The 121896-nt window shown below is 48.4% G+C and overlaps 2 protein-coding genes across 3 annotated transcripts; both read right to left on the bottom strand.

The window, feature by feature from the left end:
- Positions 1–7592: 7592 nt before the first annotated feature.
- On the bottom strand, positions 7593–41149 carry BDKRB1 (bradykinin receptor B1). Of its 2 annotated transcripts, none has more exons than XM_070775649.1 (3): positions 41048–41149; positions 19614–19767; positions 7593–9293 (listed from the first exon to the last, which is right to left on the bottom strand). In XM_070775649.1, exons 1-3 carry the CDS (start codon positions 41079–41081, stop codon positions 8225–8227), a joined length of 1257 nt encoding a protein of 418 aa, XP_070631750.1. In that variant the 5' UTR covers positions 41082–41149; the 3' UTR covers positions 7593–8224. The 2 variants fall into 2 exon arrangements, with proteins under 2 accessions (XP_070631750.1, XP_070631751.1); XM_070775650.1 differs by having other exon boundaries at positions 19614–19764.
- Positions 34094–41155, bottom strand: BDKRB2 (bradykinin receptor B2). Its single transcript, XM_019983934.2, has 2 exons — positions 41048–41155; positions 34094–37604 (listed from the first exon to the last, which is right to left on the bottom strand). The coding sequence occupies exons 1-2, from the start codon at positions 41119–41121 to the stop codon at positions 36512–36514; spliced, it is 1167 nt and encodes a 388-aa protein (XP_019839493.1). The 5' UTR covers positions 41122–41155; the 3' UTR covers positions 34094–36511.
- Between the last annotated feature and the right edge of the window lie 80741 nt (positions 41156–121896).

Raw genomic sequence — 121896 nt, 5'->3', positions numbered from 1 at the left:
GAGGGCACGGCAACCCACTGCAGTATTCTTGCCTGGAGATCCCATGGACAGAGGAGCCTGGTGGGATACCATCCTGCTGCTAATGCTGCTGCTAGGTCGCTTCAGTCGTGTCCGACTCTGTGCGACCCCATAGACAGCAGCCCACCAGGCTCCTCTGTCCCTGGGATTCTCCAGGCAAGAACAATGGAGTGGGTTGCCATTTCCTTCTCCAGGGATACCATCCATGGGGTCGCAAACAGTCAGACAAGACAGAAGTGACATACACAGCAGGCTTTCATTTTGGGGGGATTGCACTGAGTCTTTGTTTCTTGGAGTCTGCTTTCTTTAGTTTTGGCGAGTGGGGGCTACTCTCTAGCTGAAGTGCCCAGGCTTCTCACTGCAGTGGCTTCTCTCATTGCCGAGCACGGGCTCTAGGCGCTTGGGGTTCAGTAGTTATGGCTCTCATACTCTAGAGCGTGGGCTCAGTCGTTGTGGAACACGGGCTTAGTTGCTCCACGGCATGTGGGATCTTCCCGGACCAGGGATTGAACCTGTGTCCCCTGCACTGGCAGACAGATTCTTATCCATGGTACCAGGGAAGTCTGAATTGTCCATGTTTTTATCCAAGATTTTTGGAATTTGAGTCCCTTGGAGTATGGGATGGGCAGGAAACTAGGAGCTGGGGTTTGAGGACAGTCCTGTTTTCATGTCTCAGTTCTGAACAAAAGGAGGCAACAAGAGTCAGCAGATGGGGCTGCCACGTTATCTTTGTTTCTGAGAAGACCTCGATCAGACAGTGTCACTCAGGCGTGTGGCCACAGTGGGCTTCTTAGTTCTGAATCCCAGAGTCAGGTGGACTTACCCACACAGGCCCAGGCGATGCTGAGTTTCCCCTTCTGGGGCAGAACCTCATGGCTAAGAGAAGCCCAGCGTCTGCAGACAGCACTTTCCAAAGAGTGAATATGGACGGGGGCGCTGAGCTATGCAAGTTCAATTCTTTTTTTCTTGAAACTGGTCAATAAGCTAAGTCAGTTTTCTTCCTCAGAGAGGAGTTAAGGGCTGGGCAAGAGGCCCAGAAGTTGGGAACAACCCCTCCTCATTGAAACCTGGCGAATCAGTGAGGATGGGCTGGATTCTGCTCCAGTAACAAACATCCTCCAGCTCTCTGGCTTGAAACAGCAAGCATAGATTTCTTACTCACGTTTAACACAGGGCTGTCGGTAGGTAGTCCCTCAGGGATCCGGGCTGATGGGCTCCACCTCTTAATGACACCACTGTCTGGGTTTGCTATAGCAGAGGAGAGGAGAGCTGTGCTCTGAAATGCTCTTGCCTAGAAGGGACACACAGGTTGCCTTCACACTGGGCAAAGGAGTGCGAAGACAACACTTAACTCCAACAGGGTGAGGAAGTTCAACCCTCCCACTTCCCAGAAGGATGGGAGAACTGGCACTGTTGGAGATCAGCAGTCATGTCTCTCCCAGGAGAGTGAAGAAGGACTTCCTGTCCTTCCCACCACCTCCATCAGCACTGCTGCTGCTGCTGCTGCTAAGTCGCTTCAGTCGTGTCCGACTCTGTGCGACCCCATAGACGGCAGCCCACCAGGCTCCCCTGTCCCTGGGATTCTCCAGGCAAGAACACTGGAGTGGGTTGCCATTTCCTTCTCCAATGCATGAAAATGAAAAGTGAAAGGCAAGTCGCTCAGTCATGTCCGACGCTCAGCGACCCCATGGACTGCAGCCTTCCAGGCTCCTCCATCCATGGGATTTTCCAGGCAAGAGTACTAGAGCGGGGTGCCATTGCCTTCTCTGTCCATCAGCACTGGGCAAGGGCAATTCCACTGGAAAGACAAGGAGTTCTCAGGAAGTGTTTTCCAGGGAGCCACTTGCCTGGGCTGGAGGAATAGACATGGCGGGAGAAGAGCTGACTCTGACGCCAGATGCCGTGTGGATGGCGTCACCAGGAGAAGAGCTGGCTCTGACCCCAGACGCCGCATGGATGGCGTCACCATGCGACAGGCAAAGCATTCCGGGCCTCAGTTTTTCCATCAGTACATTGAACAGGTTGCACTGGATGGTCTTTTCCACATCCTGTGAACCCTCTGAAGAGAGGAAAGCTCTTATTTACTCTGCACCCCATGCCTCACACAATTATTGTTGTTGTTGTTTAGTCGCTCAGGGGTGTCTGACCCTTTGCGACCCCGTGGACTGCAGCATGCCAGGCCTCCCTGTCCCTCACCATCTCCCGGAGTTTGCCCAGGTTCATGTCCATTGCATCGGTGATGCCATCCAGCCACCTCATCCTCTGACACCCTCTTCTCCTTCTGCCCTCAGTCTTTCCCAGCATCAGGGTCTTTTTCAGTGAGTCGTTTCTTCACATCAGGTGGCCAAAATACCGGAGCTTCAGTTTCAATATCAGTCCTTCCAGTGAGTATTCAGGGTTGATTTCCTTTAAGTGTCCATACTGGACACTAATACGTGTAGTCAAAGCACTGAATGAATTACCTGCTCTGATTCCATCTGAGTTTGGGAAGGTCAGAGTTGGGGTATTCCCCAGTCCCCCATCATTCATTACACCTAATCCATTGTGGGGTTTGACTCCATCTGAGGTCAGCTCTGTGTCTACTGCACCTCCCTGCTCAACCCCTAGAAACAGAGCTACCAGGTGACTGGCTGCTGACCGCAGGTGGGCCTGGTGAAGCTAGCCAAGACCAGCGGAAGAGCCACCCAGCTGAACCCAGCCCAAGTGGTCAGCTGCAGAACTGTGAGCCGAGGTGCTTGCTTTAAATCATTGTTTGGGCTTTTTTTTTTTTTAAATGCAGCAGCAGATGACTGATACATTCTTCTGGCCATTGTCCTACGTTCTTGTGAAATGATCTCTCTGAAATGCAGCCTGAACGTGACATCCCTGTTCAGCATCTCTGTTGACTGGCATGGCCTTCTGATATCTTCTCTGTCCCAAATCTCCTGGAAAGTAAGCCTGGCCTCCTGCCCACTGCCTTAAATACTACCCCAGATACAGGGAGCTCTGCCACCATCAAGGCAACTCAGATGGTAGGATCCCTGGTGCTCAGGCCTCTTCTCTGACCTCCCAGTCTCATGGGCATCCCTGGTCTGGACCGAGCCCTGCTTCAGGAGTCCTGTTCACTGAGTAAGTTTCCACCCATCTTGGGGCTGGGTTTCCCGATCACTGAATGAATTTCCACCCATCCTTATCTGTGAAAAGAGGTTGAGCTTGATGATATTTTCTTTTTTAAAATTTTTATTAGATTCATACATCCCTTGTACTCTTTACTCACCACCCACTATGGGTAACGCCTGAGTATGGTATGATATCACAGCCAGGAAGCTGACCATATAATTTTTCAGATTGCACCAGTTTGACATGCACTCATTTTGATGATATTTAAAGCCTCTTCTAGTTCACAGGAGGAAACTTCCCACCTGCTCCTCATGAAACCTGTGACTCATCTCCGGAGAACAAGAAAACGTCTGTGTCCATTGCAACACTTGGGAGACTCCTCAGGCTGGGATTTAGGGGGGCTTAGTGCTGCTCATTTTCCATGACAGTTGGGGTGATGGATGCCACAGGGGAGGGCAGCTGGCAGCCGTGGATTCACAGGACAGGCTCGAAGCTGGAAGTGGGCTGGAGAAGAAGCTGTACTCAGCCCTTCAGGAGAGAGAGAGAGAAAACAGGGGCGTGGAGCTGGGCGGGTGGGTCTTTTCTTAATTAATAGGTTCCATTAGCTTTTATTTACTTAATTTTTGACTGTGCTGGGTCTCTTGCTGTGCGGGCTTTTTCTCTAGTTGCAGTGAATGGGGCTCCTCTCTAGCTGCGGTGTGCGGGCTTCTCATTGCAGTGGCTTCTGTTGTCGAAGAGCATGGGTTCTGGGGCACGTGGACTCCTAGTTGCCTGATCTTCCTTGATCAGGGATCGAACCAGTGTCCCCTGCATTGACAGGTGGATTCTTTATCACTGAGCCACCAGTGATAAAGCCCATCAGATGAATGGCTGATTCATCCGGCCATGCCAGGTGTGAGCCCTACAAGGTGAGCCTGGGCCTGGACCCAGGTGTGAAATACCCCAGGTGAGCACGTCAATGAGAGCCATGGGAACTCAGAAATATTCATTTCTCCCTCAACCTTGATCCTTTTAACGCAGGTAGGAATTTTTCTACCTGCAAATGAGTAATTGACCTTCCCAGCAGAAGGACAACAGAATTCTTACAGTGGGTTGGCCTACAGCTCCCCAGCTGTAGGAGCGAGCACTGTGCTTTGGTTAATGTGACAGGCGTCCCATAAATCATCTGTGCTTATCAGAGCCCCTGTTGACTATCTGCTGTTGAACTTCAGGTCAGTGAGCAATGCTGTGACTTCTCAGGCCAGCACGCTCTTCCATAGCATGTGGGATTGTTTTTTGTGAGCCTGTCAGGATTTTTGAAGCCTCAACTTTAAATCAGGGCCCGAGAAAGAAGAGGACATGTTGGGGTCAGTGCACGAGAGACTGGGTCTTATTTTCTCTTTCCAGCTCTCCCTGCCTGCCTGGATGCTTCTGTCCATTCTGGCCACTATGCTGTTGGGGCTTTGCTCACTGGGTCCTATGCAGGGGCTCAGAAACTGCACTGCATTGGAGTCAAGCAAGCTGGCTGAGTCCAGCCTCCACCCTTGGGGAGGGAGCCTGCCTGTTGGCAGCAGCGCTGCTACCCAGCTCCAAAGAACTGACGTCCTGGGGAAGCCCCAGGAGGTCAGCCCTAAGAGGACCAGGCTTGTGCCTTGGCCTTGTCTCCTGCTTCAGATCCCGCCTTAAGCGCCTGGAAACAGCAGATGCTTAATAAACTTCAGCAAATGAACAAAGGAGTGCAGACTCTGCACTGCAAGAGCTTCCAAGTGCTCAAGCGAAGCCCGAGGGTGGGGACTTTTTATGGAATTGAAATATTTGTTAAACACCCCCTGGTCCAGAGTAGATATGTGGGGAGGCAGGATCCTGCCTGTTGACCTAAATCCAGGCCCCCTGAACCTCTCTCTCTGCTCTCTAGGAAGCCAACAGGAGCTGGGCTGCCAATCAAAGGGCTGTCCCTGATGGCATAGTGGTCTGGCGGCCCACCCCCTGCCTACCTCTCCATCACCAAGCTCCAGGAACACTGCCTCCTTGCCATTTCCTGAATGAACCTGGGTCTTCTTTGATGTCCCTTGAGGACAGGTCCTTCTCGTGAAGCAGGAGAGATCCCCTCTCCCCAACCCTTCCTTGGAGACTGTCCTTGGCACCGGGCCCACTGACCTCTCCTCCCCAGGTCCTTCTAGCACCTTGCCTGCCTGACTGCCCACCCCTCACCTCACTGGTCTTTGACTGTCTTATCTTAATGAAAGTGAAAAGTGAAAAGTGAAAATGAAGTCACTCAGTCATGTCCGACTCTTTGCGACCCCATGGACTGTAGCCTACCAGGCTCCTCCGTCCATGGGGTTCTCCAGGCGAGAATCCTGGAGTGGGTTGCCATTTCCTTCTCCAGGAGATCTTCCCGACCCAGGGATTGAACCCAGGTCTCCCACATCGTAGGCAGACGCTTTACCGTCTGAGCCGCCAGGGAAGTCTTAATTAATAGATTCCATTAAAGTTTACTTATTCATGTACTTTTTGACTGTGCTGGGCCTTTGTCGCTGTGCGGGCTTTTTCTCTAGTTGCAGCGAGTAGGGGCTCCTCTCTAGCTGTGGTGTGCAGGCTCCTTACTGCGGTGGCTTCTGTTGTCACAGAGTATGGGTTCTGGGGCACGTGGGCTCCTAGGTGTGGCTCCCCGGCTTTGTTGTCCTGTGGCAGGTGAGATCTTCCTAGACCAGGGATCGAACCAGTGTCCCCTGCATTGGGAGGTGGATTCTTTACCACTGAGCCACCAGGGGAGCCCGCATGGCCACCCTTGATCCTTGTGCTATCCTGGGGTGGTCCCCCCTGTGGAACGTTCAGTGCAAACCTTCCTACTTTGTGGCCACAACCTCCTATTTTTCCTGCCTCTATCTTGCTCTGGATGCTCCCTTTAACCCCTGTCCTTTAACCATATCAGTGTCACTCTGCTTCCCTCATCTCCTAGGTTCATTTACTTCCCTAATTTAGCCATTTTCCATAGTACCACCAAAATCCCCAACACCCTTACTCGATGGCTGCCCATCTGACAAATCCCACCCCTGGAGCAGTCCACTGTCCACCATACCTGGGCCCACTGAGCTTGGCCAGAGTGATTCATTCACATGAGAAATGCATGCGGGCTCCCTGGTGGTCCAGTGGTTAAGAATTCACCTGCCAACGCAGAGGTCACAGACTCCAACCCTGATCCGGGAAGATCCCACATGCAGAGACGTAGCTATGGCCGTGTACCACAGCTACTAGAGCCCGCTCGCTCCAGAGCCCGTGCTCTGCAGCAAGAGGAGCCACTGCCACAAGAAGCCTTACACTGCAACTAGCGAGGAGCTCCTGCTTGCCGCAACTAGAGAGAGCCCTAGAGCAGCAATGAAGACCAGCACGGCCAAAAACAAACACACAAAATGATCATCTAGAAAAAATGCACACCTCCATCCAGGCGCTCACAGCCCCTGAAACACCTCCATGCTTCCCTCCTGCCCTTGACCATTAGAGATCCTCCCAACATCTGCTTCTCCTCAAACCTCAAACCCCTCCCTCGCAGCCTCATCCTTCCTTCCTTCCACCTCCTGCTTAACCTGTGAATCCTCCTGCCTCTGGGTCTGATTTGTTTCTTTTCTCGAGAGCACTCCTTTCCCCCATTTTGCTTGTCTTTGGGGGATTTTAGGTCTCTTCCTCCAGGAAGCCCCTCTGGATGGCTCCCTCCCCGCCCCCGAGGCTGGACGCCCCTTCCGTGTGTTCTCACCTGACAACGGATGCTCCTGCTCTGTGACGCTTTCCTAACTCTCATCCCTGTTGCCTTGAGCTCCTGGAAGGCAGACCCTCTCAGGGTCACCAGTGGGACCCTCGCAGCAAGAAAGGCATGGAAGCATTCAATTCTCTTTCACCCGCAGCCCACACTTCCAACCTGTGTGTCCCAGTTCTGCCTCCCTCTCTCCGTGTACCAGGTTCCTGTTGTTGTTTAGTCAATTAGTCGTGCCCGACTCTTTTGTGACCCCACAGACTGGTAGCCCTCCAGGCTCCTCTATCCATGGAATTCCCCAGGCAGGAATACTGGAGTGGGTTGCCATTGTCTCCTCCAGGGGATCTTCCTGACGCAGGGATCAAACCTGCATCTCCTGCGTCTCCCGCATCCGCTGAGCCCCCAGGGACACCCGTATCAGATTCTACCCCTTGTCAAACTCAGCTCACGGTTACTGCCTTTGCAACCTCTATTTTGGTAACCCTGGAAGGAGCCCATCCTCTTTCCCTCTGAACGCCCCAGGCACGGGTCTGTATCACCTGCATGTGGTTTCTCATTTACTTTTTTTATACTGTAATTATTTTGATCTCTGTAAGTTCCTTGCAGATAGGATCTCTAGCTATATCATCTCTCTGTTCCTGGTAGTTAACCTAGAACATTTTGGAAGGACAGTTGGAATTGCAGTAAGAGATGCTTATTGAAAATTTGTTTCCTACCACTGTGACAAATTAATCATAAACTCGGTGACTTATTAAAAACAGCACAGATTTATTATCTTCCGGTTCTGGAGGTCAGGCCTCCAAAGCAGTGTCTCTGGGCTGCAGTCAGGAGGTCAACACAGGTGGTTCCTGCTGGAGGCTCCAGGGAGAGTCCATTTCCCTGCCATTTCATCTCTACAGGGCGCCTGCAGTCCTTGGCTTGTGGACCCTTCATTGCATCCTTCCAACCTTCTCTGACTTGGACACTTCCGCCTGCCCTTTGTAAGGACCTTTGTGATGATACTAGACTCATCCAAATAGCCCAGGGTAACCTCCTCATTTCAAGATCCTTATCTTAATCACGCCTGCAAAGTCCCCATTACCACATAAACATTCCCAGGCTCCAGGGATGAGGTCCTGGTTATGTGGGTGGGTGGGTGGGGACATCATTCAGTCTACTGTTGCTGTCCAGTCACTAAGTCGTATCTGACTCTTTGTGACAGAATGGACTGCAGCGTACCAGGCCTCCCTGTCCCTCACCAACTCCCAGAGTTTGCTCAAACTCCTGTCCATTGAATTGGTGATGTCATCTAACCATCTCACCCTCTGTTGCCCCCTTCTCCATATTTATGATGTCAGTAATAATGGATAAGGAAGCCACACTTCCTGGCTCCCCACTGTGTTAATTCCGCCAGAAAAGTTGGAGGATCTCTGTCCTATGAGACGAGGCTACTGGAGTAAGACTCCCAGGAATGCATTGTTTATAAAGTTCCCAGACTTTGGTCCTGAAAAGCTGGCCCCAAAAGACATAAATTACTGGATTCAGGCAGCTGTTGACGAAAGCAAAGAAGTTGGCACATTGCAGGCCCAGATCGATGAAATTCTCCCAGAAGCAGCCTCTGACAGCCCTCACCTGGAACAGAAATTCCAGGAAGGCAAAGAAGTGGTAGGGCGCCCAGCAGAGCAGGAAGGCGGACACGAGGGTGAGGATCAGGGCGGTGGTCCTGCCCTCCCTGGGCCCTCCACACCTCGTCCTGCTGATCTGCCGCCGCCCCCGCAGGGCTGCCAGAATGTGACAGTTGAAGAAAACGATCGCAGCCAAGGGGAGGAGAAAACTCAGCAGGGTTAACTCCACCATCCTTACAAAGGGCCAGGCGTCGTGGGGGTACCGCAGCACGCAGGCGGAGACATTCAACTCTGGCACAGCCTTGACAGAGCGCAGCAGGAATGTGGGGAGACTCAGGAGGGCCCCCACGGCCCAGATGAGCAGACAGGTGCCCTGGGCCCGCCGCCGCCGCCGCTGCCTCCGGCTGGCCATGGGGTGCACCAGCACACAGTATCGGTCCTGGCTGATGGCCACGACCAGGAAGACGCTGATGAAGAGGTTGGCCTTGATGATGCCGTTGACCAGGCGGCAGAGGAGCGCTCCGAAAGGCCAGTTGAATTCGTTCCGGATGTTCTCCGCCCAGAAGGGCAAGCCCAAGACGAACACCAGGTCAGAAGCCGCCAGGTTGGCCAGGTAGATTTCTGCCGTGTTCAGACGCCGTCGAGCCACGAGGAAGACGGACAACACAAAGAGGTTCCCCAGCAGCCCGCAGAGGCAGATGGAGAGAACGCAGGTGGGCAGCACTCTGTGCAGCAGGGCCCAGGCTTCCCAAGCTTCGTCACAGGATGTGGTGTTCGGGGGCAGGGGCTGGCTCTGGTTGAGAGTCTGGAGCTCCAGGAGGGCCCAGGACGCCATCCACGGTGACCTGCAAGGAACAGCACATGGAGCATCACGCAGGAGGCAGCCTACTCTAATCTGTGACCTATCCAGTCTGCCTCCTGTTTTGGAAAATAGTTTTATAGGCACACGGCCACACCCATTCATTTACCTTTTGTGTTACAGAGTGTTTTTTTTTTTTTGTAAATTAATTAATTTATTTTAGTTGGAGGCTAATTACTTTACAATATTGTAGTGGTTTTTGCCGTACATTGACATGAATCAGCCATGGGTGTACAGAGTTCAGTGGTTGCCACAGTGGCCATTTGGCTTGCAAATATTAATCATCCATTCCCTTAGAGCTTCGCTAGTGACTCACATGGTAAAGAATCCACCTGCAATTCAGGAGATCAGGGTTCGATCCCTGGGTCAGGAAGATCCCCTGGAGGAGGGAAGGGCTATCCACTCCAGTATTCTTACCTGGAGAATTCCATGGACAGAGGAGCCTGGTGGCTATAGCTCATGGAGTCTCAAAGAGTCGGGCAAGACTGAGCAACTAATGACTAACACTTCACTTTTCCCTTAGAGAAAAAGCTTGCCAACTCTGAGTATAAAGGAAAAGATGACCAAGGCTTTGAACCCCAAGTTCAAATCCTGACACAACCACGTGGTGTGGGCTACTTAGACCCCCTGAGTTTTATTTTCCTTTTTGAAAATTGGAGCTAATCATATCCTTCTTGTGGGATTATGTCTAGAACTGTATCTATGGAACACTTGACTTGGTTGCCTGGTTTAGAGGCAGCACTCAGTGGAAGGGAAGGATGAGTCATATTTACAACTATACTATTATGATTAGCAGTGCAACAAATATTTAATGAGCACCTACTTTGTGCCAGCACTTTGCCAGGCACTGGAGATACAGGGCCCAGCCCCCTGAAAGTGGCAGACAGGAGACAGTGGTTGATGGCTGAAGACAGAATGAAGCAAGGAAGAGACCTGGCCAGTGGAGATGTTGGTCCATTGGAACTGGGACCAGTAGGATGGAGAGGGTGGAGTCAATAGTAGAAGATGTGGAGTTTCTGGGGCTTCACACCTAAAAATCCTCCCTCCGTTTGGATGAGCTAATATTTGCACAGTGCTTCAAATGGTCTCTGGCTCTCCATAGGCACTTGCTACCTGTTAACTATTGTTATCATCTTGCTTATCCTTAGTGATGTTTGAGAGATCTTGAGCTGGGCACAACTCACAGTATCCAACATAAGATACCGTATAAGAGAGCTGATCTCCAGAGAATCTCTTTGGCTCTGCAGACTTAGGTAATCGCTTTGTGACTCTGAGCCTGACTTTCCTCATCCAACCTTCTCGCTGTGACACTGAAAACCACATGCTGCACCATTCACATCAGGTCAAAACCACGGGTCCCTCCACTCATTCATCCACTGGACAAGTATGTACTGAGCACCCACTACATGCCAGGCACAGTTCTAGGCACTGGGACAAGCAGTAACAAACAGCCAACCTACCTGCCCTCAAGGTGCTTCTAGCCTCGTGGGAGGAGACAGGAAGCTCAGTGAATAAACTCGTTAGCCCGGGACGGGCAGCCGTGGAGGCAGTGAGCTGAGGCCAGGCTTGAGAAATATTCCAAGGGTAGGACCACCATGATTTTCCAATTGTGTATGTGTCATGAGAAAGGAGGGATTGCATGATGCCTAGATTTTGGGCCTGAGAACCTGGAAATGGCAAATAGATGGGGAAACAGTGGAAACAGTGGCTGACTTTATTTTTAGGGTCTCCAAAATCACTGCAGATGGTGACTGCAGCCATGAAATTAAAAGACGCTAACCCCTTGGAAGGAAAGTTATGACCAACCTAGACAGCATATTAAAAAGCGGAGACATTACTTTGACAACAAAGGTCTATCTAGTCAAGGCTATGGTTTTTCCAGTAGTCATGTATGGATGTGAGAGTTGGACTGTGAAGAAAGCTGAGCATAGAAGAATTGATGCTTTTGAACTGTGGTGTTGGAGAAGACTCTTAAGAGTCCCTTGGACCGCAAGGAGATCCAACCAGTCCATCCTGAAGGAGATCAGTCCTGAGTGTTCATTGGAGGAAATGATGTTGAAGCTGAAACTCCAGTACTTTGGCCACCTGATGCGAAGAGCTGACTCATTTGATAAGCCCCTGATGCTGGGAAAGATTGAGGGCAGGAGAAGGGGACGACAGAGGATGAGATAGTTGGATGGCATCACTGACTCAATGGACATGGATTTGGGTAAACTCCAGGAGTTGGTGATGGACAGGGAGGCCTGGTGTGCTGCAGTCCATGGGGTCGCAAAGAGTCAGAAATGACTGAGTGACTGAACTAAACTGAACCTGGAAATATGAAATCGCCATCAACTGAGATGGCGATGATGGAGTGGAGACAGAGCAAGTTTTTGGGGGGACAGTCAGGACTTGACCTTTGGACATGTGAGGCGAGCTGTCTGTTGGACGTCAGGTGGGGATGTCAAGGTAGTAAGCTACACAAGATTGGTGTTAAGAGACCAAGTCTGAGAGAGTGATACATCCTCATCCTTGGGAGGTGGTTTTTTTGTTTTTGTTTTTGAAATTTATTACATTTATTTGGATTCACTGAGTCTTAGCTGTGGCATGAGCGATCTTCGATCTTAATTATGGCATGCAAACTCTTAACTGTGGCTTGGGAGATCTAGTTTCCTGACCAGGGATCAAGCTCAAACCCCCTCAAACTCAAATACTAGGAGCTCAGAGTCTTAGCCACTGGACCAGCAGGGAAGTCCCCATCACTGGGAGTTGTAATCACATGGATGGTATTTAAAGCCACAGGACCGGGTGAAATCACCAAGGGAGAGTGTAGGCAGAGAAGAGAACCAGCTGCTAGGCTGCCAGTTGACCTGTCAGCAGAGGACATGGGAAGTGAGGGGTTAGGAGGTGGCTTAAAGATGTCTGCGGCTTAAAGAGTTCTGACCTAGAGCATAAAGAATAATAGGAATGCTCTTATTTCATCACTGATTTCAGGGCATAAATCCACAGCGAAATATTTATTTTGTTATTTGGTGATACTTTTCAATTTAGCAATAAGCCCTTCTGGCAGCAACAAGCAAGAAAAGTTTAATGACAATTTAAGCCCTGAACTTCTGTCTCTCGGAAATTGATGATGAATGTGTAACTTGCACAAAATATTGACGCTTACATCACAAAGGGGGCCTTTAGCGATTTCTCTGACCAGAAGGAAACCCGACACAAAGCTGCTACTTCAGAAACTGTTATTTTTCAAAGATCAGCCTGAAAACATCAATTCCACTTTATCACTGCAGAAGATACTGTCATAGGTCACACTGGAAGGATGACTTTTCACTTAGAGCAGACGAGTATTCTTTACGTCAGCTCATTTTTAGCGTCATGTTATCTTGTACCCACACTACAATAGAAGTGATAGCTGGTTCATGAGAAAGCCCCGTAAGAAATTCACAGGCAGTGAAACGGAGCCAGTTTGATAACTGTCTTCAAACAGAAAAATCAGTCAATTTCAATCACGATTCAATTTTTTAATCCAGTTCATGGAATCAAAGCCAAAACTTATGAAAGTTCACCCTGGCAAAGTGAAACAATGGACATTTTTGTGAATGCTATTCTAAATTCAGTTTAAATTGTTCACATTGAAAAGAAAGTTGTGTTTTTCTGATGATCACACACATTTTGGTGGGGCCCAGTGTCCCAGAGAGAACAATACTCCTGCTAAAATAAGAGACCAGTGAAGCAGAAATGTACTTCCAACAAGCTGCAGTGCAGACCCAGTGTGTAATCGCATATAAATAATCTCATTAAGTGTGTGTGCACGCTCAGTTGCTCAGTCGTGTCAGACTTTTTGTGACCCCATGGATTATAACCTGCCAGGCTCCTCTGTCCATGGAATTTTCCAGGCGAGAATACTGGAGTAGGTTGGCATTTCCTCCTTCAGGAGGCGATCTTCCCAACCCAGAGATCGAACTCGCATCTCTCGAATCTCCTGCATTAGCAGGTGGATTCTTCTGCGCCACCTGGGGGGCCCCGAATTTCATTATAGTTGACAAGAGTTACAAAGTTTTACAGCATAAGTTTTGTGGTTCAGACTTACTGAACTACAAACTTTTGTGATGAAGTTGATGAGGAATTAAAAACAACTTTAGCATGTATTTTCTTTCTCTGCTGTCCTTCATCAATCAATTTTAGAAGACGTGGACTCTAAGTGCCCTAAAATGTTATTCAATTATTTGTTATAGCAGAGTTGAGAATTTTTGCTGAATTTGTTCTAAATCAATGAGGAACGCAGCACCAAACAACAGCTTCTAGAGCTTTAGCAGAGCGTAGTTAGTGAAAATGAAGCTTTATGCAGGAAATAATTGAAATGTATAGCCAAAGGAGGAAAGGAGAAAATGATCAAACTGAGAAGAGGTCAAATGACACGGAAAATTTAATTTTTGAGTTCTATAATGAGCTTTGGAATATCTCAATTTGTGGGAAGAATCTTTTCAATTGCAGAAGTTCATATTCTGTACAAAAATGAGATGAAATTGAGAAAGCCCATAATTTGCTGTATCTGAATTTGACAAAGCATTCAAAACTTTTAAGTAGCTACAACTTATTTGAAGATATGTGCTAAAAATATCTGTTGAAGGAGCTCAAATTAAGGCACCTGTGAAAATATCTGGGTTGAAATATTTACATAATTCCATATGCAAAGTATCAGACTTGAGAATAGCTTCTGCTTGGCAGGATTTGCTCAGAGTTTGTCAGATACCTCAACACCTGAAGAGAGACCATCTTCATTAAATGTATTCTGGTCCAAGAGAAGAGACAATTGAAGGTGCTTCATTTCAATTTATTAACCATAAAATTTGAAGAAAAAATTCAGGCAATTATATGAGACCATTCAAAATAATAAGACCATACTGAAAGAAAAATACATTCTTTTGAAAATGCCAGTGACATGTGAGAGTCAGGTACAAGCCTAAGAAACTGATTGCAGCACATAGATATGTACCCAAACTAATTATCTTGCTTAAAATATTTTGTAATGTTTAACATAAAGAAAATGTTTCATTTTGCTATTATATTTATGTATGTATTTAGATATTTTTGGGGAAAAACATTTAGTAGAACTACTTTATAACTCCATCAATATAATATTTATAACCTCAGATATGCAGATGACACCACCCTTATGGCAGAAAGTGAAGAGGAACTAAAGAGCCTCTTGATGAAAGTGAAAGAGGAGAGTGAAAAGTTGGCTTAAAACTCAACATTCAGAAAACGAAGATCATGGCATCTGGTCCCATCACTTCATGGGAAATAGATGGGGAAGCAGTGGAAACAGTGTCAGACTTTATATTTTTGGGCTCCAAAATCACTGCAGATGGTGACTGAAGCCATGAAATTAAGGGATGCTTACTCCTTGGAAGGAAAGTTATGTCCAACCTAGATAGCATATTGAAAAGCAGAGATATTCCTTTGCCAACAAAGGTCCCTCTAGTCAAGGCTATGGTTTTTCCTGTGGTCATGTATGGATGTGAGAGTTGGACTGTGAAGAAAGCTGAGCACCGAAGAATTGATGCTTTTGAACTGTGGTGTTGGAGAAGACTCTTGAGAGTCCCTTGGACTGCAAGGAGATCCAACCAGTCCATTCTGAAGGAGATCAGCCCTGGGATTTCTTTGGAGGGAATGATGCTGAAGCTGAAACTCCAGTACTTTGGCCACCTCATGTGAAGAGTTGACTCATTGGAAAAGACTCTGATGCTGGGAGGGATTGGGGGCAGGAGGAGAAGGGGTCGACAGAGGATGAGATGGCTGGATGGCATTACTGACTCAATGGACGTGAGTCTGGGTGAACTCCAGGAGTTGGTGATGGACAGGGAGGCCTGGCGTGCTGCGATTCATGGGGTCGAAAAGAGTCGGACACGACTGAGCGACTGAAGTGACTGACTGACTGACTGAAGCAATTTGTTAGTGTGTGTGTATATATGCATATACATTCATACATACATAGTTAAATACATAATTTTTTTGAAAATAGATTTTTTTTTCTTTTTAAATTTGGCAGTGCCAAGTCTCAGTTGTGGCATCTGGGATCTAGTTCCCTGGCAAGAGATTGAGCCTGGGATGCCTGCATAGAGAGCGTGAATTCTTAGCCACTGGATCACCAGGAAAGTCCCTGAAGATAGTTTTTAATTAGAACTACTTTATAACTGGCTTCCCTGGTGCCTCAGGTGGCAAAGAATCCACTTGCAATGCAGCAGGTGTGGGCTCAGTCCCGGCTCGGGAAGATCCCTGGAGGAGGGCATGGCTACCTACTCCAGTATTCTTGCCTGGAGAATCCCATGGACAGAGGAGCCTGGCGGGCTACACTCCATAGGGTCACACGGAGTCAGACATGACTGAAGCTACTGAGCACACACGCAAGCACTTTATAACTGTATTAATATAACTAATTCACTGGTGAATGTATATATACATATTCATACACGACTGAAGTGACTTAGACCGCATGCATGCACATATATATTGCATTGGCCAAAAAGTTTGAGTTTTTCTGTAACCTGAAAGAACTTTCTGACCAACCCAACCAATGTAATTTAATATGCATATTTTTTGAAAATAGCTTTTGATTGAACTGCTTTATAACTCCATCAATATAATACGATCATTGGAAGTGTTTTATAGTGATTTGCTATTGTAGCCACAGGAAAGCCACACACCCAGGAAACCTGACTTCTCAGGAACTTGGTGAGCACAGGCTCGCACCTCCAGCCCCCTTGTACCACACACACGGGTGGGAGCTGCCTCCTAAAACCTCCAGTGGGTGTCATGCCATTCCTTCCTGTGTGCTTCTCTGTTCACGCTGAGGAAGCTCTGTGTGCCACGGAAAGCCCGCATATCGCCTCACCACCATCTCCCCAGATGCTGGGGTGCAGAGTGAGGCCCTGGCACCAGACCTGACCCTTCACTGGCAGCCACATGGGTGATCTGTGGGCTGTGCTGGGCTTTAGGTAGCCCAATCCTGACAACTTGCCTGGGAGGAGGATGGCTGTCTGTGCCCATTGTACAAAATGAGCAAACAGAGCTGAAGAGAAGTGACTTGCCCAGGTTCACCCAGTGATGGGAGCCAGTCTGTTTTATGCATGGCTCTTCTTCCAGGCTCAGCTCAGAGTCCAGGCCTCTTTCATCCAGTGTGCTGTGACCATAAAGAGAACACACCTGGGGTCAGGGAGCCTGGGCTTAGGTCCTGGGGCCCCCAAACTGTGATTTGGGGCAAGCCAGGTAACTTCTCTGAGCCTCAGTTTGTTCATCTGTAGAATGGGAGTAACAACAATTATTATGAAGCATCATGGTGAGGATGGAATGAGATCCAGCCTGTAGAATCCCCTTGCAGGTTGCAAACCATCCAATATGAGGCTCGAATAGTGATAAACCGCACAACAACAATAATCACAGTGATGAGTACAGTAGCAATATTAGTACTACTAACGATGATGATAAGTATCCTGGTCCATCCAGTGTAAGCAGCCTCTCCTTCACGTGGGCTACTCTGCTCTTGGAACACTAGGTTAGAAAGTATCAAGAGAGCCCTTTACTGCTTTTTCAGAGCTGTGGATCAGTTCAGGGGTTACCTGGCACCCCGCATACTAAGAAACTAAGCAACTAAATTCGGAAAGCTGAGCTCTGGGAGGCCTGGTTTCTTGGCAGTGGGATTCTGATTCATCTCCAGCCTCGGAGTCTTCACCCCCAAGAGGTTTAAGAAGGAGCTGGAAGGAGGGAAGGGGTTTGTTGTGGGCACCGAGAGAGTCCCCTGATCACTCTGCTTAGCTTCTCTCCCCTTCCTCCTCCAGGTCACCTTGAACATGTGAGACAGGAGGCTGAGTCCCCTCTGAAGTGTGGGACAGTGCAGGAAAGGGTGGCCTTGGGGAGCGGTGGATGGGGCCCGGCTCCTGTGTGCTCCTCAGGGACCACAGGGTAGCAAGAAGCAGGAGCTGCCCAGGCACCACCAGACCAAAGCTGGGGCCAAACCCCAGGGATGTGGGGTTGGCAGAACAACAGTCCACAAAGATGTTCACGTCCTGGTCCCTGGGACCTGCAGATATGTCCCCTTACATGGAAGAAGGGACTTTGCAGATGGGATTAAGAACCTTGAGATGGGGAGAAGATGCTGGATTACGGAGGTGGGCTTGATGTCATCACAGGTGAAAGTGGTTCCATTTATAAGTGAAACAGGGAGGTGGGGGACGGGGTCAGAGTCAGAAAGAGATTAGAAGATGCTATGAAGATGGAGAAGGGGCCATGGGCTAAGGAACACAGGCGGCCTCTAGAAGCTGGAAAAAGCCTCCAGAGGGAGCCCAGCCCTGCCAACACCTTGACTTGAGTCCATTGCAGCTGATGTTAAAGTTCTGACCTGCAGAACGGTAAGATAACTTTGTGCTGTTTCAAGCCACCGTGCGTATGTGCTCAGTTGCTTTAGTCATGTCCGACTCTTTGCGATCCCCTGGACTGTAGTCCACCAGGCTCCTCTGTCCGTAGGATTCTCCAGGCAAGAATGCCGGAGTGGGTTGCCATGCCCTTCTCCAGGGAGTCTTTGACCCAGGGATCGCAGCTGCGCCTCTTACGTCTCCTGCCATTGGCAGGCGCGTTCTTCACCACTGGCACCCCCTGGGTTTGTGCTAATTTGTTCCAACCCCAGTTGGATACTAATACAGGGGGCAAGGCTTCACCCCGCCCAGAAAACCAGGGGCTATCACCTGTACCATCTGCAGAGACCTCTTACTTCAGCCCGAATCTGACTGGCTCAGCAGACAGCCCCCTCCATCCCAGGGGACCCGGCTGTGTCTGTGGCTGCTGCAGCCACAGCGTGAGTCTGCTCAAGCCGAGCTTATTTTCAGAAGGGCTTTACCAGCTGCTGCCCATGTTTATGTAAAGTTGGCCAGAGAGCAGAAATCTTCTTTTGTTTGCTCTGAGTTTTAGCTCTGATATTTGTCTGGCACATAGTATGTGGTCAGAATCCAGCAGCTATTGATATTATTAGTCATATTTGATCCTAATTGAAAAACTCACAAGTGATACTGGGCAAATATGTTAGAGATGACTTATTCTGTAATTTCCACCTGGTATTTTCTGAGTTCCCCACACGAAAACATTGTCATGTGCTGCTTCTTCAACAAAATAGCCTCCTTCAAATTAATTCCAGTTTCAACAGTGAGGTGACGATAAAGGCATTTGAAATACAGACATAGATATTAAAGGATGTCAACCCAGTGACAACATAAGATACTGTTTTTTTATTTTGAATTTCTCTTTAATTTTCATCTATTAATTCAGCAAGAAGCAGTTCTGAAAAATAACATCATAGCATATCATTTAGCAAAACTATTCCTCAGTTTCATGCATTTTTCTCTTCCATTTCCTTTTGATTTTCTCAAACGTTTAAAGTTGAGGGAAAATGTACTAGAATCAAAACTTCAAAAAATTGTTCAATTTTTTTTACATGATGTAATCCTTATCTTTGAATATCTATATAACAATAGACTCATATTTTCAAAGGACAATTTTTGTAAAAAATAAAAGTTTAAATATTTTATGAATAGTAAACAGATATTTAATATTCATTATATTTTCCTTTTTAAATTTTTCAAGAAGGCTTCATCTAATTTAAAAAATCATAAAACCTTGATCATGTTCCACCACAAATGGCCAGATAACACAATTTCTCTTAGTAGAGAAGTAGGCTTATTTTGTCTAATATGTTGTACCATTGTAAAATCCTTATATGTTTGTTTCTGGCTATCTCCATTTTAACAAAGTAACCAACACAACATTTCTTATAAAGTTGAACCTGTGAAGTTATCTCCCTTCCCTCCCATATTTACGTGACATAAAATACCTTGTTCAATATAAGATGCTGTTTTCAATCCACAAATAACCCAACCAGCTATTAGTGTTATGAAATTTTGTAAGTGATCCTTGGAGACCAATTTGATTTTTATAAATCAGAATTCGTAGACTGTAACTGGTCAGAGTCCACATGGGGCTCTGATGGCTGTATTCAGCCTCTACATGTTTCATGTGAGTTTGCGGTAAACAGCTGCTGGAAATAATCTCTTATTTCAAATGTCCTCTCTCCTCTCTTCTGGAAAAGCAGCTAAAACCCAAAGGAGGTATGGGATACAGGTCTCTTAAATTGATTTAAAATTATGTTTAAAAAAATACATCCAAAGAATGTTGAAAACTCTGCCAATTTAATTTGTAAAAGGAAACGTTTTTCTGAGATATGGATCTTCTATTTTACTTTTGTAAGAGAGAGAAAAAAAGATGCTCATTTACTTACTCAGGCAAAATGAAAGGGATCACAACTTCAGCTGGGCTTTCTGATGGTGAGAGCCGTCTTTGGAGATGTTTTCTGTTCTGGGAAGCACCGTGGAAGTGTGGTGGCCTTAAATTACATAACCCCCGCTCTGATGATGATGTCATTGGCTGGACTGCTGAAAAAATAAGTCTTTCAGATGGAGGAAGCAAACTGGGATTTTGAAATTAAAACTGCTTTGCACTTAGGGGCTGGCAAGCGATTACTCAGCTACCATCTCCATCTCTACTTTGTCAACATCTGGAAAGACCTGCGATCCTGCCCAAAAATGGTATAACGGTCAACCAGCCCTGGAAACACATTTTGGTATCACTGAGTCCCACAAGCCTCGCCGGGCACTGTTGGACACTGAGTGATGACTTGTTCTGTCCACACGGGGGACCTGAATGCCTGGGGTTCTGCAGCAAATTTCTTGGGAGCTGACTTGAATGCCTCCTTTTGAATTTTGATCATGAAGGGTGTGTTGCCAAGAATCCATCACTGTGGACCCCATTAAGCACACAGCGAGCCACAGAAAGCTTGACTCATGTGGTATGCAGAGCTGAGTAAGATCAGATGCACTTTCCCCTAATCCTCCCGGCAGTTCTGAAGTCCGTTTTTGATGTATATTTGCAGATGCCAAGTTGAACCATTCAGGACCTCATGTTCAGACAGAAATTTCAGGCTTTCTTTCAGAGTCAAACCTCAAGAATCTTGGGCCAAATGTCAAATACTTTTTATTTTAGCTCCTAAAAATGAAAATGCTCTTAAGCTCCCTCTCTGATGGCAGGAGAATGCCTCCACACCAGGGCTTGATTCCCACTTCTGGGGAGTGACCCCCAAATCTCAGGCCCTAGTGCTCCCCAAACCCCAGTCCTGCCTTTCGGATGCTCTGCTTGTGTTTCTTGATGTGACTGTGAACCTGGAGTGTCTGGAGCAGAAAACGTCCCCTTTGTTTTCAGAATCTGGCCTTTTTGCCGCATCTCCTTTTTCTGATAATGACGTCTCAGTGGGGACAAACTGCACTTGCGAACTTGCCAGCAGTTTTCCCACATCGCCAGACATCTTAAACTTGTGGAGGCAGGTTTTGTAGTTTTTTTTTTTTTTTAAGGGACACTCCATGAAGCAGATGTGTATTTTCAGGAGGAAGCTGGAATCTATCTCTGGGGAAAGACCTTCGTGTCAGGAAAGGTTTGAGACTATAAAGTCCCGAGGATGCCTGTCATCATTTTGGGGTAGATTTTGACCAGAGGAAGTTCCCCAAATCCCAGTGCTTCCTGATTAGTAACGTAAATCGGGGTCTCACCTGCCAGCCCTCCTAGCCACAGAGGGTGGTTAGTTTTTTCTCCCTTTGCTATGTGTTTAGACAGGACTGTTTCTGAGAAGCATCTGGTCTCAGGAGATGTCCACCTGCTCCAGCACAGGGGTACCCACAAGAGATGATGACACCAGTCTTGCCCGGAGGTGGGGCTTGCAGGCCCGGATGTGGCTTCATCTCATGCCAAGGACGGACCGTGGGAAATGGCCTGTGTATGGCAGGGCCACATGGCCGGGACTCTCAGTGTGTCACAGGCATTAGAGAAGGCCGAGTAAGTGGCCCTGTGGCCCCAAGGTCTTGGGGACTCCACCCATGTGTGTGATGAAAAGTTTTCTAAAAAAAAAAAAAAGGATGCTCCCACAGTCACTCGCTTGCAATGCAAAAAGGGAAGTGGATTTCCCAGGAAGACAGGATTTCCTTCTGCCTCTAGGGCTGTGGGGTGCGGGAGCCTGAATTCTGAGTACAGGATGCAAGAACCCCACGTGTTGGAAGGGACCACGGATTGCTGGAATGTGGAGAAGATGGGAGGAGGCTGACAGTGGTGTGGCAGGGCCCTAGTGTGAGCTGCTCGGGGTGAAAGCCCCCTGGGTACTGGGACCTTGTGGGTATAGGTGTAGGTATTCATAAAAGCAACAGATAGAAATCATAAATACTAGTTTACATGGCTGACATGGAGACATCCTCACAGATATCCAAGATAAGTATAGGTAACCCATCCCTTAAAGGTCATAAAATTAATGTACATCCATGTTTACTAAAAAATAATTAGCCCCCATTTCATAAACCATAGAAATCACAATCCTCTGATCATTATATCAGAAGAATAAAGAATGCTTCAGAATTCCTGTAGTCTGTATTCTGATCAAGAATCATGCAGTGGATTGTGAAAGGCTTTGTTTAGACTGTTTGTGAACTTAATATACATTAATTAATAAAACTGACTTTTAATGTGCTCAGTCATGTCCGGCTCTGTGACCCCATAGACCGTAGCCCGCCAGGCTCCTCTGTCCGTGGGATTCTCCAGGCAAGAATGGGTTGCCATGCCATTCTCCAGGGGATCTTCCTGACCCAGGGATGGAATTCATATCTCTAGTGTCTCCTGCATTGGCAGGTGGGTCACTGATGCCACTGATGCCACCTGGGAAGCCCCTAAAATTATTTTAACAGGTTTAAAACGATTATTGTAACCAATTTAAAATGATTGATTACAATAAGGGATTTCCCTGGTGGTCCAGTGACCACCAGTGGTTAAGAATCTGCCTTCCAAGGCAGGGTACGCAGGTCTGATCCTTGGTAGGGAAACCAAGATCCTACATGCTGCAGAGCAACTAAACCCGCGTGCTGCAGCTGAGACCCGATGCAACCAATAAATAATTTTTTTTTTAAGTCATTACAACAGATACCATCTTAAGGCACAAAGAGGCGGCCGGTGGAAGACCCAGGGCTGCAGTCCACAAACAGAGGATAGCCCGGCCAGCTGGGTGGTCAGATGACCTTCCCTGGGATTGTCCTTAATGCTAACATGGAGGGACCCCAGGCAGGTACGGTGGGCTCAGAAGACATTCGAAGCAGATTCAAGGAAAGGATGAGCTGGAGTTCGAGGTTGGGGACACACAGGTCATGTTCCCACCGTGACATCAAGTGTCACTTTCCAGCTCTTCAGCAGCTAAACCTTGGAGTCACTGGTCTCTTCTCCTTTCTAGTCAAATCCAGCAGCTTCTTCAAGGTCAAAGACTGGTATATTTCACCCAGCACATCTCTACGAATGACAACTATATGCTAAGCATCTGGGGTGGGGGTCCCCATTCAGTTCTTACAACGTCCAGCATCTCTCTGACTGTCTCCACTGCAGATAAAGAAAGGAAAAGCACCACGGCGCAGCTTCCCGCCGGGATGAAAGGCAGTGCTCTCGTTTCCGTCCAGCTAGCGCGCTTCACCCCACCCGAGCATTCCTTCCCATCTGAGTTTTAAACACTCCTGCAATCAACAAGTCTGCAGCAAAGAACCCCAAACCAATCCCCTTGCTTTATGATTTTTCTCCTTTCAGTCTATTCTTGGGCGAGATGAATATTCCAGAAGCACTTAGATTTTGTCACTTCACCGGCCCAACTGTTTGGAATGCACAGGCTCCTTATTGGTCCTGCTGTATCGCCTGGAGCCAACCTTGACCTGGGTCTTGTTCCAGCTGACAGGGGTGTCCCATGGACCTAGTACATCTGGACTCGCCTACCTGTGAGCATTCGCTAGAAATCACATCCCAGTCCTCTGTCTCTGCTTCAAGTCCATCCATCACTCAAATCCCACTGTAACCTTTGCTCCTCTGTGAGCACAGGTCTGGTCGCGTTTCCTCCTGTCCTGCAAACATGTAGGGAGCAGCTCCCTGGGGCCAAGTGCAAGCTGGGAGCCAAAGGCAGAGGAGACGGCTCAGTGTCCACCCTGGGTTGTTCACGCTCACACGGATAAGGCAGGCGTGCAAGAGACACTTGCAGCCAAGTGTGGCAAGCGTCACGGTAGAAGAGAACCCAACTGTAGCACCGGGGGTGGGAGGGCAGGAGGGGTGGGGTCAGAGTAAGGGGTCATGATGTCAGGCGGATACAAATAAAATCCTCCATGTAGGTTTACCAAAGCACAAAGACCCGGAAATCTACGGGGAGACAGCTACCCACCTGTGTGTCCTGGGCATTCAGGCAGCCACAGGCGCTGCCCTGGCCTGAGTTCATGGCCATTTAGAAGCCAAAGGCTCTGGGCACCGGTCACCCTGCAGAGAAAACTCTGCCAGGACAGGGGTGCCGTGGACCAGGAATGTTTAAGAAAATCCACAGAAAACTCTCCATCCCCACGTTGGCCTTGCTCGAGGAGATCAGGTTCTCTTAGCTGGGCAGTGGGCTTACCAGACCCTCGTCTTAGGGAAGCTGGGAGGATCCCAGGAGCTAACATAGCCCAGACCTGGCATGTGCTGGCATTCAGGAAGCCTCCCAGGGCAGCACTCGGAAGGGCCTGGCCAGAGGGGGCCGGCTATGCTCCTGTGTGTTGGAAAGCTGAAGTCGGACCATGGCGTGTCCTGTCTCAGGCCCAGGAGGACACTAAGATTGGACAGAGGTCCTCAAGGCCACGGTGGCCCGCCCCCTGCTGCATTTCTGAGTGCCCCTCTCACTGTCTCTGCCTGCTCCCTGGCATCCTTGCTCTGTATTTTTTTTAAGATTTTTTTTTTTCATGTGGACCATTTCTTAAAGTCTTTATTGAATTTGATATAATATTCATTCTCTTTTGTTTTGGCTTTTTGGCCAGGAAGCATATGGGATCTTAGCTCTCCAACCAGGTATCAAATCCACAACCCCTGCATTGGAGGGCCAAGTCTTAACCACTGGCCCACCAGGGAAGTTCTTTCCTCACTGTCTTGAATAAGCCACTCGTCTCCTACCTCAGGACCTTTGCACTGGCCAGTCTCTCTGGCTGGAGTGCCCTTCTCATTGGGACCTGCATGCTCACTCCCTCAGGTCCTTGTGGTCCGCACACACCCACCCTTATCAGACAACCCCTCCCTGAAATATCCCTCCTCCACTTGCCTGGCTTCACTGTTTGTTACAGTGGCTATCATCACCTGGTTCAATTCATCTGTTTATCTTTTACTTCCTCTTTCTCTCACCAGAATGTGAGCTGCGTCCAGCAAAGGGTTTATTGCTTTTGATTAAAGTCATGTTCACAACTCCTACAACAGGGCTCACGTGCTTAATAAATTTTGCTGAATGACTTCATAAACCTATTTATTGTGTTGGCCAGAAAATTCATTTGAGTTTTCTGCAACATCTCACAGAAAAACCCAAATACACTTCTTGGATGACACAATATTTATATACAAGAATATCAACAGCTTGCCTGTATATCAACATATATGTCCCAAATTACGGTGGGTGCCAGGCCCTTTGTGGGCACTGGAGAGACCGAGATGAACAAAGCCCTCACTGGTTCCATAAACAGCTCTTGGTCTGGCTGAGGACAAAGACAGACAGACACCTGGGGACTATCCTTTGCAGAATGCAAAGTGGCAATGAAGTGCCAAAGTTCCGTGAGTGTCAAGACTGAAAGGATTTAATTCTGCTCAGGGGAGAGCTGGGAAAATTCATGGGGGAGGGATATTTGAGCTGGGTTTTGAGAGATGAATAGGAGTGTGGATGGCAGGCAAGCTGAGAAAACCACTGTAGAAGAAAGGACCCACAGGCATATCATAAATGCCCAGATACACCAGAGGTATTTGTGGAAGACTCACCTGGAACTTGGAGCCAGAAAACCCAATTCTAACCCCTACCTCTGTTCTACCCCATTTACTTATTCTTTCTGTGAGATCTCATAGGTCCTACGCTGGGGCAGGCCCTGTGCAGGTGGCCCCTAAAGGCTCTTGGTTTGAGCAGAGAAGGAAATTAAACAGTTTTAGAGGGACTTCCCTGGTAGTAGAGTAGATGGGAGTCTGCTTGCCAATGCAGGGTACACGGGTTCGATCCCTGCTCCAGGAGGATCCCACATGCCTCAGAGCAGCTGGGCCCATGCGCCACAACTACTGAGTCTGTGCTCTGGAGCCTGGGGACTGCAACCACTGAGACCATGGGCTGAGCCACTGAAGCCCGTGCACCCAGGGCCCATGCAACGGGAGAGGCCACTGCGATGAGAGGCCTGCGCACCACAGCTAGAGAGTGGTCCCTGCTCACTGCAACTAGAGAGAAGCCACACATGACCGCTACGATCCAGCAGAACCAAAACCAAATAAATAATACAAGAAAACAGTTTTGGATCTGAGAGAGTGGGTACAGAGGGGGAGGCTGTGCACTTGCCAGACTCTCCGAAGAGAACTGGGGGACCCAGACTGTCCTGGGCACGCTCTGACCCTCGGTTTCTTCATCTGAGACGGTGCCCTGACTACTTTGAGAGCTGTCTTAAAGATCACACATGTGCGTGAAAACTGTCAATATCACATTATATAGATGTTCACAGGATAAGATGAGTGCGTGTATGCTGATGTAGCGTTTCCCAGTTTTATGACTTTTCTCTGTGTAATCTTTGGGAAAGGACCAGTCAACCTAGATGCCTAACTGATCCACATGCATTGCAAAAAAATAGGGGCATGAAGTATCAGGTTGGCCAAAATTTAGGAAGGTTTTTCCATAAGAAGTTCCCTAATGAACATTTTCGCCCAACCAATACATTCCTTTTCCTTAAAAACCCTGGAGTAGAAAATGGCAACCCACTCCAGTATTCTTGCCTGGCAAATTCCATGGACAGAGTAGCCTGGTGGGCTACAGTCCTTAGGGTTGCAAAGAGTGAGACATGACTGACCACACGTTCACGTTCATTCCTTAAAAACCAGGAGTACTCATTTGATGTTTTTAATGGAGACAGAGTTGATGTTGTGAGTGTTTATCTTTAACATAGATCATGTTGGTCCCCATAACTGGGGATGCTTCTCTGTGCTGCGAAACTCTGTGTACAGGCGAACTGAATGCTAAAGAGAATTTTCACCTTTTCTGCAAGACTCAGGGTCATCCTTGACAGACCAGCAGACAGAGAAAACCACCTGTGATTTTAACTGTGATGAGTTCTAGAAAGAAACAGCTCAGGATGTAGTGTTCCACAAAACAGAGAGGGTGTGAGGGTTCATCCTGAGGGAGGTCAGGGAGGCAGGGGGAAAACTGGGAGAAAGAAGAGAAACCAATTGTAGAGTTGGAGGAGCTCAGTGTGGGCAGAGGGAATGGCATAAGCAAAGGTCCTGAGGCTGCAACAGCCTGATGTGCATGAGGAACTGAAGAAGCAAGCGTAGAAAGTTGAACCGCTGGAGAGGAGGTGAACAGTGGCAGGGCCAGCCGAGACAGAGCCTTGAGTTCAGAGTTTGACAGAGCCTTGTTGAGTTCAGAGTTTCCCAGGTCTATGGCATTGCAGGTTGCAGGGGGTCCAAGGGATCAGGACCTGCAAAAGTGAAGGGAAGGAAGAAGGATTGGACAAAGGGAGAAGTGAGCTATGGGGAGTCTTAAGAGAAGCCTCTACAGACCCACGAAAATTCCTGGATGGGATGACCCTTCAGAGCTCTCTGAGTTGGGGCAGGAGGGCTGGGCTTCCCTCCTTCTCTCAGCCATTGGATGAAGGATTCTCTGGAAGATGGCCTGATCTTGGGTGAAGAAGGGCTTTAATTGAGCAGCATCTCAGCAGCTGGAGTAGCAGCTCCTTCATTCCTTAAAGAGTGTCAGGATGGCACATCCCCCAGAAACAAGAAGCCACCAAAGGGTTTTAAACATTTGGAAAGGTCACCCTAGCTCCTGTGTGGCTAGAAGGGTTTAAGGCTGGAAGAGGAACCAGAGGTGAGGATGGATTTGCGATGTTCTTTGGAGGTAGAACCAGGAGAACCTGGCGTTGAATGAGGAAGAGGGAAGCATCAGAGATTTTTCTAGAGGTGACTGGGTGGTACCACTTATGGGGATGGGGAAGATGAAGGCAGGAATGTGGTTCTTACAAAGACAGTCAAAAGGCTGGTTTTGGACTTAAGTTGAAAGTGAAAGTGTTAGTGGCTCAGTCGTGTCTGACTCTTTGCGACCCCATGGACTGCAGCTTGCCAGGCTTCCTTGTCCTTCACTCTCTCCTTGAGTTTGCTCAAACTCATGCCATTGAGTCAGTGATGCCATCCAACCATCTGATCCTCCGTCACCCCCTTCTCCTCTTGACTTCAATCTTTCCCAGCATCAGGGTCTTTTCCAATGAGTACGTAAATAATAACATCAAAATAGCTTAAACGTTGGAAGGGGAGCCCTGCAGCTATAGGAGAAAATGGGGGTCAGTACTGAGTGGAAGAGGAAGAATTTGGGCAACTAATGGGGAGCGGGTAAGGCATCAAAGGAGAGTTTCTCTTCTTCCGTGATGGATCTGAAGGGGGAGGGCTCTGACTACCCTGAAGGCCATTCAGTAGTCAAGATGTCAGCGGTCTCATTGCTTTATCCTCCTCTAAGGGGACCAGACTTTGTGAAAGAATCTGATTCCAAAGCAAGACCCCAGTCCTTGAGGTCTGGTGGGGAAATCTGGGTGGGCACGTCTGGCCAACAAGTCACCTTGAAGGGGTTTAAATCCCAGCTCCATCCCTGGTGAACTGGGTGAACTTGGGTCATTTCCTATACCACCTCCTGGGGGCTCAGTCTCTTTATTTTTTCTGGATTTTTAAAACCATTTTTAAAAATTAAAGTATAACTAATTTACAATATTGTGTTAGTTTTAAGTGTACAGTAAAGTGATTCAGTTTTATCACACATATATATATATGATTCAGGTATATATAATTATTTTTTAGATTCTTTTCCATTATAGATTATTATAAGATATTGAATATAGTTCCCTGTGCTATACAGTAGGTCCTTGTTTATCTATTTTATATACAGTAGAGGGATGTGTAATCCAAAGCTCCTAGTTTATCTACCCCCTCACCTGCCTTGGAGCCTCAGTCTCTTAATCTGTGAAGTGGGCCTCTTCTCCAAGTTTGGGGATCACAGGAGATGATGGTGACACAGTGGCCCTTGACCAGGAGCTGCTGGGAGTGGCTCTGATTTTATCACTTGCCTGTCGCACGGGCCAGTGGTAGCTTGAGAATGGGAAGGCTTTGTAAGGTCCACCGTCTCTGCCAGGACTGGGGGAGGAACCAGCAGGGGTGCCCGGCTGCCCACTGAGCGGGCCGTGCAGTGACTCCGCGTGCAGGGAGGTGTTCAGAGGAGCCTCAGAGCTCATCTTGGGCCATCTTTCAGGCTTGTTGATAAACAACCTCCCACCAAGGTGGGCTTGCCACAGAGCTGCCGGGAAGCCGGGAGCCAGGCCCTGTGGCTACTTCTTAACCTGGGCTGAGGCTCCTGGAATCGCCTGCCTTTTGAGGAAGGAGGAGAGAAACGGGGCAGTCCCGATGGTGGGTCAGCAGAGACGGGGTGTGGAGGCCTATGGCACACTCGCTCTGGGGTCTGGGCCAGCCCCCAGCACACTACAGTACCTTGAGGGAGGCCTCAGTATCTTCCCCGTAAAGACATCTCTGAAATTCTGTAAGATGCTGCATCCCATTCGTTCTTAGGAAACTTCTATCACAAGCTAGCACCGCTGGCCCACAGGAAACCTGGAGAGTGTCCGTTTCTCGCCTCCTATTGCTGGGGAAGGGCTTTGCGTCAACGGGGACCAGCATCTCTATGGTGAGCACTCTCTCAGAGCTGTGAAAACACCTGCAACTGGTCTCCTACAGCGGCTGGAGTGAGGTACCATGTGCGGGGAGGCTTAAAGGAGCAGGAATTTGTTCTCTTGCACGGCAGGAGGCCAGAAGTCCACAGTCAAGGCATTGGCAGGCTTGGTTCCTCCTGGAGGGTTGGAGGGGGAGTCTGTCCTCTGCCTTTGCCCGGCTTCTGGTGGCAATCCTGACATTCCATCGCTCCAGTCTCTGCTTCCAACCTCTCCCATCTCTGTGTCTCTGTGGACCCTCTTCTCTCCTCATCAGGACTCTAGTCATTGGATTTAGGGCCCATCCTCATCCAGGATGAGAATGAAAGTGTAAAGTGTTAGTCGCTCAGTCGCGTCCATCTCTTTTCAACCTCATGGACTGCAGCCCGCTAGGCACCTCTGTCCATGGAATTTTCCATGCAAGAACACTGGAGTGGGTTGCCATTTCCTTCTCCAGGGGGTCTTTCTGACCCAGCGACCAAACCTGGGTCTCCCTCATTGCAGGCAGATTCTTTACCATCTGAGCCACCAGGGAAGGGTCTTCCACAAAGACCTTATCCCCCAGTAAGATAATATTCTAATGTTCCAAGTGGATGTGAATTTGGGGAAGGAAGGAGACACTAACCTTCACAACACCTAAATCCTCATTTTATAGGCAAAACCCTCCAGAAGCTCAGATAAGTTAACCGATTTTCTCCAAACCCTCACAGGCAAGAAATCACAGGGTTGGTGCATGGATAAGGGCTCTGACTCCAAGTCCAGAGCAGTCTCTGCCAAGTTGGGGCCTCCCTTTACAGTTTCCAAAGCCTCCTTTCTAGAGTCAGTAGCTCTGCATGACATAGGTATACTTATTGTACTGTCTGCCCACTTCACAGATGAGAAAACCGAGGCCAAAGGCCAGTGTGGGGGAAATGAGTTGCGTGGTTTGTCAGGATCACATGGTGAATAGGTGGCATGGCAGGGACTCGAGGCCTGGCCTGCACGATTCTTCCCCTACAATCCAACATTATATCTCCGTGTAGGCTCAGTAAAAGAAGCCAGGCACAAAAGGCACACAGTGTGTGATTCCAGCTCCATGAAATGTCCAGAACTGACAAATTTAGAGACAGAGAGAAAACCAGTGGCTTCCAGAGGTGGTAGGGAGGAAGTGACTGCTAATGGGTGTGGAGGGAGGAAGGCAATCTGGAATTAGAGGGCAGTGATGGTTACACAACGCTGTGAATTCACTAAAAGCCACTGGAATGAGCAAGGCATGGAAATCTTATCTCAGTAAATATCTCATTGTACGGTGTCAACCACCTGCCTCTGGGGAGGCGATTCTGCAGGAAGCAAGAACTCACAAGCCCCAGAAGACACAAAGTCTGTTTATTGGGGCAGAAATAGCCCAAGCTGAGGCTCGGATACCTTTCATGCATGAAGGCACCTCGGGAGCATCCTCTGTGACAAAATTTGCATCCACCTGCCAAGTCACAAACACACCAAGAGCAGGCTGGCTTCTGAGCACCTTCTTGAAGAACCACGTGGCCTGAGCAGGTTATTTCCTGTTTCCACATCCTGAACCAGCAATGGGACAGGCACCTGCCTACCTGAGTGGTCATGAAAGTCAAGTCTAAAAAGAGCTCAGCGATGGATAAACCACAAGGTCCTATTGTAGCACACAGGGAACTATATTCGATATCCTGTAGTTAACCACAGCAGCAAAGAAAAAGTAAATAAGAGCTCAGTAGAGGGTGAGATATTTGCGTGGGGCCCCTTGAACCTCAGCCAAAAACCCACAAACAAACCATTAAACTTTCAGCCATGGCTATTGCTAAACTGTGACCTGCTTGCTCAACTTGGACCCCTACATCCTCCCGGGGCTTGGCGAGAGGTCAGGGCTGTGTGAGGCTCTGCAGAAGCCTAGGGATGGAGGAACTAGGAAGTGATGGAATATGTTACTGGAGTCTACAGATGGAGTCTGCACTTCCGAATCATAAGCGGCTTCATCACTGCTGGGAGCCGGCATCGCCAGCATTAGTTTCCATCAAGGCACCTGGCAGATGACAGACAGTCTGAAACTCTGGGCACTGGGCCCTCACCCTTTCTGGCCAGGGCAGACTCAGGACCTGGATCTATTGCTTGCTTCTGAGTCCACCAGACACCCACCTGGAGTTCTCCCCAGTGTATCAGCTCTCTGGGGGCCAAGAGGGGTCAGGAGATGAGAGCCGGTCTTGCTACCTGGCTGGGAGCAGAGGGAGGTGGGAGGGCAGCTTTCTGACCTTGTTTCTACCTGCTCAGAGCCCTGCTCAGACCCCCGGATCCCAGACTTTCTTGAGTCACGCCCCATTTGTGAACAAAGTCCCTCGATGAGTGAGCGCCCTTGCACACTTGTGGGCAGCTTTCTCCAAGCTCAAGGTCCCATTGGGGTCCAGGCAGGGAGGGAAGTGTGGGCACCAGAGGGGGAATGGAATACCTGCCAGACACTTGTGTCCAACATGGATTGAGGATAGGGAATGAGCCAGGGACTGAGGAGAGGGAAAGAGGCAAGTCAGGGGCCAGCTAATGAAGGGTCTTGTGAGACTCGTTTTGGAAGTGGAACTTTATCCCAAGAGTGTTGGGACACTACCTCAACACAAATCAGCCATAGGTAGACATACGGCCCCTTCCTCGGGCACCTCCCTCCCATCTCCCTCTCCATCACACCCCTCTAGGTTGATACAGAGCCCCTGTTTGAGTTCCCTGAGACCTACAGCAAATTCCCATTGGCTGTCTATTTTACAAACGGTAAGTTTCCATGTTACTCTCTCCATACATCTCACCCTCTCCTCCCCTCTCCCCATGTCCATAAGACTGTTCACTATGTCTGTTTCTCCATTGCTGCCCTGTGAATAAATTCTTCAGTGCCATTTTTCTAGATTCCATATATATGCATTAGTATATGATATTTATCTTTCTCTTTCTGACTTACTTCACTCTGTATAATAGGCTCTAGGTTCAAGAACTGACTCAAATGTGTTCCTTTTCATGGCTGAGTAATACTCCATTGTGTATATGTACCACCACTTCTTTATCCATTCATCTGTTGATGGATGTCTAAGTCGTTTCCATGTTCTAGCTATTGTAAATAGTGCTGCAGTGAACACTGGGGTACATGTGTCTTTTTCATTTCAGGTTTCCTCAGAGTATATGCCTAGGAGTGAGATTGCTGAGTCATCTGGTGGTTTTATTCCTAGTTTTTTAAGGGATCTCTGTTCTGTCTTCCATAGTGGCTGTATCAATTTACTTTCTCGCCAACAGTGCAAGAAGGTTCCCTTTTCCCCACACTTTCTCCAGCATTTATTGTTTGTAGACTTTTTGATGATGGCCATTATGAACAGTGTGAAGTGATATCTCATCGTAGTTTTGATTTGCTTTTCTCTAATAATGAGCGATATTGAGCATCTTTTCACGTATTTGTTAGCTATCTGTATATCTTCTATGGAAAAATGTCTGTTTAGGTCTTTTTTCCACTTTTTGATTTGGTTGTTTGTTCTTTTGGTATTGAGTTATATGAGCTGCTTGTGTATTTTGAAAATTAACTATTTGCGAGTTGTTTCATTTGCTATTATTTTCTCCCATTCTGAGGGTTGTCTTTTCACCTTGCTTATAGTTTCCTTTGCTGTGCAAAAGCTTTTAAGTTTAATCAAGTCCCACCTGTTTACTTTTGTTTTTACTTCCATTACTCTAGGAGGTGGGTCATAGAGGATCTTGCTTTGATTTATGTCATCACGTTCTAAACATTCTTCTTTACGTGTATGGCCTCCCTATCATTGTCTTTGCCTTCTTAAAAGATGTCAATGGCTGAAGAGTGGAAAACAAGAATTGGGAGATGGTGGGATGGTGGTGGTTAATGTCAGATTGGGGAGACCGATAAGAGATGATGGTTAGACATAGAAAGAAACAGATAGATCCAGGAAACACTTGGGGGGAATCTAAAAAGGTACCAACTCACTAGGTGGAAGGAATAACAGAGAGGGTTGTTCTTCTTTACCATGAACCCCAGGTTTCTAGCAGAGATGGATGGATGCAGAGATGGAGCAGTGCCATTTCTGTAGACACAGAATGTAAATTTTGTTTGATGAATGACTGAATACATGAATAATGAAGGGGTCTCAAAATGGAGTGGGTGACGAGTTCCCCATCACTATGAGAATGCAAGCAGTGGTTAGACAACTGTTTGATCTAGACCTCGTCAAATGGAAATCAAATGGAAGACACCTAATAGATACATATCACACACGCAAAGGAATTGCTGTCATCCTTATGATTTGTGAGAGCCCATGGACTGTAGCCCGCCAGACTCCTCTGTCCATGGAATTCTCCAGACAAGAACACTGGAGTGGATGACCATTCCCTTCTTCAGGGGATCTTCCCGATGCAGGGATCGAACCCGTGTCTCCTGCATTGCAGGCAGATTCTTTACCATCTGAACCACCTGGGGAATTTCATGGACAGAGGACCCTGGCGGGCAACGGTCTATGAGGTTGCAAAGACTCAGACACGACTGAGCGACTAATACTTTCACTTTTTCACTTTTACTTATGATTCTAGGACCTCATGGGGCCTCAGGGGCACCTGATGGGAACTTATTGAGTCACCATTGTGGGATGGGAGAAAATATTCAAGCACTCAAAATTTCTTAAATTTCTACTTGGGTATGTTTAAGAGTGTACATTTTAATACCTGTTAATAAGTGTACATATTGGGTAAAAATCATCAAAATTTTTTTACTTATATGGATATGCAATTACAATGGTTTGGACACCACTAATTTATAGCACAGAGCCTTTAAGTAGGTTGAGTGGAAATAAATGGAACCCGTGCACCCAAGACTTCTAACTGCCTATGGCAGTGTCTGTGACAAGATTCAGAGTTTTGGGAGTTGTAACAAATGAAAGAACTACACAAAAATGCCTCATCCCTTTATTATTTTGGACAGAAAAGGCACATTTACACTATTCACCCATTTCTCCTCATTTGTGAAATAATCCCTCTTTATAATGTGATAGCCCTTTGGGTCTTTCACAGGACAGATGTTCTTTATCACAGTATCAACACAACCCACAGGGCAGCTCCCCTCCCATAGACAAATTACTCCTCTGCCCACGGGTGGACCCTAAATGGCCATTAGGAGCCCAGGACTCTGCTGGCAGGAGACCCTCAGACCATACACACCCGCTGATGAATGAGTTCCTCACACCCCAAAGCCCAGCCTAGCTTCCTTTTGTGAAACTCCACTCTCATTATTCATATGGTTTGTGAGTAAAAGTTGCTCAGTCATGACTGACTCTTTGCGACCCCATGGACTGAACAGTCCATGGAATTCTCCAGGCCAGAATACTGGAGTGGGTAGCCTTTCCCTTCTCCAGGGGATCTTCCCAACCCAGGGATTGAACCCAGGTCTCCCGTATTGTGGGCAGATGCTTTATCACCTGAGCCACAAGGGAAGCCCAAGAATACTGGAGTGGGTAGCCTATCCCTTCTCCGGGAATGGAATCGGAGTCTCCTGCATGGCAGGCAGATTCTTTACCAACATATGCCCACACATGATTTCACTTCATTCTAATATGAAATGGTTTGTATTTCTTATTTCACCTGTTTTCTTTCTCCAGCTATGAGTGCATATGTTTATTTGGGCAGAGGGGCTTGCATGGCAGAAAACAAAGTCTGGGATAGGGAGTAAATCTTTTCTTTTAAAGTCCAGAGCTGGACTGGTCAGGATTTATGGGCTCTTTGCCATCCCAATCCTGCTGGCCCTGGGGAAGATAAGAGCCCGGTAACGAATCACCCATCTACTGATCCGGTGAGTGCTTCCAGGGCGCTGCCTACATTACCAGAAGCTCCTGAGCACCCATCCCTGTCTTGACTCTCAGAGCTTGATGTCAGCATCTGTTCTCCCAGAGGGCCAGCCTCAGGAGGCAGACTATAAAACGTGTAGAAAAAGAAGAAAGGAATTCCCCCTGGAGGACCTGGGGCTTGGGGCCAGGCGCCTGTCCATTAAGGGCCAAGGATGCTGGTCCATTTTCCTCCAGCCAGACACCTGGTACCCGCCCTCCACCTCTCCCATCGCTGCCCACCACTCCCTTCGCCACGTGGTCCCGCCCGCAGGAGGCAGGGCCGCGGCCTCTGCAGTTGCTTCTTCAGGTAAATGATCCGGTGGAGGTGGTATAGGGAGGGTGTTCTCCCGCCTCCATGGAAGGGGTGACCTTTCCTGAAAATGCTTGTGCGTGTGTGTGTGTGTATGTGTGTGTGTGTGCGCGCGTGCACGCGTGCAAATTGATGGGAAGGGCAGGTGGTGGAAGGGAACTTAACATACAGAGCACTTAGTTATGTGTCAGACACTAATGCGTATTTTCCACAACCGTTAGGTTCAATACCAATTCTCTTCTACAGACCTTTTGCTGAGCTTGTCTTTCTCCTTAGAATAAATTTATTCCCGTTCTGCGGGCATAATAATGCCTCATATTTACATAGCACCTTTCATTTGTCAAAGTACTTCTGTGCCTGTTACCGGGAGGAAACCGAGGCGGGGACGCGGCCACGTGCAGCCAGTTATCCTCTGAGCTGGGGCGCCCGACTCCTCCTCCCTGCCCTGTCCACAGTGCCTAGCTTGACCGCGTTTAGAATGGCCTTGAGGTGGTTGCTGAATCATCGCAAGTCTGCAAGTTCCTTCAGGACAGATTATTTTCTTTTTTCTGTCCACACTGCGTGTACAGCAAATGCTGGGTAAGTACTTATTGGGTTCGTCTTTGGCACAGACCACTTGTCTTTCTGCAAGGGGAACGAGAGTCCTGGTCTCTGGGCTCTCACTGTGGATCGCTCAGAGTTTAACTATCATTGACCTGGGGAATCATCCTCCAAAGTCCCAGCTGAGCGGATTCAAGAAACCCAAGACTACACGTCAGCCAGTGCGTGAGGCCCTCTCAGCGGCTGCCCCAAAGCTGGGCGGCATTTCTGGAGATCTGAGCTGTCCTGCTCCGGCAGAGTGACACGCCACGTGGGAGGGGAGTTCGGCCACTCCTGTCCCTGTCCCAAGGCTCCTCTGCTCCTCGGGAAGCAACAGACTGGCTCAGGGGTGGCAGCCAGTAAGAAGGATAATACTGTCGTATTTCTGGGGCCCTTGGCTGTGCACCTTCCAACCTCGCAGCCCTGTTCACCGCAGCTCGGGCAGGGCAGGAATTTACTGGAGACACCGACTCACTGCCCAAGGTCACAACTGGGATGCCTTCCTTCCTCCTGGGGGCGCGTCCCGAGAGCCGCCGTCCATCCGTCATCACACGCATCGGTAGCCCCAGGTGCCATCTGCTCGCTGGCTGCTCCCCACCCGCTACTGCAGTTTGTGAATGTTGCGCTCCACAGAGATGGAGGTCCGCAGCGTGCCCATGGAGTTCTCCGTCTGGCTGGGCTCCGCGGACCCGCAGCCCCCTGGCCGGCACAGCCGCGCGTACACCTCCTGCGACTTCTTGCGGAAGCGCTTGCCCACGATCACGTACACCAGCGGGTTGAGGCAGCTGTTGCTGTAAGCCACAAAGGACGCGATCTGTGTGAAGATGTCGATCACGTACTCGTCCCAGCAGCCCGAGAGGACGTGGAGGCGCAGCAGCGTGTCCAGGAAGGTGCTGATCTGGAAGGGCAGCCAGCAGACCACGAACAGCAGCAGGACGGCCAGGACCAGCAGCGTGGCCTTCCTCTCAGTCTGGATCTCCTTGAACTTCTGCATCTCGTTGTTACGCAGCACCTGCATGATCTGCACGGTGCAGAAGGTGATGACGCTCAGGGGCAGCAGGAAGCCCACAGAGTTCAGGAGGATGTTGGTGAAGACCTCCCAGCTGTGGGATGGGTAATTGATGACGCAGGCGGTGACGTTGTGGCCCTCGGCGTTGTACTCCTGCATGGTGCGGAAGGCCAGCATGGGCGAGCTCAGAAGCAGCGCGCAGCCCCAGATCACCAGGCTGTAGAGCTTGGCCCAGCGCACCCCACGCATCCGGCCCATGGACATGGTCTTCACCAGGGCCAGGTAGCGGTCGATGCTCACCAGCATGAGGAAGTAGATGCTGCTGTAGAGGTTCATGTAGAGTATGGTGTTCACCACGCGGCAGAGGGCTTCCCCGAAGAGCCAGTCGAAGTTGTTGGCAATGGTGATGGCCCAGAAGGGCAGCCCGCAGGCCAGGATCAGGTCTGCCACGGCCAGGTTGCCCAGGTAGATCTCCGCCACCGTGCAGCTGCTCTTGTGCAGGCAGAAGACGCTGAGGACAAAGGTGTTCTCCAGGGCGGCGAGCAGGAAGAGGATCCAGAGGAAGGGGGGCTGGATGGTGTTGAGCCAGTTCCACAAGTCGGACTGGAAGCAGCTGCTGCCCTCGGGCAGGGTCCCGTTGAGAGCAGGTTCAAGGACCTGGGAGGTGAGGTTGAACATTTCAGCGCTGCAAGAAAGTGGAAAAGAGGCAGTTACACCTCGGGGTGACGGGAGGAAGGAGTAGCAACTGCTGCAGAGGGCGAGGGGGTGCGTCCAGTCAGGGGTGGAACTCAGGCCCTTGCTGTGCCGTGTTCATAGACAGTCTGGGTGCACCTGAGTCCCCAGGGGTCTTGGAAAGCTGCCTGTGCTCCTTGCACTTAAACTGAGAGCTTGTGTTCTTGGCCTCCAGGCTCCGCTGGGAGGTTTCCTTGGCCAGCATCCGTCACCCATATGAACAATGAACAAGCGTGAGTCTTAGATGCTGGTCCTCCTGGAAGCTTCCATGGTGGGAGGACCCACAGCACATTCCTTCCTTATCACAGGGACTCCTCCTAAGGGCGCTGGTCTCTTTCAGCTTCTTGTGGCCTGGCTGTGAGTGAGCCATTAATTAGAAAAGAAAAGTGGTATCATGCCAGACAGGGGGATTCCAGCCTGGCTCCGAGACCACAGCCCATCTGCCCACGCCCTGTCTCTTCCTGGCAGAGGGTAGCTGTCGAGCTTCTCTACCTTCCATCAGCATAGCATTGATGATGAACTGAGGTTGCCTGACGGAAAGGGAGCGTGGGGGCTTTGGCGTCAGAGAGTCCTCTGGGTTCAGTCCTGACTCATTCATTAGCTGTATGACCTTGAGTAAGTTAACTAACCTCTCTGGACCATAATGGTCTACTTCGTAAACTAGGAATAACAAAATCTTCTTGGCATTGTGCATTGTGGTGAGGATCCGAGATAAAGTACAGAAAGTCCCAAGCACTGCACTCTGTTCAATAAACAAGAATAATTACCTTTGTGTGTGTGTGTGTGTGTGTGTGTGAACTTATTAAAATAAACAGTGTCAAACTCGAGTACCACTCTTGGTTCTTTGTCTTTTTTTAAGATTTTTTTTGATGTGGACCATTTTTAAAGTCTTTATTGAATTTGTTACAACATTGCTTCGGGTTTAGGTTTTGGTTTTTGGCCCCGAGGCATGTGGGATGTTAGCTCCCCAACCAGGGACTGAACCCATACCCTCTGCTTTGGGAGACAAAATCTTAACAGCTGGACCACCAGGGAAGTCTCAGTTCTTATTCTCACATTGCTGATTTTACCATTAACCCGCTGGCTTCTCTTTCATTCTGGGGTGAGACTCGGACCAGAGGGCAGTTCACTTTCTGCAAGTGTTTCTCTAAGGCTAGTTCCTTTCTGCCTTCAGCAAAGAGGCATGGGGCTTGGACAGACATGGGCTCCAATCCTAGCTGTGTGGTCTTGGGTAAATTACGTCTGAGCTTCCGCTTTGTTTTCTTTGGAGCAGAGTATTACTCTCTCGTTGATTTGCCTTGCGTGACTATTGCAAGGTTCAAATCAAAGAGTAGGTGTAAAGACATACCGAAAAGCTAAACGCATAATGCAGAGGGCAGGACTAACTGAACGTGTTCCAAGTGCTCTTTTGGGTGGATGTGGGAAAAGTGGAGGTGGAGGGACTCTTCCTGGGCAGTTTGATTGTTGGGTAGGCTTGGAGGAGAGGAGCTGAGCAATAGATTATGGAAAAGAATCTGCTGATCGCTTCTGGGATTTCCCAGGAAAAGCCCCTATACATCCTGGAGCAGCTGACTGGCTTGGAGGGGCCAGACTGGGGACCTGTGATGAACTCACTCATCGACGCAATTTATCCTTACATGTTTCTTGAGCATCTTCTCTGTGTTGAGCTCCACTTTGACTGTAGGGACCCAGAAAGGGACACCACACATCCCTGCCCTGCTGGAGCTCCTGACACCTCAGACCCAGTGTGGGAACGAGGCACATGAGGCCTCGGGGTGGCAGGAGGGTCAAGGGACCCAGGTGGGAGGAGGCAGGGGAGGTCGGAGGTGACTCTGGAGCTGGGACTCAGAGGATGAAGAGCGTGCCAACGGGGGCCGAGAGGGAGGGAGGGCAGATCAGGCAGAAGGAGTAGCCTGAGCAGAGCCCAGAGTGGGGAAGCCACTGGCAGGTTCTGGCGGGTGGACGAGATGTTGGCAAGTGGCAAGGGATGAGGCTGAAGTAGAGAAAAAAAGGACAGTCTTCACTGGCTGCTTAGAAAGTAAGGCTTTGTCCCTGAGTGCTTCAAGGAGCAAGTGATGGAACTGGAAATACTCTTCTCAATGAGGGTGGTTTTAATATGTCCACAAATTGTTTGATAAACCTCCTTGCAAAGGGTGGAGTCTAATTCCTCTTCCAGTGAATGTGGCCAGACTGAGTGACTCGTTTTCCACCCAGGGTGGCAGTGCCAGTGTGTGACTTCCAAGACTAAGGCGTGAGCGGGTTTGCAGCTTCCTTCTGGGCCTCTTGGGTTTCTTGCTCAGGAAGAGGCTGGCTGCCACGTTGTGAGGATGCTCAAGCAGCCACATGGAGAGGCTCCATGAAGAGGCCCCGACTTGCCGCCCTGGACGTGGATCCTGTGGCCCCAGTGAAGCCTCTGGCTGATTCTGGTCCCCTAGCCTGTGCATCTTCCAAGTGAGGCCCCAGACATCACGGAACAGAGACAAGCCCTAAAGTCCAGACCCGTGGACACTGGCAGTCTTCTCTGTGGAGCTTCTGAAGGTAAGACCTGCCCTGCATGCTCCCCTTGGTCCAGCCTTTGGCCCCATTTCTGCAGGAACAGAAGCCCTGTTTCCCCAGAGCCTCAGACTTGGAGTGCTGTCTCTTGTGGTCTGGCTCTCTAGAGATCAGAGTGTCCCAACTGATGTTACTTGTTAATTTTCCAGCAAGGTAGTCTTTCCCAACAGGATGGCACCTGGCTTCGAGAAGCCACAGGGTCGTTAGAAGGTGGTCTGGGGAGGGCTTCATTGGGAGTGATTGGGCCCATGTTCCATGGCCTCTACTGAGACGACCATTGGTGATCTCCATAGCAGGCCACACCTGCCATAGGACTGAGAGCTCCAGCTGGGCCCCACTGCCCACTCTCCCTGACACTGCCCCCTCAGGACTGACCCTCCCTTTCCTCTGCTTCCACTCAAGACCCATTCCCCCAACATTCTCTCCTTAGAGTGTCCAGACCTTCCTCAGATGTCGGCCATGTGTTGGAGACATCCTGTCTCCATGGAGACCTGGCTCAGCCTCTGTCTGATTTCTTGCATTGCCTTCAGAGTTTCCATCTCCTTTTTCACATCCCCCCTCAACACCATGTGGTTCACATGAGACCCCCCGTACGGTGTGTCCCTCCTCCTGCAACACCCAGCCCAAAAGCAGAACAGTCCTCTCCCTTCTGCCCCTGACAGGCCCTGGGGGATTTGAACACCAGCCCTTGAGGACTTTTGACTCAGGATTTAACGTTGCCTGTTGTTTCCAGTGGGCTTCCATTATCGTCCCAGAGAGGAGGGGCATGTTTTCCTAGGTGTTCCCCAGAGTGCCCGCACCCCTGTCCCAGAAATAGTAAATCAAGAAGCCCCTCTGACTCACCCGAAGGAGGCAGTGGTAGGCACGGTGTCCTCATGGATGGATAGGAACATTGGTCTCCTCCAGGCCGAGAACATTGGGACTCAGAGGGGGAGGTGAGTGAGGGCCTCCCTGGAGGAGAAATGATGGAGACGGTTAGATGGTGGGACTGCATTCTCCCCTAGGGAGAGAAACGGGGGCCTTCACTTAAATATTTATTAAGTACCCATCACACACCCGGTGCTGGGACACGATGTGGGGACAGGCACAGTGTCCGTCCTCCAGGGGCTCATGGTCTCACGGAGAAGCCAGACATGACCCTCAGCGCTGGAGACTTGGTGGGGCAGGGTAGAGCTGAGCTCCCTTCCCCGTGGGGTTCCCTGTCCAGGCGAGGGCCATCAGCCTGCTTGCCAAGGTCACCATTTCCATCGAGACAGTGACAGCCACCCAGGTAACCAGGGCCTCCCAGCTCTGTCACCCTGGGGGAGTGATGTCCCCCCACCCCCCCCCACATCCGCGCCCCCCCCCATGCCCTCTGGTACGGGTCTGCTTGGTTAGGCGTCCCAGATCTGGCAGAGTCAGCCCATCGGGATCCTAATTATTTGTTACTGTCTGTCAACATTGCTCCCCTGTTCAAAACAAAGTGGGGGGCTTTTCTGTCTCCCGTGTCCAGAGAACAGGCAGTTTGAGGACCAGGGGGAAGTCTGGGACAACTCTAATTTCCCTGCATCTGCTTCGGATGCGCCGTGTGTGGGAGCATCATCGTTCCTGCTTCTCCCTGGCCCTGCCCCAGGATGCGGGGACCACACCAGGAGGGGCTGCAGTCCGGCTTCTGTGGGGATTGGCCCCAGGGCAGCAGCAGGAGGCTGCGGGAGGGAGGGGAAGGAGGAGGGGATCTGGCTCCTAGCTTCCTCCCTTGAGGACCTCCAGGGACTGCCTGGGCCCAGCCCCGGTGCACAGCTCCCACTGGGGCCTTTCCAACTCCAGTGATTCTGACAACTGCCGTCTCTTCTCGTGGTTCAGGCCTCGGGTTGGGAGGAAAGGGTCGTCTGCAGAGGTTACCCCCACATGCTGTCTACACTCTGAAAGTAGACCCTCTTTAAACTCCTCTGCATATTAGGCAGCTTGATTGTTGCCTCTCAATCTCCTACTGGACCCGAACTGATACGTCTGGGGATTACAGACTCAGATGTCACGGATGCATCTGAGGGCCTGGGGGGTGGGGAGCTGGCTGTGGTGGGCACCTGGGTACACAGCGGGTGGCAATGGTCGGTGTGCGACCCTCTGGGTGCTATTTGAGGGAGTCCCTTAGCCCTCCCTGGACCTCAGTTTTCTCATTGACACAGCTGGGGGTGGGAGGGATGGACCCATGCTCCCCCCAGACTTTGATCCTCGTGTCTGCGTGGGGGTGACAGGGTGTGACTCTACAGTAGGGATTTTCCCTTGTTTTTCAAACAGATGTTTTAGAAAAAACATCCAACATCCTGATTCACTTGTTCTCTATCGCCCTCGGAATTTGATCCAAGAAGACTTAACTTTAAAAGTATTTCCTTCTGTCAAATCACATAAACACTGGCTCTTGGTGCTGCTGAGAGTCATTTCCACTTTTTTTTTGGCTGCACCACCCGCAGCCTGTGGGGTCTTAGTTCCCTGATCAGGAATTGAACCTGCAAGCCCCTGAATTGGAAGCATGGAGTCTTAACCACTGGACCACCAGAGAAATTCTTCATTTCTGTTTCAGTGCCAGAGAGAGTCTATTTTGGTTCCCCAAGAATCCACGTCCAAAGGGCTGTGAGGCTGTGGTCGCCCCAGGACACACACCATCACTTTCACCAGGGCCAGGGTTTGCCTTATGGAACCCTGACTGAGTAATCAACTGTGCCTAGTGTTTCATGGGTGTGTATTGAAGCTGGGAGATAGTTCCCAAAGTGAGGGTTGTGGATTGGATGGTAGATAACCCCCAATCATTGACCCACTCCTCTCAGTGTGGTTAGTAACCACACTGACTCCAGGTTAACCCTGGAGAAAAGTGTCAGGTTGGGGCTGTGTGTCTTCAGCATCCCTCTGGTGGTTTGTAACTCCCCTTTCAACAAAACCAGCAGGCCTGGGCTGGACACCCAAATCTAACCAGACTTTAACAGGCTTGCTTATAGTCCATTGTATGTATTTCAACAGGGCATTTTTGGTGACAAATGATACTCATTTTCCATTTAAGTTGGTGATACACAGTTAACAGTTCAGAAGTGAGTCGCTATTAAAGAAATAGTTGTGGGATTTCCCTGATGGTCGGATGGTAAAGACTCCCTGCTCCCAACGCAGGGGGCACGGGTTTGATTCCTGGTTGGGGAACTAAGATCCCACATGCTGGAGAGTGTGGCCAGAAAAGAAAAGAAAAAGTGAAATCCGAAAAAGAAAAGTAGTTGTACAGGTGATGGAGATGATGTCAGAGCTTGTGTGTAGAATGACAGAAAGAGGGAAACACAGCCCCAGGCGTCCAGCCGAAAACCCAGGTCACAAACAAGAGGCCCAGCCCGGTGGTCAGGCTCAGGCTTACCCGCTCCGGAGGCAGACCTGGAATTTGGTCCCCCTCCATCGGGTTGCTCTTTAACCTCATGGTGCCTCGCTTTTCTCAACTGTCAGATGCTGGCTGTGAGGAGCAGACAAGGCTATCCGTGTCAACCGCACAAAGCACGTGGTAAATGTGTTCAGAACGGGAACCACCCAGGGAGGCACCCGGGTGGGGGGGCCGTCTACTGCAAGAGCCCCCTCGTGGCACAGCCCCAGCGATGCTTTACAGACACAGTTCCACAGCTGCACGGAGAGATGAGCAGGTCGCTGGGACATCACCAGCCCACCTAATCCAGGGGAGCCCGTGAGACCACACAGTTCTCTCCTCTGTCCAAGGGGTGGGCTTGTCAACTTTCGCCTTTTGCATCCGGTCTCGCTGCGACAGCCTTGTGTGCGCATGCGCAACTGGCCTATGGTATTAACACCTGCCTGGCTCATCTCCCCACCCTCCGCCGCGCCTGTACCGCCGTGTTTCGCACATCTCAGTCTCTTGGAAAACCTTTGCTCCATAAATAAGTAAAATCTCTCAGACCACTCAGGTTGGAGTCGAGGCCAGAGCTAGAAAGAAGCAAGGTCTCCCAAATCCAGCTCAGAGCCCTTTCCCGGACACCTCCCTGGAATAAATGGTTTCTTCTAAAATCTGTTTCACGTAATCACTCAGGAAGGATGTTGTTTATAGACAGTTACCGAGGTGAACTGCAGACCACTGTCAGTACCGGGGCAGGGAAGGCTGTGGGGCCGCACGCACGGTAACAGCCTCGATACCAGGGAGAAGTGGCCTGAGCCCAGTTTCCAAGGGGCTTTTTCTCCTTTTCCCTGAGAAACGGCCAGAGTTGTCTGTGGGGGGATGGACGGGGTTCTGGGAATTCAACGTCTGTTCCAGGAACAACTAGAGAGCTGAATCAGATCCATTCAGTCCGACGTGCATGTGGGCCCTTCTGGCATTTGGACGCTTTATGGGCCTGGAATGTTTTGGAAACACATGTGGAGGTGGGGTGGGGTGGCGGGAAGTGGGGGAGCTGGGTGAAGCAGAGCTCCCCACCACACTGACCCTGCTTTCTGCAGCGATGACAGGGCATGCCTCCCGGACTCTTGTCTTCACATCTTCACAGAGTCTGGGGCTCCTGCTGGTCTTATCTGTTTCCACTTGCTTAGAATTAGCTTATTCTGTTTCTTTCCCAGACATTGAGCTTTGTTGTTTTAATGGATGAATGAGCAATTCTAGCTGATAGCCTAACACCAATCTTTCCCCTTAAAAAAATAAACCTCTCCCCTTTTAAAAAAAAGGTAATATGACCACAGTAGAGCATTTAAAAATGCTAAAATCTCCCAGAATTCTATACCCAAACAACTCTTTTCATACACCTTCAACCAGCCTTTCGTCTCCTGTGGTTTTACATAGACCATCAGACCAAGAAAAATTTTCCATGCTGTTCTATAGCATCATAAGGATGCCTTTAAGAGAATGCATTGTGTTGGTTTATTGTTATTTATTAAACCATTCCTCGATTTCTATCCCTTTGTATTAATGTATTTCCATGGGACTCCAGTCATGATGATCCACATCCGCTTCCCAAGGCTCTTTCTTACCTTCCCACCCCCTCTGCGTTTTCCAGGGCTGCCCCCGATGCCTGAATCCCCTTCTCCACTTTCTACCTTTTGAAGTTGAGACCTGCTCAGTTACCAACCCTTCCATGGAGCCTCCCAAAGTGCCCTGTGATGATTAGTTTTATGTGTCGACGTGTCTAGACTACAGCCCCCCCCCCCATTATTCAATCTAATATGGATCCAGATGTTGCTGTAAAGGCATTTTGAAGGTGTTATTGAAATCCCTTATCAGATGTTAAGTAAAGGAAATCATCCTGAGTATCTAGGTGGGCCTGGCTTAATCAGTTGACAGGTCCTAAGAGCAGAAGCAGGGTTTCCCAGAAGAAGTTCCACTTGTGGACAGGCCATGCCTGAGAGTTCAGGTCGCCTCTCCTGATCACCTTACTGATGGATTCTGGGCTTGCCTGGTCAGCCTTACAATCATGTAAGCCAATTCCTTGCAATAAATTTGTTAGTACCTGTCTCCCATTGCCAAGCTTCCCTGGTGGCTCAGATAAAGAATTTACCTGCTAATGTAGGAGGCCTAGGTTCAATCCCTGGGTCAGGAAGATCCCCGGGAGAAGAGAATGGCTACCCACTCCTGTATTCTTGCCTGGAGAATCCCCATAGACAGAGGAGCCTGGGGGTTAACTAGTCCATGGGGTCGCAGAGTCAGACGCGACCAAGCACATGCCTCAAGCCCTGCACTCCAGTCTCTTTTTCGCGGCTCTTTTTCTCAGTTGAACACCTTCGAGCAGCGGCGTTCTCTTCCCTCCTATCCCCCTCCTCCTTCTCCACCACGTTGTTTAGTGCAGGTCTATCAGAAATGCTTGTGTTGTGTCTTCCTTCCTCTGACTCCTACTAGGTGCTCAATAAATGACTGTTCACTGACAGATAGAAGGCAGGGTGATCCTTACTTTTCTCTTCCTCCCCAGCAGACACATCTTCAGAGTAGAGGCAAAGGGAAGTGGAAGAACTTATTGTGTGCTCTGCCTGCTACATCCTAAAGACCGCACCGTGTGGTTGATGTATATTCCCATATACCCATATACCATACATGGTATATACCATACATGGTATATGGGTATATACCCATATATGGTATATTCCCATATATGGTATGTATATGGGAATATAAATATATGGTATATTCCCATATACCAGACAGGAAGGCAGAGACTTAGCTAAGTAACCTGAGATGGTTCAGGATCACACAGCTAGCCATAGGCAGAGCCAGGATTCAAACCCAGGTCTACCTGAGTCCAAATGCCAAGGCATTTTTCTTGCCTGGGAAGGCATCATCCCCCTCCTTAAAGTTCCTGATGCAAGGCACCCCCTGTGAATAGTTGAGGGATCATATGGGCTTTCAGGCCTGGCTGCCCCTGGTCTGAAGGGGGCACTGTGACTTCATTCTTCAAGGGAAGAAGGTCTGTGCAGGTGGCTGTAGGTGGACAATTCAAACCAGGGCTCTGCTGGCCGCGTGAGCATGGCTAGGAGATCAGCACAGGCTGGAAACTGGTAGCCCATGGGCCCTGGGTCTTGGGACCTGTTGGTGATGATGCCAAGCAGGCCCCTGTGGGCCTCCCAGGCCCTGCTCAGCATCAGTGATGTGGGTTTTGGGGGGACAGGAAACCTCAATGTCTCAATCTCATCAATCACTTGTGGTTTAGACCTTGAGAGGAGCTGCAGAGGGCAAACCTCAGTGTGTGTGTGTTGGGAGGCGGGGGGCGGGAAGAGCATGGGCTGGGTGCCGGGGGATGTCCCCAGTGGGTTGGAAAGTCAGGGGCCTGGATTTTCACTACTGAGATCCAACCACCTCAGAATCCCAACTCCAACACTTACTAGCTGTGGATAACCAACCCCCTCAGGGCCTCAGCGTCTCCATCTGTCAAATGGAGAGCTAACAGCACCCACTCTGCAGGGTTGCAGTCAGGAGAGACAGGGTCATGAACATAAAGTGCTTAGGACAATGGTTAACACACTTTAAAGGAGCTGTATGTGTCAGGGTTTCCTTCCTCTCTGCTCTATGTTAGGTTTCTGCAAACAATTTTTTTGGAGAAAGGAGTTCTACTTAAAAAGAAAATGTTCAACTTACCCCCAGGTCCTCATGACACAGGGGGAAACTGAGGCTCAGAGAGCTGAGGAGATGCCGAAAGTCACACAGCAAGTAAACGCCGGTGTTCAGGCAGAGCCACGGCCCGGCCCGTCTCCTGCTGGAGTGACCTGTCAGGGGTCTGTCCAGGCCAGAGGTGACCAGGCACTGGGATGTGCTCACAGGTCTGGGGCCAGTGGGAACAGAGCCCGAGGGGCCATCTTATTGGAAAGCTGGGTTCCTGTACCCAGCATGTTCTTCCTTCTTCCCTCTGCTCCAGGATAATTCCAGAATCCTGGGTTAGCCTGACAGGATTCTGGAATACTAGGGTGGGAAGGGCTCCTGGACACTCTTTCATCAGACCCCTTCGTGTTACAGAAGTGGACACAGAGGGCGGAGACAGCTGACATTCTCCCAGGACACACAGCCACTTAGTGCCAGAGCACAACACTGAACCCCGGTCCTGGAATCATGGTACCTAAGCCCCCTGTTTGTTTTGCTTTTTCTAAGTCATCCCACAACTGCCCTTATCCTGTGCAGAAAACAGGGCTGTGTGCTAAGGCCTGACTGTGAACATGTTCAAAAACCCAAGCCTCACACTCCCAGCCCCTGCAAAGGTGTGCTGGGGACACGCACCGAAACTATAAGAGCAGCTGCCTTTGCGTGATTAGACAGATGTTCTTCTAGAAGAAGATATTTGCAAAACGATTCAACCCACAAGGGCTGAATTTCCAAAATGTACAAACAGCTCACACAACTCAACAACCAAAAAACCCCAACAACCCAATCAAAAAATGGACAGAGGACCTTAAATATACATCTCTCCAAAGAGGACATACAGATGGCCGACAAGCATGTGAAAAGATGCTCACTGTCACTAATCATTAGAGGAATACAAATCAAAGCTACATTGAGGTATCACCTCACACCCGTTGGAATGACTATTATAAAAATGTGGGCGTGGAGGAAAGAGAACCTTTCTCCACTGTTGGTGGGAATGTAAGTTGGTGTAGCCACTATGGATGACAGTATGGAGGTTCCTCAAAACATGAAGAATAGAGCTACCATATGATCCTACAACAGAGAAGGCAATGGCACCCCACTCCAGTACTCTTGCCTGGAAAATCCCATGGACGGAGGAGCCTGGTAGGCTGCAGTCCATGGGGTCGCAGAGAGTTGGACATGACTGAGTGACTTCCTTTTCACTTTTCACTTTCATGCGTTGGAGAAGGAAATGGCAACCCACTCCAGTGTTCTTGCCTGGAGAATCCCAGTGACGGGGGAGCCTCGTGGGCTGCCGTATGGGGTCGCACAGAGTCGGACACGACTGAAGTGACTTAGCAGCAGCAGCAGCAGCATGATCCTGCAAGGGCTTCCCAGGTGGTGCTAGTGATAAGGAACCCGTCTGCCAGTGCAGGAGATGTAACAGATGTGGGTTTGACCCCTGGGTCAGGAAGATTTCCTGGAGCAGGGCGTGGCAACCCATTCCAGTATTCTTGCCTGGAGAATCTCATGGACAGAGGAGCCTGGAGGGCTGCAGTTCATAGGGTCGCAAAGAGTTGGACATGACTGAAGTGACTTAGCAAGCATATATGAATATATATGTATATATGTGTGTGTATATATATGTGTGTGTGTATATATATATACACACACATACACACACACACCCCCCATATGTATCATTTTGCTATATACCAGAAACTAACACAATATTGTAAATCAACTATACTTCAATAAAAAGATTTTTTAAAAAGAAAGATGTCTGTTTTTCACTTTCCTGTATGTTCTGGGGTTTTTCATCACGAGCATGTAAATAATTTATGAAGGGAGGAAATAGAAATCTTTGCAAAAGAATAAAAGCCAAAACTATGTAAGGTCCAGAGGGAGTGTGTTTTCCAGAAAAGCCTTTGTTCAGGAACTGCTCAGACTTGGTGACCTGAAGATCCTCATTTTCCAGTAGACGCCCCAGCTCCCTGAAGGTCCTGGTGGCCCCAGGGGTGGCCCTGGCCTTGCTGGGGCAGGAGGAGGGGACAGCTGGCCTGGGGCTTCAGCCACATGCAAGTTTGTGTGTCGTGACCAGTCTTCCCATCCAGCCCGGTTTATAAAACACGTGGGAGGAAAATACTGTGGAGTCTGAGCCAACCGCAGAGAAAAAACAACCTTTCGTGGCACGAAGAGGTTTGGGTCCTGCCCAAGAATGAGTGGTGGACGCCAAACGTGAGCCAGGTGGTGTTTCACCCCTTCCTGCACAGGGTCTCCGCCAGATGCCCTTGGCTGTGAAGGGACCCACACCCATTTACCTCCTGGGAGTGGCCTTTCTGCCCATTTATTCATTCATTCAACAAACTTTTATTCCTCATGTTTGCTGCGCTCAGTGTGCAATACAGCGGGAAAGGCACAGGCTTTCTGGGCAGGCAAAAAGAATGTGGACATCAAGCCACATCCCAGTGCCCTTCTTCAAGGACCACTGAATGTCACCTCCTCTGAGAGGCCTTCCTTGACCTCTCAGCTATCAGGGCTCCCTCCCTTGTCTGAGACTCTATAGCAAAGAGGTAGAAGCGTCCAGGGCTTTGGGCATCGAGCCTGGGTTCTTGTCCTGCCTCCATCACTGGGTACCAGGGGTGACCTTGACAACTCTGGGACTTCATTTTCTCATTGGGAGAATGAGAGCTTGTACTACATGGTTCTGGAGACATCTGTAGAATCACGTCCCTAGAGGGGAAATGAGCTGCTGTGGGGGAGCAGTGAGCTCCCCGTTCTGAGAAGCATGCAAGCAGAGGCAATAGGGTCAGTGCACTGCTTTTTCAGGGTCCATCTCCTTACTCACTGGCATCCAAAAACTCTTATAGAGATGGGCAGAATGAGTCAGTCTTAGCAAGTTGCCCTTCGCTGGGCATGGTGAAGCAGAAGTATCTTCCTGCCAGGCTCCCTGAAGCCTCCAAGCTTCCCAGGTTCAGGGTACCTGCCCCACCCCATCAGGCCTGCCCAAGTCAAAGCCACAGTCAGGTCAACTACAGGGGTATTGCCTTATGCCAGTCAGAATGGCCGTCATTCATTAAGGAGTCTGCAAGTAACAAATGCTGAGGAAGGTGTGGAGAAAAGTGAACCCTCCTACACTGTTGGTGGAAATGTAAGTTGGTGTAGCCACTATGAAGAACAGTATGGAGTTTCCTCAGAAAACTAAAAATAAAATTATCATGTGATCCAGCAATCCCACTCCAGGGCACATATCTGGAAAAAACTATAATTCAAAAAATTGATGCACCCCATGTTCATGAAGTAGCATTATGCACGATAACCAAGACATGGAAGCAACCTAAATGTCCATCAACAGACGAATGGATAAAGAAGATGTGGTGCATATACACAATGGAATATTACTCAGTCATGAAAAAGAATGAAATGATGCCATTTGCAGTCCATGGATGGACCTGGAGATTATCATACTAAGTGAATGAACTAAGAAAGAGAAAGACAAAATACCAGATGATATCACTTATATGTAGAACCTGAAACATGACTCAAACGAATTTATCTTTGAAACAGACTCACAGTCATAGAATAGACTTGTGGTTGCCAAGGGGGAATGGAGCTGGGGAATGGATGGAGTGAGAGTTTGGGATTAACGGATGCAAACCGGTACATATAGAATGGATAAATAACAAGGTCCTACTGTATAGCATAGGGAACTGTATTCAAAATCCTGTGATAAAAACACAGTGGAGACAAAACAACTTCTGAATGCCGGCAGAGGACATCAGGCACCCAGAAAAACAACCCAAGTCTTCGAAAGGAGGTAGGAAAAGATATAAAAGACAAAAAAAGAGACAAAAGAGGGAGGGATGGAGTTCCGTCCCGGGAAGGGAGTCTTAAAAAGAGAGAAGTTTCCAAACACCAGGAAACCTTCTCACTGCCAAATCTGTGCCGAGCTTTGGAAGCACAGAGAGCAACATAACAGGGAGAAAAAATAAATAAACAATTAAAACCCGCAGATTGCAAGCCTCTAACCCCCACTCACGGCGCGTGTAGCCCTACGGTAACTCCCCCAGCGGAGAAGCAGCGCAGATGCCTGCACACGCCATTAGCAAGCGGGGGCTGGGCAGGGAGGCACGGCATGGGCTGCATCGCTTAGAGTAAGGACCTGGCCTGAATACCCTGAGCGCTATCTGAGTGAAATAATTTGGGCTAGCAAACCAGACTGTGGAATATCTACCACGCGAAAAGCCAGCGCTAACCTAAGACACCGCCAGGCCCGCGCACGGAACAAAAGACTGAACAGAGATAGCCGGCTGCAGACCTTCCCCCTCCGGTGACAGGCAGCCAGAGCCGGAAGGGGGCAACTGCAGCCCCAGAGAGACATTATCTATAAAACTGTAAGCAGGCTTCTTTGCTAACTAAAACTTCTTGGGGGTCTGGACGGTCAACATCTGCCTGAGAAGGTGCACCGGTTGTACACCTAGATAACGGAGCGGTGGGGAGGCAATAAGTCGCAGCAATTGCGCTCGCCAAACACCTCATCACCTGAGCTGCTGGGACCTGGGAAGGGCACAAAACGCAGGCCCAATCGAGTCTGCGCCTCTGAGGACTACCCGAGTGCCTGAACCTGAGTGGCTTGGACCTGGGAGGTGCAGGCAGCCCAGGGCCAGCCACGGATGGTTCCCGGCAGAGCAACCTAGAGCCTGAGCGGTGTGGGCAGGGAACCGCCTTGGAAGCTACAGGCAATAGATTAAAACCCTGTGGTTACTACCGACTACATAGGAAGGGGCCTATGGATCTTGAGAAATATAAGTCGGACCAAGGAACTAGCCAAAAATGAACTGAATACACAATACTCACAACAAAACCAGAGAAAGTCCTAGATATATTTTTACTATTTTTACGATCATTCTTTCTTTCTTTCTTCTTTTTTTTTAATTAAAAAAAAATTTAAGTCCTCTGTTATTCCTTTAATTTTCACTTTTATAACCTATTACTTTGCAAAAAAAAAAACAAACCCTATTTTTTTTTCTTCAGCAAACTTTGTATATATATTTTTTATAATTTTTTGACCTTTTTTTTTCCCTTCTTTTCTTTAACATTGTATTTTTGAAATTCCAAACTCTACTCTAGATTTTTAATTTTAGCTTTTTGGTATTTGTTATCAATTTTGTACCTATAGTTTTTTTTTTATAATTTCTGTGACTTTTTTTTCCTTCTCTGTTTCTTTCTCTTCTTCTTTTATATAACATTGTATATCTGAAATTCCAAACTCTACTCTAGATTTTTAATTTATGCTTTTTGGTATTTGATATCAATTTTGTACCTGTATTTTCTTTAAAATTTTTGCAACTTTGTTTTTTTTTCTCTCTTTCTTTTTCTTCTTCTTTTTTTAACATTGTATTTTTGAAATTCCAAACTCTACTCTAGATTTTTAACTTTTGCTTTTTAGTATTAGTTATCAATTTTGTACCTATATTTTCTTTATAATTTTCGTGACCTTGTTTGTTTTTGTTTGTTCATTTTTTCTCTCTTTCTTTTCCTTCTTCTTTTCTTTAACATCATATTTTTGAAATTCCAAACTCTACTCTAGATTTTTAATTTTTGCTTTTATGTATTTGTTACCAATTCTGTACCTTTAAGAACCCAATCTTCAGTACCCATTTTTCACTAGGGAGCGAGATTACTGGCTTGACTGCTCTCTCTCCCTTTGGACTCTCCTTTTTCTCCACCAGGTCGCCAGTGTCTCCTCCCTAACCCCTCTCTACTCTACCCAACTCTGTGAATTTCTGTGTGTTCCAGACGGTGGAGAACACTTAGGGAACTGATTACTGGCTGGATCTGTCTCCCTCCTTTTCATTCCCCGCTTTTATCCTTCTGGCCACCTCTGTCTCCTTCCTCCTCCTTCTCTTCTCTGTATAACTCCGTGAACATCTCTGAGCGGTCCAGTTGTGGAGTGCACATAAGGAAGTGATTACTGGCTAGCCCATTCTCTCCACTATTGATTCCACCTCATCTCATTCGGGTCACCTCTAACTCCCTCCTCCCTCTTCTCTTCTCCATGTAACACTGTGAACCTCTCTGGGTGACCCTCACGGTAGAGAAACTTTTCATCTTTAACGTAGATGTTTTATCAATGGTGCTGTATAGAAGAAGAAGTTTTGAAACTACTGTAAAAATAAGACCAATAACTGGAAGCAGGAGGCTTAAGTTCAAACCCTGACTCCAGGGAACTCCTGACTCCAAGGAACATTAATTGACAGGAGCTCATCAAACGCCTCCATACCTACACTGAAACCAAGCACCACACAAGGGCCAACAAGTTCCAGGGCAAGACATACCAAGCAAATTCTCCAGCAACAAAGGAACACAGCCCTGAGCTTCAAGATACAGGCTGCCCAAAGTCACCCCAAAACCATAGACATCTCATAACTCATTACTGGACACTTCATTGCACTCCAGAGAGAAGAAATACAGCTCCACCCACCAGAACACTGACACAAGCTTTCCTAACCAGGAAACCTTGACAAGCTACCTGTACAAACCCACACACAGCAAGGAAACGCCACAATAAAGAGAACTCCACAAACTGCCAGAATACAGAAAGGACACCCCAAAATCAGCAATTTAAACAAGATGAAGAGACAGAAGAATACCCAGCAGATAAAGGAACAGGATAAATGCCCACCAAAACAAACAAAAGAGGAAGAGATAGGGAATCTACCTGATAAAGAATTCCGAATAATGATAGTGAAATTGATCCAAAATTTTGAAATCAAAATGGAATCACAGATAAATAGCCTGGAGACAGGACTGAGAAGATGCAAGAAAGGTTTAACAAGGACCTAGAAGAAATAAAAAAGAGTCAATATATAATGAATAATGCAATAAATGAAATGAAAAACACTCTGGAGGCAACAAATAGTAGAATAACAGAGGCAGAAGATAGGATTAGTGAATTAGAAGATAGAATGGTAGAAATAAATGAATCAGAGAGGAAAAAAGAAAAATGAATTAAAAGAAATGAGGACAATCTCAGAGACCTCCAGGACAATATTAAACACTACAACATTCGAATCATAGGGGTCCCAGAAGAAGAAGACAAAAAGAAAGACCATGAGAAAATACTTGAGGAGATAATAGTTGAAAACTTCCCTAAAATGGGGAAGGAAATAATCACCCAAGTCCAAGAAACCCAGAGAGTCCCAAACAGGATAAACCCAAGGCAAAACACCCCAAGACACATATTAATCAAATTAACAAAGATCAAACACAAAGAACAAATATTAAAAGCAGCAAGGGAAAAACAACAAATAACACACAAGGGAATTCCCATAAGGATAACAGCTGATCTTTCAATAGAAACTCTTCAAGCCAGGAGGGAATGGCAAGACATACTTAAAATGAGATTATTGTACCCAGCAAGGATCTCATTCAAGTATGAAGGAGAAATCAAAAGCTTTTCAGACAAGCAAAAGCTGAGAGAATTCTGCACCACCAAACCAGCTCTCCAACAAATACTAAAGGATATTCTCTGGACAGGAAACACAAAAATGGTGTATCAATTCGAACCCAAAACAATAAAGTAAATGGCAATGGGATCATACTTATCAGTAATTACCTTAAACGTAAATGGGTTGAATACCCCAACCAAAAGACAAAGACTGGCTAAATGGATACAAAAACAAGACCCCTACATATGTTGTCTACAAGAGACCCACCTCAAAACAGGGGACACATACAGACTGAAAGTGAAGAGCTGGAAAAAGATTTTCCATGCAAATAGGGACCAAAAGAAAGCAGGAGTAGCAATACTCATATCAGACAAAATAGATTTTAAAACAAAGACTGTGAAAGGAGACAAAGAAGGTCACTACATAATGATCAAAGGATCAATCCAAGAAGAAGATATAACAATTATAAATATATATGCACCCAACACGGGAGCACCGCAGTATGTAAGACAAATGCTAACAAGTATGAAAGGAGAAATTAACAATAACACAATAATAGTGGGAGACTTTAATACCCCACTCACACCTATGGATAGATCAACTAAACAGAAAATTAACAAGGAAACACAAACTTTAAATGATACAATAGACCAGTTAGACCTAATTGATATCTATAGGACATTTCATCCCAAAACAATGAATTTCACCTTTTTCTCAAGCGTACATGGAACCTTCTCCAGGATAGATCACATCCTGGACCATAAATCTAGCCTTGGTAAATTCAAAAAAATAGAAATCATTCCAAGCATCTTTTCTGACCATAATGCAGTAAGATTAGATCTCAATTACAGGAGAAAAACTATTAAAAATTCCAACATATGGAGGGCTGAACAACACGCTGCTGAATAACCAACAAATCCCAGAAGAAATCAAAAAAGAAATCAAAATTTGCATAGAAACAAATGAAAATGAAAACACAACAACCCAAAACCTGTGGGACACTGTAAAAGCAGTCCTAAGGGGAAAGTTCATAGCAATACAGGCATACCTCAAGAAACAAGAAAAAAGTCAAATAAATAACCTAACTCTACACCTAAAGCAACTAGAAAAGGAAGAAATGAAGAACCCCAGGATTAGTAGAAGGAAAGAAATCTTAAAAATTAGAGCAGAAATAAATGCAAAAGAAACAAAAGAGACCATAACAAAAATCAACAAAGCCAAAAGCTGGTTCTTTGAAAGGATAAATAAAATTGACAAACCATTAGCCAGACTCATCAAGAAACAAAGGGAGAAAAATCAAATCAATAAAATTAGAAATGAAAATGGAGAGATCAACAGACAACACAGAAATACAAAGGATCATAAGAGACTACTATCAACAATTATATGCCAATAAAATGGACAACATGGAAGAAATGGACAAATTCTTAGAAAAGTACAACTTTCCAAAACTGGACCAGGAAGAAATAGAAAATCTTAACAGACCCATCACAAGCATGGAAATTGAAACTGTAATCAAAAATCTTCCAGCAAACAAAAGCCCAGGTCCAGACGGCTTCACAGCTGAATTCTACCAAAAATTTAGAGAAGAGCTAACACCTATTCTGCTCAAACTCTTCCAGAAAATTGCAGAGGAAGGTAAACCTCCAAACTCATTCTATGAGGCCACCATCACCCTAATACCAAAACCTGACAAAGATCCCACAAAAAAAGAAAACTACAGGCCAATATCACTGATGAACATAGATGCAAAAATCCTTAACAAAATTCTAGCAATCAGAATCCAACAACACATTAAAAAGATCATACACCATGACCAAGTGGGCTTTATCCCAGGGATGCAAGGATTCTTCAATATCCACAAATCAATCAATGTAATATACCACATTAACAAATTGAAAAATAAAAACCATATGATTATCTCAATAGATGCAGAGAAAGCCTTTGACAAAATTCAACATCCATTTATGATAAAAAACCCTCCAGAAAGCAGGAATAGAAGGAACATACCTCAACGTAATAAAAGCTATATATGACAAACCCACAGCAAACATTATCCTCAATGGTGAAAAATTGAAAGCATTTCCTCTAAAGTCAGGAACAAGACAAGGGTGCCCACTTTCACCATTACTATTCAACATAGTTTTGGAAGTTTTGGCCACAGCAATCAGAGCAGAAAAAGAAATAAAAGGAATCCAAATTGGAAAAGAAGTAAAACTCTAACTATTTGCAGATGACATGATCCTCTACATAGAAAACCCTACGGACTCCACCAGAAAATTACTAGAACTAATCAATGACTATAGTAAAGTTGCAGGATATAAAATCAACACACAGAAATCCCTTGCATTCCTGTACACTAATAATGAGAAAACAGAAAGAGAAATTAAGGAAACAATTCCATTCACCATTGCAATGGAAAGAATAAAATACTTAGGAATATATCTACCTAAAGGAACTAAAGACCTATATATAGAAAACTATAAAACACTGGTGAAAGAAATCAAAGAGGACACTAATAGATGGAGAAATATACCATGTTCATGGATCAGAAGAATCAATATAGTGAAAATGAGTATATTACCCAAAGCAATTTATAGATTCAATGCAATCCCTATCAAGCTACCAACGGTATTCTTCACAGAGCTAGAACAAATAATTTCACAATTTGTATGGAAATACAAAAAAACCTCAAATAGCCAAAGCTATCTTGAGAAAGAAGAATGGAACTGGAGGAATCAACCTACCTGACTTCAGGCTCTACTACAAAGCCACAGTTATCAAGACAGTATGGTGCTGGCACAAAGACAGAAATATAGATCAATGGAACAAAATAGAAAGCCCAGAGACAAATCCACGCACATATGGACACCTTATCTTTGACAAAGGAGGCAAGAATATACAATGGATTAAAGACAATCTCTTTAACAAGTGGTGCTGGGAAATCTGGTCAACCACTTGTAAAAGAATGAAACTAGAGCACTTTCTAACACCATACACAAAAATAAACTCAAAATGGATTAAAGATCTCAATGTAAGACCAGAAACTATAAAACTCCTAAAGGACAACATAGGCAAAACACTCTCCGACATACATCACAGCAGGATCCTCTATGACCCACCTCCCAGAATATTGGAAATAAAAGCAAAAATAAACAAATGGGGCCTAATTAAACTTAAAAGCTTCTGCACATCAAAGGAAACTATTAACAAGGTGAAAAGGAAGCCTTTAGAATGGGAGAAAATAATAGCAAATGAAGCAACTGACAAACAACTAATCTCAAAAATATACAAGCAACTCCTACAGCTCAACTCCAGAAAAATAAATGACCCAATCAAAAAATGGGCCAAAGAACTAAATAGACATTTCTCCAAAGAAGACATACAGATGGCTAACAAACACATGAAAAGATGCTCACCATCACTCATTATCAGAGAAATGCAAATCAAAACCACTATGAGGTACCATTTCACACCAGTCAGAATGGCTGCGATCCAAAAGTCTACAAGCAATAAATGCTGGAGAGGGTGTGGAGAAAAGGGAACCCTCTTACACTGTTGGTGGGAATGCAAACTAGTACAGCCACTATGGAGAACAGTGTGGAGATTCCTTAAAAAATTGGAAATAGAACTGCCTTATGATCCAGCAATCCCACTGCTGGGCATACACACTGAGGAAACCAGAAGGGAAAGAGACACATGTACCCCAGTGTTCATCGCAGCACTGTTTATAACAGCCAGGACATGGAAGTAACCTAGATGTCCATCAGCAGATGAATGGATAAGAAAGCTGTGGTACATATATACAATGGAGTATTACTCAGCCATTAAAAAGAATACATTTGAATCAGTTCTAATGAGGTGGATGAAACTGAAGCCTATTATACAGAGTGAAGTAAGCCAGAAAGAAAAACACCAATACAGTATACTAACGCATATATATGGAATTTAGAAAGATGGTAACAATAACCCTGTATACGAGACAGCAAAAGAGACACTGATGTATAGATCAGTCTTATGGACTCTGTGGGAGAGGGAGAGGGTGGGAAGATTTGGGAGAATGGCATTGAAACATGTATAATATCATGTATGAAACGAGTTGCCAGTCCAGGTTCGATGCACGATACTGGATGCTTGGGGCTGGTGCACTGGGACGACCCAGAGGGATGGTATGGGGAGGGAGGAGGGAGGAGGGTTCAGGATGGGGAACACATGTATACCTGTGGCGGATTCATTTCGATATTTGGCAAAACTAATGCAATTTTGTAAAGTTTAAAAATAAAATTAAATTAAAAAAAATAAAATTTTCCAAGATAAAAAGTAAATAAAATACACACATATGTTTGAATAATGCTTTCAAAGTGTCTTTTTTGTGAAGTCAAACTGAAATCCTACACACTCAGCAAAATAAAGTTTGGGTTTTTTTTTTTTTTCTGTATTTTAGAAATACAGAAATTCAAAATCAGAGCTATTAAGAGCAACTCTGTATCAGGTCATGCCTTCCAGAAGAGATGCCAAGATGGAATTAGACATGAAAGAGAGATAACAGGGGAAGAGGCAGGAAAAGGCAGGAGAAAAGACTTCGGATCCTGATGCTGATCTGACTCCTGTGGAAGGAGAAAGAGGATTAAGAAGGGTAGTTTTGAAAGAGCCTATTCCTGCTGCTAGGATGGTGGGGAGTCATGAGGCTAAGTCTCCTGTTGGAGGAGTTCCTGTCTCACCATAATGGGCCTGCCATAGTAAATTACCATTACCACGTTCAGTTACCATCTGAGAGCTACCTGGGAAAAGTATGGACTTGGCATGAGGATGGTGGGGAATCCACCACCATCAGTAGGTGGGACCTGCAGTCAATTGTGCTTTCCCCAGACAGAAATCTTAGCTGTGGATTTTCATGGGCACCATACATGGTTTGGGCAATAAAGCTCATAAAAACTGAAAATATTTCCTTTCTATTAGGAGATCTGTTTATTTCTAAGAAAAACTTATTAATAAATTGTATTTTTATAGCAAAAAAAAACACAATGGAAAATAATATGAAAAAGAATGTATACATATGTATAACTAAATCACTTTGCTGTACAGCAGAAAGCAGCACAACATTGTAAATCAATTATACTTCAAACAAAAAAGCCTTTCCCAGCCATGTGACTGCTACCCTCTGCCCGATTCCACAGCAGGAGGCTGATCCCCTTGGAATCCAGGGAGTCAACCTTCAGAATTCCAGAGCTCCGGGTTCTGTTCGTGTTATACCTTCTTTAGAAAAGAACGAAAGGGTGATCTGCAAAGGAATGGGCCTGGCATCCCCCAGGAATGGAGAAGCAGAGAGGACGGGAAATGTTAGGCCCCTGTCCCTTGCTTAGGTACTCACATCATGCCTGGCATGGGAGCCGGGCAGACCTGGGACGTGTCTTGGTTTTTGTCTGGCTGGATGACCTGGGGCAGGCAATATAGCCTTTTGGTAAAATGGGCCTGTCGTCGTAAACAACAATGCTCAGTCTTGTCTGATTCTTTTGCAACCCCATGGACTAGCCCACCCCCACCAGGCTCCTCTGTCCATGGGATTTCCCAGGTGAGAATACTGGAGTGGGTTTCATGGGCAGGCAGATTCTTTACCACTGACTCGTAAGGGAAGCCCCAGTAGGTATAACTTCTCCTGAAAAGGGTTTGTGAAGACTGGCCACAATGTGAAAAGTGCCTACAACCTTAATTTTGTTGGCCCACATTTTCAAGTACCTTACAGAGAAACCCCTGTACGTAGGGCCCGGGGCTGGTGATCAGGAAGTATTGTAGAAGGATGAATAATGATGATGACAATGATGTTGGCAGCAATGCATGTACCATCTGCTGTATGCCAGCTCTGTTCTGAACACTTAACAAATATCAACCAGCTCAGTCTTTGCAACAGCTCTAGACAGACATTGCTAAACTGAGCCTCAGCAGAATTCAGCCTCAGGGCCTGGCCTGAGACGCAGTGCAGAAGTGCCTCCCTCAGTCCTGTAAGGAGGGTGGGGCTCACAGCCTTGTCCTCATCTGAATAAACAATGAAACAGGCTCGGATTCCAGAGAGGGGCTTGTGTAAGTTTAGGTAAATGGCCTTGGCCAAGTTTATCAGCTAGTAAGTGGACAGGGATGGGGTAGGATTTGAACTCAGGGATTTAGATGCAAAAGTACTTTGTAAACTTCCAAGTGCCCCGGATGTGTCAGGACCATGGAATTTTCAAGCTAGAAAAATTTTGTCATTTAGAGATTTTTTTGGGGATCCAACTCTACATTAACAGTGGCTTCCCAGATGGCTCAGTGGTAAAGAATCCGCTTGCAATGCAGGAGACACAAGAGACACAGGTTCGATCCCTGGGTGGGGAAGATCCCCTGGAGAAGGAAATGGCAACCCACACCAGTATTCTGGTCTGGAGAATCCCATGGACTACACAGTCCTACACAGACTGTGTAGTCCGTGGGATCGCAAGGAGTCAGACACGACTGAGCGGCTTTCACTTCACTACGTACACACATACACACACACACACACACACACACACACTGCAATTTTCTTTCTCTTTACACATGTCTTGATTGTCACATTGTCAGTCACTCAAGCACAGAACAGAGTTTTTGCTTCTCTGAATTTGAAGTTCTACTTGCATAACTGCTTTTGAATGTTTGCTGAATTGTATTACTATTAGCAGTAGCGAGCTTCCTGTCACTGGGAGAATTCAAGTAAAGTCTGGGCAGTGTTTTTGGTGTATTTGGACCAAGCTTCCTTAAATTCTATGAATTTAGCCCTAGGGACTACATGTGGTCGTCCCACCTAACCCCATGGCTTCCCTGCCCCTCAGCCTTTCCGGTTTGAGACATATGTATTATTCTTTTTTAGCTTTTTAGTTTGTATTGGAGTATAGCTGATTAACAACATGGTGATAGTTTCAGGAAAGGAACTCAGTCCTCTACGCATGTATCCGTTCTCCCCCACACTCCCCTCCCATCCAGGCTGCCCCATGACATCCAGCAGAGTTCCATGTGCTATACGGTAGATCCTTGTTGGGTGTCCATTTTAAATACAGCAGTGTGTACAGAGACACATATCTTAAATTGTATGATATGAAGGTACTGGAATTGCCCACTGTCAGAAGATTCACAGACTTGATCTCCCTTAATTCTCCAAGAACACTATAGGAGTGTTACTCTGGGTGTGACACCATCCAACTTCAGCGTGAAAACGAACTTCAGAGAGGTCGGTGTTGCTGTTTAGTCTCTAAGTCGTGTCCGACTTTTGTGATCCAGCCAGGCTCCTCTGTGCATGGAGTTTTCTAGGCAAGAATCCTGGAGTGGGTTGCCATTTCCTTCTCCAGGAGATCTTCCCAACCCAGCAATCGAACCCGAGTTTCTTGCATTGGCAGGTGGATTCTTTCCCACTGAGCCACCTGGGCAGAGAGGTTACTAATTCCCCAAAAGCCACCCAGCTGAGAAGCAAGGTTTGGCCTTAGACCACCCAACCTCTGCACTTTCTCTACCCTCACTAGGCAGCCTTCTCCTAGCGGGGGGCAGGGGAGAAGTAGCAGGGCGCTGAGGGGACTGGTATCTCCCTTCTCTAACCCTGCAGAGGAACTGAAGTTTGCAGCTCATGGCACTAGGGGGCTGTGTCCTGGTCCAGGGCCCCGACACTCCCACAGACACTGCTTGCGGTTGCAGGCCACCAGGGCTCATCATTCCTAGTGCTAAAGCAGCTGGGAATTTCCAACTCTGAATTGGGATGGAGGAGCATTTCTGACATGCATGAGTTCACCTAGTCCCAGTGTATGTCACAGTTCGGGAAGCAGAAGGAAGAGCCTGGGAGATGCTCCGCCTGGCCCATGGGAGGCCTGGGCCAGGGGGAGGCCACGCCCAAGCTGCTCACCCTCCAGCACACTCCACTCAAAGCCTGGCCAGGAGGGAGACGCAGGACCACAGTTCCGTGCCTCTTCTCACTGCTCGGTCCCTGGACCTCTAGGACCCTTGGTTTCCTTATTGCTGACATGGGATTGATGATTCGTAGGCACTCAATTGGGCTTTCCTGGTGGCTCAGTGGTCCTGCAACGTAGGAACCCCAGGTTCGATACCAGGGTCAGGAAGAGTCCCTAGAGGAGGGCATGGCAACCCACTCCAGTATTCTTGCCTGAAGAGTCCCATGGACAGAGGAGCCTAGCAGGCTATAGCTCATGGGGTCCCAAAGAGTTGGATACAACTGAAGTGATTTGGCACCCACACGGGCACTCAATTAGGGATTACTCTTATAAAAGTGAGACACCACGCTGTCCACCGTCTCCAGCTCCTGGCTGCCTGGCCCTGATTCCTCAGGAATCCTTGGAGTTAAGACAACAATAAAACAATCTGGTTTGCAGATGTTTAGAGGGCTCGTCACACACTGAAGGAGGGAGGCCGGCAGATGAGAGCTTCTGTGTCTTCTCTAGATACAGAGGGTTGACAGGCTCTCAAACCTGCCTCTGAAAATTGGATTTGGGGATATTTCAGTGAAGCAAATCAAGAACCTAAAAAAATACCCTTTACTTTTTGCTTGTTATTTCCGAAAACAATCAAAAGGACAGGAGAAGCCTCCCACCCTTGGATGAGGGAAATAAGAAACAAGCAAAAAATTTTCAGACTAGGAGACTGATTAAACAGGTGAATAGTGATGCTCCAAAGAGTTCACTAAGAGAGAGAGAACACTGTGGAGAGAATGTCAGGTGGGGAAAAACCTGGGCACTAAATCATATGTATAACACAGCAGGAAAAAATCTGGAAGGCAGAATACCAAATTATTACTACTAATAACCGGGTCTCCCAGGTGGCTCAGTGGTAAAGAATTCGCCTGCCAATGCAGAAGCCGCATGAGACTCGGGTTTGATCCCTAAGCAGAAAGGTCCCCTGGAGGAGAAAACGACAACCCACGCCAGTATTCCTGCTGGGATAATCCCGTGGACAGAGGAGCCTGGCGGGCTACAATCGTGGGGTTGCAAAGAGTCAGACACTACAGTATGCACACATGCCCTACTAATAATTAGTCATTATTGCAAATGAGCAATGGAATCCTGGGTTTCCTTTGTATTTCCTTCATTCTTTGTAGTAGCCTTCACATTTTCTGTGAAGAATGTTGATTAATCTTGGAAGAAAACTATTTAAATAAGCCAAGTTTTCTCTTCTATTTGTTTTTTCAGAATAGAGAATGAGTAATGGGTTAGCTTGGATAAGAGATAATTAGCCAGCTCAAGTTCAAAGAAAAGATTCTGCTTACACGAAAACTGGTAAATCAATGCGCAATCAGGTTTTCATTTAGAATGAAATGGTTCGTGTATTTATGAGCTGTGTCTTCAATGATTTCCCGTCTTACCCAACCACCAGTCCTGAGCATGAGACAGCCTGGGACTCAGGACCCTTTGCTGCAGTGCTGCAATGCTTGCATCAGAACAGACTACATCTCCACTAGCTACAAAATACAAAGAAAGTAAAAGGGACTAAAAATAGTTGCGTGCATGTGCAGTTGGTGCAAATTTCAGACAAGAAGATACAAAAAGAGCAAAAAACCCAACTGCCAGTTCTGAAAAGTCCAGGACAAAAACAGGGTGTCAGGAGCAATGCCCCCCCAAAGGAATGGGCAAAACACCTAAGCCATCCCTTGTTGGGGGCCAGAGTGAGGCACTCCGCCCATGGCAAAGGTCATGAGGAAGGAGGCTCGACATACGCAAAGGCGGGATTGAGCCTCAGGAGTCCCCCTGGAAATCCTCGAGCATCTACCCCCATAACCAGAGCCTGCCTACTTTACTATTTTGTGCTCTTACCTACACCTCTGACTTTACGGGGGGCTGTCCCCCACCACCTCTTTCGGAGAAGGAGTTAACTTAGAACTCCAGTTAATAAAAACTCCTGGGCGTGACAAGAGTGTTTTAACCTACAAACTCCTCTGAAGGTTCTCTAGCCTGCCTGACAGGCTTGTCCGGCCACATGTGATTGCTCACAGCCTCCCAACTGTGAAAGGCATGAGATGCTTTAAACCTTCTAAAAACAGGTTCCTTAGAAAAGTTAGAAAACCATTAGTATAAGTATAGTGGGCTGATTAGAAATTGTATTGGTGAAGGGTTTTTCATTTGTTGAGCCAATGTTTGTTGCTAAGTCTCCACATCCCCTGCCCTTACACACATTAATGAATATATAGAAGAAATAAGTATTAACCTTTGATATAAATCACGTTAGACCTTAGGCTAAGTAAATTCTTTCCTTAACTAAAACCCACTATACCCTCACCCTATAGGAATGTAACTTTATTTGCGTGGCGTCTGTTTTGAGAATAATCACCCCTGGAGAAATAAGTGTCCTGGTTGACTGACTGCTGTCACAAGGAGAGGGTCATAAATTGTCAGCAGGCCCCTGGCCAGAAGATGATGTAACACCCCTAAGACCTCTGTATACATTTGTATGAAGCACCTGACTTTGATAAAAGTCAGGACTGCTGACCCCACGTGACTTTTGCATAACATCTCAGTGTATAAAAGTAGACCACGGAAAATAAAGAATTGGGATCAGTTCCTCAAAAGACTGGTCTCCCCATGTCTCTCTCTCTCTCAAATTCTGGCTGAGTCTCCATCTGGAGCATGGAACCCGCCATGCTTACAAATTATGCCTGGGTTTCTAAGATCCGATCGGGGAAGCCTCAGTGTCTCCTCTCCTTTGGGAGAACGGAAGGATGCCTGCGGCCTACGTAAGTGGTGCAAACTTCTTGTCTTGAAGTTTTATTGGTCTCCTGCATAAACCAAGCTACTCAGCCTCTTTTCTCCACTGAATTTTCCTACTGAGCTATCCTCATTCTATTACTCTTTATATCTCTAATTAATATCTAATTGAAGCTATTGTATCCTGATCCTCGCCAACGCCGTCCCTGCTCTGAACTCCCTGGATCAGCCGGGGCTGGACCCCGGCAATCCCTGGACACACTCCCACCCTTATCCTGTATAAGGAACCAGCTCACCCCACCTCGGGGACCAAGCAAGGGAAATGTCTCTGTTCTAGCTCTCCCCTGCTGCATTAGGGACCCCTATAAAGCCTCGCCTGAATTTCTTGTCCAGCCTCTCAGTTCAGTTCAGTTTAGTCACTCAGTTGTGTCTGACTCTTTGCGACCCCATGAATCGCAGCACGCCAGGCCTCCCTGTCCATCACCAACTCCCGGAGTTCACTCAAACTCATGTCCATTGAGTCGGTGATGCCATCCAGCCATCTCATCCTCTGTCGCCCCCTTCTCCTCCTGCCCCCAATCCCTCCCAGCATCAGAGTCTTTTCCAATGAGTCAACTCTTTGCATGAGGTGGCCAAAGTATTGGAGTTTCAGCTTTAGCATCATTCCTTCCAAAGAACACCCAGGGCTAATCTCCTTCAGAATGGACTGGTTGGATCTCCTTGCAGTCCAAGGGACTCTCAAGAGTCTTCTCCAACACCACAGTTCAAAAGCATCAATTCTTCAGTGTTCAGCTTTCTTCACAGTCCAACTCTCACATCCTGGAAAAACCATAGCCTTACTAGATGGACCTTTGTTGGCAAAGTAATATCTCTGCTTTTCAATATGCTATCTAGGCTGGTCATAGCTTTCCTTCCAAGGAGTAAGCGCCTTTTAATTTCACTGCTGCAGTCACCATCTGCAGTGATTTTGGAGCCCCAAAAAACAAAGTCTGACACTGTTTCCACTGTTTCCCCATCTATTTCCCATAAAGTGGTGGGACCAGATGCCATGATCTTAGTTTTCTGAATGTTGAGCTTTAAGCCAAATTTTTCACTCTCCTGTTTCACTTTCATCAAGGGACTCTTTAGTTCCTCTTCACTTTCTGCCACAAGGGTGGTGTCATCTGCATATCTGAGGTTATTGATATTTCTCCTGGCAATCTTGATTCCAGCTTGTGCTTCTTCCAACCCAGCGTTTCTCATGATGTACCCTGCATATAAGCTAAATAAGCAGAGTGAAAATATACAGTCTTGATGTACTCCTTTTCCTACTTGGAACCAGGTGTTGTTCTATGTCCAGTTCTAACTGTTGCTTCCTGACCTGCATATAGATTTCTCAAGAGGCAGGTCAGGTGATCTGGTATTCTCATCTCTTTCAGAATTTTCCACAGTTTATTGTGATTCACACAGGCAAAGGCTTTGGCATAATCAATAAAGCAGAAATAGATGTTTTTCTGGAACTCTTGTTTTTCCATGATCCAGCGGATGTTGGCAATTTGATCTCTGGTTCCTTTGCCTTTTCTTAAAACCAGCTTGAACCACTCACCTAGAGCCAGACATCCTGGAATGTGAAGTCAAGTGGGCCTTAGAAAGCATCACTATGAACAAAGCTAGTGGAGATGATGGAATTCCAGTTGAGCTATTTCAAATCCTGAAAGATGATGCTGTGAAAGTGCTGCACTCAATATGCCAGTAATTTTGGAAAACTCAGCAGTGGCCACAGGAATGGAAAATGTCAGTTTTCATTCCAATCCCAAATAAAGGCATTGCCAAAGAATGCTCAAACTACTGCACAATTGCACTCATCTCACATGCTAGGAAAGTAATGCTCAAAATTCCCCAAGCCAGACTTCAGCAATATGTGACTGTGTCCAGCCTCTAGTCAATTCCTATTGATTGGGGAGTGCCAGGAACCCTGGTCGGTATTAAGCAGGTAGAATCATGGGCTTCTAAGAACCCAGGAAAGAGCACCTGGATGGGGAGTGACTGAGGGAAACTCTGGGGGAGGTGAGATTTTCTTGCTCCACCAAAAGCCACTTACTGTCACAGGACTCATGCTTATTCTTTGCATTTGGGGTCCAAGGAACCAAAAACATCCTTCCCCAGCCTCTGTTCCTCCTTCTGATTCATGTCTCTGTCACCCAGGTTTCATCTTTGGGTGGCTTTCTCACGACGGCAGCAAGGATGGCATGTTCCCTGAGCCCTTTCTCATTCAGCATGGCTCTCTGCTGCCTTCCCTGGAGGAAGACCATTCACTCTCACAGCCTGTTTCTCTCCTGAGTCTGGAGATGCTCCTCTGTTGGGTTGGATGTGTTTGCTGCTGTGGGAAACCCTTCCTTTGCATGCTGCCTGCCACTTTCCCTCTCTCCCCACCTCTGGATTATCTGGTCACCCGTCCTTACCACGTGCCCCCACCCCCCCCCCAACACCCGCCCAGAGCATCCGCAGGCCAGCTCCGGCCTTCATGCAGCAAACAAAAGAGGCTGGGAGGTAGCATCCATTTGGGGGCATCCAGATCTCAGCTCTGACAATTACCAAGAAGTGTGACTGAGCCAGCAGCCCCCTCTCTGGGCCTGGGTCCCCCCATTTTTACGACTGGAGTCATTATGCCTGCAAGTGGTGGTGAGGATCCAGTGGGATCAGTCCTGGATCTCATTAACGTTCGGCTCCCTTCCCCACCTTGGAGTAACCGCTGCCCCTGAGGCCCCCCAGACCCAGGAGTGTTTCATGTGGTGACTCTCCTAGGGGCCCACGTCCACCCTCTCAGTCCCAGCCACCACAATCCACACACTCTCAAAAGAAATTCCCCAGGCCACTTGCAAGGAAAGTCCCCACAACTGTAATTTATTTTTGTGGTAAACACACATGTCCACAGCTAGGGACATGTAAGTGGTCCAATTAGGGCACTCAGCACCCAGCTGGGGTTTGGAGATGACACCCTAGAGTGGGAAGCTCCCAGGCCAGGGCCCAGGTTTCCCCCAGAGTGTCCAGCCCCTGCCCCTCTTTCCCCGTCTTCTCTCCCTGCCTCTCCCCCATCCCCAACCAGTGGCAGGGCTGGTCTCGTGGCTGGCCGGAATGCACCTCCTGATTCCCGCCCTGACATCTTGGCCCGCCCGGGGAAGCACGGTGTCCTGGAGGGGGAACCAGACCAGGCCCCGAGCACAAGGCAGGTGCACTCAGGCCAGCAAGCTCCTGAGCATCTCTGTCCCCTCAGAGAATGTTTCCTCCACTCCTGCACGGGGGCAGCTCTGTCAGGGGTATGGCGGCCATGGTGCCTGTGTTGGGGGGCGCTCCCCTGATCTAGGCTCCAGCCTCATCCAGCCCACCACCTGTCCTTCCCCATTTAGACGTGGCCTTCACTTTACAGATCCGGAGCCTCCTGGGAGAAAACTTGACCTCTGTCCACAGTGACAGTGTACAGCCTGCAGCAACTAGGAGGGCGCTTCAGGCCCCCTTGCATGCTGCAGTCTGCCGCTCTGCTAGGCTGGAGATAGACAGATGGCTGAGGCGAGGCCTTGCCTTTGAGGGGCTCATGGACTGCATGAGAGACAGACACACAGACGGCTCCAACACAGCATGACTGGTGCTGTCACTAAGGGGCCAAAGGCCATTGCTGGGGCACCGAGGAGAGACCTAGCCCTCTGGGAAGGGTGTAGAAGACTTCCTGGAAGGAAGGACCCCTTCGTCTTAAAGGCTGACTAGGAATAAGGCAGGTGAAGAAGCTCAAAGAAGATGTGGAAAAGCATTGTAGGCATGGAAACAGCATGAACGAAAGCTCAGAGGACTGGAGAGTTGATGTGCATAGGATCCTCGATAGCTCAGATTTTCTTCGGTTTCACACCAGCTTTGTCCCCTCTCGGCTGGGAAGGGTCAAGCCCTCCAATACAGTTTCAGCTCCACAGTTGGGTGTTCCTGCTTTAAGCCTGGGAAATGCCCCATCTCTAAGTCTCTTGGCAGCTTTATCACAGGCCCTTTGCGTAGCTCAACCCTTGGAGGCTGGTGTAGGGAGAGGCCTGCCTTTGCTTTCCCTTACATGGGGTTTTCTTTTCAGTGAGCCTGTGGGGAGTGGATGTGGTGGAGGGAGCACAGGCCCTCGTAAATCTGCTCTGAGAGTTCTTTCACCACATTATAAATAGCTCAGTTCTACCCTGGTGGCCTTCACTAGGCCTGTACTTCCCAAGGTGCAAAGCAGAGCCTTAAATTCAAATGCCCACCCATTAAGGTGGGGTACTGGAGATACCAGATGCTTGTGCTGGGTGAGCAGTGGGCACCTGGAGGGTCAAGGTCTTACCTAAAGAGCTGCGTGTAGCCATGTGAGAGGATCCAAGTTCAGCCTTGCCAGAGACACCTGCATTTCTAGAGAAGCTGGCAATCTAAGCTTTTTTATGTGACATATCCTAGTTTTGGACTTCCCCTGTGGCTCAGTTGGTAAAGAATTTGCCTGCAATGTAGGAGACCTGGGTTTTATCCCTGGGTTGGGAAGATCCCCTGGAGAAGGGAAAGGCTACGCATTCCAGTATTCTGGCTTGGAGAATTCCACAGACTGTAGAGTCCATGGAGTCGCAAAGAGTTGGACACAACTGAGCGAATTTCACATTCATATATCCCAATTTTAAAATATTGACCCTTTTAAAAAGGACCAGTGGCTAAATACTTAGCACATCTGTGAGGCTGTTGGTCTGTGGGATCTGATGAGACTTACACATAAAATGTTGAAGCAGGCCCTGGGCCATGGCACTGGGCAAGGCCTTTAGCTCTGCTCTCCCGCCTTCTGGGACGTGGAACACCCACCCTCCCACCCGAAACTCCCTCCCCTCCCCACCAGAGAGCAGGAGGCCAGGATGGAAAGAAAGCCCTCATGGGGCTGATAGAAACCTCTAGCCAAGCAGAACCTCCTTCCCATGGCCCGAGACGGCCAGGGTGCTGAGCCCCAGATCTGCTGCAGGCCACTCTTGACCATCAATGAAGTGACCGCTCATCACTCCCTCAACTTAGAATTCTCCACATAGCACAAATCACTTCCTGTATTTCCTTCTCCTCACTTATTTTCAAAGAGCCAGGTTTTGGTTTTCCCTTAGATGAGATACTGATATTAACGTTTTCCCCTTTCTAATTGATCATCTTGTTTTGTCATCGTTAGTTTTTCTCCTACTTCTTTTTCTTTCTTCTACTTTTTTGGGGCCTATCTAACTTCATTACTTTGCCAACAAAGGTCCGTCTAGTCAAGGCTATGGTTTTTTCAGTGGTCATGTATGGATGTGAGAGTTGGACTGTGAAGAAAGCTGAACACTGAAGAATTGATGCTTTTGAACTGTGGTGTTGGAGAAGACTCTTGAGAGTCCCTTGGACTGCAAGGAGATCCAACCAGTCCATCCTAAAGGAGATCAGTCCTGGGTGTTCATTGGAAGAAATGATGCTAAAGCTGAAACTCCAGTACTTTGGCCACCTCATGCAAAGAGTTGACTCATTGGAAAAGACTCTGATGCTGGGAGGGATTGGGGGCAGGAGGAGAAGGGGACGACAGAGGATGAGATGGCTGGATGGCATCACCAATTCAATGGACGTGAGTTTGAGTGAACTCCGGGAGTTGGTGATGGACAGGGAGGCCTGGCGTGCTGCGATTCATGGGGTCGCAAAGAGTCAGACATGACTGAGTGACTGAACTGAACTGAACTACTTGAACTGAACATTTTATTCATTGACTTGTGATCTTTTTACTGTTTATGTATAAAAATAGTATGATAATCTTTATAATAATTATTATTTTAACACGAATTTTCCTGAGTATGGCTTTGGCTGCATCCCATGAATTTGATTTGGAGAAGGCAATGGCACCCCACTCCAGTACTCTTGCCTGGAAAATCCCATGGATGGAGGAGCCTGGTAGGCTGCAGTCCACGAGGCCGCTAAAGAGTCGGACACGACTGAGCGACTTCACTTTTACTTTTCACTTTCATGCATTGGAGAAGGAAATGTCAACCCACCCCAGTATTCTTGCCTGGAGAATCCCGGGGACGGGGGAGCCTGGTAGGAGGCCGTCTATGGGGTTGCACAGAGTCGGACACGACTGCAGTGACTTAGCAGCAGCAGCAGCAGCAGCATAAACTTGGTTAACCATGTTCTTATAACTGGTGATTTCTCAAAGATCTATGACTTCACTTTTGATGCTCTCTGATAGAAGAGTTCTGAGAAAGAGTGTTTTGTAAAATTTACAGTGATTCGTTGTGCTTCATTTCTGTATTTGATATTAATTTCCACAATATTGTCAAGTAATGCAGCCTGTAAGAGAGCTATATTAAACTTTTCTTTAGGGCCTAGAACATAGTCAATTTCTATCAATACTCCTTAGAATGTGTTAACTCTGTCAAGTACAAAGTAACATAATTATCATTAACTTATCATAATTTATAATAATATATTACAAATATAATATAAAATTATATATATATACACTCGTCAGTTCTTCTAATGATTATCTTTAAATTTTTAACAAATATATTAAATCCTGTGTTCATCTGTTAGCATTAATAGTAGAAGGGTAACTCTTCTTCCAGCTAAGATAAAATATTTAGTGTAAATCAACCACGGTGGTGGTTGTGGTTTAGCCACTCAGTTGTATCCAACTCTTTGCAACCTCATAAACTGTAGCATGTCAGGCTCCTCTGTCCATGGGATTTCCCAGGTAAGAATACTGGAGTGGGTTGCCATTTCCTTCTCCAAAATCAACAACACTTCAATTTTAAAAATCTTTAGCACACTTTTCTTTCTCCCTTCTTTTTCTTTTCCCATTTTCAGATATAGTTGAAATCATAAGAAATTTTTTGTTCCCGATTATTTCCTAATTTTTATATATATTTTAATCATGTAGCTGCCGAAACAGTTACAAAGCTTCACAATCATATTACCACCAGTTTGTTAGCCATACCTGAGAAGTGAACTCATTTAACTGATCAACTACTTTTCCCCTGTAACACATCTTTCCTTTTCTTGGATTATTTGATGGGATTAATTTCATCAAATTTGGCTGGAAGGCACTATCTCAGAAGCTCTGAAAAGACCCCAGAAAGCCTCCCTCTGCAGTCAGGGTGTCTCCCCTGCTGTGCAGGTACTCCCAGTGGGTGCCGTGCTCTGGGCCGTGTCAGGCTTTGCCCAGGAGGGGCTTCCAGCTGGGTGGGGGAGGCAGGACACAGCATGGTGTTTCCTGAGCCCCGAATCCCAGTGCAGGGGAGCTGGGCTGGGAGCTGTCTGGGGCCCCGGGTTCTCAGGGACAGTGTGTCTGTTGGTTCCTGAGATGAGATGGGAGGGACAGCGATGGAACCCCAGTTAGAGGGTTGGGGACCCCGAATCTCAGCCATGGGGATTAAGAGGACGGGTCTGGGGTTGGTGGCTTTGGGGCCTGGGGCAGGGGCAGGGACAGGGCCCAAGTTCCCCTTGAGTTTGCTTCCCCAGAAAGCCCTTTGCTAAGGCAGTGTGGTCCACAGCTGGTCTTTCCCGGTCAGGCCACACCCACCCTGGAGTGTGGTCGCCTGGGGACCCGAAGGACAGAAGAGGAGATGCGATGTTACAGGTACACATCAGCACAGCAACAGTCACTGAGGCTCCGGGGCTGCCCGATGCCCGGCACGCCACAGTTTATAACGCCCCGTGGGGTGTCCTGAGGCTCCGGGGCTGCCCGATGCCCGGCACGCCACAGTTTATAACGCCCCATGGGTGACCAGCACAGGTGCTGCTGGTCTCGTGAGGCTCAGAGAAGCAAAGTGGCCTCACTGAGGTGGCTCAGCCAGCTAGCAAGTTTGGATCAGGGTCTGGAAGCCAAATCTCTGTGACCACCCCCCTCCCACCCCGGTGTTCAATTGGCCACAGAGATCAGAGGGGGCCCAGTGGTGCTGGGGTGTGTGGAGTAGAAACCCGAATTTTAAGCTCTCAAGGGAAGACTGACAGGGATCCAGCTGTCGCCACCCACAGATGCACTGCCTAGGAATATGGAGTTTAGGTGTGCATTGCGGGGTGCCTGTTTCCTGGGAAACCTCAAGCTGCAATGACTCCACTGCAGGGCAGACAACACCCTGGTGGTCCTAAAGGCTGTCCCTCTGCTAGGTGGGCACCTGCAGTGAGCCTGTCCCCCAACCCCACTTGCACTGCATCAACACCCTCTGAGCTAACCCCCCTTGGTCTTCAGAAGCAAGAGTGACTATCCCCATTGTACAGATGAGAAAACTGAGGCTCAGAGAACTTCTCCAGCAGGAAGCAGTCAGAATTTGAACCCAGAGACCATGCTTGTTCCACCCTGCTTTGTGCAGTGATGATTTTTTTTTTTTTTTCTAGAAGGGGTTTATGTTTTTCTAGCCTCCAGAACCCTAGAGATCCCAGAGTCAAAGGAACACCTTACTCCTTGGGTTTGTTCTGAAAAGTGTGTTTTGATTAAGGAGCTGTAGATGTTTCGCTCAGGGAGGACCCATAGGATGAGACTTATACAGTCCAACTCCAAAAGATAGAAAGTGGGCCAGTGGTCAGTGGAAGAGGGATTTAGCTTCAGTCTAAGTAAGGAAGGACTTTTTAACACTGTAATCCTCCCAAGATGAAGCAGGCAGACTTAAAAAGTAGTGAGTTTCCTGTTCCCGGAAGCATGTGCACTAAGACGGTTACTCGGAGTTCAGGGGACTCCTGGGCTGGGCGGGCATCAGAAGTGATGTCCTGAGTCCTAGTATCAAGTCTTAGGAAGTTCTGTTCATCAGACTCATGGCCCGGGAAACCCTAAGTGCCTTCTGAATCTTCAAAACACTGTATGTGTTTTAAAAAATTTAAATAGACTTTATTTTTAGAGCAGTTTTAAGTTCACAGAAAAACTGAGCAGAAAGTACAGAGTTTCCAAATATTGTACCTCCCGCTCCACATGTGCACAAATCAACATCCTGCACCCGGAGTGCTGTGTCCTCACAATCCTTGAACCTACACTGATACGTGGTGTCACCCAGTCTATGGGTTACATTAGGGTTCTTTCTTGCTGTTGTACATTCTATAGATTTGGACAAATGTATCATGACATGTATCCACCATCATAGTGTGCTGTGTGGCATAGAGGGCATCAATGCCTCAGCCAGGTACGGAACCCATGCGTCCTGCAACGGAGGCGTGGAGTTTTAACCGCTGAATCGCCAGGGAAGACCCAAACCACCGTAATTTCATGCAGAGTAGTCTCGCTGCCGTAAAAATCCTCTGTGCTCTGTGTGTTCATCCCTCCCTGTCCCCAGTTCTGGCAAACACTCATCTTTTCACTGTCTTCATAGTTTTCCCTTTTCCAGGATGTTATGTAATAGGAGCTTTTTCAGATTGGCTTCTTTAACTTAGTAACATGCTGTATACTTGTAGTGCTTGCTAAGTGATCAGTATTCACTTATTCATTTATCCATCCATCCGTTCATTCATGCAGCTGCTATTTAGTCATTCAGCAAATACTGACTGGCGTCTGCTTTATGCTAGGCATGGTTTAAAAGCAGGTGAGGCGGCTGTGCATGGGACAGACACGCTCCCTGCTTTTATTTTGAAAACCAGAATTCCCTGCTGGGTCTGCAGCCCCCCTCCCGTGCCCCGGGTGCACCCTCTCTGACCCTGAAGTGGCACAGGTCAAAAGGACAGCCCTTAGTCTTACTCTTGGACGCCCTCTGAACTTTTTATCCAGGCAGAATCACTGTGTTAGCAGAGGCCACGTGGCACAGCTGTTTCCCCTGCTTGATGCCATGGGACAGCATCTCCCCATTTCTGCCTAATCCCAGGTCCTTATATCTCACCATCAGTCAATCATTGGAACCTCCTCCTTCTTATAAGTGATAGACTTGAGTCACCAAGAGGTTGAGGACTTCCCAGACCCTAAGTGAAGGACTTTGCTGGGTTACATCCTGACTCAGAGGCTCAGTTTCCTCATCTGTTCTGTGAGGATCCCAGAGCCCATGATTGCAGGGGTTTTGTGAGTTCGGGGCAGAGCAGGGATGAGACCCTGTGGTCCTGCCTCCGTGCCTCCTGCCGTGGGGCCAGCACGGAGCCTGCGTTTGCAATGTTTTCAAAACCACTTCTGGCTCCAACCCCTGTTTGGCTCCTGTTCTGAGCAGGAGAAAAACAATAAACGCGCCCTTCAAGCTTTTGGGTCTCCTGTTGTGGAATATCCCCACTACTCCCAGTACTGCCGGGGTTCAGAAGGACACAGAACACAGAAGGACTCCAGCAACCTGTGGGGTTGCTCCCTCTACCCGCAGCCAGCCAAGCCCTTCTCTTGCTGAGAGGAGGAATATGGGGCGGGGTTGGTCCCCCCAACGGCTCATACCTGGGCTGGAGCTCCCACTTCCTGAGGTTGGCAGGAGACGCAGGGAGCCTAACTCAGGAAGGCACATTCTAATCTGCCCCGGGCAGAGCAACGCCCACCTCCCACCCTGACCCAGGCTGGTAAAACTACCTGCCCTTGGCAGTTCAGATAACGGCTATGGTTTATTGAGCACCTACTGCATACGTGACACTTCACTTCATCAGCCTATTTCTCTCTTGGCCACCACCCTGCCAGGTCAGCTTTCTGGCCCAGGAAACTAGAAAAAAAAAAAGGATGCAAACATGTTACCCACGGGATGAGAGCAGAACTTGGTGCCAACTAGGTCTGGATGCAGAGCTGATGCTCTGAACCAAGGTACTGTTTTAGCCCTCCATCCTAGCCACCCAGGACCAGACAGGAGGGATGAGAAGCTTATCTGAATCATCATCACAGCCACCTCAAATGCAAATCAGCTGAAGTTTACAACCCCTTCCATCTGTGCTCTGAATAACTCCAGACACCCTGGGAAATAGGTGAGCAGGGTACGTTACAGACGAGAAACTGAGGCTCAGAGAGGTTAAGTAACTTGTCCAGGGTCACACAGGGCCAACGAGCGGCAGGGCCATGAGTGCAAAGCCAGATTCTGGGGTCTAAATGCCACACCTTTCCCACTGCACCTCGCTCGCTTCTCCCTGCTCTAGTGCCAGAATCCACCCGGAGCCTATAAAATCAGATCGCTAACTTGCTCACATGAACACACGCCTGCCTGCCTGTCTCCTCAGTTCCGAAAGAAGACACACCGAGAACAAAACGAGAAAATTTCTCTTGCTGGGAACCTTTCTTGTTACTTGTAGGGAAGGAAAGGAACTTTCCCAAGCTCCCCAGCAGCTGAACAAAATTTCTCTCCCAGCCTGGGGATCAGCCCCCGGGTGTGTCACCCATCTGCCCACCTCCCTCTGTGCTGGGTCTGCCCGTCCAGCCCCCACCCAGCACCCACCTTGTCTGGAGCATAATCGAGGGCACCTCCATGGCTCCCTGGTCCAGCGAGGCTGCCCCAGGTCCCCAGTCCTCCCAGGAGCCTCCGGAGCAGAGCTGAAGTGGCAGCGGGAACAGCTCATCTTTCAAGGGCTGGGTCGTGATGTCATCACCCTTCCAGGCACTTCCTCCCTCCACCTCCAGCCTAGCCCAGCACTCCAGCTTCTGCCCAGCGCCTTGCCTAGCCAGGCTGGCTACAGTTTCTAGAACCCAGACCTGTAGAGGCCAGGCAGGGTGGCTGCAGCTGCCCAGGGCTCCTCCTGGCTTCTGAGCCGGGGGAGCTGGGCGAGCCGCGTGGAAGACCTCCAAGTTAGTCCGCGGAGTGTTCTATTGTGTAGACAGGCTGCCCTTGAGAGGCTCCGGTTGGCAAACGTTCTGGGCTGCGAGTCAGCCCGGGGTTTTCAGCCCCACTTCCCCAGCGAAAAGCCCCGGGCAAGTGACTTAACCTCTCTGAACTCTGAAATGGAGCTGATGGTGACACCACTTAGAGGGGGTGTGGTGAGGATTAGGAACAGTCCTGACATGTATATGACTTTTACTGTGGTAGGCGCTTTGTAAAGACATAAATGCATTCACTCAGCTAATCCTCCCTGGAACCCAGGCAGTGTGGCTTCAAAGTCTGTTCTTAACCACTTTCCCATTCCTTTTCTCAATTAAATGAAACTATGGGTGTGAAAATCGGATACCTAGCAGGTGACCCCTAAAATACTAGCTTTCTTCTTTCTGATGTTGAGGTAGGTAGCTGACAGACTCCACAAGCGAACACATTTTCCTAAATAGCATGTTTATAGCAACAAATCATGATCTGTTTTCCCTAGGTGGTTGTTTTGTGTCTGAGTTTAGGTATAAACAGTGGGCATTTACACAGAAGGTAGAAGCAGAGTTTGACCAGGGAGGCAAGGGAGTTCTGATTTTTTTTTTTTTAATGCCATGTATGGAATGCAGGTGGAGAAGGCAATGGCAACCCACTCCAGTGTTCTTGCCTGGAGAATCCCAGGAATGGGGAAGCCTGGTGGGCTGCCATCTATGGGGTCGCACGGAGTCAGACATGACTGAAGCAACTTAGCAGCAGCAGCATGGAATGCAGGAGACGTTGGTTTGATCCTTGAGTCGGGAAGATCTCCTAGAGAAGGAAATGGCTACCCATCTTAGTACTCTTGCCTGGAGAATCCCATGGACAGAGGAAACTGGTGGCTACTGTCCATGGGGTCACAAAGAGTCAGATACAACTAAGCAGCTAACACACACACATACACACACACACCCCACATGCTTCCAAAGGAATGACGGCAGTAGAAACTCAGAAACATCTTCAGAGATAGAACACCTTTAGCGGTCCTGTTTCCCAGTGACACTTAAGGGTTTTTGTGCTCCTGAGACTCAGCCATTTTTGGGGGGCTGTCTGGCTATGGTGTCCTCCCACTTTAACACTGATTGACTTTCTTGGCTTCATCCTGGAGACTTACTGACAATCCACAGCACTTAACACTCCTGAAGCCTAGAAGCTGAAAAGTGCATGAGCCTTCAGATGTTTTTTGGCTTCACCCTGGAGACTTACTGACAATCCACAGCACTTAACACTCCCGAAGCTTAGAAGCTGGAAAGTACATGGGCCTTCAAATGTTTTTGAAAAAAAGTCTTAAAGGCTTTCTTTTAAAACAGAGAAGATAACACGGGCCTGGGGGGACTGGGGGATAGACGGAGGGTCAGAACTCCACTTTCTGTCTCCCCTTTGCTTGAAACTTCTGTCTACCAACTCTTTAAACCAGCAGTGGAATCCGACTTGATCATCAGATAGCCACCTGATGTGAAGAGTGGCGCATTGGGAAAGACCCTGATGCTGGGAAAGATTGAAGGCAGGAGGAGAAGGGACTGACCGAGGACGAGATGGCTGGATGGCATTACCAACTCAAGGGACATGAGGTTGAGCAAACTCCAGGAGTTGGTGAAGGACCAGGGAGCCTGGCGTGCTGCAGTCCATGGGGTCGCAAAAAGTAGGACATGACTAAGCAACTGAACAACAACAGTCATCAGAGAGATGGGGAAATGAATTTCTGGAAAGGTTTAAGGGGAGATCTGGGGTTTAGACCTAGCTTGGCTATAAACTGGTCACATAAGCTTGATTGTGGTCCCTTCCCCAACCTGGTGTCTCAGTGACTCCTCTGCATAGTGACTGGTTCTTCCCTGCTGGAACTCCTTAATCTGAGGCTTCTAACCTTCCAGGTGGGGGCAGGGCTCTGTGGACAGAGCTGCCCAGGGTCTACCCGCCCTCTAACATGGTATACGGAACAGTGCTGTGTGCTTTTTCTGGGAGAGAGGATCTATAGTTTTCATCAAATCATTGAAATGATCTTTGATGATCCAAAGCATCTTCAGACCCCTGGATGTCAGACAGAGACCTGGTGAAGTCCCTTCCAGCTCCCATATTCTAGGGTTCTACATCTACAGGATGAAAAATCCCCAAAGACCTGAATCCAGTGCCAATGCTTCTGTAAATACTGTTGACTGAGGCAGCTCCACCAGGCATCCGTCCGTCTGTAGAAATCTCCGTCCACCACAGTAACACAGTGTGTTGGTAGGGGGAAGGGGATGCTATCTTGACTCGGTTTTGGAGTCCTGGCTGGGAGCTGGGCAGTTCTTCTTGAACAGCTAGGATCACACTCCCGTCGCTTGTTTTCTCGGGCTCTCATGCTTCAGGCCACTCTGTGCCCACCCTAATCAGACTGGGGCCAAACACCTACAGACAACCCCATATCCCGGAACTTGCAAAATTATTCAGATTAGCCAATCCACAGGGAGCCTGAGAAAGCTGCCTAATGCATCCTGCTTGCCTTACGTACGCTCTCTTACAGCAGCAGCTGCTGTTTCCTCGTCCCTGGTACAACCCCTGTGCGGCCCTGCCTGGAAGCCTTCTCTCCTTTGGAGCTGTAAGTAACAAAATATGCTGCTTTTCATCTATCTGAGTGTCACTGTATGGTCTCTCCCTAGCAAAAGAATTCTTAAATCTTGTAAAATAATCACCCCTTCTTCCATTCACCCACACTTGTATCTACCCATTCACCCGTCCTCCCATCCATCCACTTGTTATCAGACCTGCCATAGGCAGAAGTGAATGAATGGATACTCCCGTGCCTGGGAGGAGCCTGAAACCGAGCAGGACCCTGTGGGGCTCTTGGGCACAAAAGCCTTTCTGTGTCCCCTTCCCTGAGTACCAAAGGGTAGGCTCAAGCATGCTAATCAGGGAATGAAGAGACCAGGGAAGAGCAGTCAAGCAACAATAGTGAGCCTTGGGGCAGGGTCCCGGTGCCCCCTCAAGGGATACACATGATGTATCTTTGAGCCTTTCCAGCAGAACAAAAATCCCCACCAAATGGAAGATGTTAACCCCTGATGAAGCCCTCTTCATTCCAGAGACGGTCACAGCTCATCCTTCATTACCAGATGGTCTCTGGATTGAAGAAATACGGACCCTGCACACACCCTCATCCTTGTCAGCAGCCCAGCCCCTTGACTATAAAACACCTCACAAGCCCCCAGGGGTTGGGGACACATGGTTTTGAAGGTATTAGCCTGCTGTGGCCCTCTTGGCCTGGCAAAGCAATAAAGCTTTTCTTTTTTTCTTTAATTCACTCAAAAGTCTGTCTCTGAGAATTAATTCAGTATTGGGGTACAGAGGTGAAAAGTGGCACCAAGCCTATCACTGAGGCCAGTCCCCTGCCCAGGGGCAGAGCTCGGGTGGGGAACCATTTGAAAATGAACTTCTCACGGACTCAGTCAGAACCCACACTCATTTATATCTGAATCAGGACTTCATTTTCGCTTTGAGAAAACTTGATGAAACCCTCCCTGTGAAATCTGGCACCCCTGACTTCTTACACGCCTGTGCACTCATCTGCTTGGCTCGGGTCACAGTGGGGTTCAGCCCTGCCTGGACTCTGGCTCCAGCCAGCAGCTGTTTTCAGGGTGAACAGAGTAGGGACCAAGTTCCTCCTGCGTGACCTGGACAAGTCTCTGCATTTAACCAGGGCCCCTCTGTGGCTTGGTAAGAACCCACCCCAGGCCTCTCCAGCTCATGTCCAAGCCTAAGCTTCAGCATCATGGAGTCACCTAAGGCTCCTGGGTGCGGCAGATGGCAGCTGAAACATACCTGCAGTGCTCTCTGTCTGGAGCGTCCTTCCTTGGGAAACGTCCACTCTTCTCTTAGGGGCTGCTTACAGGGCCTTTCCCTGATGTGCCTGGTGAGGACAGCGCCCCGCCTGCGCTCAGCAGCCTGACTGTCTTCCTTCACAGCTCTGCGGTTTTTGTCCATGGTCCCTGGACATGAACCCCATGAGGCAGGGGCTCCTGTCTTATTTATCACTATTCGTTATCTAGAGCATAGCTGGCCCACTGTGAGCTCCTGCTGATGGAAGGAAGACACAGATCAGTTCTGGGGCAAAAGCCCCCAAATCTAACCTTTTCTATGGGGTGGAGAAAAGACCCCATAGAACAGAACAGCACAAAGCAGGCTATGACATGTACACACATGTTTGTTTATATGTGTCTGCCCCTCTAACTCAGTGTTGTGGAACAGTCTCTACAAAGGTCTATGTTTGAGGCTGAGGTCCTCAGTCCCATCCCCGGTAAGGCCCTTTTCCATCTGCTTTCAGAAGTGGGCTGTGCTTTTGCCTAGAATTCTACCGTCTTGACCAGAAGCAACCTCTGTTCTCGGCAGCCACTCGGCACATCCCAGGCAGTGAATGCTTGTGCGCTAAGTCGCTTAAGTCACGTCTGACTCTTTGCGACCCATAGACTGAAGCCTGCCAGTGTCCTCTGTCCACAGGATTCTTCAGGCAAAAATACTGGAGTGGGTTGCCATGCCCTCCTCCAGTGGGTCTTCCTGACCCAAGGGTTGAACCCATGTCTCTTGCGGCTCCTGCATTGGCAGGTGTATTCTCTACCACTGAGTCACCGAGGAAGCCCCACACCCCAGGCAGACCAGTCCTGAAAAACTGGGTGAGCCCACATTCTGCTTTAGAGCAAAACATGCACAGAGCCTGTAACGTGGGCCGATGGGCACTGATGCCCATGCCTAACGGACCCTGCAGAGTGTGTCCAGGCAGTGTGTAGCCACCCCCAGCCCCACATGTCCTGCCTCTGTCCCCTGATATCCAGGAGCCTCTACAATGCTACAGGAAGCAGAGGTACAGCCAGTGGTCACTTTTCAGCTCTGAACTGCCCACCATCCAGCAATAAGTTACTAGCTGTTTATTGTCCTCCTGGATAAAGGAAAACTAAAAATTTAGTTTATTAGCATGCATTTTACCATTCACCTTTATACTGCTCAGCTTGAAGTGCAAATATCAATCCTTTTAGCTCATATGTGAAATCACCGAAACGACGCCATTTGTATTCTATAATTTATATGCACATATGTATTTTTTTTTCTTTCCAGAACAGTGGAAACACAGCAGAAAACAAACTCGTCTGTTTTTACTTAACTTTTCAATATGGGAGTTTTCCCCACAACTTTCGTCCTACTGGACTTCCCCGCACCCCTCCCCAGATTTAGGGAGTGAGTGAAATCCCTGCTATTTCTGGTGCAAAGACCTTCAGCGCTGAGAACTGGGAGGAATGTGGGGAAGGAGGTGGAGGGAGCTCGTGCACAGGGAAGCCAGTCTTTCTGTCTGTCTGTCTGTCTCCCTCCCTCCCTGCTGTCCTGGGAGGTGGACCAGGGTCTGGTCCTGCTGGGCGGGCAGGTTGTAACCCCCCGGGTTTGGTTTGGGGAGGGGGTCTTGGTTGCCAGTCAGCGTGGCAATGCTGCTTCCTAACTCTGTCCTTGGCCCTGGGGCTGACGCCGCTCTTAGGTCTAGAGGAGATTGCTCACTTCCTGCCGTTGGGGCCACTGAGTTTGGGAAAGCCTTGGGTGAGGGGTCCAGGCTGGTTCCTAGCACCCCTGGCCCCTCTGCTCCTGGGACTAAGCGCTGAGCCATGGTCCCCGGACAGCTGGCTCTGCCTGCAGGGTCCTCGTGCCTCCCAAAGAACCCGGGAGTGCGTTCCACCCCCGTCTTGGCAGCACGCTGTCTGATTAACTGGCCTAGTGCCCACCGGGCTGGCATTGTGCCCACTGGGCTGGCACTGCGCTGAGACCCCTCCTCTCCCCTTCCCACCCCGCACCCCTGATCAAGAGACTGATGCTCAGAGAGAAGATTTATTCTGGGAGCAGTGTCCTTGAATTTACCTATTATGGATATTTAATAGAAATGGAATCCTATGACTTATGGTCTTTTGGGCCTGACTTCTTACACTCTAGGCTTCCCTGGTGGCTCAGATGATAAAGAATCCACTTACAATGCGGGAGACCTGGGTTTGATTCCAGGGTCAGGAAGATCCCCTGGAGAAGGGAATGACAACCCTCTCCAGTATTCATGCCTGGAGAATTCCAGGGACAGAGGAGCCTGGCGGGCTACAGTCCATGGGGTCGCAAACAGTTGGACACGACTGAGCCACTAACACTTTCCCACGCTTTCTTACACTCTGTGTCGTGTTTTTGAGACTCACTCACCTGGCAGCACGTGTCAATCTTTCACTCTTGTTTGTGGCTCAACAATGTTTCATGGCATCTGGACCACATCCATCTGCCCCTTCTCCCCTGGGTGGACTAGGGGATTGTTTCTTCCTTTTGTCTGTTGTGAATAAGGCTGCCATGAGCATTCACATAGAGCATTCGTTTGGGTTCCTGTGTTCAATCTTTAGGGTATGTACTCAGAAGAGGAGGTGCCAGGCGCCGTGGTGACTCTGCGCTTGGCTTTTGCCGGAAGAACCGGACAGTTTCGCACCAGTTGCGTCTTGCTGGTCCTCACTCACAGGTTCACACACTTAGTCCACTGGTGCTTCTGGGGTGGGGAAGGACTGTGCCTCAGGGGGCATTCTAGAACCAAGCAGGACCCTACAGGGGCTTCCTGGGCAGATACCGCCCCTGTGTCCTTTGCTGTAGCTCCTCTTCGAAGTAGCTGGATACCAGTGCTAAGTCACTTCAGTCGTGTCTGCTCTGTGCAACCCCATAGACGGCAGCCCACCAGGCTCCCCCGTCCCTGGGATTCTCCAGGCAAGAACACTGGAGTGGGTTACCATTTCCTTCTCCAATGCATGAAAGTGAAAAGTGAAAGGGAAGTTGCTCAGTCGTGTCCGACTCTTAGCGACCCCATGGATTGCAGCCTAACAGGTTCCTCCGTCCATGGGATTTTCCAAGAAAGAGTACTGGAGTGGGGTGCTATTGCCTTTTCCAAGCTGGATACCAGTACCTGATGCATATTTCCCAAGTTTTCCAGATGCTAAAACCACCACCAAATGGAAGAAATTAACTACTGAATGACCCCAAGCTCATCGCCCCCCAGATCTACTGGCACCTAAGGACTGATCAGGTTAACCCTGTGACACTGCCCTGTCACCTCACCATCAGCCAAGCAGAGAATTGTGTGTGAGCTGATCGCAGACTCTGGGACACCCGTCCCTCACCTTGCCTTTAAAAATGCTTTGCCCTGGATAGCACAGGGAACTTGGCTCAGTATTCTGTAATAACCTAATACAGAAGATACTTTGAAAAAGAATAGCTGCATCTATATGTATAACCGAATCACTTTACTGTATACCTGAAACTAACACAACATTGTTAATCAACTAGACTCCAACATAAAATTAAAAAAAATTTTTTATAGTAGGCACAAAAAGCTGTACATTGTTGCTCTTAGAGAAACAGATTCTTTGCTGAAACTCGTCAGAGTGTATGGAGTTTGGAGGGGGCGCAGGAGTCACTTGTTCTCCTTACTCAGGCCTGCAATAAACCTTTCTCTGCTCCAGATTCTGATAGTTTGGTTTGTCTGGCCTCCCTGTGTGACAGGCACGTGAACTTGCATTCGGTAACAACTCAAGTTTCTCCCGACTCACGGGCTGACCCTTGATCAACATCGGCATCAGCATCCATTTCACTTCATCCGTTTGGTTCGAGTATTGTCAGTTCACCGAGGGGTCTTCTTGTGTGCTACTCATCGGAGGCTTGTAACGAAGCAGAGAGGTTGAGTGGCCTGCCCAAGGTCCCCCAGCGAGAGGGGGGCTGAGTTGGAGCAGAATCCAGGCTCCACTGCACCATGGCCTGCGGGTGGGAGCCTCCATCTCCCAGGGGACGGCCCCCGTGAGTCAGGCTTTCTGCTCCCCACCTGTCTCTGCTCAGGCCTTCAGATCCTGAATGTACCCCAACTCAGATGCTCTGGCCTCCCGGGGAGATAGAAACTGAAAACACAATGTTCTGGTCCACATTCCTCTGCCCGGGGGCCTCCAGCCCGGTGCCCTTCACTGTTGAGTAATTCCTGCTTGGTTCACCTTCAAGTCTGTTTTCCTAAGGCAACCCCTGGCAGCTCCCAGCCCCCACCCCTGCCCTGGCCGGAGAGCCCCAGCCGTCCTCAGGTAAAGCACAGTCAGCCAGGCTCCCAAGTACCCAGCACCTTGCTCCCGCCAGGCCCCTCCTGGCAGGTGACAGGAGATGTCTCCAACCCACGGGGTCAGCTCCGAGGTGGGAACCATTGCCCTCTGTGCCCAGTGAGGAAGCAGGCTCCCAGAGGTCAAGGCCCTGAGCCACCACCAGCCCAGACCCATCCACCCTCACCCAGACCACTGCTGCTGGCCAACCTGTTTCCCACTTCCCCTCCTGCCTCTCCCACCCTTCCCTTTGCAGTTGCCAAAAGGGATCTTTTAATTTTTAATAGAAAACTTAAAAAAAATTGCACGCAGTAAAGTTTCCTCTCTGTGGTGTCCGGTTCTGTGAGTTTTGACAAAGTCAGATTCTTGCATCCACCACCCTCGTGCCCCACAGAATGATTCAGTCACCTTGCACATCGCCTGCGGGCTCCTTTGCCATCAGCCCTCCCCTCCTCTGCTCTCTGGCAACTGCTGATTTTATTTATTTATTTTATTGGAAGGACTGATGCTGAAGCTGAAACTCTAATACTTTGGCCACCTGATGCAAAAAGCTGACTCACTTGGAAAGACCCTGATGTTGGGAAAGATTAAGGGCAGGAGGAGAAGGGGACGACAGAGGATGAGATGGTTGGATGGCATCACTGACTCGATGCACATGAGTCTGAGTGAACTCCAGGAGTTGGTGATGGACAGGGAGGCCTGGTGTGCTGCAGTCCATGGGGTCGCAAAGAGTCGGACACGACTGAGCAACTGAACTGAACTGAACTGGTTTTATTGGAGTCTAATTGCTTTACAGTGTCTTGTTGGTTTCTGCCGTACAACAGCGCGAATCCGTCATAACTGTATACACGTCCCCTCCGTCTTGAGCCTCCCTCCCACACTCCCACCCCATCCCACCCCTCTAGGTCATCACAGAACCCCGAGCTGAGCTCCCTGCGCTATCTATGTTACACATGGTAGTGTATAGGTGTCAACGTCACTCAGTTCATCTCAGCCTCCCCACATCCGCCCCTCCCCCGTGTCCATGTGCCTCTTCCCTACATTTGCAAACAGAGGGATTTTAAAGCAGGTGAAATCACTCTCTGATGGCCACTTCCATTGCATCTAGCATAAAACACAGCTCCAGACCTCTTGCTTACCAGCGCTTCCCAGCCACGGGACACCGGCCCAGCCCGCTCCTCCCCTGGGAACGTTCTTCCCTCTTCACCCAGGGCCAATTGCTCTCCTCCCCAAGCCACAGCCTCAGTGGTTCCTCCTCAGGGGGTTCTCTCTGCCCTCCTTCCTGTCTGAAACCTCGGGGCTCTTCTGCTGGACACCCACAAGGTGCAAAGGTATGTGTGTGTGTGTGGTTGCGTGTCCTCTGCCGTGAACTCACAGCTCCATGAGGGCAGGGCCGTGTCTACACTACTCTCCAGTCTGCTGGCAGGCAGGTCCTAGGTGCTCAGAAAACACTCATTGAACGGATGAAGGAGGGCTGCTGATGGCAGAGAAGCCAGTTTCTGTCTGACTCTCAATCTGTATCTTTTCCACCATGCCTTGGGGTCTCCCCAGAATTCTCGCTCATCTCTCCATCTGTCCATCCATCTGTTTGTCCCCCAAACCCTCCCTGAGGCCAGCTTTGTCCCTTGTGCCAACCCAGGGCTCCCAGAGCCAGTGAGGCTGGTCTCTGCTTTCCCGTGGTCAAGATTAACAGCCTCCTATCCCTGCCCTGCCCTTAGGGGTCTCCCACACCCGCTTCCTCCAGTGGCCTCCTCCTCACAGACCCGTGGGGGCGAGTGACACTAGAATTATCAACAGAAGGAGAAGGGACCTGTCCAAGGAGAGCAGGACCTGAAGGCATCTCAGGATATCCCAGCACCCCTGGAGCCATGCAGCGCCCTCTGAGAAAGGCAGAAGGTGGGCAGAGGATATGTCCTCAGGTGGGCAGGGTGGGCACCTGGAAGCTGGAGGGTCCGTGAGAGAACATGGGAGCTGAGGGTCCCCTTCAGCGCCCAGTGGAGAAACAGGTCCAGACAGGATGCTTTAGTCATCTGGCCCATCCTTTAGGGTCCCGTGCTTCTCGGTGGGTCAGAAAAGCAGACATTCTGGAGATATGGGGGAGGGGTGCTCTGGGCCCCTGGAGAGGGAACCCCCCACCACCCCCAACATCAGGATGACATGACCGAGTTCGCCCTGCTGTTGTGGCTCCGTGAATAGGCACGGCCTTCCCAAACGTTCCCTTCCGTGAACCCCAAGGGCATGGAGTGGAGCAGGGTCAGGGTTCCCTGAGGGCAGAAATAGGCCAGGGCCCCTCAGCAGACACGGTTGGGGCAGCGGCGGGCCACCCTTCCGGGAAACGGTCCATGTTCTCCTCCCAGACCTGAGTGATTCAGAAAGTAAGCAGGTGACCTTTTCCTTTCCTGAGGGTTACATTTTTAACTCCGGAGTTTATTTGAGGGTGGTTTTCTTTTTTTGGCAACCTAATGGAAACCAGAGTGAATCATGTCCAATTTTTGAGGCTGACACAGTGCCTGGCACAGGGAAATGGGTGATAAACAGTTGCTGGTTGAATAAGCAGATGCCTTCTCTTCCCCCCGCTGTGCACACAGAGCCTGGGAGACCAACCACAGGAGACTGATCTTGGGTGCAAGTCTGTGCGCCCAAGGCCATGAGTAGGTGGCTCAAGTCTAGAGAGGGGGTCAGGGATGGGCTTAGAGGTCCGGCCAGGGACGGTGCCACAAAGCTCCCTTGGAATGGTGCCTGTGTGGACACCTCCTTGTCCCCCCCTCCATGGGCGCATTCCACGTTGCTGCCCTCCTATCCCCCATGAGCACAGACCACACTGCTGATGCCCCAGGCCTGGCACTGGACCCTAGGGCCTCCAGGAGCTGGTGTAGCTGCAGGCCCATCCTGGGAGGGGTTCCCAGATCCTCACCAGCTTCTGATTCAAAGGCCCATTTGGGACTCATGGCCCAGTGCCCATCTGCTCTCTGTTGTAGGAGAGGCTGTGAAAGCATTTGGCATCTCCAAAACTCACTGGGTGGGGAATCCCCTAAATCTAGCAAGGGTGTTCCAAGATCGGGGGAGACCAGCAAGAATAAACATGCTCACGACCCTACCGCCTCCCGCAGACATGTCATGCATAGGCCAATCCTTGTCACAGGTTATACCCCAGGGCCTTTGCCTGTGCTGCTGTCTGCGTTCAGCCTGACATCCACTGCACATCCCCCCATCTTTGTGCTTCATACATAATTTCTCTTGCTCTGTCTCCCCCACTCCTTCCAATATGAAGATATAAAAAAGGTGCTTCCATCGACCCTCAGTTTCCATGTTCCTCTGTCTCTGATGTGGAATGTTGTTCCTGGTAGACAACGGTGGCACCTTGATTGGATTTCATTAGATTTGTCATCCTGTGGGTGCTGTAACAAATTACCCCAGCCATGGGGGCTTGCTGTTGTTCAGCAGTCAAGTCACGTCCAGTTCTTTGTGACACCATGGACCACAGAATGTCAGGCAGCCCTGTCCTTTACTGTCTCCCAGAGTTTGCTCAATTTCATATCCATTGAATCAGTGATGCTATCCAGTCATCTCATCCTCTGTTGTCCCCTTCTCCTCCTGCCTTCAGTCTTTCCCAGCATCAGGGTCTTTTCCAATGAGTCAGTTCTTCGCATCAGGTGGACAAAGTATTGGAGCTTCAGCGTCAGCATCAGTCCTTCCAATGAATACTCAGGACTGATCTCCTTTAGAATAGACTGGTTTGATCTCCTTGCAGTGCAAGGGACTCTCAAGAGTCTTCTCCAACACCACAGTTCAAAAGCATCAATTCTTCGGCGCTCAGCTTTCTTTATAGTCCAACTCTCACATCCATACATGACTATTGGGAAAACCATAGCTTTGACTAGACAGAACTTTGTTGGCAAAGTAATGTCTCTGCTTTTTAATATGCTGTTTAGGTTGGTCATAGCTTTTCTTCCAAGGAGTCTTTTAATTTCAATGATTTTGGAGCCCAAGAAAAGAAAGTCTCTCGCTGTTTCCATTGTTTCCCCATCTATTTGCCATGAAGTGTTGGGACCAGTTGCCATGATCTTGGCTTTCTGAATGTTGAGTTTTAAGCCAAGTTTTTCACTCTCTTCTTTCATTTTCATCAAGAGGCTCTTTAGTTCTTCATCACTTTTTGCCATAAGGGTAGTGTCATCCGCATATCTGAGGTTATGATATTTCCCCCAACGATCTTGATTCCAGCTTGTGCTTCATCCAGCCTGGCATTTCGCATCATGTACTTGGCATATAAGTTAAATAAACAGGCTGACAAAACGTGGTCCACCAGAGAAGGGAATGGCAAACCACTTCAGTATTCTTGCCTTGAGAACCCCATGAACAGCATGAAAAGTGCAAACATAACTTCATTTATAATTAATTTTTTTGGAGTAAAATTGATTTACAATGTTGTATTCATTTTGGCTATTCAGCAAAGTGAATCAGTTATATGTATACACACATCCACTCTTTTTTAGGTTCTTTTCCCATATAGGTCATTACAGAGAATTGAGTAGAGCTCTGTGTGCTATGCGGTAGGTCCTTGTTGATTATCTATTTTATATATAGCAGTGTGTACATGTCAATCCCAATCTCCCAATTTATCCCTCCGCTCCACTTTCCCCCTTGGAAACCATAAGTTTGTTTTATATGTCTGTGGGCCTATTTCTGTTCTGTACGTAAGCTCATTTGTACCATTTTTAAGATTCTACATAAAATCGATATTGTGTGATGTTTACCTTTCTCCGTCTGACTTACTTCACTCAGTATGACAATCTCTGGGTCCATCCATGTCATTGCAAATGGCATGATTTCATTCTTTTATATGGCCAAGAAATATTCCATTGTAAATATATATATACACACACACACACACACACCACATCTTGTTTATGAAGCATAACTTCTGCATGTGCTAGGAAGCCAAAAAATTTCATGTGACTTGCTTTAATTCGATCTTTGATTTATTGCTGTGATCTAGAATTGAGCCCCAGTATCTCAGTCTGCTTGTATTTCAAAATTCACCCATGTTCTTGTGTATTTCAGATGCTCACTACTTCTCATTCTTGTGTAACTGGATAGACCACAATTTGCTTACCCACTCATCTGCTGATGGACAAAGGTGTTTGTTTCTAGTTCTGGGCTACTACAAAAAAAGAATCAGACACGACTGAGTGAGCACAAATAAGCTGCTATGAACATGCAGGTACAAAATCTTTGTATGGACATATATTTCCTTTTCTCTTGGGTAAATATCTGGGAGCAGAATGGCTGGATCACATGGTAAGTGTATGCTTAACCTTTTGAGAAACTGCCAAGCTGTTTTCCAAACTGCCTGTATCACTTTTGATTCCTTCCAGCAATATAGGGTGGTTCTGGGTTTACCAGCACTTAGGTCAATCTTTTTAGCTCTCAGTCAGTCAGTTCAGTCAGTCAGTCGTGTCCGACTCTTTGCGACCCCATGAATCGCAGCACGCCAGGCCTCCCTGTCCATCACCAACTCCTGGAGTTCACTCAGACTCATGTCCATCGAGTCAGTGATGCCATCCAGCCATCTCATCCTCTGTCGCCCCCTTCTCCTCCTGCCCCCAATCCCTCCCAGCATCAGAGTCTTTTCCAATGAGTCAACTCTTCGCATGAGGTGGCCAAAGTACTGGAGTTTCAGCTTTAGCATCATTCCTTTCAAAGAACACCCAGGACTGATCTCCTTTAGAATGGACTGGTTGGATCTCCTTGCAGTCCAAGGGACTCTCAAGAGTCTTCTCCAACACCACAGTTCAAAAGCATCAATTCTTCGGCGCTCAGCCTTCTTCACAGTCCAACTCTCCCATACATACATGACCACAGGAAAAACCATAGCCTTGACTAGACGGACCTTTGTTGGCAAAGTAATGTCTCTGCTTTTGAATATGCTATCTAGGTTGGTCATAACTTTCCTTCCAAGGAGTAAGCGTCTTTCAAGTTCATGGCTGCAGTCACCATCTGCAGTGATTTTTTAGCTCTAGCCATTCTCTAATAGATGTGTAGTGAATCTCACTGTTGTTTTAATTTGCATTTCACTGGTAGCTAATGATGTTGGCCATCTTTCCATTTCCTTATTTGACATCTAATTTTTTTTTTTTTGGTGAAGTGTCTGTTTTGTTCACTTTTTAATTGTGTTGTTTCCTTATTGTTGGGTTTACAGAGCTCTTTGTATATTCTGGATTCAAGTCCTTTATCAGATAGATATATACTTTGCAAGATTTTTCTTCCAGTCTGTTATTATATTCTTAGTATATATATATAAGATCTCTGCTTATTCTTGTCGCTTTTATAACATGCTGTTCTTTTTAATGGATGTACTGTTTCATCCTTGTGAAGATATAAATTATCCTTAAACTTCTTTTCCTTTATCTTCTGCACTGTTTATCCTTGGCCTCTCTTCCTCTCTGCTTTTAGGTTAGTGGGGTTTCCTTAAAGGGCCAATTCCCTTAGCTGTCAGTTTACATTGAAGAGTGAGCTGGCCAAAGTTCTGCATACTGGGGCTGGCCTCGGTGTGTGCCTCGTGGAGGAACAATGGAGCAGGAAGCTAAGCATGCTGCCGGGGAACCTCCAGGTGTCGGTGCTGCAGGGCTTCCCCCGGAGCCACTCCGTCTCCCAGAGACGAACCTTTGGATCCCCTGGTTTTCTAGGGACAGGACGGGGGCAGCTCTGGGGGTGCCAGAGCTCCATGTGCTGATGGTCACAGCATCCTATGATGTTCTGCTTCATGCCTCACCTTTACAATTTTTAATTTGATTTTTGCAGAGGTTAGGCTCATGTCCTGGGGCTGCAGGTGGCATGGGACAGAAGAGTCTGATGCTGGTGTCAGCAGGGGATGAAGATGCTAGCCATTTTTCAGAGAAACCTGCATCCACTCTCCCCCTGTTTTAGTCCTAAAGGGTTTATTCCTGAATCCTTTCATGATACCTGATGCCTCAGATGTGGAGACCCCACGGGGCCTGGGGTGGAGTAGCCTGTCTTTGTGGAATCTCCCTTATGGGCTTCCCTTGAGGCTCAGTGGTGAAGAACCAGCCTGCAATGCAGGAGATGCAAGAGATGCAGGTTCGATCCCTGGGTTGGGAAGATCCCCTGGAGGATCTTTGATTTGGTTGCAATGGCAACCCAGTGTTTTTGCCTGGAGAATCCCATGGGCAGAGCCTGGCGTGCTGCAGTCCACACAGTCACAAAGGGTGGGACACACCTGAGTGACTGAACCCAGCAGCCCTCTTCATGCCCTTAAGTGGAAACCACTCCCTTCTGCCCGATCCTGCTTCTGCTTTTAGTCAGCTAACCATGTCTTGACTCTCAGTTGCTAGTGCGGTTCACCTGTGTTCATGTTCTTATGGAGAATTACCATGTGTGTGTGTGTGTGTGTGTGTGTGTGTGTTTAGCAATACCTTTATTAACATTTGAAAGGGTTTTGGGGAGAGGAAGGACTCATGGATACTGAATCTGCCCCTTTTACCCCAAATCAGCATTTTACCCTCTGACCATGACCTCCCTTCTTCCCATAGGACATAGATGACTTCGCCTTCACTAGGACATTGCCCTCTGCCCTCCCTGAACCCCTGTCCTTCTCTGCTGTCTGTCCCCTGCTCCCTGTACCAAGCTCAGTACATCCCTGAAGCCACTGACGACTCAGAATTGCCAACCAGCAGGGCCCTGAACAACTCCCAGAGCCGCATGTGGTTTCTCAGCTCCTGATCCTTCGCTTTTCCCTCAAATTCTGCACCTTCCTCTTCCTCCAAGTAAACGACACTCCTGTTCCTTCACAGAGAAAACCAAAGCTGCTGGATGAGAGGTCTGCCTATTCTCATCACCCCAGACTTGCCACCTTCCTCTCCAGCCTGGGTACTGTCTCCAGGGCCCCATCTACCCCTCCTCTACCCAGGCTCCATCCAGTAGCCCAAGGTCCCTCTGGGAACATACATCGGGGCTCTCTGAGAAAGAAGAGGAATGCTAAATCTAGGGGTCATCATTTCATGAGTAGGTAAGTCAAATTAGAGTGTAGAGTGAAGTAAGTTAGACAGAGAAAGAGAAATACTGCATGATATCACTATTTGCAGAATCTCATATGCAGAATTCAGAGAAAATTCTACAAAAAAAATGAGCTTATTTACAAAACAGAAACAGACTCACAGATTTAGAGAATGAACTTTCGGTTGCCGAGGGGAAGGATGTGGAGAAGGGGTCGGTAGGGAGTTTGGGATGGACATGTACACACTGCTCCATAGAAAATGGATAACCAGAGGACCTGCCATATGGCACATGGAACTCTTCTCAATGCCATGCAGCAGCCTGGATGGGAGGGGAGCTTGGGCAGGATGGATCCATGCGTACATATGGCTGAGTTGCTCTGCTCTGCACCTGGAACTGTCACAGCAGTGTTAACTGGCTATACTCAAATATAAAATAAAAAGTAAAAAAAAGATTCAGAAAAGTCACTATGCTATACTATGTAGTGTGGTTTGCCACTTACATCTCAGTAAAACTGGAGGTGTTAATTGCGCTTCCCTGGTGGCTCAGATGGTAAAGAATCTGCCTGCATGGCAGGAGGCTCGGGTTCGATCCCTGGATCAGGAAGATCCCCTGGAGAAGGGACAGGCAACCCACTAAACTTACACAGTGCGATTTTCCACTTACATCTCAATAAAACTGGAAGAAAAGCCACATACAGCTGAAGCCCAGCCCCAGAATTTCTAATTCAGTAAGTACAAGCTGGGGCCAGGGAAGCAGCTCTTCTAATGCCCAGTGATACTGATGCTGCTTGGCTTCCACTTGAGAATCACTGATAGAGTCAACAACTCCAAGCTAAAGATGGTAATGCTGAAGTCCCAGAAACGTGTCATGTCCAGCAAAGTTGGCTAATGTCCACGATGGACCTAAAACCAAGCTGCCACCTCCTAAGTCAATATAACCTCCACCGCAGGCTGCCTTTGGTACACCCCCAGGGAGAAGATGCCTGACCTCGCAGTGAGTCCCAGAACAACCACTGGATGGTGTATCACCTGACTCTTGTATATACTGCATTTTTAAAAAACAATTTAAAAAATTTATTTATTTACTGGCTGTGCTGGGTCTTCATTGCTGTGCAGGCTTTTCTCTAGCTACAGTGAGCAGGGGCTACTCTCTAGTCGCAGCACGTCGGCTTCTCATTGCGGTGGCCTCTCTTATTGCCGAACATCGGTTCTAGGGCACACAGGCTTTGGTAGCTGTGATGCAAGCACTTAGGAGTTTCAGTTCCCAGGCTCCAGAGCACAGGCTCAATAATTGTGGCATATGGGCTTAACTGCTCCATGGAGTGTGGGATCCTCCCAGATCAGGGATCCTACCTGTGTCTCCTGCAATGATAGGTGGATTCTTTACCACTGAGCCACCAGGGAAGCCCTATTCTGTATTTTAATGTCTGATAACAGGATCAGTCATGTTCTTGACATCTGCACCAACCTTGAACCACCAAGCATTCTATTTTGTGTGTAGATCTCATCTGTTTAGAAAAGTCACATCGGAATAACAGTATTATTTGAGAAAGGCAATTCTAGGACTCACTAATCTTCTCTTCCTGGTGATAGGAGGGTTCTCAGGATACAGATCTTATACTATAAATATGTCACTTTTCTCTGTAGCAGCTCCCTGGTAAATAACAGGTTGGGGAAGGGAAGGGAAGTCGCTCAGTCGTGTCTGACTCTTTTCGACCCCTTGGACTGTAGCCCATCAGGCTCCTCCATCCATGGGATTTTCCAGGCAAGAGTACTGGAGTGGGTTGCCATTTCCTTGGTTGGGGAACTAGCAAAAAACCTAACCGTGTTCATTGAGAGTAAGGAATTCAAATACATGCTGGGAGACAATTAAAAAAAAAAAGAAAGGAAGAAAGAAAAGAGAGGAAGCCTGGGGGCCATGACGCATTGGGCGGGTCTTTGCGTGAGGTCATCAAAAAGGATGTCGTGCTTGGAAGAAAGGCTCCATCGGGAGCACAGGGCTCCTCGGGCTCCTTTGGAAGCTTGGCCAGGAATTTTTGTTCCATGAGGCTTAGAGGACTTGGTGGCTCATTGTTGTGTTGGCCCGCTGCCTCACTCTGTCTGTACCCCTCATGTCCTTTCACCAGGGGTGACCCCAAGGTAACAGGTGGGGTTGATGGGGCAACACATGCCTGAGCTGTGCCCTGGGGAAGGTCTGCTCACATTGCCCCCTCTTTCATGGCTAGCTTTTCTGGCTCATTCAGTCTCAAATGTCACCTCTCCAAGAGGATGACCTGACCTCTCAGTCTAAAGCAGCCTCCAGGGGGAGGGGCAAGATGGTGGAGGGGATTAAAAGGTACAAACCGCTGTGTATAACACAGATAAGTGGGGAGGATATATTGTGCAGCACAGGGAGCAGAGCCAACATGTCATAATAACTCTAAGTGGAGCATAGCTTCCCAGGTGGCACAGTGGTAAAGAATCTGCCTGACAATGCAGGAGACGTGGGTTCAATCCCTGGGTCAGGAAGATCCCCTGGAAGAGGAAATGGCAACCCACTCCAGTACTCTTGCCTGGACAACTTCATGGACAGAGGAGTCTTGCAGGCTACAGTTCCTGGGGTCTCAAAAGAGTCAGACAAAACTGAGCAACTCAATGACAGCAACAAATGGAGTATAACCTTTACAAATTGTGAATACTATGTTGTAGACTTAAAACTTACATAGCACTGCAAAGCAACTATGCCTCAAGAAAGCAGTCTCCAACTCACACGTGTGTGTGCACACCCTAACCACACACATCCCAGTACACATCACACAAACATCCCATCACACACACACACACACACACAGACAAGATGGTCCATTCTCAGCTCAGAAATTAAAATCTGAAATTGCAGATGGAGGCTCCATGAGGTGAAGCAATAGACCCTCAGGTAGGCATGGATTTCTCGACTCCACCCTCAGCCACAGAGCTGCTGAGATCAGTTGTGGCTGTGGTTTGGAGCCTCAGAGGCAGGGGGCGCTCACCCCATCCCCTAGAGGCTGTGAACCCAGGGTGTGGCCCACCTGGCCCCTGGCTCTCTGCCTTGGGTCTGTCTCAGCAAAACCCTCTGAACTCAGAGTGCTGGCATCCGGTCCCCTGCCACAGTGCCAGGACTGGTCATGGACCCCGAGTGGTGGGTGTGCAGCCTGGGAGGTGGGCTGCCTGCTCCACACCCCACCTCTGCTGTGACTCTCAAGCGAGGCCCTTATCTTGCCCTGGCCAAGCTTCCTCATCCATCACATATAGACGGAAGCAGCGCTGAGCTGATGCGCTTGTGTAGGGATTTAGTGGGCCATACTTGCATGGCACCCAGCATGTTCCTTATAATTATCCTCAGTCCTGGGTCAGATGCTCCAGGACTGTGGGCAGCAGGAAGCTTTCAGAACTACCTTGCTCTGTCCATCATGGATGAGAATGCATCACACTTGCTGAGTGTGAGTGGAGGCAGCCATGTGCCCCATGCAGAGGTCAGGTCCAGCCACTGGTGGGATGTGAGCTCCCTTCTCCACCTCCCCACCCCTCACGGTCACTCTGGCCCCAGCATATTTCCTCAGTACTATTTGGGCTCATTTGGGCTTCCCTGGTAGCTCATCTAGTAAAGAATCTGCCTGCAATGTGGGAGACCTGGGTTCAGTCCATGGGTTGGGAAGATCCCCTGGAGAAAGGAACGACTATCCACTTCAGTATTCTGGAGAATTCCATGGACAGAGGAGCCTGGTGGACTATAGTCCATGGGGTCGCAAAGAGTCGGACACGACTTTCACTATTAACTATTCTCAGTTAATGACATTCTCATTTACTCACAGGGCAATGTCAGGACAGCTCAAGGCCTTTCATCCTCTGCAGTTCAAGGTCAGGGGAGTGCAGGCACAGCACTGGGACTTTAGTCATCTGCTGTGGGGGCTTCTACCCAAACCAGGGGCTCCTGAAGATGCCAAGGATGCACCCTGTGAAAACCAGCCAGCTAGTCTGGAAGGTTTTATCTTCTCACCCACCACCAATACTAATAAGTGATTATAAAATATTATTCAGCATCTCCTATTCACCAGAACTAAGCTTTCTATAATTCTTACTTTATTTAATACTTAAGGCACATTTGTTCAGTAGATATGGTTAGTCCCATTTTACACATAGGGAAACTGAGGGTCAGAGAGAGACAGTGAGTTGCTTCAGGTCACACAACTAAGAGATGGAAGTGTCAGCACTCGAAACCAGGCCTGAGATCTCGGCACCCACATCGGCTCTGGAGGCCCCTGCCCTCCTATTAGCCTGAAAGGGTCCCCTAGTGTCTATCTGCAGCTCTAAGCAGATGGTTCTGGAAGGAACCAGTTGAATGATGGGCTCCGAGGGCTCAGTGCATGTGCACAGGGGCCACGGGATGCTGGGAGGCTATCGAGAGCAGGTGGGGGCTTGTAGAAGCTAGGAGTCAGAGGCACTGTCTGGTTACCCCAAGTGCTGGGAGATCGTTGGCATCCTCGTGGAGGGAAGGGAGATAGGAGCTAAACAGCAGGGACGAGAGAGGGGCTTGGTGCCTGGGAAGCAGGAGGACATGTAGAGCCCACGTGCAGGAGCCCATCACATCCTCCAGATGGTCTCAGGCTCTTGGCTTTGAGAGACAGAAACCATGGACTAGGTTACACTAGAAAGATGGGAAGGGGGATGCTCCTGGGAGTGGGAGAACAGGTGGTCCTGAACCTCTCAGCTGCCCAGACCTCGGATTGGATGCCACCGGGGACTGTTCACCTCCTCCTTCCTCTGGGCAGTGGCTGTGGCCCTGACAAACAGTTAGTGCCCTCGGCTTCCAGGCTGCTGCTGTGAAATGCAGACACCATGCAGCTGAGATGTGGCCACCCACAGCCCCAGGACCCACGACTAGAAGGGCCTTTGCCAGAAGGGACACCATCTGGGCCACCAACACCACAGACAGCCCTAACCTGGGTTCCTTCTGAGTAGAGACTGAGATGCAGGCTGCTGGGCAGGCTGCTGTTTGGGCAGTGACCACATGGACCAGAAGGAGATGCTGGCGGGAGAGGTGTTACTAAGGAGCGGAGGTGACACAAGATGCTTTTCTGAACTGGCCACCGCTGTGCGTGCTGGGCCCCTGTCACCTCGACGACCTTCTAAGATGGGTCAGATTGTTTCTCAGAAATCTCTGCCTCAGGACAATAAAGAGGTGTTTCCCCACTTGGGGAGGGTTTCCCATGAAACTTCAGTCCCCCCACCCTCCAGGATGCTTCCAGAAATGTGGAGCAGGGTCACCCAGGCAGCATATGCTATAGATCCAAAAAGCCCCAGGTCAGGAGGAGAGGATGAGAGGCTGAAGACGGTCAGGCTGGAAGGACCAGTCAGTGGAGCCACGGCTGGAGCAGGGCCGGGGCTGTGGAGCATCCAGGAATGTGCCCTTCCTGTCACCGTGCCATCACCATGGCTCAGCCACTCTCTTCCTGAGTGGACCAGAGCCTCCTGCTCCTAGCGCCTCTGTCTCATGGCTCTTGGTGCCTCATGATGTCTGTGTCCCTTCTCTCTGTAAGTCTTTTGGCCTCTGCTCTTGCCAACAGCCAATAGCTGGCTTTTCTGAAACTCAAGTCCAAATTTGAGTCTGCATCCAAAGAGTACAAGTGGGCCCCACCCCCTCCCAGGTACCCTACAGGCCTGAGGCCAATCTGTCTATGAACCTCTGGGTCAGATACCCTCTTCAGGATCATGGGACCTATTTTACCTCCCAAAGAATCTGATGTTAGGAAGTCATCTGCTCAGTCCTCTTGCCTACCCTTTCTTGAACCTATGAGAGAGACAGACAGAAGGCCTTGGCTTATTGTCTGTTGTGGAGCTTGAGGTGTGTCAAACCTTATGGGTACACCAGCTGCTGGGTCCATCATCCCCAAAGGGTGATGTGGTAGAGAGAATAATGGCTCCCTCAGAGATGCACATGTCCTGTGTTATCTCATATGGCAAGGAGAAGATTAACTTGTAGATGGAATCAAGGTTGCCAGTCAGTTGACCTTAAAATAAAGAGATTGGCCTGGATTACCTGGCCCCAGGGTAATCCTGTGGGCCCTTAGATGTGGAAGAAGGAGGTAGAAGAGAAAAGGTCGGAGGTATGCAAAGTGAGAAGGACTCTACCGCCATCGCTGGCTTTGAGGATGGAAGGGGCTACAAGTCAAGGAATGCAGGCAGTCTCTAGAAGCTGGAAAATTCAAGGGAATTAACATGGTGATCCAGGGAACTGAAGGGTAATGGGGTACCCTTCTGTCGTCTTCTTTTACAAGGCTGAGGCGAGCCAAGCTTCTCCCCCTGGCTTGCCAAGGCTGTCTAATGGCTAGTCCCAGTCGGTCAGGTGTTGAAGTCACCAGAGCAGCCTGCCCATCTGGCCCCTCCTACCCTGCCTATGAAGCTGGCCAAACATAGACCCCTCTGCCCCAAGGCTGGCAGCAGGAAGAGGGGCTGGCTGTCAGTGATGAGGTCCAATGCCCACCATCATCTTCACAGCTGGGTGGGAGCAATGGCAAAGGTTGGGGCTGCTCTCTAGCTGGTGGCCGGGCCCTGGAGTGGGGAGCTTAGGCACATCCCATCCCTGCTCTGAGCCGTCCCCTTCTCCCCAGGCCGTACCACCGAGCTGTTAAGATTGAACACTCTGTGCTGTGGAAGCATTTAGTCGAGATTGAATGCCCCGCAGGTGGCAAGAACTCCCCACTGGAGAGAGGTCCTGCTGGACCACGGTCTCAGAGCCCAGCCTTCCCACCCGGAGAGGCCAGCCGGAGAGACGACTGAGGCTCCGCTGACGTCTCGCCTCTGACTCACGCACGAAACCCCTCACATGGCAGGACAGATGGAAAAACACTGAGTTGGAAGGTGGCGTGCAGATGGCCAGATGGTTTTCATCTGAGTGATGATAAAACTCGGGCCCAGGGTGCAGACAGAGACCGGGGGCATTAGGCGGGGAACGTGCTCCCTCCTGCCAGCCTCTCCTTGCTCATCCTCTTGGGTTCGCTCTCTTTATGTCTTTGAATCTGAGATGTCCCTTTCAAGTTGATTTCTCACTTGTTTTCTGTCTGAGCTTCTCACTCTCTCCTTCCGTATCCTTTTCTTCTGCTTCTCCTTTCCCCCTACACACTTCTTAGAAGTTACCCTCTGGTGTCCCTTGCAGCATCATCAAAGCCCATCCTTCTTTTTAAAATATTTTTATTGGGCTACGGTTGATTTACAATACTGTGTTAGTTTCAGGTGTAGAGCAAAGTGATTCATATAAAATATATATATATATATATATATATATACCTATTATTTTTTAGATTCTTTGCCATTATAGGGTATTATAAGACTGAATGTATTATAGTTCCCTGAGCTATATAGTAGGTCCTTATTGGTTATCTATTTTATACATAGAAGTGTGTCTCTGTTAATCCCAAACTCCTAATTTATCCCTCTCCCCTTTACTATATTATTGACACCAAACGGATACATTATGAACATAATTTTCTCCCCAGTCTTATTAAAAAATAATTGTCATTCATCACTGTAAAGTTTAAGGCATACAGCATGATGGCTTGATTTACATGTATTTTGAATGAATGCCATCTGTTTTATGTAGGCTATAATTCAATAATAAAAATAAGGAAGTGGTGGTGGGCTGATCTTTCCTGCTTGGAGAACTTGGAAGAGACCTCTTGCTGGTTCTTGCTTCTTTCCGTCTGACCTGGCTGCTTCGTGTCCTTTCCGAGACCTGGCTGTCCAGCTTCTGTGATTCTGGGAGAATTTTTCCAAGTTCTCTGCCTTGTCCTCATCCTCCCTGTCTCGCCACTGCATGTACCAGAACTGGTTTCTGTTGCTAATAACAGGAAACATGGTGTGAGTGTGCAGAAGTGTGTGAGCATGCATGTGTGAGAGTAAGAGTGCACGTGTAAGGGTTGTGGGGGTGAGTGTGTAAGCCCCATTGCAAAGGGCTGACTCAGCTTCTGCAATGACAGGTATTGGACAGAAGGACAATCCTTGCTTCTCTTTTTGGTTCCAATTTTACCTCCTGGCTGGCAGGGCTAGTGTGGTGCAATCTGTGGCTTAAGGGTTATTGGGGTGAGGGGCAGATTTTGCTCCCAGGCACAGGAAGTCTTGGCAATGAGAAGGGGGCAGTTGGGCCAAGATGCAGAAGAAAACCGATGACTGGGTGGCACAGAGTCAGAGCTGAGGGGCTCCAGGTCCTCTGACTCAGCTTCTCATTTTGCAGAGGAGGCACCTGGCCAGAGAGCTTCAGTCACTTGCCCCGGCTTACAAAGTGGATCTTGAATCTGAATTTTCCACTAGGCTCTCCTGCAAGAAAGGAAAGATGGAAGCTGGGATGAGACCTGAGAAAGGAATGCTCAGCTGGATGACAGGGGTGGGACGGGAAAAGCAGGGAGAGGCTGGGGCAGAGAGTCAGCCGTGTGGGCGAGAGGTATCCGGTGGGGTTGCCTCATACTTTAATTAATCAGTGTATAATGCAGGATGGGGCAATAATGGAGAAATTTTTGAGTGTGCCTCTGTCACCCAGGCAAACAATATGTGACCAGAGATGAGAAAGCAAGATTACTGTTTTTGCTTTTCGTCATTATGTCGTGTCCAACTCTTTGCGACCCCATGGGCTGTAGCCCACCGGGTCTCTCTGTCCATGGGATTTCCCAGGCAAGAATACTGGAGTGGGTTGCCATTTCATTCTCCAGCAGATCTTTCTGACCCAGGGATGAATCCACATCTCTTGCATTGGCAGGCATATTCTTTACCACTGAGCCACCAGGGAAGCCTGATCACTGCTGTAGCCAATTGGAAGTACAGTTTGGATCACCATAGACTTTCACATATTCAGCCTTTTAAATTGTGTGCTGACTTCCTATGTGACCTGTCACTGGCCTTGGGGATCCTGTGAAGACAAAGCAGGCTCTGACACTCCTTTGCTGGGGGACCTAGACTTTGGGGACCTAGATATCAAACATGCAATTTCACAAATGATAAATTAGCCACTTCAGTGCTATGTAATAGGGAACCGCTCCCATGGAAGCGACACTTAAGCTCCCGCTGGGAGAAGGAGGGTTCAGCTGGGAGGGTGGGCAAAGTCAGGGTAGGCTGGCAGCTTGGAACCAGTGTAGAGCCGTAGATTTTGGATCGCTATTGTAACTGTGTGAGCCAATTCCTTAAAATAGACCTTTCTGTGTATATTCTATTGGTCCTGCTTCTCTGGAGAACCCTGACTAGTCCAGATTTCTCCTCCTTCCCTTGGGAACCCCCTCCTTCTCTTCTAAGTCACTCATGTTGGCATGGAGACCTGTAGCTCCCAGCCCCCCACTGCACCCCTCACACCATTTCATCCCCAGGGTCCTGGGAGGCAGGCTCCAGGGACACCAGAGTCGAACTCTGAGCAGCACATTGACCAAAAGCACCGACTGCCGGGTCTGAGTCCAAGTTCCGGACCTCACGTGGGCATATTACTAAATTGCTGGTGCCTCAGTTTCCCCATCTGTAGGTAAGGGCTGATTATTTTGGTACAATATCTATCTCGTGGACAGGGTGAAGGAAGAAATGCACCTGCCCTCTATTTTCCTGATGGAAATCTGGGAATCAGACAAGTGAGGATTCTGTTGTCTCTGCACGTTAGAGGGAGAGCTGCTGCTGTGGTCTCCCTAACTCCTTAGGGTCTCGGTTTGCTCATCTGCCAGGCGGGTAGGACCAGACCAGCTTGCTGGGAGGCTCACCCTGGGCTATTTGTCTCCCCAAGTGAAGGCAGAGCCAACTGGCTGTTCCTGGAGAAAATGATGGAAGACGCTCTCCCTGGTCCTGGTAGGGTTGAGCAAGATTTGGCTGTAAATAATCTCAAAGAGTTGGACATGACTTAGCAACTGAACAACAGCAGCAACTATCTCAAGAGGCCATTCTGGACTTTTCTCTCGTGCTCTCCAACCTCCCACAAATCACTGAAGGGCAAATTACTGGCTCTTTCCATCAAGATGGAAAAATACTTCCGACTTATTACAGACCCTCGTGCCAAACTCAGCAGCCGCCAGCAGTCGTGGGTCAAAGCCAAGGGCCATAAACCTCTCTGCTCTGGGGAGGCTCCTGAGATATCTGGGCCCTTCTCTAACTGGCTAAATAGACCAAACAACCTTGAACCTTAGACCAGCCCCACCCTTTTCAATTGATGGGAAAACCCCTCTACTCTGAAACATTTGGCAACTGAACAAATCATGGGATATGACCCAATGAGTTTATCCTGGAACTCATGGGACTAATGTTTGCACATTAGATCATTCACTACTTATTCATTTACAAATATTTTTTAAACAATTAGTATATTCTAAGTGCTGGGGATATAGCAGTGAACCAAACAGGCTAATCTCTGACCACATGAAGTTTACATTCTAGAGGGAGGAGATTCAAACGAAATAAGCAAACAGATAGACAAGATAATTCTAGATAATAGGAGTACAGTGAAAAGTGAAAGCAAAGTTGCTAGTTGTGTCTGACTCTTTGTGACCCCATGGATTATATAGTCCATGGAGTTCTCCAGGCCAGAATACTGGAATGGGTAGCCTTTCCCTTCTCCAGGGGATCTTCCCAACCCAGGATTGAACCCAGGTCTCCCACATTACATGTGGATTGTTTACCAGCTGAGCCTAAGGAAAGAGAAATAAGGTGTGACTCTAGGAACTACTTTTGATCAGGAGAAGTCTCTCCAAGAAGATGACGCTGAAGCTGAGAAGGAGTAGCCATGAAGTCAGGGAGCGGAGCTTTGCAGGCAAGGGGAGGAGCAAGTGAACAGGCCCCCTTGGGGCCTGGATTATAATGAAAGTCATACAGAAGGTCAGCACAGTGAGGGTACAGCATACGAGGGTGGGTGCCAAAGGAGGTGACGCATAGCCAGCAGAATGTGCAAAAAGAGGGGTCTTGTGCTAGCCAGGGTAAATTAACACTAGCTGCAATAACAGATAACTCCCAGAGCTCGGAGGCTTGAGGAGGCAATAAAGGGCTGTTTCTGGCTCACTTCCTGGCTCTCTGTGGAAGTAAGGCAGTCTCTCACCCTGAGTCTTTGAGGAATCCAGGCTTCTGATGCTGTGTAACTCTGTCTACTCCCAGTGCCTAGTGCCTGGGAACCCTCCGTGGGATGCTTGCACCTAATTGGTACCCAAGGGAAGAGAGAGATGGTGGGGAATTGTGCAGTAGTTTTTAGGAACAGGATTGACTCCTGCTCACATTTCATTGGTAAGAACTCAGATAGCTTATCTCTGTGAGATGCAAGGAACTGGGGCTGGGAGATGTCCAGTCATCCACCAGTGGTATCTGTGAAAACCAGCTAGGTTCTTCCCTGGTACCAGAGTGGGTGGTGAGAGGGACCAGACCTTAGAGGGCCTTATAGATCACAGTGAGGAGTTGGTTTATTGCAGGTGGGCTGGGAGACTGGTGAAGGTTTATGAAGGAAAGTACACCTGGTTTATGTTTGTGCTTTGCCTCTGACTCTAAACTATCATGCCATGTGTGCAAACATGAGCCATGGAAACTTCTGGGCCTCCAGTTTCATTGTCTATAACATGGAGGAATAGCAATTCAGATTATAACTATTTATTTAATTAAATATTTTTATTTTTCTGTTTTTCAGATTTAAATATATATTTTTAAATTTTCACAATACTGTGTTGATTTCTGCCACACAACAAGGCAAACCAACCATAATTATACATACATGCCCTCTCTCCCTCCCCTCCCTCCCCTCCCCATCCCACCCCTCCAGGTCATCCCAGAGTGCCAGACTGGGCTCCCCATGATACACAGCAACTTCTCATTAGCTAGAATTCAGATTATTTTCAGTATGCTTCTCCTCCACATCTGTACCTACTCTATGGCTTTTGGGGGATTTCAGGAAATTAAGGGGTGGAGCTCCTTCCAGGACAGTGCTAGGGGTCCAGAGCAGAATGTGAAGAGGATGGAAAGGCCACAGAGATCCTTTCCAGGCCCTTGTAGCTGAGCACGGCCCAATCCCTGGTCCTTCTCACCTTCCAAGTAATTACACAGAATGGCCCTCACTCCACTTCCTGCCTACTGGGTTACTGACAAACACACGTTGAATGACTTTCTTCCCATTCCTCTCCTGGACCCCATCACACACCTCCTACCAGATTCCACGCAGCACGTCCTCCTACTGCTTCCTCCCGCCCACCATGATGTCCCGCTTCTCTGAAATCCAACAAATCTTAAGGTGTACCTGACCCAGTTTAGTCATTGGCTTGCTCATTTATTTACTATTGTTTAATTTTTAAAGGCTCAGGTCTGTGGAGTGCTTTTTAAGAGCAGTTGATTTCGATATTTTCTTCAAAGGCACAGCGTGCCTTATGAGGTAGGCAGCTGTCGGATTAGGCTAAGCTGCAGAAACAAATCAATGCCTCCGTGGCTTAAGCGTGAAGGTTTACTCTTGTTCACATGATAAGGCAATTGGGTCCTTCTCCAAGCTCTGATCTGGGGACCCAAGCCTGTTTGTCTTAGGGCTCCAGCATCTAGTTGTTTCGTCATTGCTTTGGTTCGTCTAATCAGTTTGGGGGCCTGAGACCTGGAGGGTAAGAAGAGAGAGAAAATCAACGCTCATTTGTAGGAGTCTCTATGAGACAGGAATGCAAGCGGCAAACGTCATTTCCTCCCACTTCCCATTGGCTGGAATATGGTCACGTGGTGTCATTCAACTGCAAAGGCGCCTGGGAAACAGAGTTAAACAACAGCCTGCAAAGAGGTGAAAACTGATACTGGTGAACACTTAGCAGTATGGCCCCGGTAAGATTATTTTAGACATGAGGAAGCAGGGGTTCAAGTGAGCGAACCCCTGACCATGAATCACCCACGATCACTAGGCTAGGAAGTGGGGTGGGGGAACCTTAGCTCAGATGTCAAAAGACAGCAAAGTGTTCACAGTAACATGTTAACTGAAAACGGCAGGACATAAAAAGCAGATTTGATTTGATAGACAAGTAAATTATATTACTTATTTACACACACACGCCAAGTCCACATATAGAAACCAGACTGAAAGAAATACATGAAAGTGTCATTGGGTCATATCTCGATTTTATCTGGTTGCTTGGACTATGTAAGTTTAAACTTTTTTTCACATTTTGTACAATAAGAAAATAATTGCCACTACTTTTTTAAATTAGTAGATTAATTTTTCTTAAATGATCTGTTTCCATGAAAGCATATCACAAGAACAAAAAGTTGCCCTATGGAGCACATAACAATAGCATTCTTACTGCTAACTGTAACTTCTTACATGCGTGATTCCAGCTCTTTATAAACTTCAAAGGACTCTTGCATATTGCTGTTTTATGTATTTGCTAAGTAGGACCCCATGCACTCTCCACCAGGTCCTGGTGAGGTTCTGGATGAGGGAACATAGACCCAGGAATCATTGGTTGACTTGACATCCGTGAAATTGATAAATTCAGGAATAAATCAAGAATGGATTTAGTGGTTGCCTGCCAGGCGGGAGGCTTGGACGCTGTGCCGTGGGGTTTGGCCAGTTTGCTGTTGGCCTGTGGGCCACGAACGAGAATTCTTGGGCCATCAACCTAGATTCATAACTCAGTGCTGTGAATGTTGGCTGGGGCTGGGTAAACCCAGAGCTGAAGCCCAAGGCATCTCAAAAGTCTGGGGACAAAGGTCAGATCTGAGACCAGACCCATGCCCACACCAGGGCTCTTTCTAGAACCTCATTTCTTAGTCATCAGATGGTTTGGTGGCTGAATGTTCTGCAGGGGTCTCTCCAAACAGAGGGATTCTGCCCACACAGCTGGACCTGGAGCCCTGTTGGGTCCTTACATGCGACTTTGAAGCTAGCCAGAAACTCTGCCAGCAAACACATTGCTGGGATTTATTGTTTGTGTAACTCAGAATCCAGGAAGAATAAACAAGGCCATGTCTGCCACCCACTCCTAGGAGTCATCAGGATGTCCTGTACCAGACCTGTCCACCCAGGCCTTCTGTGAGGGAGTGTGGTACGCACACACACACACCCTAAACACATGCAAACACATACACGCTTACTCACTCACTCACTTCTCCTCTGTCTAATCAGATCCCTGCCCCAAAGGCAGAGCTGCCTTTATTACCCTCTTCTCTGCATTCTTGATGTCCGGGAGACTTAACATTTTTGCTGAAACCAATGCAAGGGGAAAAAATGGCTGCATTTCCAAACTGTTTTTTTGGGGGGCGGGGGGGAGTGGTAAGGAATGGAGAATTGTTTCAAACTGAATCTTCCATGGATAAAGTTGCTCAGTTTAAAGCCAGGTGGGCGGCCCAGGCCCTGGCCACTGGGCAGCAGCCTCCTCAGCCCCTAGTGTTGTCTGAGAAATCTTGGAAAAACAGGCAAGGATGGCCAAGCGGCGACAGGGGTCAGGAGTGCCAGGCTTCCGTGCCCCCCACGGCTGCACCTGCGCCTCTTGGGGAGACCGCAGGAGGGACACTCGGGCCCTGGCGCTTGCCCTGGCAGGGACTCAGTTTCCCACCTGTAAAGACAGGATGCTCTGGTGTGTAAAGACGCCTGGGACCGAAGGATTCCTACTCCCTGCCTTCCCCGTTGTGAAGGCCACTTGGTCTCTGAGTTGATTTCGAACACCATGATTTCACAGGGGAAGGCCATTATGGCCATAATACAGAACCTGAAAAAATTAAACCATATTTGGGAAAGTTGAGGGACCTCCCAGGAGAAGTGTTGAGGCTGCTCTTACTCTTATTCCCTTCCAATCAAATTTAAACCATTATGTACTTTTTATCTTCAAAGCTATTTTGGAAACTTGGGACAGATCATGGTAAGAGGGGAATTTTGAATTTGCAGGCAATCATGTTAACTCTTTAAAGCCCATGGCTGCCATTTTCAAGGATTTGGTGGCAATACAGACCAAAAGGAGTCTTCCATTTTATAGATAGGAAAACTGAGACCCCAAAGGTAATAGGATCAGGTTAGAGGACAAGCCAGTGGAGGGAGGACCCAGTTTTTCTAACTTTGTATCACTGCAGGTAACTTAAGAGGAAGGTCTTCAAAGTTAAAAACACCTTCCATGGAATCCTAGCTCAGACAACTAAAAGTCCTACAATGGTGGGTGAGTTACTACTGAACTTTAATTTTCTCCTTTGGAAAAATGGGGTAGTTTCTGGTTCACCAGAATAATGCTGGGATTAAATCAGATGGTAATCAAGTGTTTAGCTTAGTGCTAAGCACAAGGAAAGTGCTGGAAATACATGGCTTGCATGCTAAATCTCTTCAGTCATGTCTGACTCTTTGTGACCCTATGGACTGGAGCCCGCCAGGCTCCTCTATCCATGGGATTCTCCAGGCAAGAATACTGGAGTGGGTTGCCATGCCCTCCTCCAGGGAAATCTTCCCGACTCAGGGATAGAACCTGGTGTCTCTTACGTCTCCTGCATTAGCATGTGGGTTCTTTCCCACTAGCACCACCTCGGAAGCCCCGGAAATGCATTGCTCCACTATGACTGCCCCATTGTCTGGAGAGGCAAACCGAGGCTCAGAAAGGTCCAGCCTTTGCAGCGTGTGAATCCAAGGCCTGTGTCCCTAACCACCACACCATGCCGTTTGTGTAGAGGGAGAAAAACTCTGCATCTCAAATTCCTTTCAACAAGAGCGTATTATGTCTTGAAAAGAAACTCCAGAGCTAAGCCCATGGGGACACAAGCTGAGCATCCAGGGACCTGCGTGAGGACAGAGGAAGATGCTGGTGAGTCTGATGTGTATATGTGTGGAGAAGAGGCGGGTGAGATGAAGCCAGGAGGGGAAGAGTTCAAACCTGGGCAGAGGGAGGCGAAGCCCTTGGCCACACCTGCCTTCAATTGTTAAACTCACAAAATGTGGCCCTGGAGGCACCCTTGGGCTTCTGAGTGGAACCCTGAGTTTGCATCAAGCCAGCATCCAGGATACAGAAGCACAGAGCTGGAGAGAAGAGCTCGAGGAAGCGGGTCTTGGAGAAGTCACGGAAATCACTTTGGGGGTGGCGGGTTGGGGTATGGAAGGGAAGGATGCTTTGGAGATTCAGAGGCCATAAATTAGGAGTTTGGATGAAAGGTCTCCAAATCTCCAAGGGGCAGGGAGGCCCAGATGACCCCTACGTTCAGTGTGCATAAGTCAGTTGAGTTAGTTTTCCATGAACCTGGGGAAGCCCAAGACTTTTGCTCTTTCCATCCAGATGAGTACAGCTCCCTTGGCTGTATCTGACATCCTGGGGTCTGCTGGTTTGAGCTCTGAGCTCCAGGACCAACCCTGCCAAGCTTTAAACATCCTCTCGGTCTCTGGCAGAATCAGAGCCTCCTCGGTCACCCAGAGCCCCCAGTTCCTACAGATGCTCTAAACATTCCTCATTTGACCCCATCACCCAAGCTCCTCTCCCACCCCCACCCCCCTCTTGCTGAGCCCTCGGGAACTCAGAGTCAATCCAGAGTTCTGCTAATTTCACTTCATACTAATTCAAACCCAGGCCACCTGGAACACTGCTTCCCTTGCAATCTTCTCCAGAGGCTGGTACTTTTCTGTCACACGCCACAGTCTCAGGATCTGGGAATAGCTGTCAGTGCTGCTGCGCTTCATTCCACTGCCAAGCTGCCTCCTCCCTCTTCAAAGCCTCCAGCTCCTTTGAAGTGCATTGTCCATGTTCATGACCCTTGCCGCTTCTCATGGGGGTCAATTTCCTGGCTCCCCCATCACCCCCCTTAGTCTTCAGTAATGTTAGTACTGATTTACTAACTTTCTCCATCCCCATGCCCTTCGCCATCCTTGGGATGTGCACATCTGTCTTTCCTAGAAGATGGATTCTTGTTCAAATGATTTTTTTAAAGAGTTGACCCTAGAAAAGAGGAGTGAGAATAGGGCAGGTGGAAAAGCTAAGCAATAAAGTTCTCTCTGCTGGAGACCCGCTTTTGCCTGATCCCATGGGGAGCTCTGGGGCATTCATTGTACCACAGAGCTCATTGCATCTCCAGGGAGCCACGTCTGTACCTACTGCCAGCCTGCCCTTGACTGAGGTCTGCAGAGCGCAGGGAGCTTGGCTGCCTGGAATCTGAGTGGCAGTTACGCCACCATCTAACCCCAAACAACCTCCGATTGCCTGATCTCAAAGGACAGTCAACCACCTCCTCTGCCACCCATTTCAGCCACCCACTGGCAATCTCGATTTGAAACCTCCCACTTTTCAACTACTCTCGCTTATTCTTCCAACTCATTTCCTCTCCAATCTTTTCTTTTCTAACTGTCTTCTCAATCCTCTGCCTGGACCTGTAGTCTGATTATCATCACCACAACTGTGTGCTCAGTTATGTTCAACTCTGCAATCTCGTGGGACTATAGCCCAGCAGGCTCCTCTGTCCATGGGATTTTCCCAGCAAGAATACTGGAGTAGGTTGCCATTTCCTCCTCCAGGGAATCCTCCCAATCCGGGGGTCAAACCTGTGTCTCCTCCATTGGCAGGCAGATTCTTAACCACTGCACCATCTGGGAATCCTCATAAGGAACTGCAGAAGACCCCAGGCAGATTATAGCTGGAGAAAATGATGCAATGGAGCAGTTCTTCTCATTTCAAATAAACTGTGGAAGATTCTGACAGAGATGGGAATACCAAACCACCTGACCTGCCTCTTGAAAAACCTGTATGCAGGTCAGGAAGCAACAGTTAGAACAGGACATGGAACAACAGACTGCTTCCAAATAGGAAAAGGAGCATGTCAAAGCTGTATATTGTCACCCTGCTTATTTAACTTTTATGCAGAGTACATCAAGAGAAATGCTGGGCTGGAAGAAGCACAAGCTAGAATCAAGGTTGCCAGGAGAAAATATCAATAACCTCAGATATGCAGATGACACCACCCTTATGGCAGAAAGTGAAGAGGAACTCAAAAGCATCTTGATGAAAGTGAAAGAGAAGAGTGAAAAAGTTGGCTTAAAGCTCAACATTCAGAAAACAAAGATCATGGCATCTGGTCCCATCACTTCATGGCAGATAGATGGGGAAACAGTGGAAACAGTGGCTGACTTTATTTTTCAGGGCTCCAAAATCACTGCAGATGGTGATTGCAGCCATGAAATTAAAAGACGCTTACTCTTTGGAAGGAAAGTTATGATCAACTTAGACAGCATATTGAAAAGCAGAGACATTACTTTGCCAACAAAGGTCCATCTAGTCAAAGCTATGGTTTTTCCAGTGGTCATGTATAGATGTGAGAGTTGGACTATAAAGAAAGCTGAGCGTAGAAGAATTGATGCTTTTGAACTGTGGTGTTGGAGAAGACTCTTGAGAGTCCCTTAGACTGCAAGGAGATCCAACCAGTCCATCCTAAAGGAGATCAGTCCTGGGTGTTCATTGGAAGGACTGATGTTGAAGTTGAAACTCCAATACTTTGGCCACCTGATGCGAAGAGCTGACTCATTGGAAAAGACCCTGATGCTGGGAAAGACTGAGGGCAGGAGGAGAAGGGGACAACAGAGGCTGAGATGGTTGGATGGCATCATCGACTTGATGGACATGGGTTTGGGTAGACTCCAGGAGTTGGTGATAGACAGGGAGGCCTGGTGTGCTGTAGTTCATGGGGTTGCAAAGAGTCAGACACGACTGAGCGACTGAACTGAACTGAATGAACATGTTCAGTAAATCCATCTCCACTTTCCTAGAAATTTCACCCCCATTTTCCTGGTTTACGGCTTTTTCCTTTCTCCATCTTCAACATTGCTTTCTTCCCTTCCTCTTGGCTTATGACCTGTTTCCATATTTTATAGAGACAGTCACTGTATTTAGATGGAGGCATCCCATCACCAAGTCCTAGTTTCCTGGGATTGCTCTCCACGTGCTCCACAACAGAAGACATATGTCTCTCTGCATCACTTGGCTCGGGATTTCCTTTCCCCTCACTCTCTCAAGGTCTTTGCTTCTATAATTATCCCCTCTTTTTCCCATCACCCATGATTCTTTCTGCAGGACTGCTCAAAGATGCCCAAAGGGCAGCCTGACTACACTTCCTACTCTGCCCACCACCCCACTTCCTTCCAAGCACCACAAAGAGATGTCTATTTAAAAAAATTTATTTGAATTTATATTTGAAATATAGTTGATTTACACTATGGTGTTAATTTTGCTGTACAGGAAAACCTTTCTGTTATACATATGTGCTTAGTCACTCAGTCGTGTCCAACTCTTTGTGACACTGTGGACTATAGCCAGCCAGACTCCTCTGTCTGTGGAGATTCTCCAGGCAAGAATACAGGCAATACAAGTTGCCATGCCCCACTTCAGGGGATCTTCCCAACTCAGGGATCAAACCCAGGTCTCCTGCATTGCAGGCAGGTTCTTAACCGTCTGAACCACCAGTGAAGCCCAAGAATACTGAAGTGGGTAGCCTATCCCTTCTCCAGGGGAGCTTTCCGACCCAGGAATCGAACCAGGGTCTCCTGCATTGCAGGTGGATTCTTTACCAGCTGAGCTACCTGGGAAGCCAGTTATGGATTTCTATACATTCTTTTCATATTCTTCTCCATTACAGTTTATCACAGGATATTGACTATAATCCTCTGTGCTATACAATAAGACTTTGTTGTTTATCCACTCTCTGCATAATAGTTTGTATGGTGTTTTTGACCTCTATCATTTCTTTCCTTTACTTAATAGTTAGCATCTGCTAATCCCAAAGTCCCACTTCCCCCCTTCCCTACTCCTCTCCCCCTTGGCAACCACAAGTCTGCTCTTTATTTCTGTGAGTTTGTTTCTGTTTTGTAGATAAGTGCATTTGGATCATATTTTTTTTAATCAATTTTTACTTTATGTTGGAGTGCAGGTGATTCACATCTATCATAGTTGATTTACATATATCTGTGCTTGTTCAGATTGTTTTCCCATGTAAGTTATTACAGAATATCAAGTAGAGCTCCCTGTGCTAAACAGTAGGTCCTTGTTGATTACCTATCTTATGTATAGTAGTGTGTATATGTTAATCCCAGACTCCTAATTTATCCTTCCCCCTTTGGTAACCATAAGTTTGTTTTATACGTCTAAGAGTCTGTTTCTATGTTGGAAATAAGTTCATTTGTATCATTTTTTTAAGATTCCATTTATTTGTGATATCATATGATGCTGAGCTTTCTTTGTTTGATATACCTCACTTAGTAGGATTATCTCTAGGTCCATCCACGTTGCTGTGAATGGCATTATTTCATTCTTTTTAATGGCTGAATAATATTCCATCATATATATGGAATTCCCACTTCACTCTCCCCATTGCATATATGTACCACATTTCCTTTCTCCATTCCTCTGTCTGTGGACACTTAGGTTTCTTCCACAAAGTTGCCTTGACTTCTTATCTCCACTTTCTCACCTTCTGCTCCCGCCTTCCTAAGCAGGATCTTGTCCTCACGATTCCCCACAAGATGGCCGGAGGTAGCCAGTGCATTCCATCCTGCCAAAGCTCAGTTCTCTGTCTCCTCTTCCTCGACCTCTTGCTGTCATTTGGTGTGACTAGCCACATGGTCCTTCCGGAACTCTCCCCTCCCTAAGCTTCCCACCGACAGGCTGCATCCTCCTTTTCAGCAGACCCCTCAAGGCCGGTGGGCCCCAGGGCCAGCCCTCAGCCTTCTCTCCCTCTCTGCCCACACTCTACAGCAGAGGGCATGCAGCCCATGGCTTCAAAGGCCATCATGTGCTGACTCCAAAGTCCCTGTCTTCATCCCACGTGTCTCTGGACTCTTCCTCTCTCCGTGCCAACCTCGCCCCTCCACCCACATGAATAACAGACCCCTCATGTGTAACGGGACAAGGCTGAGCTGCTGACCCTCACCCCCACTTCTCAGTCTGCCTCTTCTTGAATCTTCCTCAAGACCGGAAACTGCATTCCTGGCGGCTCTCTGGCTCGGTTAGAAACCCAGGGGTCGCCCCTGATCCTACTATCCCCTCAGAGCCTGATTCCAAGCTGCCTGGTAGTTATTCCTGGGAGCCCCACCCCCGCCCCAGCCCCGCAGCGCTCCAGCTGAGCCCAGGTCACTGCCAGCTCTCACTTGCTCCCCACCAGGCTCCTAACCGGCTTCCCACTTTACCCTTCCCTTGGAGCTGAGTGACCTCATGGAGACCCGAAGCTGACGTGGAGGCCTGCTGACGTCAGACCACACAGTGCCCGGCCTAACGCCCCTCAGTGGCCGCCCACCACACTTCAGATGCAAGCCAGATCTTTATGGCACCTCCTGGCCTTGCTGAGGAGAAGGCAATGGCACCCCACTCCAGTACTCTTGCCTGGAAAATCCCATGGATGGAGGAGCCTGGTGGGCTACAGTCCATGAGGTCGCTAAGAGTTGGACACGACTGAGCGACTTCACTTTCACTTTCATGCATTGGAGAAGGAAATGGCAACCCACTGCAGTGTTCTTGCCTGGAGAATCCCAGGGACGGCAGAGCCTGGTGGGCAGCTGTCTATGGGGTTGCACAGAGTCAGACACGACTAAAGTGACTTAGCAAAGGCCTTGCTGACCTCACGCCCTCCCCTGCTCCACGCCAACCCTCTAAGCTCCAGCCACACAAGCCTGATTTCTGCTCCTCCTGCCACACTCTCCTGGTCTCTCAGGGTCTTGATAGTCCTTGATCCTTCAGTTCGGATTGTTTTACCTGAGATCCTTTTTTTTTTAATTAAAAAAAATTTATACAATTTTTTAAAGTTACTTTCCATTTACAGCTATTACAAAATATTGACTGTGTTTCCCATGTTGTAGAATACATCTTTCAGCCTATCTTACACCCAATGGTTTGTAGCTCCCGCTCCCCAACTCTTAAGTGCCCCTCCCAAACTCCTAAGTGCCCCTCTCCCACTTGTATAGCGCCCCTCCCCCACTCCTATAGTGCCCCTCCCCCACTCCTAAGTGCCCCTCCCCCCTCCCCCCAGCCCCCTCCCCACTTTCACTGGTCAGCACTAGTTTGCTCTCCATATCTGTGAGCATGCTTCTTTCATGTTTTATGCACTAGTTTGTTGTATTTTTTAGATTCCACATATAAGTGACATCATATAGTATTTATCTTTCTCTGTATGACTTATTTCACTTAGTATGATCATTTCTGCAAGAAGATCAAACCAGTCCATCCTAAAAGAAATCAGCCCTGAGTATTCATTGGAAGGACTGAAGCTGAAGCTCAAGCTCAAGCTTCAATAGTTTGACCACCTTGTAGATGCGAAGAACTGACTCATTGGAAATGACCCTGATGCCGGGAAAGATTGAAGGCATGATGATAAGGGGATGACAGAGGATGAGCTGGTTGGATGGCATCACCAACTCGATGGACATGAGTTTGCACAAGTTCTGGGAATTGGTGATGAACAGAGAAGCCTGGTGTGCTGCAGTCCATGGGGTTGCAAAGAGTTGGACACGACTAAGTGACTGAACTGAACTGATGATCACCTCTAGTTGCATCCACAGATAGCTGCAAATGGCATTATTTTGCTCTTTTTCGTGGTTGAGTAATATTCTATTATGGGGCTTCCCAGGCGGCACAGTGGTAAAGAAGCCACTTGAAATGCAGGAGGCTCAACCCCTGGGTCAGAAAGATCCCCTGGAGGAGGAGATGGCACCCCACTCTAGTATTCTTGCCTGGGAAATTCCATGGATAAGGAAGCTTGGCAGGTTACAGTCCATGGGGTTGCAAAGTCAGACAGAGCTGAGCACACAGGCACACAGTATCCCATCATATATGCGTACCACATCCTCTTTACTTCCTGGTGGCTCAGATGGTAAAGAGTCTGTCTGCAATGCGGGAGATCTGGGTTCAATCCCTGGGTAGGGAAGATCCCCTGGAGAAGGAAATGGCAACCCACTCCAGTATTCTTGCCTGGAGAATCTGTGGACAGAGGTGCCTAGAGGGCTACAGCCCATGGGGTTGCAAAGAGTTGGACATGACTGAGTGACTAACACCTCGTTTTTCATTTTTCATCCTCTTTATCCACTCCTCTGCTGATGAACATTTAGGTTTCTTCTATATTCTGCCTGAGGTCTTGGTGTTGCCTTCTTATCACTCAGAACTCAAAGCCTCGGGGAGCTCCCCTGATCACCGAGGTTGCCCGGGCACCCTCTCCACCCACCTCCATCTTGTCTCCTTCATAGGCTTCCTCAGTCCCTGACATCATCTCGCTTACATGTCTGCTTTCACGTTACCACGTGGCCCCACGAGAACGTGAGCTCTTTGAGGGCCAGGTTCCACTTGAAGCTTCTATGACCTGTGGCTCCGTGTGTAGGAAGATGTTGCTCATCCTAGCTGTTCAGGAAGTGTTACTCACCCAACAGATTCAGACCTGCAGGTGCCCAGAGGTGACAGCCAGCTCCTCAAGATGAGAAGAATAAGCAAATGTTCAAAGGTTGGTGGCAGGAAGCCCCTTGCCGTGGTGGGGCTGGCTCAGGACACCAGAGGACCGGGACACAGAGGTTGGCAAAGCACCAGGAGCTGCCAGGGTCTCTAAGCTCTGCCAGGATGATTTCCTTCAGGGCCAGGGATGAGAAGGCAGCCACTTGGAGCAGGAAGAAATGCATCCGTTAAACCCAGTCTCCTGCAGCCGAAGGCAGGTAAAAACACCCTCACCTCCACACTCAGGGCTCCACCTGACAACAGTTCAGAAGAGGGTGCAACTGAGAGGCACCGTCCAGCTAGTCTGCGGCTCTCCATTAGAGGCCGTCACTGGGTTCAACAAATTAAACCCATCAGTTCAAATTCATCAATGCCTATGCTTTATCTGCAGCTCAGTGGGGAGCAAAATGGGGCTGGTTGCTTGAAGAACTAGGCAGGAACCCAGCAGACCCACGTCAAAGTCATGGCCCAACCATACCTGGGGCAGTATCTCGGGCTCCCTGGGCCAGGCTCTCTGCCCTGGACAGGGCTCTCCGAGGGGCAGAAGCAGGAGTCAGATGGGGCTGGATACTCCATCTGAGGTTGGATGGAGGAGACTGGAGGACTCCAGGGTCAGTGGACCTTAGCTGAATCACTGAGCAAGATTTTGAACTTTTTTGAGCCTCAGTTTTGTCATCTGTAGGGTGGGCTCCTTTACCCTAGGATCAGACAAAGAGCAGATGAAGCTCTGGACTTGAGGGACAGAGCTGGGGCATCCAGTCAAAATGGTTAGGTGGTTTGATATTTCAAATATTGGTGCACAGCGGTCAGCTCAGGCAGGTGGGACTTTTGGCATTCCCTGATATTTATTATAAAAGAAAAGTTAACCTGCCGGTTAAATCATCGCACTTTAGGTAACACATAACAGGTGCCCAGTAGGTGTTGTTGCTTCCTTCTGTCTTGTTTTTCAGAGGTGAAGTGGGAAGAGGCCACAGAAAGGTCTCACCAAGCTGGCCCTGTGGCCAGGGGCCTGCTGACACTTTACTGGGGACTCTTCTCTGAAAACCACATCTTCTGTGTCCTGCATCCCTGGAAGCCCCGTGCACGGTTGTGAGTGTGGAGTTCCAGCTCCCAAAAAAGCACTTGCCCTGGGATGGGGCCACCTTGTGAACTGGGTGCTGAGTCGATGAGGAGATGACTGTGCACCCTGCCAGGTGTTGGCATCCAGCGTGGCACATGTGATGGGGCGACATTTGAGGAGCGGCCCAAAGGAGGGGAGGGAATGAGCTATACAGGTCCCTGGGGGTGAAGCTTTGCAGAAAGGCAAGTGCGAGGCCTTAGCGTGTATGGGGCCTGAAATGCCCAAAGCACATGGGGAGGGTGGGAGGCGGGGGGAAGGGAGGGAAGGGGGAAGCATGGAGCGGGTCAGAGTGAGCCCAGACAGCAGAGGGTTAAGGAGAGGGAGGACCATGACCAGCCATGGAGCCAGAGAAGTGACCACATTGTCTTTTATTCTAGGTGAGATGGGAGGAGACCCCTGGAGGGTTCTGAGCCCAGGAGAGTCAGATCTAACTTAACCCCTTAACAGATGACTCTGGCTGCTGTGTGAATAGATGAGGAACTTCCAGTGCTTAAGAATTAACCTGCCAATGCAGGGGACGCTGGTTTGGTCCCTGGTCCAGGAAGATTGCACATGCTGCAGGGCAACTCAGCCTGAGAGCTGCCGCTACTGAAGCCAGGTGCCCTGGACCCCGTGCTCCGCAACGAGGGAAGCCACTGCGATGAGAAGCCCGCACACCACAGCTGGAGAGTGGACCCTGCTCGCCGCAACTAGAGAAAACCTGTGCACAGCAACAAACACACGGTCAGCCAAGAATAAAGAAACAAAATAAAAAAATTTTTTTAATAGATGAGAAGGCAACAGTGAATAGCCGAGAACAGTTATGAACGTTTTCCAACAATTCAGGGCAGAGATGGTAGTGGCTTAAGCGGGAGGTTCACCAAATGTACATGGATTGCCCTTCATAATGAAAAGCAAGGTCAGCCCATGTTCCCTGTGGACACTGTCGTGGAACTAAGACGGCAGATATCTTCTGGCACTGACATAGGGTGGGTGCTTTTCATGCTAGTTCACCCAATAAAAGGAATAACACTTATGAAATGTCTACGATGTGCCTGCCAGGCACTGCCAAGCTGAGTGGAACAAGTGTCAGAACCAGAGATGCTGGCAGGAGACTTCATTTCACACCTATTATTGAGTGTCATTTACTAAGCAGATGCCAAGGTTCAGGAAGAAGCTAAGGACACGTGTGGCTAACACAGTTCAGCAGAATGGGGGTGTCAGGAAGCAGGCGGTGACCCAAGGCTCCCAGATGAAGCAGGGGGGACCTCCCTTGTGTCCCTAGCATCTTGGTTTCTTCCCATCCCCTCCCTGTGGGGATGGAGCTCTGTGCCAGGCCAGGGGAACAAAGTGAAACATACAATAGACCTCGCCTGTCAAAGGGTTTCAGCTCAGCCAAGGAGAGATGCACAGCGCTTTCAGGGGATGAGACAGGCTAGAACCCGGGGTCTTGGGCCCTGTGCTGCAGTGCTGGCACCTGGACAGATGTGTCCTCGAGCAACAAAAGACAAAGAAACCACTGGGGACTGAAGATAATTGTGTACATGTGCGCAGTTGGGGCAAATTATAGACAAGATACAAGAAGACCAAACGAACTCCAACTGCCACTTCTGAAGAGCTGGAAGCAACAGCAGGGTGTTGGGAGCAAAAGCAGGGTAGTGTCCATGCCTCCTGCACACACCACCACCAAAGGGGTGGGCAGACCATCTAAGACACCTGTCTGGCCAGACGTCTGGATACACCCCTACCCTCACCCCCTGTAAGGAACCAGCTCATGATCACGGGGAGTGAACAAGGGAAGCTGTATGTTTTCGCTCCCTCATGCTGCAGCAGGGGCCCCAGGAAAGCCTTGCCTGAATTCCTTGTCTGGCCTCTAGTCAATTTCTATTAACTAAGGAGGCCAAGAACCATAGTCAGTAAGCAGACTCTTTCGAACATAGGTAATAGAATATCCAAGAGAAACAGATTCAAGAGAAGGAATTTCAGAGTCTAACATAGCTGGAGCCCAGGGCTATGTCTAGCTTCAGGAGAAGCTTAATCAAGGCTCGTAGGATATTGCCAGAACCCCAGTTCCCCATCAGGATGGATCCCCAAGAGGACATTACTGGAAGTAGAGAGATGGGAGCTGGGCAGCCACAAGCCATCCAAGAGACTCCACAACAGTATCTGGAGGTCAAGCCAAACTATGGAATGCTATCCCAGAGGAACATTGAGGAGGGAGAGGTTGATTCCAACTGGGGTGATCAGCAAGTGGTCACAGGGAAGATGGCATTTGAGCTGAGACTTAAGGGAGCATTTCCATAATGCCATTTGCAGCTGCACGGATGGACCCAGAGATGATCATACTAAGTGAAGTAAGTCAGACAGAGAAAGACAAATCCCATCACTAGTATGTGGGTTCTAACATATGACAAAAACGAACTTACCTACGAAACAGAACCAGACTCACAGAGAACAGAATCATGTTGCCAAGGGGGAGTGAGGTGGGTGAAAGGTGGAGGGGGGGTTTGGAAATAGCAGATGCAAAATATCATGTATAGAATGGATACACAGCAAGGTCCTACTGTGTAGTCCAGGGAACTGTTTTCAATATCCTGTGATAAATCATAATGGAAAAGGGTATGAAAAATTATGTATGTATATGGATAACTGAATCAGTTTGCTATACAGCAGAAACTAGCAGAACATTGTCAATCAGCTATACTTCAATAAAATAAATTTTAAAATAAAGGAGCATTTCCAAGAGGTAGAACATGCAGGAAGGAAGTCATCTTAGATGGGGGCATGGCAAGTGGCTCTTCAGTGTGGGGAGTGGGAGAGAGTGGCTGGACCATCAGGAGTTTAGGAGATAAGGGAAGAAGAGGGATGAGCTGGATTGTAAAGTTTCAGCTTGAGGAATCTGGCCATCCTTTTATAAGCAATGGAGAGAGAGTAGAGGTCGGAGGGCAGGGGGATCATGTATCCTGATTGCTGGGTAGCAGCGTGCAGCGGGGACAGGAGAAGAGGTGAGTCTGGCAGAGAACAGTTAGAGGAGGTAACTGTGAGCCTGAACTAGGTAGAAATCTTGGCAAGGGGAAGAAAGACAGGTTAGAGGCAAGAGAAATTAGACTATATGTGATGCAGGGGCTGGTTAAATGTGGGAGCTTTGTGGCAAGCAATTTATTGCTTATCCAATATCCATTCTCCTTCTTTCTTGCCAACAGAAAGCCAGTTTTGCTCAGGGCAGAAATGTACCTCATGGCCTTTTGCCTTCCCAGGCATCTGGCAGTGGAAGGTACAAGGCAACTAGTTAGCTGTGTATCCCAGTTGTGCCAATGCAGTATATACAGTAGACCAGGCAAAGCTATTGCTTCTCACATAAAAAGGAACAAACTCAGGTGAAGTGAGCATTTGCCCTGCATCATCTTCCCTTTGGAATGTCCTGCTTGGAAGGTAGCTGCAATGCTTGGAGATAAAGCAGCCTTTTTGTGGCCACAAGGATGCGTGCTTTGAGGTAAGGATGGAGGAGAGGAAGGCTACAAGGAAGCTGGGTTCTTGATGACTTTCTCAAGCAAGTGCACCAACCCAGACTACCTGGCTCCAGCTGTCACATTACACTACACAAGCCACTTAACCTTTTTGGTTAAGTCACTGTTGTTTGAATTATGACACATACAGTTCAAGCCAATCTTAGGAGATAGAGTGGGCATGGTGACAATGTTAGAAATGACTTTGGAAATTTGAAGGACAGGTGGCACTTGATGCCATTAGCTGAGATTGAAACAGGTTTAGAAAGATTAGCATGGCAGAAAAAAAAGGCTTGCAACCCAGAAGCAGACTGGTCTGAGGCCAAGGGAGAAATCCTTCATCCTTCTCAGCCTTGGGTTCCCAATCTGTGAAATGGGACTTTAAAGCCTAATTTATCAAGAAAACCAGAGACAGCAGATCCATGATGTAAGTCATCTGATACCTGCTTTGGGTTCCCAATAACTTGTATGAACTTGTTTCGGGAGTGTCAGGAAGGAGGAGGCCAGCCTTGCAGGGGATTTAAAGTAGAGATTGGAGAAGCTGGTACAGAAAGGGCAGTGAGAACTGTGGCCCAGGTGTCCCAGCCCGAAGGCCCCTCAGCTCCCCAAGGGGTGAGGATGCTCCTGAGCCGGTGGTGGGGCTAGCAAGGGCTCT

Source organism: Bos indicus, chromosome 21, assembly GCF_029378745.1.
Source record: "Bos indicus isolate NIAB-ARS_2022 breed Sahiwal x Tharparkar chromosome 21, NIAB-ARS_B.indTharparkar_mat_pri_1.0, whole genome shotgun sequence".
NCBI lineage: Eukaryota > Metazoa > Chordata > Mammalia > Artiodactyla > Bovidae > Bos > Bos indicus.
The sequence above is the reverse complement of the archived record's forward strand: the minus strand, read 5'-3'. Positions and strand labels throughout refer to the sequence as shown.

Coding starts and splice junctions, on each gene's coding strand:
- BDKRB1 (XM_070775649.1), bottom strand. CDS start 41,081: ATGAGGACACCGTGCCTACCACTGCCTCCTTCGG. Junction 19,768..41,047: donor CCTACCACTGCCTCCTTCGG/GTGAGTCAGAGG, acceptor TTATTTTTTCAG/CAGTCCAGCCAATGACATCA. Junction 9,294..19,613: donor ATCCCTTTCATTTTGCCTGA/GTAAGTAAATGA, acceptor TGTTCCTTGCAG/GTCACCGTGGATGGCGTCCT.
- BDKRB2 (XM_019983934.2), bottom strand. CDS start 41,121: ATGTTCTCGGCCTGGAGGAGACCAATGTTCCTATCCATCCATGAGGAC. Junction 37,605..41,047: donor CCTACCACTGCCTCCTTCGG/GTGAGTCAGAGG, acceptor ACTTTCTTGCAG/CGCTGAAATGTTCAACCTCA.